The 109,314-nt window shown below is 39.1% G+C and overlaps 2 protein-coding genes across 4 annotated transcripts in view; one reads left to right on the forward strand and one right to left on the reverse strand.

Moving 5' to 3' along the window:
• The window catches only part of LOC121395089 (zinc finger CCHC domain-containing protein 2-like), a 36,413-nt gene extending 13,162 nt beyond the window's left edge, over positions 1-23,251 (forward strand). Inside the window, exons 4-13 of one of the 2 annotated variants that reach the window (XM_041567662.1) lie at positions 4,157-4,228; positions 6,185-6,297; positions 6,998-7,092; positions 7,982-8,065; positions 8,990-9,032; positions 9,860-9,998; positions 11,647-11,705; positions 11,892-11,980; positions 14,954-15,082; positions 18,618-23,251. In XM_041567662.1, coding sequence (XP_041423596.1) covers positions 4,157-4,228; positions 6,185-6,297; positions 6,998-7,092; positions 7,982-8,065; positions 8,990-9,032; positions 9,860-9,998; positions 11,647-11,705; positions 11,892-11,980; positions 14,954-15,082; positions 18,618-20,062 — 2,268 coding nt within the window. In that variant the 3' untranslated portion in view covers positions 20,063-23,251. The remainder of the gene's footprint in view (positions 1-4,156; positions 4,229-6,184; positions 6,298-6,997; positions 7,093-7,981; positions 8,066-8,989; positions 9,033-9,859; positions 9,999-11,646; positions 11,706-11,891; positions 11,981-14,953; positions 15,083-18,617) is intronic. The other variant, XM_041567663.1, reaches the window with a different exon arrangement.
• A 19,332-nt stretch (positions 23,252-42,583) lies between these two features.
• Positions 42,584-108,624, reverse strand: phlpp1.S (PH domain and leucine rich repeat protein phosphatase 1 S homeolog). Of its 2 annotated transcripts, none has more exons than XM_018269468.2 (17): positions 107,329-108,624; positions 81,137-81,333; positions 79,398-79,523; positions 74,331-74,497; positions 71,429-71,575; positions 70,264-70,494; positions 68,067-68,269; positions 66,712-66,772; positions 62,362-62,457; positions 61,097-61,252; positions 58,401-58,601; positions 57,713-57,875; positions 53,839-53,969; positions 51,228-51,344; positions 48,992-49,186; positions 47,201-47,429; positions 42,584-44,922 (listed from the first exon to the last, which is right to left on the reverse strand). In XM_018269468.2, the coding sequence occupies exons 1-17, from the start codon at positions 108,305-108,307 to the stop codon at positions 43,741-43,743; spliced, it is 4,581 nt and encodes a 1,526-aa protein (XP_018124957.1). In that variant the 5' UTR covers positions 108,308-108,624; the 3' UTR covers positions 42,584-43,740. The 2 variants fall into 2 exon arrangements, with proteins under 2 accessions (XP_018124957.1, XP_018124956.1); XM_018269467.2 differs by having other exon boundaries at positions 51,228-51,347; positions 107,329-108,622.
• Positions 108,625-109,314: the final 690 nt, after the last annotated feature.

Here is a 109,314-nt window from a genome sequence, read left to right on the forward strand (position 1 = left end):
GATTCCTGTAGGCGGACGCCTCCAATCCTTTCGGGAGGTGTGGACAGACAAGATAAGAGACCGATGGGTCCTGCAAGTTGTATCGCAAGGCCTCCTCATAGAATTCACCCAACCCCCACCCCACAGATTTTTTGTATCCCGTCTTCCCAAACATCCGTCCAACAGGGCAAAGTTCTTTTCTGTGGTTCAAGACCTCGCAGCGGCGGGAACAATCCACACGGTCCCCGCTGCTTACAAAGGAAAGGGATACTATTCCAATCTCTTCACCGTACCCAAGAAGGACGGTTCACTAAGACCAGTACTCGATCTCAAGTCCCTCAATCCGTTTGTCAGACACTGGCACTTCAAGATGGAGTCCATTCAATCAGTCCTCAACTCAATGGAGGAGAACAAATTCATGACTGTAATAGACCTCAAGGATGCATACCTCCACATTCCCATCCACCCGTCCCATCACAAATTCCTCCGATTTTTCGTAGACGGACAACATTGGTAATTCGTCGCTCTGCCCTTCGGACTATCATCCGCCCCTCGTGCCTTCACCAAGGTAATGGCGGCAACATTGGAAACTTTACGTATCACAGGGATTGTCGTCATCCCCTATTTGGACGATCTTCTCATAAAAGGGCCGTCAGCAGACATCGACAACAGACGCACAGCTCTTGTTCTCAAGACCCTAACGGAATTCGGCTGGCTGATCAACTACAACAAGTCTCATCTTGTACCGTCTCAGACGGTGGAATATCTCGGCCTCATCCTCGACTCCAGGAAGAGGAGAGCCTTCCTCCCGAAGGAGAAAAGCTCCATCCTACGGGCGAGAGTTCTCTCCCTACACTCTTCCTCAAGCATTCCGCTACAGAGAGACATGCAAACTTTAGGGACTATGGTGGCATCCTTCCCTGCCATCCCATACACACAGTTACACACGAGACCTCTACAACAAATCATACTTCGTCACCAGAGACAGAATCGAGAAGACCTAGAGCGACTCATAGTCCTACCAGAGCAAGTCAAACACTCTCTGGTATGGTGGCTTCATCCACACCGAACTTCCCTGGGGAAACCCTTTCCCAGTCATCAATGGACGGTCCTCACGACGGACGCCAGTCTTTCAGGGTGGGGAGTTGGCCTGGGCCTGAGGATGGTTCAGGGCCTCTGGAACTCGGAAGAACGCTTGTTATCGATCAATCTCCTCGAGCTCAGAGCGATCAGGTACTCCCTGGAACAACTCACTCCCTTCCTCAGGGATCGTCCCATTCGCATTCAGTCGGACAACGACACGGCAGTGGCGTACGTGAATCACCAAGGGGGCACCAGAAGCCCAGCTGCCCTGAGGGAAGCATGCTCAATCCTACGGTGGGCAGAGAATCATGTTCCAGAAATCTCCGCAGTACACATCCCTGGGGTAGAAAACTGGATGGCCGACTACCTAAGCAGAGAAACCTTAGGCCAGGGAGAGTGGAGCCTACATCCAGAGGTCTTCCAAATGATAGTAGACAGGTGGGGCCTACCAGATGTCGACCTCATGGCGTCTCGAGACAATCGGAAGGTCCCAAACTTTGTGGCAAGAAGTCTAGACCCGCTAGCACTCGGGGTGGACGCATTGGTCATTCCATGGAACTTCACCAAAGTTTACATCTTCCCCCCCACTGGCCTTACTCCCCAAGGTAATCAAAAAGATAAAGATGGAGAGAGTTCTGACCATCCTGGTAGCACCATACTGGCCGCGAAGAGCATGGTTTGCGGAGGTCGTGGAGTTGGCAAGGGAGGGACCCGCTTCATCTTCCAAAAAGGGAAGATCTCCTCACTCAGGGTCCGATTGTCCACCCGAATTCACTTCAGTGGGCTTTAACGGCTTGGCTCTTGAGACCCTAGTACTCAAGCTTAAAGGTGCACCTAAGGAAGTTATACCGACCATGCTAAGGGCTCGAAAACCGGTTTCCACCAGGATCTATCACAGGGTCTGGAGGGTATTCATCAGCTGCTGCGAAGCCAAAGGCACTAACCCCCAGAAGGCTGCCGAGACAGAGATACTATCGTTTCTACAGGAGGGACTATCGAAAGGCCTAGGCTTGAGCCCCCTAAAGGTTCAGGTTTCGGCCAGAAAAAATTGGACCTTAAGTCCAACATCAAAACTTTTCTTCAGGGAGCCATGAGGATCCTTCCTCCCTACAGATCTCCAGTGCCACCATGGGATCTCAATTTAGTCTTGTCTGTGCTTCAAGAAGACCCTTACGACCCGTTAGACAAGATCCATTTACTGTCACTGACCGAAAAGGTGGTCTTTCTGTTGGCCATCACTTCTGCCCGCAGAGTCTCTGAAATTGCTGCCTTGTCGTGTAAAGCTCCTTTCACCATTTTTCACAAGGATAAGGTGGTATTACGTCCTACTCCGGATTTTCTACCCAAGGTAGTTTCTGAATATCACATCAATCAAAACTTGGTCGTACCATCTCTGTGTCCAGACCCTAAGAATCCTTCCGGGAGCAAGTTACACACTTTGGATGTTATTCGAGCACTTAAGATTTATTTGGACTGCACCAAAGACATCAGAAGAGTGGATTCTCTCTTTATTATTCCCAATGGTCCAAAGGGTGGAACCAAGGCTGCCAAAGTTACCATTGCCAAGTGGATCCGTTCCACGATCATCAGAGCTTATGCGGTGAGAGGTAGAGAACCTCCTCTGAGAGTCGCAGCTCATTCTACTCGATCTGTCAGCATGTCCTGGGCTGTTCGACATCAAGCATCGGCGGAACAGATATGCAGAGCGGCCACTTGGGCTTCCCATCATACTTTCACGCGATTTTACAGGTTACACACACAGGCTTCGGCTGAAGCTAGCTTTGGGAGGAAGGTGCTACAGATTGTTATTCCTGAGCATAGTCTGTAGCACCTTCCTATTTTTTTTTTTTTTTTTTTAACACATTTTTTTTTAGAGCCTTTTGTATCCACCTGTCTTCCAATATTTTTGTAGTAATTATTACCTACTCTTCCTTTCACATGTCAGAATGACCACAGTGCTGCAAAGCAACCCACTTAGCGATATTGGACTGTTGTAATTGATATTTATTAGGGATGCACCGAATCCACGATTTTGGATTCGGCCGAATCCTTCATGAAAGCTTTGCCTGAATACCGAACCGAATCTGAACCCTAATTTGCATATGCAAATTAGGGATGGGAAGGAGAAAACATTTTTTACTTCCATGTTCTGTGACAAAAAGTCACACTTTTTCCCTCCCCACCGCTAATTTACATATGCAAATTAGGATTCGGATTCGGTTCAGCCGGGCAGAAGGATTTGGCAGAATCCGAATCCTGCTGAAAAAGGCTGAATCCTGGCCGAATCCCGAACCGAATCCTGGATAAGGTGCATCCCTAATATTTATATTTTGTTTTTTATTTATTTGTATTTTTTCTTACTCAACTTTTAGGCTTGAAAAGTTAAGCCTAACATTTCTGTTTGTAGGATAAGGAAAGCCCTTCTAATCATACTCTGCCATTAAAAAGTGGGCATGCCTAAAACGGAAATTTTCACCCCCCAAAACACTTCTCTGTCCAAGATTGCACCATTTGAAAATATCATTATTCTTCTATATTGTGGCAGCCATATTTGATCTGCCAACTTCACCTGTCATCTGTTGATCAGTTACAGGAGAACCATTATTTACACATAACTCAAACTTTTGGGTTTTTGTTCCTTTTCTGAAAAAAACTCCTGAAGCTATGGTCATCCATCTGTTAAAAAAACTACTGTATTGTTAGATGTCACAGTATATCTTAAGCTTTTCCTACACTATTGGACAGCTGAGTATCTCTATCCAGTCATTCTGTAATTTTTTTTTTTATTTCTCGTGTCAGTCTTTTGTTTTAGCAGACTGACATGTCGGCTTCTTTTTAGAAAATGAAGATGGCTATCTTGGTTTAAAATGCTGCCCTTATTTTAGCTTTCTTGTGACATGTCCTTGTGCGCATATATATATATATATATATATATATATAATATATATATATAATGTATGTATGTGTATGTGTGTGTATATATATATATATATATATATATATATACAATGTGTAAACATAGACCAGTTTTTAGCATTGACATTTAGATATGAAGAAAATAATGTAGCAAATGTCTTTCTTTTCTTGTCCCCAGGTTACCTGGTCAGATCATTCTGTAACTTTTGTGACCAAGTCACACCATGAGCTGCTGGAATTCATTTTAATGGTAAATATAAATCTGCCATTTTTGTAATTTTATTGTGAAATAAAATGTACGTATTCACCACTCAGGGTGCTTTTATTCATCATCTGGAAGAGGTTACTTGCTACATACTATGTTTTAAACGTGGGACGACTATTCCTTACAAACAAGGGAAAGTTGTGCTCACCACTATTTTTTAAAACCATTAGGCAGGGGTGCAATGAGGGTGTGACCACAAAATACATATAGTCAACTACAAGAGGTCCTCTGCACTCAACCCATTATCAATATATTTAAGACAGCGACATTTTGTGCATACTGCTACTAAAAAATGCCTTACCCTTTAAACAACACAGGGATTGTTTGTCCATATATTGCAATATATTTAAGCTGGCCAACTACGTCAAAGTCATCCCATATCTGGCCAGTCCTACGCTTAATTTTCATCTGATTCATTAAGAATTCAATTGCTTAATTATACATTTTACAAAGGGACTAAGTTTTACCTGCAACTTACTAGCTGCTTTCAAAGTAAAACTCCCAAACTTGGCTGCCCTTTTATTAGACACCAGTGGGATCACCTGACTATAGCTGGGAGGGGTGGGAGCTACAACATGGAGCTGGTCACTGCTCCTGTATAACTATAACAAACAAGGGAAAGTTGTGCTCTATTTTTTAAAACCATTAGGCGGGGGTGCAATGAGGGTGTGACCACAAAATACACCCTCATTGCACCCCGCCTAATGGTTTTAAAAAAAAAAAAAGTGGTGAGCACAACTTTCCCAATTGAATTCTTAATGAATCAGATGAAAATTAAGCGTAGGACTGGCCAGATATGGGATGACTTTGACGTAGTTGGCCAGCTTAAATATATTGCAATATATGGACAAACAATCCCTGTGTTGTTTAAAGGGTAAGGCATTTTTTAGTAGCAGTATGCACAAAATGTCGCTGTCTTAAATATATTGATAATGGGTTGAGTGCAGAGGACCTCTTGTAGTTGACTATTCCTTACAAACATGTATTGTTAAAACCAATAAAGAAAAGTGTATTTTAAAGTATGGGAACATTCAGTGCAAAGCCCCTTTAATATGACCAATTGTCTTCTAATATCCTATTTACCATATAGGGTTCTGAATTATCCCTCTTTCATTGGGTGCAGCTATAATGGTTTAGTCACTGTAATTCATACAGACTCTTTGTACACAGTAAGTAGACTACTTAGCAGTCAAAGTTTGTCTGAAATGAATTACATATACAGGTATGGGACCTGATATCCGGAATGCTCAGGACATGGGGTTTTCTGGATAAGGGATCTTTCTGTAATTTTGAATAAATTCCTTCAATCTACTGGAATAAATACCTTAAATCCATTAGAAAATCATGTAAACATTAAATAAAGCCAACAGGCTGGATTTGCTTCCAATTAGGATTAATTATATCTTAGTGTGGATTAAGTACAAGGTATTGTTTTTTTAGTACAGAGAAAAAAGAAAATAATTTTAAAGAATTTGGATTATTTGATTATAATGGAGTCTATGGGAGATGGCCTTTCCGTAATTTGGACCTTTCTTCTGGATAACTGCATAAAGGATCCCATACGTGTATTGACCTATTGCTTTGTCATCAACAAGTCATAAAAATCAAATTCTCAGACTATTTCAAGTCTGCAGTCCCAATCTGCCTGTCTAAGGTTTTTCGAATTGTAATTGTGCTACAGTTGAACTGTAGGGTGGGCATTCCTGATTGTAAGGTTGGCCCTTGTCACCTGCTGAAACCTTTAGCCCAGTTATTTCTGCTTACAAGTGGAAGTTTTTCTGCCTAAACTTGTGTGTTAAAACACACATTTAGATTTCTTTTTGACTGGTAAGGCAGCAAAGAATGGAATTGTAACTATTATTGTTTAAACTCGTAGTCAAATTCATATTCACAAATAGTCACTGGCATGTAACAATGTTAAATATCTGCCCTAATTAACAGCTTCCAAATGAACTGTCAAGGGAAGCATTTGATGAGACAATTCTGAGAGCACTAAATCAGGGTTCCCAAAAGAGGGAAGATCGTCGACATACAGACCTGGAACCCATAATAAGGTGAGATCCTAAAATCTAGTTGATGCTGCGGATCAGAGAGTACTGACCCCTTTTTCCACCAGCTGAGAAAACGCCACATGGGATGTAGGCCTTTGGCATGCTTAAAATTTCTCTGTTAGGGTATTTCATCTCACAGTTTCTCTTCCGAATGAATGATATGCCCACAGAGAACACTCCTCCTACGGGGTACCCCGAGGAATTTCTGTTGGTTAAATACACATATTAAGAAATTTTGTATGTCTTAGGCCTAAAATTTCAGTGTAGTGCTCTTGGTCTGGCATAGAAGGCCAAAACATAAGATGTAGTATTTTAAGCCAAAGCTTTAATATGTCGTACAATTACACATACATTAATCGGTTTTCAGGTCGCATGCATGAAAAACTTGGCGAGTTGGACCACTGTCAGTCATTTGAATTTGCAATGCACTGTTAGGCTTGATACTTAGAAACCACTTATATATACAAAAAAAACAACAAGGCAAAATAATAAAACCTGCTTATAAAAAACTGTTGTGTATCCGCTACAAAATAAATTGTATATGTTGCAAGGTGTCGCCTTTTTTGTAGGTTGTCTTGGGTTCACAGTCCTTACTTGGTTCATATGCAGGCTTCTATCAATAAGTTAGTAGAAGACATAAGAAGCCATATCTAAACCTTCTGTTATAAGTATCTTGTTTAATTTCTCTGTTCTTTGTATACAGGCACATATTTGCATCGCCCTCCCAAGCACTCCTACAAAACCAGAAGGTTTATAAGTTTTTTCATTCACTTTCTGTGGTATCAAGTCCATCAAACAGTAAGTTGTTTGTATTTGTTTGTTTGCTTATTGTGCCACTATTTAGTTTTAACACTTTTTGTGCTAAAGTACTGTTATCACATGCTTTTCTAAATTCCTTTATAGAGCTGAACATACACACTCCAAAATTATTTACCAACCATACCTCTTCAGCACAAAGCAATTAGTTTATTGACCCTTGTTTAAGACAACCAGATGGCCTGTCCATAGTTAAATTGGGTTGAAAAAAGACAAGTCCATCAAGTTCAACCCCTCTAAATGAAACCCAGTGTCCATACGTACTCACACCAACCATAAACTCACATAAACTATATATACCAATATCTATATATACCAATATCTATATTAATTGTAGATTTTAGTATCCCTATAGCCTCAAGGCATTAACAGGATCAACCATCACAATATCACCCGGCAGAGCATTCCACAACCTCACTGTCTTCACTGTGAAGAACCACCTACTCTGCTTCGCTGATATAGAGTAATCAGCTTACACACAAGTGTCTTTTTTTTTTTTTTTTTTATTCCCAGATTGAATAACTGCAACCACGACAATCTACCTTCCTAATTTAAGTCTTCCATCCCCTTAACCAGTTTAGCACGTCTCTGCACTCTCTCCAGCTTATAAAGGGGTTGTTCACTTTTAAAATACATTTTCGTATGATTTAGAGAGTGATATTCGGGGACAATTAGCTGTTGGTTTTCATTTTTTAGTATTTGTGGCTTTTGAGTTATTTAGATTTCTATTCAGCAGCTCTGCAGTTTTAGCCATCTGGTTGCTATGATCTAAATTAACCTAGCAACCATGCATTGATTTGAATAAGAGACTTGAATATGAATAATAATTTATACAGCATTTGGAGTAAGAAAGCTGCTCTTGTGTGTGCAGGTAATGTTCAGGCTACTCCGAAAGCCTGCAAAACACCAGACCTTTTCAAGGAAGACAGTTCTGAGGCTTCCAGCCAGGAGGAAGGTAAGAATTAAAAAAAAAAACATGCAATTTTTTGACAGTCATATTTGTTAATGACAAATGATGAGGTTTTGATGTCATTGTATTTACACTGGTATAGAGACACCCGGAGCTGCCTGTAATGCCTCCCATTGACTTTGTCATCACAGTTTTTGATGGTTTTCAGCACCAGAATTGTCCATGAGGGTCTTTCAGGTGGAAAGCTGCAGTGGTAGCCAGGCCCAGATTTGTGGAAAGACCAACAAGTCCCGGGCCTAGGGTGGCAGTATTTTAGGGGGCGGCATGCCGCCCAACCACACCCACATTGGTTCAGAAACACTGGGGATGCACAGAAGATACAATAGTTTTTTAAACTTCCTGTGCACTAATCCCCATTTCTCCAAAAATGTTGTGAATAAAGGGCAGGGGACTGGGGCAACGAATAACAGCAGGCCAAGGGGTGCCCACTATGTAAATCCACCCCTGGTGGTAGCCTCTACCACCTTGTCTGCCATTTACAGAAATTTATTATGATTTCAAGGAAATACATTTTGCTCTAAAATGATTATTTTTTAAGTTGGATTGAAAAGGGAATAGGACGTTTACAGATCTACACACTTTCAAGGCTCAGAAAAAAAGATTGCAGCTTTTGAACTTCACAGCATTTATTCTTTGATGCTTTAGTACACATGGTATGTGATACTACTTAGTGAGATTTTTCAGTGGCTCCAAAAAATAGGCCATTTGTATTAATGGTACAGGGGGAAATGAGTACAGGTGTGGGATCTGTGTTTGTAGTGAACTTTGCTGTAAGCTTGTATTTGAAGTATACGGAAACCTTTTGATCATTGCTTATAACTTACAATTGTGAGTTAACATTTCAACATGTGCATGGCGTGTGACCATTTACAAATGTATGTATTTAACATATTTCCTTTCTACATGTAGAAATTCAGCAGCCCATGACAATCTACAAGAAACCATTTGTAAAGTAAGTGAAATAATCCTGTTTTGTTTTTTTTTGTTTTTTTTATACAAAAAAAGAGTAAAAAAAAACAAAAAACAGAAGCAATTGTCAAAACTAAGTAATGGTTAATATTCTGGCCCCTTAATTGTGAACTGCCAGAAAGCAACACATGGTTTATTATCAGTTGCTATTGTTTACTAGACTTGAAGCAGTCTTGGATGTTGCTTTTTATAAAGCCAAGCAGTAAATGCTTCCTGTTGATGGGGTGCTGTGAGATACTAGACTTGAAGCAGATATTGCCTTTTATATCACCCTTGCATTCATCACTCATGCCTGACTTAGCTTTTTTTTAGTGTACTTTATCAAATCCATGTTTACAATTAGGTAATTATTTTTTTCATATTATTTGTATTTATGTTTATTGTATTGTTTATGTTGCTGTGAAATTGCATTTTAGAGGTAGTTGATATATAAACAATATTTTTCCTTTATTGTCTCATCCTTTGGTTTATAATTTTATTTGCATAATAATGGCAAGTTGCTTTTCAACAGACCATCCTGTCATATTGCAAATTGTATGTCCTATTTCAGAATATAATCTGCCAATACGCCATGTCAGCAGGTGCATAGCTAGATGGGGTGTTAAAAGGGCTGCAGCTCCCTTTTCTGCAGTTCCAGACCCATTATATGGACTGTTGTCCCTAATGAATGTAACAATGTAGGGTGGTTATGTGTATGATTACTTGAATGGTATCCATATGGTATTAATCCTCTGTATGGAAAACATGCAGTTTATTGCTGCTGTATCCAGTATACACACACAAGCTCTAACATGGCACTTCTTGTTTCAGAAACACTGGTACACTTAAAAGTTCCACTACTGGTGGCCTTCACATACAGAATTGTGAGCAGAATGGTGAAACAGACTGGAAGAATACAGCCTGCCCCAAAATGTCACATTCAGAACACTGCAGAAACTTAGAGCATGTTGTAAGTAGGACCTAACTTGTTGATGTTCACTTAAGATGCTGTTTGTTCAGTATTTTGCTTTGGACTGATTATATGTGTTCTGTCAAACATTCACTTTATTATAATTTTTTTATTGCATGATTTTTCGCCATTTGCTGCATAGCATGCTGGAATGTAATTGCTTACCTAGTATTATGCAAAGTAGAGATGCAGATCAATTTTAGTTAAAAAAAAATAAATAAAAATAAATAACTAAAAAGCAGTCCGTTTTCAATATCGTAATAGGAATCTCTTTACGTCCCTTAAATGAAGCCAATTGTGAATATCTTTATACCTGAAGTGGACCTGTCACCAAGACACACAAATCTGTATAATAAAAGTCCTTTTCAAATAAAACATGAAATGCAATTTCTATTTTTTATTAAAGCATTCATAGCTGTTGTAAGCTCATTTAAAAAATCTCAGCTGTCAATCAAATTTTGTCTGCCCCTCCTCTATGTCTTAGGCATAGAGCCGGGGCAGACAATTACTTTCACTTTCCATTCAGCACTTCCTAGATGTCACTGCTCCCCAAACATTCCCATTCTCTTCACCATTTAATTGTGTAACCAGGGCATGGGGATGGACATCAGGTCCCCCATTTCTGGTGCACAAACAAGATTCTGAGATGATTCCAGGCTTGCCTTAATAACAGTGTCCACAAAATGGCTCCTGCCTTCTTGCTATAATTAAGAATTCACAGACGGAAGGAAACAAGATTCAAGGTTCATTTTGCTTGACTAATGTGATAAAATTGGCTCATTGGCTCATTGGCTATTAGACTGGAGGGCATGTTTAGTAATTGGAGCTGAGAAGAACTGAGCAAGCACAGTAGTCAACAGTCAAAGAAAATTCCCTAGGGAGGGGGCCGAGTAAAGGTTAGAGGAGAAGTAATCCTAAATGATTAAGGATATGCTGCAGCCTAACTATTAACCTTTTAACAACTGGAGCGGCAGGCATTTAAAGAGGCTATTCACTGATTATATTTTTGTATGGAAGATTTACATTACAGAAACTGGGTTAGTATAAGTTATTTTCTCACCCAATTACCCATTGCTCCCTAGAATAACAAACATACATTTTGCTTATTCTAACCACAAAAAAAGCTGTTTCTTGTATTATTTCTTAAACTTCCTCAATGTTTGGTCTTTGCATGTTATATCATTAGTTTACAAGTGTATAGATATGTCCCCAACAAAATGACCTTCTGATTATCTGTGCAATGGTGTAATTATCTGCCTTGCAATCATCTGCCCTGAACTGATTTAGTCATTCAACTAATTCCTCCCCCTTTTCCCATGTTAAGTGATGGATTCTGGCACTTTAAGTCCCTCTGCTTTCCAACGAATCAGAGGCAGGTTAACACGGGTTTCTTTCAATCTGATGTTCTCTCTCTCTCTCTCTCTCTCTCTCTCTCTCTCTCTCTCTCTCTCTCTCTCTCTCTCTCTCTCTCTCTCTCTCTCTCTCTCTCTCTGTGTGTGTAAATCTCATATAGTGTTTATACTCCTGTTTTTCGAGACTTTTCATGATTACGTAGTTGCATAGTTAATTTTAATCTTTCGAAAAAAGACCCTCAAATTCAACCAATTTCAGATTTCAATATAATACATTAATACTGCTTTCTTTTTAGGATACAGTAGATAGTTGGAACATACGAATGACAAATCGGGAGAAAACCCCTTCTCAAAGGTATTTATCTTAAATTTTCAATATTGGTTCATTGTTGAAAGATGAAAACAATACTCTCTCGCTAATCTTGCAGTTTAGTGCGAATTAACAGCAGAGAAAAGTTTCTGCTAACTCCTGGAAAAATAACATTGCTTTCTTGGCACTCCTCCTCAATTCTCAGCAGTTTAACGTGTGATATTTCAACAGATTTAATGCAGAGAAAATAGATGGGCGATCAATCAGCAGAACCAATGGAGTAAAAATTGTGCAGAATCTTAAGACAACTGTAGGTAAAGGTAAGTGTTCTTTCAGCCCAGATTTTGATATGCATATACTGCTTATCGCTAGTCAATGATTATCAGTGACCTTTACCTTTTCAGACTTTGTGTCTCACCTGTATCCTAGTGAAGAGAAGAGAAATCACTGGCACAGCATGGGTTATTTCTAGCAGGGAAAAACCGTGCTCATTTATTGCGGATGCAACGTTTCGGAGCGTAAAACAAATCTAGGGGGGTTTTATCAATGGTCGAATTTCGAATTGATGTAAATATTTTTCTACTCTAATAATTTGAATGTACTCACAACTCAAATGGGAGGTTATTTATGAAAAAATATCAAATGAGAACAATTAGAAAATTTGTTTTGTATTCGAAAAGAATAAGAATACGAATGAAAATGAAATACAGTTCTTCTCTGAGAAAAACTCGAATGTCAGGAAGGCTATTAGCATCTTCAAATGGGTCAGCGGACCTCTGCCATTGACTTCTACAGGTATTCAGCAGGTTTTAGATTGGTGAATAGTCCAATTTGAACTGTTTCCAAGGCCCAGGTGTGATAAATCTTCCATTCAACATCACATTCTAGTTGGTGGTTTAAAATTCGAATTCCGACCAAAAATTTACAATTCAAACCTTAAAGGAGAAGGAAAGCCAAAAAACGACTTAAGCTCTAAGTGTTGCCTATGAATAGTAGATATAAGTACCAGCAAGCAATCGCTCATTAGTTTTGCATACAATCTTTTAGCTGCAATCTATTTTTTAAAAAGTGTATGCATGTATGAAATAGCATACCTTTGTTTCTGTCCATAAATCCTTCTGAATAGGGCACACACATGCACAATCGTTTCCATCCGTTCCCTGCGCATGCACACAAGACACCCCCGCTTGTCATCGCTGACCTCTCTGCCCCGCCTCATTTCCTCATTCACCAATCGCGTGTTCCTGCTCCCCCGTTGCTAAGAAACCAGGGGAAGCTTTGAAGCTCCTGCGCTCACTCAGGAGCTGAGATTAAAAAAAGGCTGGCAGCGATCGGGTCTGTCTGACTGAGGTCTGTAGTAATTTAAAAGGAAAAAGACACATTTTATTTTGAATAAAAACTGAATGCGAGTTAGATGACATCATAGGGGTCACGAAGGAGGCGCATGCGCATTACAGAGAGCGCGCAGGGCGGAAGTGATGCGTCTATTTTAAAATGGCGGCGCCAAACTGTGAAAAGGGACGAAACTTCGGAAGGGTGGTGCACAGAAGCAGGAATGAATTCAGAGTTTTTAGTATGGCGGTTCAGGAGGGGGCCTGATAGAAAACACATTCAAGGTAGTAAAGTTTTTTTTTGTTTCCTTCTCCTTTAAAGAGGAATTTGCACTTCCAAACCAAAATTTGAAAAAGAGGCCCACATAACACAGAAACCCCTAATATACCCATCACAGTTACCTGTTTCTTCAAAAAGTATAAATAAATGCCATTTTCTATGCTGAAATCCAGTTGTTCTCTTTCTGGATCATTTGAAATCCTGGCAGGGAAGAGGGACTAAAACACTGATGTTACAATTTGTAACAACTTCTCCACGGTTTACAGACATCATGCAGGAAGTGCAAAACCCACAATGCATTGCACTGTGATGTTCCTTTCCTTATTGAAATCACGTGTGCAATGAATTGGGGGGTTTGGAGGATGCAGGCTAAGGACAGCTGCTGCCAACTCAGCAAAGTAGTCAAAAAGATCAGCAGAAAAGCAGGGGGATAGGCTTAGGGATCTGTCAGAAACCATTAAAAATCATGAAAAGTCTGCATATTTTTTAATTGACATATATTGCAAAGTTGCTTGAAATTATGTTAACTTTTCAAAAAGCTTATGTTTTTGTGGAGTTTCCCTTTAATAAATCTGCCCCTAGTGTCTTTGCAAAGCTAATTATTACTAATCTCTATTTTCTAACCGTGACATGTAGCAGCTACTAATAACTTTGTGTTGTCTTATGGTTCTATTGTCGGCATGAGGCAGTTGCGGCCCAGTTCATATATATGAGTGGAAATATGAAAAATAAAAAAATGTGTAATAGGTTATACTTTTCTATTAGCCCCTTATGTGACATTTAACTCTACTCTAAAACAATTGACACATTTTGAGAATGACATCTTTTTAAATAGTTTGCATCAACTTTAGCATACTAGATGTAGTAGCAGTTTGATATTACATTGTGAACATATTCTGTTCATGTGGTACTTCTGTTTATTGAAGAAATTTAAATGTATCACATTACTGGCTGGCTACATAGAAGTCCAACAGAACTGAGACTTGCGGTTATGAAACTCTGGCGCTCAGTTGTTTTCTTAACGTGGATGCAAATTGCTTAACACTTTGGGGCATATTTATTAACACTGAAGATGCTGCCCATAGCAACCAAACAGCGGTTGGATTTGAACAGTTGCCCACAACTTAAGGTGGCCATAGACTCAAAGATCCGCTCGTTTGGCGATATCGCCAAACGAGCGGATCTTTCCCCGATATGCCACTAACGGCATGGCTATATCGGGGGTAATTTGAACGTTCGGCCGTATGACCGAACGATCGAATTACGATGCGCCAAGGGGCTCCGACGAGTCGGTCGGGTAAAAATCCAACCTTCCCGGTCGATATCGTGGCCAGATATCGATTGGGAAGACCCGTCGGAAGCCCCCATACACCGGCAGATAAGCTGTAAAATCGGTCCAAACGACCGATATCGGCAGCTTTATCTGCCCGTGTATGGCCACCTCTAGAAAACAAAAGCAAAGATTTGATTGGTTGCTATGGGCAACATTGCCTATGGCATTTGTCTCCAATGTTAAGAAATACACCTATATGTTTGTGCAACAGAAGCTTAGCTCTTTTATGTTGCCTCTTTATCCACAATGGATTCAATGATTTGATCACAAAAATTGGGTTACATGAAATAGCAGAAACGTTTGGCTAGAAATGGTTGAAAGAACATTTCTTTGTCTTTCTTATTTCTAGAGCCAACACTGGAGGTTGGGTTTGGGCATGACACATGTGGAGAAACCTCTTCGGAGAGTTACAGTTCCCCTTCTAGCCCCCGCCATGACAGGGGAGAAAGCTTTGAAAGTGAAGACGAGAAAGAAAGAGGTTGGCAAAAGAAGTGTAGTTCACCTGAGACATTGTGCGTGGTTAACTGTTATGCAAAGGAGCGACCTAGGAAAAGAACAGAACAGATTTCAGAATAGATAGAAATCAAAGCAATTACTTTTAAAGCTAACTGAATACTAACTGTGTCCAGTGGTGTAACTAGATATTACTGGTCCCCATAGCAAATTATTTTTCAGGCTCCCAATATGTTTTAAGTTTGACTTGTTTTACCAATATTTATTGAAACTGTATATAAATTAGGGCCTCATGGGGCCCCTATACCTCTTGGGCCCCCTGCAGCCACAGGGTCTGCTTCCTCTATAGTTACTCCCCTGTCTGTTATACTAACTGATATTTCTGCACATTTACTACATTTTAATATTTTTTTATTTTTATCACCCTCTGTGCAAAATAAAGAATAGTCCCCCAGTTATGAAAGCTGGAAACATATTATTTGCTGTGCAGATCTCCTTATGCTTTGTAATATCTTTGCTCTGCACACTAGGACAGTGCAGTCCAACTAGAGGCCCATGTTCTGGATGTGTTCAGCCTCCAATATAGCTTTCCATAAACTAATTTATATGACAAAATATACTTTAAACCTAAAACCAGCGGCAGTATATCTAATAATGTGCCTACTATTTAGAATACGTTGAATAGCAGTGCACAGCTGAATATTTCACTGTTGTCAGTAGAAAGATAATATAACATACCCGCAAATAGCTATGTCTTTGCCTGGTATAAGCATCAACATTCCCATGCCCTCTTCATGCAGCAAGTTTTTTTCAAATCAAACCTATTGCTATCTGTCCAATTTTCGACCAGATATCAGTAGGTCAGGCCTGTCTGAGGGCCCCATACACTGGCAGATAAGCTGCTGACTCACATTGAAAGGGCATCATCTTAAATGTGGCAGAGTATGGCTACCTTAACATTTTTTCAGCTGAACACACTCCTGCTGTGATCTATCTGGCTGATTCAGCATGAATCATTGACTTGCAGTGTGCTTATTATACAAAGCATTCTTGAATTTTTGGCTGTAGGAAAAAAGTATTGGTTGAGGAAGCAAACTAATAAACAATTTATATCTCAGACTAAATACTAAAACCTTAATCATTCACTACATTTAGGGGCATATTTATTATGCAGTGTAAAAAAATGGCAGATAATACCCCACACATTGCCAGGCTGAATTTTTTACACGTTTTTATGTTTAATGTAACTGTGTCAAATCTGCTGTTCTCATAGCATAAAATTAAGGTGCCCATACACTGAGAGATCCACTCGTTTGGCGATGTCGTCAAACGAGCGGATCTCTCCCCGATATGCCCACCTTGAGGTGGGCAATATCGGGCCGGATCCTAACGAATAGCAATGGGCAGTCGGATCGCGGGACCGCATCAACGAATAGATGCGTCCGCGATCCGACGGGATTTTTTGTCCCATCCGACGACTTTCGGGCAGATCTCGATCGGTGAAGCCCGTCGGGGGGCCCCATACACGGGCCAATAAGCTGCCGACACAGTCTGTCAGCAGCTTTTATCGGCCCGTGTATGGCCACCTTTACACACACGTTGATAAATTCGACCATTTATTTTACACAGTTTTTTCGAAGTATTCTGAATTTTGTTTAACACAGCATAATAAATATGCCCCTTCGAGTTTAGCAGTGCTTCCCCATTAAATGATTATACAAGTTTGCTACTTCATCTTTGGCAGAGCTACAGATTCTAGCAGGGTACACTGGTTATTTGAGGGGTGGGGAGGGTATTTGTAATGTATGGTCACCTGAATTCTAATATAAACTGTTCGTTACCACCTTCATTGTATGTCTGTCTATTTTTTATTGTTTTAACGTTTGTATCAATAATATTGTCAGTTTCATTTCTTTTCATTTTCTACTTTAATGGATATGTAAAGCACTTTTCGCTGGGGTGTGTCAAGATGCAATACTTTGCAATGTTTTTCCCAGGCCAGTGCTCCAGTAAATGCAACAAATTTTCCATGTCCTGGTGCCATTGTCTCTGAAAAGGAGCATCAGCCAAAGGACAGGGATGCCTAACATTTGGCACCCCCTAGTGAAATAGGCTTATCTTGTCCTTTAACTGAACCTGTATAATTTCATATGTCTATTATAGCCAGTGTCTGCCCCTTACATCATATATTTGTATATAATGTAATGTTTGCCCACTCTGTCAAACCTTGTTGTGCAGATCACCTTTGTTGGTGAGAGTCCATATAAATGCTATGACTGCAGAGCTACACCGATAAATACTGACTAGTAAATGCTGCATGCAGCCACTTTATCTGATTTACTTTGCCTATACAGGAATTTTTCAGCTATGCATTTCTGTGCCAAAATTCTGCATTCAGAAGAAACGTGAATAGCAGGAGGCACCATCATTATTGTGAGGGCAATAGCATTTTATGCTGGCAGAGAATCTTCCTTGTGTGCCATTAGCCCTTGTATTCATGTAGATACTGAGCCGATTCATACTTTGGTTATTGCATCTCAATAATATATCTATAATACTGGAACATTTCATTCTGTATGGAATACCATCCATCTGATCTTGTATTAGTTTTAGTCTCTAAAGCTGGATAATGTTCTGCCTTTCTTCTTACACATGCAATTTTAACTAAGGAGGTAGGAATAATTGTTAAAATGCATTGTACTTAAGTACTAATATAGTAAAAAGGGGCCTTCAAAGTCCTATTACAGGCCATTGACCATAAATAGCCCTTGATGGGGCCACATATGCTTTGCACACTACAAGTTGAACAGCCTTAAAGGAGATAAAGGCAAAAAAATAAAATCCAATTTTTACTTTACGTATCTATTTCCAATATACTTTAATTAAAAAATGTGTACTGTTTTTATAAGAAACCTAACCTTATGCAGTGTAGTTCCCCCTTCATTTTCCTTGCTCTGACTGCTGAGGATAGGAAACTTCAGACGGTCCCTAACTTCTCTGCAGGGAAACGATCATACTTTCAAACGGCAGGGGGGAGCTCCCCATTTTTTACTTCCCAGATCTTAAGCAGCTTTGTTTGTTTCCCTGTAAAGCAGCCGGCGACTGTGTAGAGATCCACAGACCCAGTGCAGTCTGCATATTCTGATTATTAATCAGTCTTGCTATATCCGCTTCTATGGCAGATATTATTTGACTTGTTATAATTTATGACGATCCCTAAGCTTAACCCTTCCAACAGAAGCCCAGACCACACTGAGCATGTGTGTAGTCTTGGTCTTGTAAAGATGTTTAACAAAGTTACAAGATGACAGCCCCCTGCGGCTAACTTTTAAAGCATAAATCATTTAATTGGGCTTCTGCTGCAGTAAGTTCATGTTTATATTTAGTATACAAAATACAGCATTTCTAGCATTATTCTATTTTAGACTTTAGTTCCCCTTTAAGCTAGATCCAAGTGTGATTCTTGCTGCGAGAAGTTTGTGTAGCCTGACTGATTTGTTTCGATACAAACATGCATTATGTAATTCATGTTTTTTTTTTTCTTACTATTACCTTACCAGATACAGACCGTAATTCAGACGATTCTGCAAAAAATGGTCCCAGCTTCCCAACTATTGGTACACTTACTGCACCCACTGCCAAGTGTGTTTCCCTTGGTAATAATGAAGCCCATGTGGACAACAATATGCATCCTCCCAAGTATGCACATATTCCTTTTTTGGCTCCTATGCATTGTATGATTTCTAATGGTTCAGAAAAGTTGAACCCTACACTGATTAGCCCTGGTTCTATGTCTTCTGTAAGAGAACCATTTCCCCAGGCCCCAATCGGAATGGGCCCAAAACTGGTTTCCTCGGCCACTGGAGAATCAGAAAAACATTTAGAGATATTGACTCCTCTTCCACTTCCATCCACTTTCCTTCCGCGGAATTGTCATCCCAGTAACCATACATTACATTTGCCAGTTTCAAGACTGAAAATATCTTCTCCTCAGGGGCCTGCAGAGACCTGTACTATGAACGGTTCTGCACAGACTGGCTTGGCTCTGGGCACGGCTAGTGGATTTATTTCAGCTCACAATTCAGCGGGTTTTTCACCATCTCCCTCAGCAGCAGCAGACCCCATTACTAAACAACTTTCACAAGTAGTAGGCCTTAATAAGGTAGTGCCTCTTCATGATGGAGGGGCCATGCCTCCGCCAACAAACCTAAAACTGGTTCTCCCAGGCACCATCTTATCCCCTGCTCCTTCTGCAGTCCCTTACCAATTGCCTGGAGCTACACTTGCATCTGCTGTGATACCTAAGGCAAATACAAATGTGCTTAATGCTGCTTCCACCACTGCTTCATCTCAGCCAGCAAATACTGGCATTGGTCAAGCTGCCATTCCTCCTGTGGTTCCTACCCACACACCTGGACCAGCACCAAGTCCAAGCCCTGCTTTGACCCACAGCACCGCACAGAGTGATAGCACTTCCTTTATCAGTGCAGCGGTTAATAATACCAGCACAAATGGAACACTTCTGACCCCCCAGCCTGTGGGACCAGGGCCATGTGGTTCTTGTGGGCGCAGATGCAGTTGTGGAAACAATGGTGGTGCACCAGTGAGTTACATGTATGCCAACACAATCCCTGGACCTGTGTATAGAGGTCCTCCATTTTTGACTTTTGTCAATGGAACCTACCTCAACCAAGCACATCAGAGTAATGGAGCACAGCTTCCTTTTTACCTTAGTCCATACCACAATGGATTTATGCATGACCCTCTGCTTGGGGGACAAACCAGCTATGGTATGCAGCAGATGCCAGGCTATGGGAGGTTCTTTCCAGGGTATCAATCCCCAAATGTGGTAGCCAGTGCCAATGGATCAGGGCCCAAGAAAAGCAGCAATGTCTCGTGCTACAATTGTGGGTTGGCTGGCCACTATGCAAATGACTGTAAGCAACCACATATGGAAGCCAATCAGCAAGGTAATCGTGATAACTCCCAGAGGACTTGTTTCTAAATGTTGTATCTTTCCCTCCTTAAACATGGTGGCTGTGGTCTAGTTGTATGTCTGTGTGAGTTTTTTTTTTTTCCCTCTTTCTTTACTGTCTTCAGAGGTACTAAGTATTGTGCTGGGGTTTGATCACCATTCCAGTGTTCTGCTAGTTTTTATGGATCTTGCAAGTTTTCCCCAAAAGTAACAATTAAAAGAAGAAGAAAAAAAAGAAAGGAAGCTATGTATGTATGTTGCTTTTACTAGTTCTGTGATGGTCTAATATTGTGCCTAATCATTTACACATCCTGTGCCTCAGCAGCCTGTTAATAGTATCCCTCCATAATAGTTACATACAACAGGCTAAATAGTTATTTTACGTATCGCCAAACCCAGATATGCATTTACACCTTTTTCTAGGAATAATGTAGTATGTTTTCCTATGCATGTGGGCCCAAAACTGTGGTTTTTCTATGAATTAAGCTATACCTAAAACTTAGGGACTGAGCTACCAATGCCCATTATTTTTTTTACTGAGCAGTAACAAATGCACTTAATTTTTTTTTTTTTTTTTTTTAAAAAACAAATACTGATTTCATATAAACATTCTGTACAGACAAAGGTCTTAATGAGTTCTATATCCCTGCTTCTAGTTTGCACTGGGGATTAGGGGTTGGTAGGGTATTACAGTTCAGCAGTGCTGCTAAGCACTAACATTTCATAGAGCAGAATGCTGTTCTACTACTTTAATAAATGCACCCATTCATTACGAAGTAAAACTAACTTTAGGAAATGCCTCACAATTGAATTTAAGTGAATCTGAGAAAGTGCCTTCCCCCCCACCTGTTGGTCTGTTTCCCTTAAGCATATTTTGTGTGAACTTGGTTCCTTGTAAGCACTGACATAGCAGTTTTCTTTCCTGTTTTAGCCTCTTACAGGCTGAGGTATGCACCCCCCACCCCTTCCCATGATTCCTTGGATTCTGCTGACTGAAACCAGTTTACAGATATAAAAATAAATTCCAATGTCACCTCGTAACCATGTGCTGTGGAAGTTTCAGTTTACCTTTGGCGCTGTGTGTGTAGCATCTTCTGGTTGGCCACCATATAAAGGAGAAGCCAAACTTGTGACAGTGCCATTAAACGTAATGCTTGAACTGAACATTAGTGTGTATTTATATAAATATGTGTATATGTATACTTGTGTGCAATTCTGGATGGTGCCTTACATGTGTGAGAACAAAACAAATGGCAGTTGCTTGGAGCGTGCATTGGGTGAGTTTTCTATTCTACTTCCTCTCACACAGCGACCTCCACCTTGTGCCGTTTACTGCTCTGAGGACTCGTTCATACTTGCACAGTACGACTTCTGTATATTATTTCACAGCGCATGCCTCTGGAGGAAGCGACAGGGCTAATGATGTTTCAAATGTTCAGTTTCAGTATTTTATTTGAATATACTGGGCGCAGGCACAATCTGGCATAATGTAAAAGGTTGTTCTCTGCGTTCTCTCCCGCCCCTGACTGGTTTTCAGTTTGTATTGATAAAGATGATGGTGTGAAAATACAATATATAGTCAGGCCTGACTCCTTTTTCTTTCTAATTAAAAGGGAATAAACCGGCTTGAACTAGAAGCCAACCTGGTATCCTAGAATATTGTTTTCTATTGCCACAGTTTTGTCCTATATATTTCTAATGACTGTGCTCATAACTAGATAGGTGCACTCAGATAGCCATGGTGATGCCTAGGTGCTGGAACAAAAATTCATATCTATAAAGCAAAAAAACTTACACATAGGTCTTGATAAGTTAAAAAAACGCGGTAGATTTATTTCGGCTTACAAACTCAAGCTGTCATCAGGAAGGGCAGAGCCTAAAGTGAACATGAAGTTGTATACACACACAGGATTCAAAAATGGCGCCAAAACCATGCCAGTGACATCACGAAAAGTGGGTGTGGTTATAGTACTGAGTGCATCAATGATAGTGTCATGGAGCTGAGCCAATCGTGTGCATTATATCAGTGGTAGTGTCATAGGAGTGCACCGTGATAGATTTAAAATTAAATCAGTGAGTTTACAATAAATATTGTAAATGTATTCGTAGGCCAATACCATATATAGATATAGATATAGATAGATATATATATATATATATGGTATTGGCCTACGAATACATTTACAATATTTATTGTAACCTCACTGATTTAATTTTAAATGTTTCCTCTCTTATGGATATTCAGAATCACACTCGGCCGGGCTTTCTTTTTTTTTTCTTAAATTCTACCACTAAGAATGAATCCTAATGTGAAAGACTGAATTTTTGTTTTGTTAAATATGTCTACTCTCCAAAACAAACACATGCTGCTGTTTCTTTTATGTGTTATATGTAACTCTGAGGTCCGAGACATTTGCTTAGTGTGGGCTGCAGACAACTTTGGTGCCTAGAGGGTAACTGACGTATGCTATTGAAGCTCTGCTTCCAGGTAATGCTCAATTCCTTGTAATGTGGCATGCGAGTGTGTACATATATTGTTATACAAATGATCAGCACTGTACATCTATGGAGTTCTTAATTCCTTTGTAACTTTCATTGCCATATGTGTTCCAAGGTCAGCGCCTTTACTAGAAAATATGTTGGTTTTTTTTTTTTTACATAAAAAGCAAGTAAGGTAAGGACAAAAAAAACCTATGTTAATGGTATGGTAATTCAGGCAGCACACAAATATTTATGAAATAGACTATTTAAGTGTAAAAATCCAGCCTCTATTTAACCTCTTCCTTTATAGCAACACTTGGAAAAACGTTTTTATTTTTTTATTTCAAGAATATGTGTTTAAATGAAGTAGGTTGAGGGGTTGGGTATAACGAGCAGATAGTTCATACAAAAGCTTTAATTTAATTTAAAGAAAAATATTTTATTTAATCTAAGTATTTTTGGATATAATTGAAATGTTAGAATTGTTTCTATTGAAGGTAATTCTCTCCATGGTTTCAACACTAAGCCGGAAATGCCCAGTGGTTGCATTTGAGGTTTCAAAATATTGTACTGTAAATGGGTTGGAGTGTTACCTTCTGTTTCTTTGTATGTTTACCATGTACTTTGATATTTCAACTATTATGTACTGGAAAGGTTACTTATATTTCTAGAAAAGACTTTGGATTTTATGCAAATGTATTTCCTTCAATTAACAGCAATAAAAAAACGGGGGAAAAAGTGTCTCATTTATTTGGCTTACGCATTGCAAGGGTTCCTTTTAAAGGGTTGTTTGCCTTTAAATTAACTTTTACTATGATATAGAGTGGTATTATGACAATTTTTGCAATTGGTTTTAATTTTGTTGTTGTTTGTGATTTTTGAGCATTTGAACTTTTTATTCAGCAGCTCTCCAGTTTGCAATTTCAGCAATATGGGTGCTAGGGTTGAAATTACCCTAGCAACCATGCATTGAAAAGACTGAAATATGAATAGGAGATGCCTGAATAGAAAGATGAGTAATAAAAAGTAGCAATAACAATACATTTGTATTCTTACTGAACATTTCTTTTTTGGAAGAGTCAGTGACCCCCATTTGTAAGTTGCAAAGGATCAGAAGAAGAAAGCAAATAATTCAAAAGAAAAAATAATTCAAAAGAAAAAAAGGAAAGCCAATTAATGTTGCTTAGAATTAGCCATTTTGTAACTAATACTAAAAGTTACCTCTAAAATTGAACCACCCCTTTAATGAAGCAAACTATGTTATAAAGTGGGGGTTTTCATTTCCAAAATAAGCCATTGAAATGTGTGGTTTAACGCGTAAAAAAAACAAGTTTAGATGTAAGAAGCATATTGGGTAGAAAATGGTACAGAAAGCTTGTCTCTTCTTTAATACAAACTGCAAATCCATAGTTGCCATTATAGATCATTTTGTACGTATGTATAAGTAAGAGTATTACATTTATAAGGACATGTCAACCCCCACAAACAATTGTTTTGCCTAATAAATGAAAACCTAATTCTAAGCAACTTTGCAAAATTCATTAATTACCAATTTCATATGGTTTATGTATTGAAAACCGTGTTTGCCCCTTTCATTTCTCTGCCCTGGTGGCTCTGGATTTTGAAAACAATGTAACACAAGCCAATGGATTACCAGACCTGTGTTGCTGGAGGAGACTGGCTTTTGCTGATATTTTAGTTAACACTCGCCACTTTTCACCTTTACACGGTGCACGTGTCCAGTGGTCCACTTCCCCACCCACTTTCCAGAAATCTAATTTATGACACGGCACCATGCAGTAATTCAAATGTTTAAAAAGCCTTTATTGAAGACACGGCTTCATGATCTGTTACAAACATACACAGTGTTTCAGAAGGCTTATTTCCAGCCATTTGTCAAGTTACTGATACCTTTACAATGTTGCAATTTATACCAAATTTGAGCACTGCCATCTACTGTCTACAATGTATAAATATATTCTCCCAACAGTTCCCCAAAAGATAGAAAAGTAGCACTTATTTTGTATAGTTACAATTAGAGTCCTAATACTGACTCCCACAGATCAATCTGTGGGATTAATATATTAATCCAGAATTAACAAGATTAAGTGACTGAGACTGGCTTTTGCAACAGTGTTTAAAAAGTAACATCTAGTTACAGTTGTGTTCAGAATAATAGTAGTGTGTTTAAGTGCAGTGACACACCAGGTGATAAATCGCTGCTTCTCTGGGCAACTAATCTCCTGCACTCTCCAGTAAAAAGCTTTCCCATAGGCAATAATGTGAATCGCTGGTGGTGAAACCCATGTGTCACTCCAGTCTCCCAAAATCACTTGACATTTCCTCTTTTATCGGTTTTTTCGAGACTGGAGCGACATGGGCTGATTCACTGCACATGCTCTGTGCTGCCGTCACTTACTGAGCTTAGGGACCCACTCACAATATACAGTACACATAGAATAGAAATGTCACAATATAAGGCTGATTAGAAAGTAATACGATAATTACGACTTGGCAGTACAGAGACCAGTGTAAGTAGCATGAGAATTTAATAATCAGCCCTGTAGTATCAGCTTATGTTACAGCATTTTCTGCTTGATAATTTGCGACAACCCCTAAACTTAGCTTCTCAACAGCTGCTCAGAGCCCACTGTGTTGCAGACACTTTTCAATATGGTGACTCCCTGTGACAAGTTTGAAGTCCTGGATCATTGCTGCTACTGGGAAGCTGAAACTTTAGGATGGTGCAAAATATTCATTATATAAAATATGGTATTTGTAACCATATTCATTTATAGGGTTTAGTTCTCCTTTAAAGAGTTTGAGATAATTTTATCTGAGCAGCCTATCATTTTCTGCACTTCTTTATATGTTTTCCCCTCTCCAGTCAACTTTTTAATCGATGTACGCTGTTCTTCTGAACAATGACCCATTTTACACTGATTTTCAGAGAGAAAGGCATTGTAGCCAGCATGCGCAACAGTTGCTGCCTTCCTTCTTAAAATAATCATGAAATAACTCAAAAATGATGGATGGAAGCTCCTAAAACGCATTGGGTGTATTGTGCTGCACAGGGCCACCATTAGAAATCATGGTGCCTCGTACAACAAAATTTTCCTGCCCACCCCAGCCCCCAATCCCCACCCCAGATCCCGCCCACTCCACACAACAGTTAAAAGACCACACAGACCGGTGCAGGGAAGGTTTTTTGAGAATAGGAGTGATTAGTGCTTGTTTGTATAAGGATGGAAAAGTGAAAGGTTATATAGGTGGGTACGTGCAGGACAGTGAGTGTATCAGAGATTGGATAAAGGAGGCGAGAGGGTATGGGGTCAAGGGAGCAGGTGGTGGGTTTTGAGCTGGCTAGAAGTTTGCTAACTTCATCTAGTGTTGCAGGGGAGAAGGAGTGCAAAGTGGAGGTGAGTGGACTGCACATTAGTCTGAGATTGTTGTCAGGGGGTATGCTCAGCCTAATGAGATGGACTTTTTCATTAAAGAAATTAGCAAGATCTTGGGCAGTTATATTAATGTGTGGAGGGAGCATAGGAGTGAGTAAAATGTGGCAAACAGTCGTTGCGGTTTGGAGGACAGAGTGGAGATTAAAGGGATACTGTCATGGGAAAAACCATTTTTTTCAAAATGAATCCATTAATAGTGCTGAAATCCATTTCTCAAAAGAGCAAACAGATTTTTTTTATATTCAATTTTGAAATCTGACATGGGGCTAGACATTTTGTCAATTTCCCAGCTGCCCCTGGTCATGTGACTTATGCTCTGATAAACTTCAATAACTCTTTACTGCTGTACTGCAAGTCGGAGTGATATCACCTTTAAAGAAGAGAAGTATTGTTCTTTAGCTATTGATAGAGCTCGATTATAGCAGGATAGCATAAATTTGAAGTGGATGAAGTCTGGATTAGGTTTGGGCGAATTTGACCCGTTTAGTTTAGGCAAAATTCGCCACCAGCAAAATGTCGCAGACACCCATTAAAGTCTATGGGCGTCAAAAAAATTGACGCATGGTCTTTTTTTTTTTTTTTTTATGTGCGACGCCATACAAGTCTGTGGGTGTAATTTTGCCCATCCCTAGTCAGGATCAGTTTGTGACTTTTTCAACCATCGTTCAGCTGACTATATTTTCTAAGGTACCAAGTTAAACTAGTGTGCAGGGTTGTGGTTTAGCTGGTTGGCTATGATGGTGGTAGAAGGAGCAAGGGAGTCGAGAGCTGTTGAAAGAGCATCATAGCAGAGAGAAGCTGCCCTATTTGGACAGGAAAGATTGTTAATATGATTGTTAATATTTGGGGAAGGGTAGAAATCCAACCCCACCACAGTGACGCCTCCCAGGCTAGGGGTGTGAGTAAGTGAGAAACCTCCATAGCAGAGGGCAGCAGGTGAAGCAGTGTCAGTGGGAGAGAGCCATGTTTCAGTGATAGCCAGAAAGTGAAGAGATTTGGATATAAAAAGATCATGGACAGCAGTGAGTTTATTGCAGATTGATCATGGGTGCTAGCTTTATGTGAATAAGGTTTGCATGATTAGAAGTGCATACATTTTTTGAGACTGGAAAAGACATTGTCAAACACCTGAGAATGGGAATAGGCGAGCGGAGGAATGAGTGAGTAGGACCGCGGTTTGGGGAGATGGCTTTATAAAGCGTGTGTACATTGTAATGTCGATCCTCACAAAAGGGAGTTGATACTTGATGTGAAGCAATAAATGGGGTAAGCTCCCCAACTGCAGAATTGGATTGTGTGCGGCTCAGAGTATTCTCAGTTCTGTGGAGTTAATCCACATAAGGCTGTGGGACTAGTCAACATCCCCGGAAGTATGCTCAGAGAATGTGCAGACCAGATTGCAGATGTTCTCATCAATATCCTCAACATCTCTTTGAGTACTGCTGTTGTTCCATATTTATAGTCTTTAGCTCGGCATTCAATACAATTATTCCTCTGCACCTGATTGGTAAGTTGAGCCTGCTGGGTCTGAACCCCTCCATCTGCAACTGGATCTTGGACTTCCTGACCGAGAGACCTTAGTTAGTCTGAATCTAAAGCAACATCTCTAGCACCACCACACTGAACATGGGGCCCCTCAAGGCTGTGGCTCATTACAGCTTAGTTGGGATCAAGTACAATATACTGTTTTATTATTACAAAGGAGAAAAAATAAATCATTTTTGAATTTCGAGATACACCAGACAGGTGCAGCAAATATAAAAATAACACAATAAATTAAAATAATAATTACCCCAACTTTTCTTTAAAAAACATTGCATTAGAGCACTTAAACATCCATTTGTCATATTAACATTTAAACCCTATCCAAGAAACCATGCCAACTCCCTTAAAGTTAATGTGGTCAGTTTCCAATTGCTTTTATTGGCTGGAGGCTAAAGTGATTTTAATCTTGCCACTAGATGGCAATGTGCAGTAAAGCATAAAGACTCAATAGGAATAGCAGTTTGAGCAAGTGTGGCTAAATGAAAACTGGAGCTATTCAACTACATATCAGAACCCTAAGCCAAGGCTGGAACTAGGGGTAGGCAAGTGCCTAGGGCGCAAAACTTTGACTGCAGCCTACCCCATTCCAGTCTGTAGAGTCCTGTGATTGTTTGCACGCATGTGAGGGGAGGCCTGCATGCTTGAGGGGGTGATGCGGCCGGTCAGCATGAGCGGTGGAGGGGGCAGGGTTGCCTGGGGTGCCCGGCCCTGCCCTAGGCTACAGGCAGACTAAGGGTTTGTCTGTTTGCAGAGATAGCTGGAACCATATAAACAGTGCTGCCAGATGTATTTTGTGTGTCCCTTCTAATTTTCAGACCTGTGCCATAAAAGGGACTTGTACATTACTATTAGTGACAGGAAAAATGTGTTTCATTGTTTTCTATTTGGCAAGCCACATGGTCACTAAACTGGGTTATAATTTGCTCCACATAGAAACAATGGTATCAGGACTGGGACCTAAAGAGATCTGGTCAACTTTCATTAACCTATGAGAACCTTAACTGTATCCAGCTCTCCAGCCCTAATTATTTTCTACACCGAAGTGTGGCCTTGAATTCAATGAATCCCCAATCAGTCCTGCGGCCTGTTTATATTACGGATATGAAGTGAACATTGAAATTCAGTACTTTGGTGTCACATTCCGCTAATATTTTATTTCAAAAATCTTCACTCAGCCTAGCTAGAGCATTGTGTATTTTACTAGCTATATATGCCCATTTTTCCTGGGGCGCTTTGGCCCAATTTGACCATGCAGCTCAACCATAAAGAGGTGGGTCAGATCAGGGGCCATTGGCAAGTCTACTGTGCAGTTTATCAGTATGTTTGCTTATCTGCATTCTCATTGCAGACATGATCCATTGTTTACACAGCTCCTTGGCCATTCAGAAGAAAAGAGCCATTGTTTCCAAGTCAACTTATTGCATCATCTACAGCAGTGTTTTCCAACCTCTTATATGTAGTGGGCCAATTCAATCTTACAGTCATATGAAAAGTTTGGGAACCCCTCCCAGCCTGCATAATAATTTACTCCACTTTCAACAAAAAAGATAAGAGTGGTATGTCTTTCTTTTCCCAGGAACATGGGGTGTTTTCCAAACAAAGATTTTTAGTGAAGAAGTATTCTTTTGTATGAAATTAAATAAAATGTGAAAAACTGGCTGTGCAAAAAATGTAGGTGCCCTTGTAATTTTTCTAATTTGAATACATGTAACTGCTCAATACTGATTACTGGTGACACCAAATTGGTTGGATTAGCTTGTTAAGCCTTGAACTTTATAGGCAGGTGTGTCCAATCATGAGAAAATATATTTAAGGTGGCCAATTGCAAGTTGTGCTTCTGTTTGACTCTCCTCTGAAGAGTGACAGCATGGGATCCTCAAAGCAACTCTCAAAAGATCTGAGAACAAAGATTGTTCAGTATTATTGTTTAGGGGAGGCTACAAAATCTCAGAGGTTTAAACTGTCAGTTTCATCTGTAAGGAATGTAATCAGGAAATGAAAGGCCACAGGCACAGTTGCTGTAAAACCCAGGTCTAGCAGGCCAAGAAAAATACAGGAGCGGCATATGCAGAGGATTGTGAGAATGGTTATAGGAAAACCCAAAGATCACCTCCAAAGACCTACAAGAAAATCTTGCTGCAGATGGTGTATCCAGGGGCGCTTCGCCAATGAGGCGAGATTCTCGCCTCAGGCAGCAGCGCCCTTCAAGTTACCAGGGTCAGCAAAAATGCCTCTCCTGGTACTTTAGTAGGCAAATTTCTGGTTTTCAAACCGGAAATTTGGCTCTTCTAACGCAGAGAGCGCATTTATGCTCTCTGCCGCCCTCATGGACCCCATCCAGCACAAAAAGGTGAGCACACGGGGGGAGGGGGGGCAGCAGCAACTGCAAGCTGCCTCAGGCGGTGGAGGGGCCAGGATTGGCCCTGGGTACATGGTTCTACAATTCAGCACAGTTTGCACAAAGAACATCTGTATGGCAGGAGGATGAGAAAGAAGCCCTTTCTGCACTCACGCCACAGACAGTTGCTTGTTGTATGCAAACGCTCATTTAGACAAGCCACAGTCGTTTTGGAACAAATTGCTTTGTACTGATGAGACAAAAATTTAGTTATTTGGTCATAACAAAAATTGCTTTGCATGGCAGAAGAACACCGCATTCCAAGAAAAACACCTGCTACCTACTGGCAAATTTGGTGGAGGTTCCATCATGCCGTGGTGCTGTGTGGCTAGTTTAGGGACTGGGGCCCTTGTCGAATGGTCAAAAATACCGCCTTCCAGAATCCAGAAACTCCTCACAGGCTATAGGCGGCTTCTAGAGGCTGTTACATTTGAAGGAGGCTCAACTAAGTACTGATGTAATATCTCTGTTGGGGTGCCAACATTTATGCACCCGTCTAATTTTGTTATGATGCATATTGCATATTTTCTGCTAATCTAACAAACTTTGTCATTGCTGAAATACTACCGTTTCCATAAGGTTTGTTATATATTAAAAGGAAGTTTTTAGAGGGGTTCCCAAACCTTTTCATATGACTGTATACAGTATGCTGAAGGGCCAGATTAAATTAAAACAAGGAAGTTATAATGTTAAGTCTATGGTTCCTCTGAGCAGATTGGGGGGCCTCCTGGAGGAAAGTAAACCTTTCAGCCTCTCAATCAGTATTTTGACTCTGTATCTGACATCTGCAATATCCAGGAGTGGCCCCTACTAAATAGTTTTGGATGGCTAGATAGTTTTCTCTTTTGACTTACAAACTGATTAAAGTTCACCATAGATGTTCTTCACGACCAATTTTAGTGCGATCCGACAAATCCGTCAATTTATCATGAAGTTAGTGGGCACCGAACAATCATGCATCTAACAATTTTTCATCTGACATTGGTCAGAAAATCGATCAGGCAGGTTAGAAGTTTTTCATCATTCACAGTGAAATGTATCCATTGTCCAATGGTTTGCAGGGCCAAGCAGGCAGTTAACCACAATTTCCCTAACTTCAACTGTACAATATCACTTGAAATGGTCTTTTTAGTTGATCGTTTAAAAATACACTGTCTTACAATAATGAAAAAATCTTTTAAAAACCTTAACATCTATGGCCACTTTAACCCTCTGTAGTGACTGCTATGTGATCTCTAGAGATGTCGCGAACTGTTCGCCGGCGAACTTGTTCGCGCGAACATCGGGTGTTCGCGCTCGCCGGAAGTTCGCGAACGTCGCGCGACGTTCGCCATTTTGGGTTCGCCATTGTTGGCGCTTTTTTTGCCCTCTCACCCCAGACCAGCAGGTACATGGCAGCCAATCAGGAAGCTCTCCCCTGGACCACTCCCCTTCCCTATAAAAACCGAAGCCCTGCAGCGTTTTTTCACTCTGCCTGTGTGTGCTGAAGAGATAGTGTAGGGAGAGAGCTGCTGCCTGTTAGTGATTTCAGGGACAGTTGAAAGTTTGCTGGCTAGTAATCGTTTTGATACTGCTCTGTTATTGGAGGGACAGAAGTCTGCAGGGGTTTGAGGGACATTTAAGCTTAGGTAGCTTTGCTGGCTAGTAATCTACCTTCTACTGCAGTGCTCTGTATGTAGCTGCAGTGGGCAGCTGTCCTGCTTCTGATCTCATCTGCTGACTGCTGCAATAACAGTAGTCCTTGTAAGGACTGCTTTTATTTATTTTTTTGTTGTTTTACTACTACTACTACTACTACTACTATAAGAGCCCAGTGCTATTAGTCTAGCAGTGTTGGGGAGTGGGACTGGTGTGCTAATCTGCTGCTCCTAGTAGTTCAGCAGCACCAACTTTAATTTTTTTTTTTAATATTCATTTTTTTTTTATTTTACTTTTTTTTATTTTACTACCGCTGTAGTAGTGTATAAGTTGACCTTTTAGGCATTATTTGCCCTGTAGGCATTATTTGCACACTGTTTTCTTCAACCCGCCATCGAGCTGTGTGACCTTGTTCACATTCTGTCTAAATATCCATAATATTACCGTCTCCAGAAAAAACACCGGAGTCACTTTTTTCAAGCAGCCATAATATATTTTACGTAATCCGTATCCACCGCTGTAGTAGTGTATACGTTGGCCTTGTAGGCATTATTTGCACACTGTTTTCTTCAACCCGCCATCGAGCTGTGTGACCTTGTTCACATTCTGTCTAAATATCCATAATATTACCGTCTCCAGAAAAAACACCGGAGTCACTTTTTTCAAGCAGCCATAATATATTTTACATAATCCGTATCCACCGCTGTAGTAGTGTATACGTTGTAGGCATTGTTTGCCCAGTTTTTTTGGCCACAGCCACTGAAGCACAGAGGCCAGAAAAAATATGCCATATAAATGCTGAAAATAGTCATTTTTTGCCATACGTTGACTCAACGTATATGGCAAAAAATGACTATTTTCAGCATTTATGTGGCATATTTTTTCTGGCAACTGTGCTTCAGTGGCTGCAACCAAAAAAACTGGGCAAACAATGTCTACAAGGTCAACGTATGGCGAAAAATTACTATTTTCAGCATTTATATGGCATATTTTTTCTGGCAACTGTGCTTCAGTGGCTGCGTCCAAAAAAACTGGGCAAACAATGCCTACAAGGTCAACGTATGGCAGTTGTTTAAAGAGAACAGTAGATTACTAGCCAGCAAAGCTACCTAAGCTAAAATGTCCCTCAAATCCCTGCAGACTTCTGTCCCTCCAATACAGAGCAGTATCAAGCAGATTACTAGCCAGCAAACTTACTATCATCTGTCCCTGAAATCACTAACAGCTCTCCCCCTACACTATCTCTTCCAAGCACACACAGGCAGATTTTTCAGATACATTTTTGCCCTTGATCCCCCTCTGGCATGCCACTGTCCAGGTCGTTGCACCCTTTAAACAACTTTAAAATCATTTTTCTGGCCAGAAATGTCTTTTCTAGATGTTAAAGTTCGCCTTCCCATTGAAGTCTATGGGGTTCGCGAACCGTTCGCGAACCGCTCGCATTTTTGCGCAAGTTCGCGAATATGTTCGCGAACTTTTTTTCCGACGTTCGCTACATCCCTAGTGATCTCATGGCACATGTTGGAAGTGACAGAGGCTGCAGCGGCACCTTGATCATTCTACTCTGCTTCTCCTCCCCTGTCCATTAATGGACTGGCCAACTTTGCATCAGGAGCCACTGCCATATTTCATTCTGCACCTACAGTTGTGTTCAGAATAGCAGCAGTCCGACATCACTTAACTGATCAATCACTGTTTTAAGAAGAATTTATATTTCTACATGACAAATAATTTACTAGTAGATGTAGTGGAGTAATAGAAAACCAACAGACCCAACAGTTATGACATGCATGCTGCTGATTCTGTGATTCTTGTTCCAAATAATAGCAGTGTTCAAAATAATAATAGCAATGTAGTACACTACCAAATTTCCAAAGCACCACTCTGCATACTTTTGCATTCCAAAACTGCATACTTCTGATTTTAAGGCCAAATATTCCACTAACAGTAGGTTTACCCTAAAAAAAACTACACATAACTGGAAAGAACAGATTCTGATGAATCCAGACTGGGTAAATATGTTTTTGTAATCCAAACTACCAAGTTACAGTTCTTTCCTAAAATTATAATTTTTGTAAATTACCTCAAAACTTCTAACTTGCAGCATCTTTTCTCCCATAAACTATTAGTTACCAATATGAAAAAAACCTAAATATGAACACCTGGGCTGCGCTGAACAGTTTAATGTCCAGGTACAGGTTTACATAAGTATGTGGCATACAGGGGCCCTAAAATAAAGACACCCCCATTTGAACTATCAGTTCTGTAATTCCAGATACTGCAAAATAAACATTTACAGTATTTGTGAGGGGCAAAGGTAGAAAAAAGTATGTTCACCCTAGAATATATTTTTGGAAAGTACACATTCCCTCAAATTGGGTATGCATGTATTTCCCAATGTAAAAACCTAAGATTAGTTATTATCTCACCAGTAATATGTGGGGCCTGGGTGCTCATGCACCAGACCTACAGTTCAAGGTGGAGGTTTCCAACCAAAGGAGAAAACGGCAGGCACTCACAGATTCCACAACAGGCTTGTGAAAGAATGGAGAATTTTATTTAGGCCACAAAGTAGATAAATACATAGCCTTATGCGTTTCGTGACAGAAGGCACTTAATCATAGGCTGGATACATATATTTCTACTCCAAAGTACAGAGCCGCAAAGATTTCCTAAATATGGCAAATTTTGGTGACATTTTCAAAAATCACCTCAAAGCTTCCATCTTGTAGCATCTTATCAACCAAATACTATTAGGTACCAAGATAAAACACCCTTAATATGAATGCCCGAGGTCTGCTGAACAGTTTAATGCTCAATATATATAGGTTACCTAAGTATGTGGCATATAGGGGGCCCCAAAATTAAGACATCCAATATGATCTATCATTTATGTTATTTCAGCTAGTGCAAAATCAACAAATGTGCAGCATTTTATGAGGGGTAAAACTACAAAAAAGTACACTCACCCCAGAAAACCATATACTACAAACTATGCTAGAGGCAACGGTTTTTATGACATTTCTGAATACGCCTAAAAATATTGCAAATTGCTGCATTTAGCTCATCCAATTTCTTACATACAATGGCAAAACCCCTGAATATGAACGCCAAGGTTCTACTTAACAGTTTGATGCCCAATATACAAAGATACTGTATATCAAAGCAGGTGGCATGTAAGGACCCCAAATTAAATGCATATGAATTTTTTCAGCTGCCATTTCGCCTTCTGTGAACAAAGCCTCCAGACTGTGTATAATGTGCCGCAAGACTCCCCAATAGTACAAAGACTCCCCAAACACTATATATTTTTGGAAAATACTTCTGACAAATCCAAAATGGATAATTATGTCTTTCAACTCCAAAATACCAAACTACAAATCTACATTAAGAAAACAGGAACAACAATGCAGGCATAAAACCGCAATAAAAATTACAAAACTCAAATACAATTCGTCATATCAATGAGATAAAATAACTGATCTGACAGAGAAGTTAGCGGTCAGGATACTTGATCCAATAGCCACGCTGTCAAATCAGCAGTTTTTAGGTGAAAAACAAGAGGCAAAATTTAAAAATAAACAACAACAAAGTTTAAAAAAAGCGTGTGTATGCATGTGTATGTGAGTGTATAAATATGTGCAAAAGAAAAAAAGGCAAAAAAGTAACAATGTGTAGTGTGTGTGTAAATGTGAAAAGAAAGGACACTTACTGTTTCTGCATGCAGGAGGTTCCTTGGTTGTGTTGGAGTGTCCCAGTAATGCAGAGTCCACACAGCAGGGAGTGGGTAGGCACTGGTGGGCTGGGATTTGGGTCCTGAAGAGTTGCCTGGTCCTGGTGACTATGGGGTAAGAAGTCAGGCCCTACGCGATCGTGTTGCAGGACTGTCATTTAAGCCCCCTTGGCTTGTTGCCTAGGGGGTTGGGGGCCCATCCAACTTGCAACATGGTGGCAAAAGCCGCTAGTGTAGCAAGCAAGCTCTTTAACAATAAGCACGTAGGTGCACTTAGAGCATTTTTCTGTGTATCTGTCTGCATAATGGATTCCAGCGAACAAAACAGTCACAACAAAGGAAGGCAGTTGAATACTGGAACTAATGTTCTAACTCGAAAGGGCCAACCACGAAGTAGTTTCAATTTCTCCGATTAGCTCAAGAGATAACAAAAAATATAAATTGTCTTGATTAAAGCAGTAAACAAAATGTTCAGCTCTAACCCTATTTGTTGAATAATGGGATAATAATGTATAGCCTTAAAGGAGAAAGTAATTCAACCACCTATTGGATGTTATTGTAAAATAAATGTCCACTTCCTGCTAAGAATACTTTCTGTGTTGTAGTTCAATAGCAGCTTGCAGCTCTTACAACACTGTTCTTACAGAAAGTTGATTTGGGGACTCTCTGTCTATGATATGAGCTTTTCTGGAACTATTAGGTAAAGTCAATGTTCATGGTTCATGGCGATGTCGCAAACGAGCAGATCTCATCCCAATATGCCCACATTGAAGTGGGCGATATTGGCCTGATCAGATTGTGGGCCCTAGGGATCAGTGTGCAGGCCAAACGGGCGATCACAGCGGAACCGCGTCAATGAAAAGACTTTTGGCCAGATATCGATCACAAAAGCCAGTTGGGGGGCTCTACACACGGGCCGATAAGCTGCCACTTGGTCTGTCGGAAGCTTTTATTGGCCCGTGTATGGGGGCCTTAACTCTGAAGTGATTAAACTAGAACATAAAAAATCCACATACGGTCATTGACCAGCCAGGAACACCATGGGCACCATTATTTAGTTAAATTTGGCCATTCTTGCGCACGCCAGGCTGTACCACTGTATTTGTTTGGGACATTCATTGACTGGAGCTGCAAAAACTAATGTATTTGTTACAAGTAGGAAACCTACATAAAAGAGGCACAGCTCCCCCTAATGTTGTAAGAGGAAATACACATTTTTGGCAAAAAAACTTTTTTAGATTTCCATGAATTACAAGGAAACAGGCAATACTTCCATTAATATCAAACAAAGTAAATGTACAGTTGTGTTCAGAATAATATCAGAGTGAATAAAGCTCAAAATCCTTATAATAGCTTTTATTTCCATACACACAAATGCATTGGGAACACTGCACATTCTATTCTCAATCAAAACTGCTGCACATCTGTGTTGCATGGAGTCAACCACCTTCTGGGACCTGTTACATTCCACAATTCTGCTGCATTTCTTGGGTTTGCCTTAAAAACCTGCATTTTTTAGGTCACCCCACAAGTTTTCTATTGGATTAAGGTCAGGGGATTGGGCTGGACACGTCAATCTTGTTGGTCTGGAACCAAGATGTTGCTCATTTACTGGTGTGTTTGGTGTCGTTGTCTTGTTGAAACCCATCTCAAGGGCATTTCCTCTTCAGCATAAGGCAACATGACCTCTTCAAGTATTTTGACATACTGATCCATGATGCCTGGTATGTGATAAATAGGCTTAATACCATAGTTTGAGAAACATCCTCATATCATGATGCTTGTGTCACCATGCTTCACTGTCTTCACACTGTACTGTGGCAAGAATTCAGTATTTTGGGGTTGTCTGACAAACTCTCTGCAGCCCCTGAGACCCATAAAAAAACAATCTTGCTTTCATTAGTCCACAAAAGGTTGCGCCATTTCTCCTTAGGCCAGTCATTGTGTTACGGGGGGCTTCTTGCCAATAGCTTGGCTTCTAATTGTAACAGTATCACAGGTAACTTTAGACCTTGTTTGATCTTCCTGGGGCTGATCATTGGCTGAGTCAGCACCATTTTGGCTATTCTTTTATCCATTCAAATGGTAGTTTTAAGTTTTGTTCCACGTCTTTCAGGTTTTGGTTGCCATTTTAAAGCATTTGAGATCATTTTAGTGGAGAAGCCAATCATTTTCTGCACTTCTTTATATGTTTTCCCCTCTCCAATCAACTTTTTAATCAAAGTACTGTTTCTTCTGAACAATGTCTAGAACAACCCATTTTACTCAGATTTTCAGAGAGCAATGCACAATAACCAGCATGCACAACATTTACTGCCTTCCTTCCTTAAATAAGGGCTGTAATTGACACCTGTTTTTTCACAGAATGAATGACCTCACTAATTAAACTCTACACTGCTATTATTTGGAACAATCTAGTATTGAACAAGCCTCAATTAATGATTCAGTTATACAGAATTATACAGAATCAGCAGCATGCATGTCATGATTGTTGCGTCTGTTGGTTTTCTATTACTCTACTAGTAAATTATTTGCCATTTCGTTTTGTTATTCCCTGAACCTACCCATTGATCTGCCTATAAACAGGGTCATTCGTTTATATGGGGATGAGTTCTGTATAAACAGCCCCCTCCCCTTCCTAAGCTGCAGTTGTTTACCTTTCAAACACTTTTCAGTTTTCTGTAAAAGTTGTTTTCAAATAGTACACCAGAAATAAAGACTATTTTTGACCATGTTACTTCTAAGTTTAACATTTCTCAGGTGTTTTAGTCTGGCAGCTCAGTGATTCAGGTGCAGATGCTGAACTATTACAATTTTATACATTAGTTAATAAAATTAGTTACTAATCTGTGGAACATTAGCAACTATTGTATCAATTCTAACAGCTGCCTTTAATGAAACTCAGGGATTTTGCTTAGCAGAGACAAAGATAAGAAATGTATCAAATCAGAAGAGTTTGCAGAATTGATGCCCCCAGTGAGCTGCTTCAGGGAGACACGGGAAGGGGATAAGTGAACACGTTAATATAAGAAAAACTGATAAAAATAGAAAAACAACTAAAAAAAGGATCTTGAATGTGAACAACCCCTTTATGATAATGAGTGGCTCATTATACTGAGGGTTTAACAGTGGATAGGAAATTTGTTTTCCAACTCTCTCCTACTCAACCAGTAATTTGACAGAACCAGTCACTTTTAAAAGTGGTTTTATGCTTTGCTCAGTTTAATACAGGTGCAAATACCAGAAACCATAGATATTTCTTAGAAGTGGTGTAAATAGATACAGGGTGTGCACCTGGCCCCCTGTTGCCCTCCCTCCCATCATCCAGATGCATGCTCGAAAACCCTTTTCCATTCTGCCTGGATCATGGCATCAAAGGGTCCCAAGGGGGTGCAGGCCCAAGTGTGATCGCAACCCCTGCACCTGGAACTTATGCAACAGTTTCTAAATGAAAGTATGTTAAGTACAAGTCCCATTCATTGAGGTCATATTGAAAAGGGGGGTACTCATCTTCTTTAAAAAAAACACATTTGTTTGTAGCTGTAGGGGTTAATATGAAGCTCAGTGGCAATACTGCTCCATGTGCACCTACATCAATCGGGTGTGTTGTTCCTTTAAAGGAGAACTAAAGACTAACTAAAGAAGTAGCTAGAAATGTTGGACATTATGTGTTGGGCTTCTGTACCAACCCAAGGCAACCACAGCCCTTTAGCAGTGAAGATCTGCAAAGATGCCCCAGTAGCTCCCCATCTTTTTTTCTGCTGATTCACTGCACATGGTCTGTGCTGCCATCACTTACTGAGGTTAGGGGCCCACTCACTATATACAGTACACCTTGAATAGAAATGTCACAATGTAAGGCTGATTAGTAATTAATACAGATAATTACTACCTGGCAGCACAGAAACCATGTAAGTAGTATCAGAATTTAATAATCAGCCTTGTAGCATCAGCTTATATTACAGGCCAACCTAATTTTCTGCTTGATCATTTGTGACAACCCCTAAGCTTAGCTTCTCAACAGCTGCTCAGAGCCCATTAAGCATGTGAGTGTCACAGACACTTTCCGAGATGGTGACCCCCTGTGACAAGTTTGAAGTCCTGGATCATTGCTGCTATTGACAAGCTGAAACTTTACACTGGTGCATATAGTTCAGTAAATAAAATATGGCATTTTTAGGCAGTCATTGTTAGGGTGTAGTTCTCCTTAAGCACTAAAGTTGCTATTGGCAAAATAAAAAATTTTTGTTCGCTACACATGTTCAGCACAAACTTACCGACCAAAGAAGCCCCAGATCAGTCTCGGGTGCATTTGTACACAAATCAATGTGCGCACAGAAACAAACAAGCAAAAGGCATTGCTTGTGTCTTGCACAAAAGTTTATACATATAAGAAACAGCAATGAAAATAGTTAACTGCCTTATACCAGTGCTTTAGATAGGACCCCCAGAAGCTGTTTGGACCTTTGTGCATTTCACTCTCAGTCCAGACATGAATAAAAGATAAGGGCTGCACTCCAGCTTCAGGCTGATAACACCCTCCTACTAGGGTTGCCACCCGGCCGGTAAAATACCTGCCACGGCCGGGGCCGGTATTACAAATTTACCGGCAATGTAGCTGCCGGTAAATTTGTAATACGATTAAAAGGAGCCGTCGCCTGCCCCAATCCCCTGGAACTTACCTTTTCTTTTGCTTCTTCTATCATCCGTGGCGCGGCCCCGCCCCTTTTGACATCACGCCCCACCCATTTTGACATCACGACCCACGCCTTTGTGTCCCCACCCCCCACCAGCCGGTAAAGCAGTTTAAAAAGGGTGGCAACCCTACCTCCTACTTGTGTGTTTCCAACAGCATCCAAGTCCTAGGAAGAAAGACTATGTATGTGTACTTTTATTCTGCCCACCACAGAAATATTTTCAGCTGAAATGACCTGCTATTCCTATAAATTAATTAGAAAGATCTAAGTTGCATGGGAAAGATATCACTGTTGCTTCCTCGTTTGTAATACGAGAACTGTACCAGTCAATATACAGAGGAGCAGATTGTCTTGTCCCCAATTCTATTCCGTATGAACTGCTTGATTATGAAAAGTTTCCCTGTTTTTTCCGAATGTGAGGTTTACAAGTCACAGCTGGGCAATGACATGTTTCTTGCCAAGTCACCATGGCAATAATTAACCCCCATTCAGTGCCATATTAAATTCCAGAAAAAAAAAAAAGTGTACAAACAAAGTTGGACTATTTTCATTACAAGTGTGAGCCATTATCTCCCCTGTGCCCTGATCCGGGCTTCTGGGGTCCGGCTTGACTTCCCTTTTTCCTTGGCTGCAGGATTGAGCAGTTGCGACGCTACCTAGACAATAAGAACTGCACTCTAGTGATGCTACCTAAAGGTTCCTCTTTAAAAATAAGCCTGCAGTGTGCAATATACATCTAAAGGCATGCCAATGTTAAAGGAGAACTAAAGCTAAACTAAAGAAGTAGTTAGAAATGTTGTACATTATGTTTTTGGCTTCTGTACCAGCCCAAGGTAACCACAGGGAAGATCTGTGTCTACAAAGATGCCCCAGTAGCTCCCCATCTTCTTTTCTGCTGATTCAATGCACATGCTCTGTGCTGCTCTCACTTACGGAGCTTAGGGACCCACTCACAATATACAGTACATGTAGAATAGTCACACTATAAGGCTGATTAGTAATTAATACAGATAATTACTACGACAGCACAGAAACCAGTGTAAGTAGCATGAGAATTTAATAATCAGCCCTGTAGCATCAGCTTATATTACAGACAAACCTCATTTTCTGCTTGATCATCTGCAACAACCCCTAAGCTTAGCTTCTCAACAGCTCTGAAGTTCTGGATCATTGCTGCTATTGACAAGCTGAAACTTTAGGCTGGTGCAATAAGTTCATTATATAAAATATGGCATTACTAACCATATTCATTTTTAGGGTTTAGTTCTCCTTTAAAGTAACACCAAAAAATTGAAGTGTTTGAAAGGAATGACAATAGTATGTAACGTTGCCCTGCACTGGTAAAACTATAGTTTATATAAACAAGCTGCTGTGTAGCCATGGAGGCAGCCATTCAAGCACAGGATACATAGCAGATAACAGATACTAAATAATCCCAATATATACTACAGAGTTTATCTGTTATCTGCTGTGTATCCTGTGCCTTTTCTCCTTTTTCAGCTTTGAGTTTCTGAAACGGACACACCAGTTTTACCAGTGCAGCACAACAGTACATTATATTTCCAATCCTTTCAAACACTTTTCATTTTTGGTGTTACTGTTCTTTTAAGAGCTCTGGTATACAGGTGCTTGGGCTGTTCTGGGCAGCAGCTGAATGTCAAAATAACATGGCGCATTCGCTTGTAACCGTCATCGGGAGGAAGGTGTTGCTTTCATCTAACCCTATACTCAACCCCCCTCTCCATTTTACACACAGACAGAATGTACACAACCCACTTTGTTAAATCAGCAAAAGTGATTTGCTTACGCAGCCAGTGAATTTGCAGGAGATGCTGCTGGACATCAACGTGGGAAAAGAGAGTTCACCGTGTGTCACTACATGTTAACTCTCAGTTATCTAATCACATATATAGATCTGTGTAAATATATATATATATATTTTTTTTTTTTCACTTTTTCCCTTTCCTGACCCTAATTTACATATGCAAATTAGGATTCGGTTCGGTATTCGGCCGAATCTTTCACCAAAGATTCAGGGATTCGGCCGAATCCCAAATAGTGGATTCGGTGCATCCCTAGTTATTAACACAGTAAATATTGTATCTCAAAGTAAAACTGACTCATGTGCTTATTTCCTTTCTTTACTGGAATAAAAAATGGCTTTAACACATTTCCCTTGGCTCCATGAAAAGCATAAAATGGGGGTTCTACTGTATATAACAAAATATGAGGTTATTGGTCACAGAGGAGTTCTACAACCTGTATAAAACATGTTGCCTTTGTGGAACTCCTCAGTGACTTCTAATAGCCTCAGATCAAAATGCATAGAAAAGAGACAAATAATTCTAGGCCAGAACCGGACTGACAATTTGTGGGTTCTGGCAAATACCAGAGGGGCTGCTATAAGGTGCCATAGACAGTCAATATTTAGTGGGCTGGTGGGGGCTGATTGGGCCTCTGTGTACCTGAAATGCCAGGGCCTATTTTGACTCTCAGTCGAGACCTGTTCTAGACTATTACTTAATGACAAAGCTCAGATTTGTGATCGCTATGGAGGCAATAGCTGCTAGAGACCAAAACAAAACCATGGAAAATGCAATGTTATTTGTAAAGTTCAAGGTTTATTATACCAAAAAATGATGCCATGTTCATTTGTGCATTCAGCATTGATGTAACTGTGGGTAGGCTCAATCATGAAAATGATCTCTGTACAATCGTGCTGGATTATGGTGGCAGCAATACAAAACATAGTAGAGAGGAGGTTAAACATGGTCCAGCTGAAAGAGTTTGCTTTTGGGATTGTAAGAAAAACCTTTCCATCCAGAATACCCACTCACTCAAACTGTGAAAAACAAAAACAAAAAAATAAAATATATATATATATATTTATATCTTCCAATTTCACTAGTTGTGCCTTGCCAAGAATAGAAAATATATTAACTCCTTCATGACACAGATCATTTTTCAGCATGGATCTTCAGTGACAAGCATCTGACAGCTGCAGAAGCAGGGGGCGTATCATAAAGGAACACTATACAATATGTAAGCTATGTACATTAACTCCTAAAGTGCTGGAGGAGACACCGTCGCTCTCCAAAGCATAGCCACCTTGCCAGCACTCGAAAAAGTTAAATTTTTCCTAATCAACTGTTCTCTCAGAGAAAATTAGTGAGACTCCGTGATTTAAGTCACCGGAAAGAGTAAGCAACTCCTAAGAGTTAATTCATATTGATCTACAAATATCTAAGCACTTTCAGAAACCCCCTGTCTACCCAAAAAGCTGTCAGTTCACTTTTTTTCACATCCAAAGGATTATGAAACTTTACAAATTCCCCTCACAATTTCATTGTCCCAAATAAAGAAAACTTTTTTTTTCTTAAAAAATATTACAAATTTGTATTTGTTGCTCTGCAATATATTAAACTTTTTTTTTTCATCAAAAACCTTTTCTTCAAACATTTCATTTTGTCCCCTCAAACATAAGATATGTTCCAGAAAACTGTGATTAAAACTTTGTGTTAAAGCGCTTGTAGAAGAAAGCTGGTGGTTACTTTAAAAAATAAAGAAGGGGCGCTATGGGGATGGGGGGGCAAGTAGTGAGCTGGTAAAGGAAATAAGAGCAAAATGTAAGTCTGGAAGGTCTAAAATAAAGCAAATGCTTCAGAAAGTAACTAAATTATGTTTTTCACAGTTTCATAGAAGAGCAGGGGAAGCTCACAGTTATTTTAAAATGAAAATATTTAAGTAGTATGAAAGGGTCATAGTGGTGTATCATAGTAGTCTGGCAACTGGTCCATTTGGTACTGCCTGTGCTGTTGTAGCTGCTGTTGTTGTTGCTGCTGTTGTTGCTGTTGTTGTTGTTGTTGCTGCTGCTGCTCCTGATGTTGCTTCATGATCTCTTTTACTTCCTCCTCCAGTTCAGGAGGAATAATGAATTGATCATCAGGATCAGGTTGGGCGGGGGCTGCAAAATAGCCCCCTAGCTTTCTAAGAGGGGCATCTGCTGCAATTTCGATAAGGTTGTGGCTGTTTTCCAATGGTGCAACTGAACCATTAGCTTTTCTCTGTCGCCCAAGAGTATTGGAGGAAAAGTCTTGTCTCTTTCCAGAACCTCCACTGTCATCCTCATTGCCATTAATGACAATACCCTCATCAGTAGACTCCGTAAGTACCGCAGTTACAGTCTGGCATCCAGTCTTTGTTCGAGAACAATGGATATCCACTTCTACTTCCACCCGGCTCCCATTAGAAAAGACTCCTTCTATTGGCTCCTCATCTTCACTGTCCAGTCCATTGTCAGAGAAGGCACTAGAGAACGTAGCACTAGAGAGTTGTCTCTGGAAAGAACTTGAGAGACAGACTGGGTGTAGAGTGCATCGCTGCTCAATTGGACAACCCACAGGACCACCTCCATTTTCATGAAGAGAAACTGCAGAGGGCTCATCAGAAGCAGTTGAGCCAACTTCACTACTCATCTCTGAAGTAGATATCTCACTGCTTATTTCCGAGGCTAAGCCACTGCTAGAAGATGGCATGCCGAGGCTGTCAGGAGCCCGGTCCTTGATGACCACATTGACAGATGGGGTAAAAATCCCAGGGCTGGGAGGTGGCATGCCGCCATTTAGCTCACAGCAGCAAATACAGTCTTCGGTGACATTTAACTGCACCACCACTGCACATAAACTACCACTGCATCCATAGCTTTGAGCTAGGCTACACAACTTCTTAGAAGCTGCCAGGGCATCTGGTACATTCCTCACTGTTTCAACTGCTTCCTCCATTGAAAGGCTATCCCACAAACCCTTGCTCCCAAGAATGAAGAATTCGTCCTGCGGCGTTAGAGTCAGAGACTGCACATGGGGCCGGGGAGTGACGCTTGGGTGAAGAAATGTGTAACCCAGTATGCGCGTTGATTCGGTCACACCGTTAACTTTTCCATCCTAGAACAAAAATTTTAAAAAGTAGTCAGAAACCAGACAATACAAAACAAGCATGGGGATTGCACATTCTATCATCATAAAAGAGAAACTTTATTGTATCAAATATTAGAAATGTGATTCACTTTGTAGGTTTATAAACTGCACAAATTGCTACAATCGTTTTGCCTTTTTAGCTTTATTTTTCATTTTTGTACTTCGGATGTATTTTTCCCCTGATGAAGACCACTTTTGTGGTTGAATCGCGTAGGGCCAATTATTGATTGATACAATAAATGTTGACTTTTTTTATGATAATAGAGTGTGATTGTGATCTTAAAGGAAAACTATACCCCCAAAATGAACACTTAAGCAACAGATAGTTCATATCATATTAAGTGGCATATTAAAGAATCTTACCAAACTGGATTATATATTTAAGTAAATATTGCCCTTTTACATCTCTTGCCTTGAGCCACCATTTAGTGATGGTCTGTGTGCTGCCTCAGAGATCACCTGACCAGAAATACTTCAACTCTAACTGTAACAGGAAGAAGTGTGGAAGCAAAAGACACAACTCTGTCTGTTAATTGGCTCATGTGACCCAACATGTATGGTTTGTTGGTATGTTTGTGAGTACAGTGAATCCTACGGATCCCAGGGGGCGGCCCTTATTTTTTAAAATGGCAATTTTCTATTTATGATTACCCAATGGCACATACTACTAGAAAAGTATATTATTATGAAAATGGTTTATTTACATGAAGCAGGATTTTACATATGAGCTGTTTTATGCAATATCTTTTTATAGAGACCTACATTGTTTGGGGGGTATAGTTTTCCTTTAAAATGTGCAGTCTCCACTGGATTAGCACCTCGGTATTACTCAATTGGGTGTGTGCCTTCCAAATTCTAGTTCCATGCAGAAACCAGACAATATATTTAATTGAGGGCTATTTTCAAATTGATATATGATATAACATTAGCAGAAGCTGAGGGACTGTACACCCCATTATGTTAACTGTGCTTTGCTAGGAAAATGCACAGGAGTAGTGGCTAGCACCAACTGTAGCTTTCCTCCTTCCCAGCCTGTTATGTGATCCCTTTGTTTGGCGCCCAATAAGTTTTGCTATCGCTTGGTGACTTCAGTTAAGCATGTTAAGGCTGCAGGAACAAATCAACCCCTACGTAAACTGACAGTTTTGGATGATGCCAATTATATGTTATATCGCTTTGCTCAATTTTACACTATCTCCTAAAACATGTTTATATGGTGGCTAACAGACACTTCTAATGGAGGCACAAACACCCAGTATACATAAGTGAAAGGCAGGAACTGGGCACAAAGTATACACAGAGTCATGTGAGGGTTTATTCCAGGGACAGCCAGCACTAGCCGGCTACAGAATGGAAACAGCTGTACAGTTCCAAGTTAATAAATGGGTAGAAGTAGCCTGCAGAAGAGCCGTAATCAGCAAATGTAAAACCTGAATGATTTTATTTAATGAACCCTCATGCTAATTTCATTTACAGCTGTCAGAACCAGAGAATGCTGCTATAAAATATTAATTAACTAATTTAATAAATATTGGAAAGTTGCTTTTAGGTGGAGGTCCTCTTAGGATGTCAAGTTAAAGAAGCTGAAATAAAATGTTAAATGTTTTAAATAAGTACTAACCCCCTACCATCTACCCTGTAAAATGTCTAGCCCCATGTCAGATTTCAAAATTGAATATAAAAAAATCTGTTTGCTCTTTTGAGAAATGTATTTCAGTCCAGAATTCTGCTGGAGCAGCACTATTTACTGATGCGTTTTGAAAAAAAAAACATGTTTTCCCATGACAGTATCCCTTTAATGATGTTGTCAATGTTTGTTGTTGCCATGGATTATTCAGGTGGTATAAAACACTCCAGATAATGGGGCAGACTGTTTTACCCATCTTTCCTGGCCAAGAACAAAAGGTTTGCGTAAATAAACTTGTGAATAATCCCTTGAATAAACAAAGGCTTTTCCAACACATGCAATATCTCTGGCATTTAATGTAATATACATTGTGCTGGTAATCCTTAGCGTGGCATGGGCATTGTGAGTCAAATCCCTAACAGTGAGTGAGCATACAACTATTCACTATTTAGCTCACTGATTTCAGCTTTGTGTGAATATTTTACCAAAACTGCTTTCACTGAAGTCTTTAAGGTTTAGAAATGAAGCAAGTCATTTTCATAGACTTGACTCATGCCTTATTTTTGTCGGATAGTACAGCATTGTGCCCTAGAAATAAATTGCCTTGTTATTCCTTACCTCTGTGATGATGGCCTTGTGCTGCTTTACTCTCTTTAATTCTTCTTCACAACTGACTGTAAGGTGTTTGGACAGGTTAAGCGGCTTCCCATCTCTGCAGAGAACAGTTTGGCACTTGCCTACATTGGCAGTGGTGAGTGTGAAACATCCGGCAGGGTCCATGGGATCATGCTTTATGTGGCAGAGAACAGCAGAGCCTCCTAGTTTTTGTCCAGCTGTACCCAGTTTCCTAAAATGAAGCAGATGTTTGGCAACTTTGTCAGAAAACTGGGCAGTCATTCTCATTCTGTTTGCAAATGCAGTGTGAAGTGTGATACCTTCTCTAAACAAATTAATATCAAATTTGAAAGTATTTGTGCAGACCTGGGAAATAAAATCAGATTTGCTTTTATTGTACAAATTTTGCTAAATACTTATTGCTGGGAGTGGTGTTCAATCACTTCCCATGACAAGCTGCCAAGACAGAATATGCCTCCCCATAATACAGTGTCTCAGGAGAATCCTACAACAATTCCCATAGGGAGGAAGCACGCCAAACATATGATTTTGCCTTTTAGGACATTTATTCAGCAGTGTTGGCACAAGCTTTCGGGGTCAACCCCTTCCTCAGGTGCAAGGGGTTGACCCCGAAAGCTTGTGCCAACACTGCTGAATAAATGTCCTAAAAGGCAAAATCATATGTTTGGTGTGCTTCCTCCCTATGGGAATTGTTGTATGAAAACCAGGCTTGGAAGTAGCTGGAGGAGTTGAATGCACCCTAAAGAAAAAAGGAAAAGTAAGTGGTGTGCCGAAGAATATGTATGCAGGTATATCAGGAGAATCCTACACACCCGAGGACCTAAAAAAGCAGAGTAAAAGACCCTACCGTTCCTTTAACCATAAGTACATATATTCCATTATAAAGGTCCGGATGTTTTTTTTTCGGCTTTATCTGTACTTAAATATAAATAATGAAAATAAATACCTAGAACTCCCTGATTCACCTTTCATCTTGGTTTACTCAGGGTCACTGGCACATACATAACTAGTGCTGACTGAATTCATATTATGTACCAGGTCACTCAAATAGGGCCCTGAATAGTTGAATACTAAAAGAAATGAACCCAAAATGTGCACTCATCTGTGTATGTAGGAACAGTTTTTTCAGGCATTTGCTGTGCTTTAATGAAACAGCACTAACATTTTGCAGCACTAACATTTTGCAGCACTAACATTTTGCAGCCCCGCTAGAGCTGCAGCTGAAAAAATCAAATCCCATAGGTTACAACATTATTTTAGCTCCAAATGATGCATTGGGTGTTTAGCTGGAAAATGTGCAGCAACATCAGGACCTCAGTCATAGTTACATAGTCAACTCACTGCACTGTAGGACAGGAACCAATCAGCACCTAGCAGGACCTGATAGGGAACTGAAGCCTGTCTGTGCTTGTGTGACTGCAGGGCTGTGATTGGCTGTTCCCCTCCTACTGTGCTTCTAGCAGGGCCCGTTAGGACACGCCCATTCCTCATTTGAAACAGACAGGGACCAGAGAACATCTATAGGGAGCTCCAATAAAGGTGCTATTTTTATTGATAATTTTTAGCACCATGTAAAAGCAACACCATATATTACTTATAATTGCCTACAAAATGAGTGTTTTTTCACTTATCCTATATGTCTCCTTTATTCTGCCTAGCACATAAGTAACATATCTGTATTGTTTTTGGAACAGACACTAACATTTTCTACTGTATGAAAGTATATGTACAGTCATATACACACAAGCATACAAATATAATAGACATACAAACCTCTGCATAACCAGGAAGGTATTTCCCATGTACTCCTCCTCGCTTTTTGTTTTTTGCAGTTCATCAGCTAGAATGTCACTCATTGTGCACTGCAGCAAGCTGGGTACCTCTACATTCCGCTCACCATCAAACACACCATATACAGCTTCACGGTTATCACAGAAATTGTTGACTAGAAGGGATGCTACACAAAGCCTGAAACAAAAAGAAAACATGGTGTTTTGCTTTAATATCATTACAGGCCTTGCAAGTTAACCACTAACTTGTGAGATTTAAAATATTAGGCACATTTATTGGGAATGTTAGGTACAATACGCTTATAACCATATAAAAGTCATTCTTTATCAGTTACATTTCGTGGCCACACGAGCAGATTTGGGGAGATTAGTCGCCCTAGCCCCTCCCCCCCCGAACGGCCTTCCCCATGCCCTCCACCGGCTAAAATAAAAATCGCCTGGGGGAACGCACACGCGCTGATTCGTTTTCCGAAGCCGCCCGAAGTTTCCTCACGAGGAGGAAAGGCAGGGGAAGGCAGTTCAGGGAGATTGTTGCCCCAAAGAAGAGATCTGTCGCTGGGGCCACTAATCTCCCCAAATCTTCTCGTGTGGCCAGACCCTAAGGGTTAGTTCACACGAGGATATTCGGGGAGATTGTCGCCTGGCGACTAATTGCCTCGTCTTCGGAGTGACAATCTCCCCGAACTGCCTCAGCGTGTTTTCCCATAGGCTATAATGAAGTGTAACTCCGGGCGACTGTGGAAAACGCATCGCCGCGTGTGCTTTAGTGCAGACGACTTTTCATTATAGCCTATGGCAAAACACCATAGCATGTTCCAGCCAACGTAACGTTTCGGTCCCTACCGGGAGGGACCGGAACGTTACGTTGGCTGGAACATGCTTAACTAAATACACTTTCTACTTTTGAAAAATATCCCTGTGTTGCTGGTTCATTTGAGAGTGCATATGTGATACATCTGTTTGCTCCTTTAAAAGAAGGATTTCAGTGCAGAATTCTGCTGGAGCAGCACTATTAACTGGTGTGTTTTGAAAAAAATGTTCTCCCGCGACAATATCCCTTTAAATCTTGCCCTAACTGGCCTTTATGCAAAGTGTTATATTCCTATATTATTAATAAATGAGAGATGCCATATTGATTACTTTTCGGAGTTAAAACTAAATATCAAGAACAGACAATGCAAACTGGGCAACTGTAACCTCTGTGGAAATAATATGGAGAAATGTGTGCCAAGCTATTCCATTCAACAAAGCATCATCCAGCATATCCCTACTTTTTTTTTTTTTTTTTTTAGGATAATGCTCCTTCTATAAATTGTCTGATTTCCAAAAGAATGCTATTATTGCAAGTTAGAATGCATTTGCATAAGAACAGACAGCTTTAGCTTTTTTCCTTGTGTATATTTCCAGAACCTGCAGGGAACTTGCCATTCCATTCATGCATTCTAAAGATTCCATTTGTTGCTTGAACTGTAGATTTTTTTTCAGAATGTGGGAATGTTACGTATATATTAGCGGGGGTGGGATTTTTTTTTTGTTCAAAACGAGAGAGTTACACATTATTTAAGGCAACCAAAATTAAATCCTAGACTAATAGGAAAGGAGCACAAACATGTGGGATAAATCAGCCCAGAAGCTAGCAAAACTCTATAGAATAACTATTGTTTGGGCAACCGTTTTGAAGATCTGACCGTGTGAAATTGTGTGGAGCAGGTGGCACAAGTAGTTAACATTCCCAAAATCTGACATCATACATTATGCAGCCACTTGAAGCCAGATCTCCAGCAGCCAATCAGCAGTGCTTCAGTAGGAAGATTTCCTGCATCCCCTAACTTGTTGCATAGCAACCAGAGGCAACAAAAGAGAACAGAACATCATGGTCTAGGCTGCTTTGTGCAGTCACATCTAAGACTAGGTTCCCATTAGAATTAAATTCTTTCCCACGTGCTCATTCATTAGAAAATGTGCATTCATTCTGCCTAAACTGCAGCAAAATCAAATCTGAAGTTGGATTATCAAGTAACCCTCCCACTCTAGCAGTTCAGAGTTTTCTTTATAAAACTATAGCGCAAGGCACACTGTTTACTGCCTGAACAATCCTGCCCTACATATAGCTGCTTGCTGACATTTCTGTGCTTAACAACCTCTATGGAAGCTTCAAGGACGAACAGAGAAGGTTTAGCTAAATCAAATGAGAAGCTATACTGTGAGATGGGACATACTTGCTCTTTACACCTGATGCTTCAGCGTATCCATGGCTCCACACAGCTGGTGCTCCGGATGCTTCACTGCCAGAGAATCCACAGGACGGCTGGTCCACCTTGAAGAACCGAATGTTGCTGCTAAGCAAAATAAATTAAATATTTCACTGGTTTATTAAAAGTACATATAGTATAACATGAAGCTATTGATTTGGCGATTGAGCACTGTGTACATAAGACACTAGGGATGGGCGAGTTTAAAAAAAATTAGTCAAAAATTTGCTGGCGCCGGAAATTTGAAGAGATGCATTAAAGTCTATGGACTACTTTTTTTTTTTTTTTGATGTGCAGGAACTTTTTTTGACGCAGAACATTTATTATTTTTTTTGGACGCACAACTTTTTTCCTCCCATTAAAGTCTATGGGTGTCATTTCCAGGGTAAACACAGCAAAAATTCGCTCAACCCTACAGGACACATCTCCACTAAGGTTTTCGGCCAGATGACAGGTGGTTTTTCAGCCTAAAAAGACACATTTGATCATGTTGGCCCAAAAAGTACCTGTGAAACAACGACAGTTGGTTTTGGTTTCCATTAATACAGAAAGAAAAAAAAAATGTGTGTGGGGTGTAGAGTGTTAGCTATGTGCCCTTGTGTGCCATGAACCTTGTTTTTTATCAGCATAATCTCTGAAACAAGTACAGCAACTGACTACAAAACCAGTGTTTGTTTAACAACAATGCACCTTGCTTATAGTCACAAAGCATGGGGTTAACATTTTTATATTGTAAGGTAACACCAAAGAGCAGAAAAACAGGTTTGCTATCTTGCTACAAAGGAGCACATTAAGCTTTATATATCTATCCAAAGTCACAAAATATATATATTTACATCAAAGGCATCTTTGCTTACATTATTACATGACTGATTTGGTTCTGGGAAAGATAAACACAACCCTGCTACCATATAGAAGGAGCAGTCATGTGATAACCAGGAACAGAATATTACAGTAGAGACATTGCAACCAAGTTACAGTATTTCACCAGTGTTTTTCCTAAGGATAATGGGAATTTAAATGAACAACACAATCAAAATTCCCAGGAATGTCCAGATCCCACTGTTCCGTTAATAAGTGGAAGATAATTAACATGTTTTAACTTTAGCCTTTACTCAAACCAATGCAGCAAAGTAGTGCCAGATTTAGCTCGGTCATGTCATCTTTCTCTTCATGACACCTAAGGGTGCAGGCTCCACAGAGCTAATTTGCTGCGTCAGGCACAGTTGTAAAAAAAAAAAAAAAAAAAAAAGTATTTATAGAAGTCTTGTGACTGTATAAATTCCTCGAAGGTGACCTCTAATGATTTACCTTCTCTTGGTACAGTGGGATTTAAAAGGTTCATGTTGCTTAACTTATCAACATTACTTTTAACCCACTCCCTAACCACTGACATACAAAGGTTTACTGAAAGGGGTAGTTTACCTTTAAGTGAACTTTTAGTATGTTATATAATGGCTAATTATAAGCAACGTTTCTATTGGTCTTCATTGTTTGTTTTCCATAGTTTTTTGATTAGCTTTTTTCTTCTGACTTCTTCCAGCTTTCAAATGGGGGTCCCTGACCCCATCTGAAAAACAAATGCTCTGTAAGGCTACACATTTATTGTTATTGCTACTTTTTATTAGTCATCTTTAGGGATGGGTGTTTTTATTCACCTTGTTTCACCACGAAAATGATGCCCATAGACTTGTATGGCATTGCGCTTCAAAAAAAAAAAAAAAAATGACGCGGCAAAAAAATTGACTGTAATGGGCGTTGGCGACATTTCGCTGGCGGCGAATTTTTTGCCGAAACGGGTCAAATTCGCCCAAGGCTACTCCTTTCTTTTCAGGCCTCTCCTATTCATATTCCAGTCTCTTATTCATATCAATGCATGGTTGCTAGGCTAATTTGAACCCTAACAACCAGACTGCTGAAACTGCAATCTGGGGAGCTGCTGAATAAAAAGCTATATAACTCAAAAACCACAAATAATAAAAAATAAAAACCAATGCAACTTGTCTCAGAATATTAGCCACACTAAAACAGTGCAAACTGGGAATGCACCGAATCCCGGATTTGGTTTGGTATTCGGGCAGGTTTTTGATTTAACAAAATCCTTGTGAATGACCAAACAGAATACTTAAAATCACGTGACTTTTTGTCACCAAACAAGAAAGTAAAAAAATGTTGAAGTACATGCAATTCTCTCTTTCCCTTCCCTAATTTGCATATGCAAACTAGGATTCTGATTGGGTTCGGTATTCAGCCGAATCTTTCACAAAGGATTTGAAAGTTCAGCCTAATCCCAAAACAGTTGATTCAGTGCAAACTATTTATTGAGATGCTTGGCATATACAAATTACATAGGATTTCTTTTTGTAATTTTCTCAAAAACTAAACCCTTTTTTGGGGAAAGCAAGAGTTAAATATCCACTAGCCTACTAGATATGTACACTCCACAATGCAAAATTAGCTACAATTTGTTTCACATGACACTACAGCAACCAGAGAAGGTGTGGTAGAAAGGTTATTCTTGTGGCTAATAATCACATGCAAGTCATCAAGTGCATGCAAAAATACATTTGGTACTCACTTCAGAAGCTCCAGGGTTTTGTGATCCAGGAGCAAGCGGGCATTACCAGTCAGGTCCAGTTCCTGCAGTTTGGGAGGCAGGTTTTCAGGCAATGTGATTTCGGTGAGTTCATTGCAGCTTAAGTCCACACACTAGGACAGAGAAGGTGAGGAAACCTGTATTTACTACAAACATTTACCGTTGTGTGTCTCCCACAGACATAAATATGTTTAGGCCCTTGCAAATGGAAGTACCATTGCTCAGAGTAATTTGGAAAATAACTAAAGCAGATGTATACACAAAAACCAAGACAGGACATATTCATGGATGCAATTTTAATGGACAATATATTCCTGTGTGTAGTTTGAGTAGAGAAGCTTTCTGGAGTATACAGACACTAAACCCAAATCTGTTACAACTTTTTACCCAACTCCAGAAGTTATGCAATTCATATATATATTATATTGCTATGTATTCATACAGATGTTTTTTTGTGTCATCACAGCACAGTTAAGGATAGCCATCAGTTGTTGATGATCATCCAGTAATAAATATGGTCAGGAAATGTAATCCTTGAAGTATCGTAACAGGGGCTTCCCTGCTAGCTGGGCTCATATTGGTGTATTGGGTAATGGGTGACAGTCTGAAGATTAGATCGGACTGTTTCCATATATCTGAATTTATTTGTAACCTTTCAGAAGCTAGACACTGGAGGGGGTGTAACCGGATCCTTATTGAGATTTACATTAACAAAATAGCAGGGTTTTCATTAAAATGGGAGTTCACCTGGGTTAACTTTTAGTATGCTATCAAATGGCTAATTCTAAGCAACCTTTCAATTGGCCTTCATTTTTCTCTTTTGTATAGTTTAATTATTTGCCCTTTTCTTTTGACTCTTTCCAGCTTTCAAATGGGGGATCACTGACCCCATCTAAAAACAAATGCTCTGTAAGGCTTCACATTTATTGTTACTTTTTATTACTCATCTTTCTCTTCTGGCCTTTCCTATTCATATTCCAGTCTCTTATTCGAATCAGCGCATGGTTTCTTGGGTAATTTGGACCCCAGCAAAAGTTGTAAACTAGAGAGCTGATGAATAAAAAGTGAAATAACCACAAATGAAAAATGAAAACCAATTGTCTCAGAATATCACCCTCTAACCTCATGCTAAAAGTTAAATAAAAGGTTAACAACTCCTTTCATTTACCAATTGTCAAAAATCAAAAGCGCTTGGATTCTTTAATTCTTACATTCCATGTTTCCCCCATTTAACATTTGCATTTTCCCCCGATTTTTCAAAACTGCTTTTAAGATGACACACGATTAGAACAGCTTACTAAAAGTAAACGGATGAGGAAAGGACTTCCTCTTGCCTCCAGTTTTAGCTCTGTTACATGATTCTAATTCATTGCATGCCATTGCCAGAACAAGCTTCCTCTCCGTGGGAAAATGCTGTAACCTTGAAGCTAATCTTTGGCTGTTCAACTCCTGGACTAACGATCTGTACTGTTCATGCTTCAGCAGGCATGTAAGCAACTTCAACATAATTATAAGGAGGAAAAACATTGGAACAAGTGTTGTCTGCCAAAAATGCTGTAAATGAGGTGCCAGAGCATCACTGTCAGATTTCCTTATATCAAACTTGAAGGGGCTGGTAAGCTTAAATACGCCTTGACTGTTGGTGTAATTACATCTCTCATTTTTAATAATCTAGTGCAGGCAAGTCCTGCCACAATGCTATAACTAAAGTCATTGATAATGCCTGTAAGTCACACAGAAAGCTTTGTTTCAGCACACAGACAGAAGCAGAGAGTTTCAGAACTGCATGTGACATGTAACAAAGGAAAGACTTCCAAAACAAAACTGAAAATCTCAATTATATTCATCAAGTGCAGGCATGTATTGGGTAATAACAAATGTTCTGACATGGTGTGCACAAATAGTCTAAATTATAGCTTCTAATAAAAGTGAAGAACCTCAGTTTCAGGTACCAACAACAATCTTAAACTGGGTAATTAAAGTTAGCAATCTCACACTCAAATGCAACATTAAATGCATTCACATGATGAGAGGAATACATACTTGGCTTGGATGTTCCCTACAAAAGGGTAGGCCATTTCTCAAGATTTTTTGTTTTGTTTTATGGAAGAACAGCAAATTTCAAGGTATTGAAATAAAATGTCTTGGGAAAACACTTTATCTGATGTATGCTTGTTAAATAGCCTTGCCAGATTTTCTTTTCCTCCCAATAGCAGCTTCTCTTTGTTGTTGTCATCTTTCTTGTAAAAATGTAATATTTAATTGTGTATTTCATTATTAATGGCAATAAGACATGGTGTTGCCACCTGCGTTTCGTTGCAGCTACGAAACACCACAAGACATAAGACAATGATGAGAATTGTCTCTGCTAAAACACTCAAACCACATAATACAAACCTAGAATTGTCATTTGAGTGTTAGAGAGACATTTTGGAGCATTGTCTGGCGTTTTGTAGCCGTGACAAAACACAAGCGAACATATGGCACTATGTGCAGTACAACCACATCTGAAAGACCAAAAGGGTAAAAGGACCCAAATCCTTCCAATTTCTGCAACTATAAGATGTACAAAGGACAGCCACTGACTCATTGTAATTTGAGGAATAAAATGACTATTTAGCACAAGAAAGTCAGTGTTATTTTGCTTTTTAGCCACTAGTAAGTTTTTTTTTGCAGCATGTATTTAATAGTTACTTTATAAAGCACTTGTAAATGACAAAGTGAAGTACATTAAACAAAGTTGCAATAAGAGGACAAACACTAATACAAATGTTAAGGAGTTTAATTATACTTTTTTTTTTTTTAAAAAATATAATGCTTATGCTATAACTCAATGTGCAAGATTATGCAGTGTCAGTAATTATGCTTGTCCCTATGAACCATGCCTCAAATCCTTATATAAACAAATAAACTAGAAATTCACCAGCAACCAGTGCAAAGTTCATAGTACACAACTTATTTTATAAGTAAATATGTCTTAGTATCAATGCCGTATGCCCCATCTTGTCCAGGCCATTTGTCATCTTTCAAAAAAAAAAGGGAGTGGGCTTGTTATTGCCCCTGTAATTGGTGTCCCATTTTTTGCTTACAGATCAGATGAAATTCATTTTTCAGGGATTTCTCTGTGTGATTGTAATCCAAATAAAAGAGCAGTATGCCCCTTTGTTCAACATCGGTTCACTGAATAGTTATTGAGCTAAACTTAATTTTTGGCTATTGTTTAAATTGCAAGAAACTATAGTTTTCACTATTTATTGAGCTAAACAGGGATACTGAAGCTGTTCTGTGCTTATGAGGTAGATCATTAGATTACTAGTATATAACCCATGCCTTCCTTCACATTTGTGACTATTTTTTTTTTTAGCAGTCAAGGGATGTGATTTACTAATGAGCATATTTTGATTCACTGAGGATTTTGTTACACCTCTGACTAAAAAGAATGTGGTGTATTCTACTCCAGTTTATTTACACACATTAATAAAAACACCCATATAGTATTATTAGTCCTAAAATAAGGAGAATTTAAAGGAGAAGGAAAGCTACCGTCTATTGCCAATAGATTAGCCACAATAGTGCAAGCTATGACACTATATTTATTCTTCAGAATGCTTGACCATACCCGAGTAGACAACTCTAAAAGCTCTCTCTTTAAAACTCTCTTTTTATTTAGAATAGCAGCTGCCATATTAGCTTGCTGTGACATCACTTCCTGCCTGAGTCTCTGCCTGCTCACTCATAGCTGTGGGCTATTTCTGATAAAGCTGAATTAATTTTAGCCTTAAAATGTTTTTCACACTTCATGTCCATATAGAAAGCAATAAGGTAAATATGCAAAACTATTTAAAAAAATCTCAACCTTAATCTCTGTGAGCTGCATAACTTCAGGGAAGACTTCCAAAAAGTTGGAGTGAGCGATGACTGTGTGCATACGTCTGCAGTTCATAATGGTTGTTGGCATGGCTTTCAGCTTGTTCCCGCTAAGATCTATCTCTTCAAGCTCCTCCAATTTGGCCATTTTACTGCAAAAAAAGAATGGTGATAATTCTTAAATGCGCACAATTCCCAAAGAACGTCAGGCAATTAAGATCAGACTCATTCACTGCATACTGTCAGTTCACCTCACTGGTTTCAACTTTCATTTGGAAAACTGAAACTGGCATTGGCATGACTTATCTTTTAACATTACAGGAAAGATTGGATACCTATGTTCTGTAGATTAGACCTGTGTCAGTTCAGAGGCAACTAGAAATGAGCAGGCTAGTCGCCCAGCAATTAATCTCCTCTAGCACTGGCTGCTAGTCTCTTTCAGATGCTCCCCCACAGCAGCTAACATGCAAGTCACCACTGGTGAAACAGAAGTGGTGGAAAGTCGCCTGATGCTTCCTCGCAAGGAATGTATGTTCTCCCAGCGGCGACTCGCTTGTTAGCCGCTGGTGGTACATATTGGAGAAACTAGTCACCCGTGCTAGAGAAAATTGGCCATGGGGTTATTATTAGTCTCCTCATTTGTCATTGCCCTAAACATACCAAAAATAGGTACTCACCTTGCTGGGAAACTTTGTAGATGATTGAAGGCCATGTGCAGGATCTTCAGGTGGGGATGTCCAATTAATAAAGGCACACACTTGTCAGTGAGATTATTATTAGTCAGATACAGCTCCTGCAATATACTGTGTGACTCTTCAGACAAACCTGTGGCAGGAAGTGTTTCTAAATTGTTGGCAGAGGCATTGAGGCACCTTAGGCTGCAAAAAAACAAACATTTTTTTTATATATAGCTGGACCTATGCTAAAGGGATCCGGTCATGATTTTTATGATGTCTTTTTTATTCCCGAATTACACTACAAATAATTCACTCTACCATATAAAATTTCATTCCTGAACCAGCAAGTGTAATATTGTTGTGTAGGCAGCCATCTCAGGTCATTTTGCTTGGTCATGTGCTTTCAGAAAGAGCCAGCACTTTAGGATGGAACTGCTTTCTGGCAGGCTGTTGTTTCTCCTACTCAATGTAACTGAATGTGCCGCAGTGGGAACTGTATTTTACTATTGAGTAATGTTCTTATATCTACCAGGGAGCTGTTATCTAGTTACATTCCCATTGTTTTGTGAAGCTGCTGGGGGAGGGAAAGGAGAGGGATGATATCACTCCAACTTGCAGTACAGCAGTAAAAAGTGACTTAAGTTTATCAGACCACAACTCACATGACTGGGGGCAGCTGGGAAACCACAATATGTCTAGTCCCATGTCAGATTTCAATATTAAATATAAAAAAATCAGTTTGCTCTTTTGAGAAGTGTATTTCAGTGCAGAATTCTGCTGGAGCAACACTATTAACGGATTCGTTTTGGAAAAAAAATTTTTTCCCATGACAGTATCCCTTAAGCAACATTTTGACTGGTTTTCATTGTTTTTTTATTATGTGTTTTTTTAATTATAACTGTAATTCTGCTTATTTCCAGCCTAAAAATACTATCAAGGTGTTTAACCCCAGCAACCAAAAGCAGACCGACCCTGGAAATTCAATGTTATTTGTAATTGCTTATCTTTCTTTTTCAAGGCCTTTCCTATTAATCCAAATAAATTAGAATAGTAGTAGAAAAACAGTACTGTCTACACTGCATATTAAGGTGAACTACAGGAATAATAAGAAACTTTGACATTCCATATAAAGGATCTTTGTGGACTTTTATGAAAAATTGGAAAAAAATTATCAGGTATATTATAAAGATATACATGTGGCTCTTGGAGTAATATATTGTACACATTGGCAGTATCTAACAATGAGCCACTTCTTGGGAAATTAAAGGTATCTTTTATAAGGATTCAATAGTTAAATGGGATGTTCACCTTACAGTTAAAGGGGATGAAAGAAATGTAATTGGCCAGTATAAAGTCAGAGATATAATACATTAGTTCTAATGAACCTGGAGTTATACACACACACTGTGAAGGAGTTAAAGAATAAGTCTGTTTTCTGTAAGGTGCCTTTTCAACATGTTGGTACTTGCCACCTGCAATAAAATATCATGTGGTGCTCTGAAAAGCTATATAAATCGCTTCACTAAAATCTAAGATCTAGACTCGCCAGTTACTGCGAGTGCATTCTGGATCTTTCTAATAACAGCAAAGGCAGGAAATAATGTTTTAGTGGAATTCTGGAATAATGAAGGAGAAGACAAGTAAACATTGGCTGGTAGTACTTAAACTATAAGCACATAGACACATAGGCTGCCTATTCAGCCATTCTAGACCACATGGGCAGCTTTTTGGACTGTGCAGGGGTCAAAGGAATTATCTTTCCAACTGATATCTGGCTATGGGTTCTAACAGATTTCTTTCCATCAGGTTTGAATATTCCTCTGTTGATGAGCAGACCTCATCAAACTTTTAAAGGTCTGAAAGGTCTGCATTGGCCCCTATTATGATATTATGTATCACCTTGTATGCCTAGTGTATTCTAGTCTGAATATCAAGTAACAGGGAATGTTTGCTGGCTATGAATGCTTCTGAATTGTTCCTACATTGCAAACTGGAGAGCTGATGAATAAAAATCCAAATAAATCAAAAAAACACAAATAATAATACATTAAAACCAATTACAAATAGTCTCAGAATAGCACTCTCTGCATCATACTAAGGGCAGATATATCAAGGGTCGAACAATAAATTCAAATTCTCAAGTGTCAAAATTTACACATTCAAATTTTAATCCCCCTATTCGGATGCAAATTCGAATGAGAGATGTATCACACCTCGACCATGGAAACAATCCTAATTCAAATATTCGCCGCCTAAAGCCAGCTGAGTTTATGTCAATGGCAGAGGTCTGTTGAGCCATTTGTAGATGTTAAAAGCCTCCCTGACAGAGTTTTTTTTTTTGGGGGGGGGGACTCAATTCGTACAAATCTAATACAAATCAAATTTTCGGGTTGAAACCATTCGTTTAAATATTAGACATTCTAATTTTTCTTAAATAACCTCCCAGTCAAATGTGAGTATATTCGAATTTAAAAAAAATTACATGAATTCGACCTTTGATAAATTGGCCTCCCCAAGTTAACTCAAAGGTGAACAAACCCTTTAAAAAGTAGAAGTGGATCGAAAATGCCTATCATAACATAAAAAAAACCTTTGTTTGAATAATATCCATTTAAATATTGCTGTGTAGTGACAGAAGTCTAGCTTATTAAATAGAAACTCCTTGCTGCATATATTCTAGGTAAAGGCATTCTTACCTGTTTAACTTAAGCAGCAAGTTGGCAGGGAGTTGCAATAGCTGATTATGCTGCACATCGAGTACCTCCAGTTCAGTGTTTTCAATGAGTTCTGGAAGCCTTTGCAGCCGGTTGTAACCTAAAAGTAGCTTTCTCAGAGCACTGGTGCAGAATAACCTAATAAGCACAAGAAAAGCAAAAAGATACTATGATTTTACAATGTTAAGATCTGTCAATTACTAGGTAGCATCTGGTCACTACTGTGCTAGGCACGGATTTTGTGCAAACTACATTGTAATTCATTTCATGTATGGAAATAAGGAGGGAATGCTGGGACAAAAGTAATGAACCAGTTTATTTAGAAATTTGTGAACAAACAGGAATATGGCACTATTATGGTACATGGCATGTTAGAATACTTACATAACTTCTGAAATACGTTGCATACAATGAAATACAAATATGAATACTGTCAAAAAGTAATATTTTATTTAAATTTAAGTTTGTAACTGTTCATCCACCACCTACAAATATGTTATTTCTTGTCAACAAGGTCTTCAATCTGTAGTCTCGTCGAGAGCCATTAATGCCATTTGGCCTAGGGATGAAGTGATCAGCCTGAAAGTCACATACTAATTGTTGCCTTCATAAATTAAAAACTAACAAAAATATATTTTGATGCAGAAAGCACTGGTTTCTATGCTGTACATAACGTGAATTTGGATTCATTACTTATGAAGCCTTTTATCTTGAATTTCCTATGGCATTTATATTGTATATTAAGTTAGTCTCTAAACTATGCAAGTGTGTGTCCCCTTAGTGCTTGCCTAAGAAGAGCATGTGCTCTGGGGTAAGCTGTGCTCTGCAACTCACGCAGAAAAGAGTGCAACATCAGGAAAGGGGAGCAGCTACCGGTTGCCATTTATCAAATGGACCACGCAGTGTGCAAATATTTAAAAAAAACAACTGCTTGCATTGTAAATGACCCCTATAGTTTTTGTAATGCAATCAATTATTTTTACGTTGTGATTGTTTTTTAGTCATGCTGCTTGAATTCTAAATGGATATCTGGTTAATGACCCTAACAAGGACAAGTGGTTTGTATGCTTTTTAGTAGCTACTGTTCAACTTAACATTCATGTAAGCTGAACAGAAAACAATATTAAAAAATAAAGACCAACTCATTCAATTGATTGAATGAATTTGTAAATTTTATATTTTTAAATTTGTATATATGTACATACATATGCTTTTTTTTAATGTAATAAACTAAATGATGTACTCACCGGGCAGGAAGCTCATTTAGGTGGTTGTGGCTCACATCCAATACCTCTAAACAGCTGCTTTCACTGAACCACTCAGGAATGGAATCTAGTCGGTTTCTGATGAAAAAAATTCAAAAATAGTTTATATATATATATATATATATATATATATATATATATATATATATATATATATATATATATATATATATATATATATATATATATATATATATATAAAATAAAAAGCTATGCTTACAGCACAGAGTTAGCACAAAAGAGTTAAAGCAACTTTATATAGTCTTATGCAATGGTCTGTAACCTCTACTTCAACATAGTTCTCTTTTCAGTAAAAAGTTACAATGTATTTTAAATGTAATCAATAAAGATATCTTGGTAACTTAACAGTTGCTAAGCGAAAGACAGCAGAAGTTCAATTGCACCCTGCAATAAATGTAATTTCTAACTTTGGACCAGACCTTTGCTGAAAAATGCACTGGGCACAAAGCTACTTAGTGTGAACATGGCATTACAGTACTCCAACACAATTGGCCATGGTTCCTAATGCAGCACTGGGCTGGTGCACTTGCTCTATAGTAAAGTCAGTGATTTTACTGCTACTATATTATGAATTGATGGGAAATAGGGTAGAAATTGTAGCATACAAAGTACCCTGGGCTGTTGAGTTTTTTAGCAAAGAACTTTGCCCAAGGTGTAAGGCTACCAGTTAGATTTGCTGTGGGTGCCAAGCAGGGCCGTATTTATATATAGGCCACCCCGAGGGGGGGGGTGCCTATTTTTTTTTTTTTTTTTTTTTTTTTAGAAAAAACCCTCCCCACCCTCCGCCAGAGATTTCCATAGGAAATCCGGTGACGGAGCTGAGGGGTGAGGGGTCCGAGAAGTGACGTCACGCGAACAGTGCGCTGGCGTCACTTACACTGAACGCATCACGTCAGAGAGTATGGCGCGTGATGTCAGCATGAACGACGTAGGGACGTTTTTGGGTCCGATGCCTAGGACGGCATCTGACCTAAATGCAGCTCTGTTTGAGGACACACCTTAGAGGGAATGTTGGTTCAGTAAATCAATTATGATTATCCACTACCACTGTTGAATTTGCCATGGCATCTTCAGGACAATCTACTGGATATCATGAACAGTGTATGATAAGAGTACAACAGCAACCTATGTGAAAAACCTGCATGCAATTGCGCGTATTGTATGATACTTAATAACGTGACGTAATTTGCCAGATTCCCTAGAAAGCAGCCTGAATATTAGTGTTTTCCAAGTTTTCTCTTCAGGGACTACAAGCTGTGAAGGTTTCTAGACTATCATATTTAATAAGTAAATGATAAACAAGTGGGCAATGTGGGGAACACTGTGGGGATAATGATACAAATTCATGTGAGTTAGGATACCTTGACTGTCTGAACTACTGGAGAATCCCTTGGGGATTGCATTGTTCAATCACAAATTGTAACAAATTAGGAGAAAAGATGTTCTTATTTCATGGCAACATTAAGCATTTCTCAAATACATTATGGGGTCTAATAACTAGAATGCTTGGCAATAGAGATTTTTTGGATATAAAGTATGCATTTAATGTGAAACACCATCTCTACAATAAATTGCAACAATTTCCATCAACATGGCATATGCTGGCTTACATCTAGTTCGTTAATTTTTGTATTAATACATTATAATTGAGACGGGCAGTTCTGAGCCTTATGGATAACAGCTCCCGATACCTGTATATTCTACAGGCATAAATACATTGGTGCACTGTAGAATTCTCAAACAAAACCTGCAATCTCAAGTATTTACACACGTTATAATGCAGGTTACAACTTGACATGACAATTCAATGCAGGACAATTTAAATAATTCGATTCTGATAGATAAATAAAGACATAAAATGAAGTGAGGTATGGATACCAATACTCAATAATGATAATTGATCTAGAAACAGATGGGCTGGGGTGTCCGGTGTTGTGTACACAATGCTAATAGATCTTTCAGACCAATTCTGGTCAGGTAATTTGGCCAGAACTCTATTTCCAAATATATTACTAATTTATAATAATGCTATAAATGTCTCATAGCTTGTTCCTTGTAAAGGCTGAACTACAATGGCGTTTTACTTCCATCAACAAATTCCTACAAGTTGGATACAGTTTTACCGTACATCACAAGTTATTATAAACTCTATAAATGATAATTAACATATTATACAACAAGTTAAAACAGGAAAGACTGAATGAAAACAAGCATACACAGTATTTCTCATTACGTTACAGCAGGTTAACAGATATTTATTTGCCTCCTATAAAATTACACGCAATCACAAGTAAAAGACAAGATTTTGTGTCATGTAGTTCAGCTCAAAGGAAATACATCTTGCAGGAACAAAACGGTGTTATGGTCTGAAACTGTTAAAAGGTATGTTTCTTATATAGTATTGGTGACAGTACAAAAAGTGATTTCTTCGGATATCTGAGGGAGGGGGGTGACCGTTGGGATCACAGTAACTCCCTTCATAAAAAGTCAGTAATAAAATACCATGTGTGAAATAATTTTTGTTTAAATATTTACAATAATCATTTTGGTTCTATGATGCCAATGACGTGCAAACTAGTGTCCTCCATAATGTTTGGGACAAAGACACATTTTCTTTGATTTACCCCTCTGCTCCTCAATGTACAATTTTAAATCAAACAATTCAGACATGATTAAAAGTGCTCATTCCAGACAAAGTTATTTGCATACATTTCAGTTTCACCATGTAAAAATGATAACACTTTTTATACATAGCGCCTCCTCATTTAAGGGCAGCATGATGTTTGGGACAAAGTAATGGTAGGTATATTAAAGCAGTCACGTTTAGTACTTTGTTGCATATCCCTTGCATGCAATGGCTACTTGAAGTCTGGATTTATAGACATCACCAGGTATCCAGTATCTGCTGTGGTCATACTTGCTAAACCTCTACTGCAGCTACCTTCAATTCCTTCTTGTTCCAGTGGATTATCCCTTCAAGTTTCCTCTTGAGCACATGGAAGGCTTGTTCAACTGGATTTAAATCAGCTTTTCTCCTGTGTTGCCTTAGAAGGATGAAGCTTGGAGGCTGAAGTTTGGAGGCATTTACTGGAACTTGAGCAGGTAAGATGTTTCTATACTCCTCAGAATTCATTGTGCAACTGCCATCAGCAGTTACATTATCAATGAAGATAAGTGTGCCAGTTTCTGTGGCAGCCATACATTTCAAAGCCATAACACCCCCAGCACCATGTTGAACAGACGAGTTGGTATGTTTTGGATCTTGGGCAGTTCCTTTTTGTCTCCAGTTTCCTCGTGCCATTACTCGGATACAGGTTAATATTGGTCTTGTCTGTCCTTTTTCGAGAATTATGCAGCTCTTTAAATACTTTTTCACAAACTGTAATTTGGTCATCAGGTTTCTCTAGGTAGTGGTTTGCATCTCGCAGTGTAGCCTCTGTTTATAAAGTCTTCTGTGGATTGTAATCTCTAAGACACACCTGCCTCCTGAAGTGTATATCTGATCTGATTTTTTTTACCATAATGGGGATTCTTCTGTAATTAGAAGGAGGCTTTGCTTGGAAAACTAGTAACTTTGAGAATACAGAGTTTACCAGTGCATCCTTTCTTGTATTAATATTCCAGACTGATAATTCATGCTATTCCAGTTGATTTTTGTAGGTAAGGTTTGAGCAATGTCTTTAATTGTTTTGTTTTTCAGCCTCATAATAGCTCCTTTGACTTTCATTGGCACAGCTTTTCTCCTCATGTTAAGAAATGGTAGCCTCATGCTTAGGTATCTAAACCCTACATTAATGAAGCAATGCAACCACCTGAGTAATCACAAACACTTTTTATGCCAATTGTACCAAACATTATGATGCCCTGAAATGAAGGAGTCTATGTATAAAAAGTATTGTAATTTCTACATGGTGAAACTGATATGTATGCAAATATCTTTGTCTGGAATGAGCACTTTTAATCATGTCTGAATTGCTTGATTTAAAATTTTTACACTAAGAAGCAGAGGGATAAATCAAAGTAAATGTGTTTTTGTCGCAAACATTATAGAGGGCATTGTATATTACACACACGGCATATATATAGTATGCAGCATGTTTGTGGTAGAGAGGGGATTTGGAGTTAAGATCTTACTACACGTTAATCGGTTTTCCCACTTATTATGTATTAAAGTAAATACCAGCAGACAGCAAACCTGATGTGTTTTTAAGATTTTATTTCAAGCTCACTCTGACAGAGCTGCATGGTGGAGATCAATAAACTAAAGATCTGTTCTCCTTCTAATGAAATATATTCAATATATTGTCTTACCTAGAAATATCCATGTATGATAGATAACAAGGATTGGGATACACATCCAGATGTACAAGTTCTAAGGAAAAAAATAAAATCAGTATATGTCATTTATTTTAATACTTTGTGCAAACATAGACATACATTTTACTTTTTATTTAACAGGGTTCCTGATTTTGGCCTGAAAACGCTAAAATGTGCATTTGAAAGAATAAGTTTCAGTTTCCCATTGCTATTGTAGTATGCAGTGAAAGCAAATCACATTCAGACCACTTATTGCATACATGAGACACTGGTTTTTGCTTGGGTGGGTGGGAATAAGCTTGATTAAACTGTAGTCTAGATCCCTGCAAACAGGGGCTAGGTTTCTCTATCTGCATGTTCTTGGCACAGATTTCTTCTATATTCAGAATTTAAGGGAAATTGGTGATGGTATATGATGTTCCACGGGTTAAATTGCTCTAGTGGACAGATGGCAAAATGCCCAGAATTACCTACACATTATAATTACTTTATCCCTGCTGGTGAACTTGTTTTATCACTTAAAATGCAGCCGTGAGCATTTTAGAGGAATAAAGTAAGTGCATTGGTATGGATAGAGCAATTACAGTTCGGAAGAAAGGAATTCTGGGTGTTTTTTCTCTCCCACAACCACTTATTTTACACTGGAGACAATATGCCCCATATGCCATTGCCCTAAAGGCTTGTGGCAAGCAGGATGTTTATCGCAGCTGGTGAAAAGCAGACATATCCTATGCTGGAATATTTCAGCCAGACTGAGGAATAGAAACTGGTCATTAATCAGACAGAAAATGTACCTTTTAACATTTTCAGGAAAAAATCTGCCTGTCACTGCTGGATTGAAAGTAATGAACAGTTCCTTGAAGACACAGATGAAAATGCCCTGTCTGCCAAGTCTATTGAGCTTATCTGCAGTTTTTAGAGACTTGTGCTTCCCAATTATATTTATCATTGTACATAAATGGCTTATCTCTTAAAATGAAATACTTAAAGGACAAGGAAAGGCAGATTCAATAGGGGTGGCAAGAAAATCCGACAGGACAATTGATATGATTTTTTCCTTGGGCCAGACCACTTTTAGGAAAACAAAAAAAAAACACTAGCCTAAGAAAACAGTGCTGTGCCACTATTTTACTTATATTTGTCCTTAGTACTGAATTTCATTTGTAAATGTGCAGTTAAGTAAAATGTGAAAATGTTGCTCTACTTTGCATGCCCATGGCTTCAACATGTCAGGTTGCCGGTGTTACCTTGTTATTATTTTCTTGACCTTTAAACAAGGACAAAATAAGTACTGTACAAATAACATACTGTATTCAACATATCAATGGTTTCATTCAGAATATCCTCACCATTTGAAGATGCATAAAGGGCTTTTAGGAAGAAGCCATTTATCTTGAGAGACCTCAGTCTGTTCCTTTCACAGTGCAGGACTTCTAAGTTGCTGAGGGCAGTCACATCAAGATCAGTCATCTTGTTATCTCGGAGGTCCAACTGAGTGATGTGAGGCAAAAAATCAGGCTCATCTATTATCAAGCCTCTGATTTCATTTAGCCTAGACCAAAAGAACAGATCACCTGTTTGTTAGCTATTAGTATGTTATAAAATGTATCTTTCTTGGTTGCAATTTGTTGTGCTCTGAGATTTCCAATCAAAAAGCGCTTTATATTTTTTATGTTAAAATTTCATTGCTTAGCTTTCTACGCACGACCACTGCTGTTGCTTTTCCAGTTTGTCATTTAAACCACTGACTGGCTGCTACAGTAAGTGGGACCCTAGAATCAGTATAACTGCCCGACATTTCATACTACAGACCTGCAAAACAGAATAAATATATTCATATGCCAAAAAAAAAGAAAAAAAGAAAAAAAAGAAAACAAAGACCAGTTTTCCATACAATACCACTGTTGATAATCATACTAAAAAGCCAGTTTTTAACAATGATTTGCTTTATGTTTTTGAAGGGGCAACATAAAATACACAAAAAGGGATTTACTGTTTTTTAGAGAAAGTTTAAAAATTAAATGAATGTCTATCTAGCCCACTTTAAAAGCACACACCCAAAAACTTGATCTATATCATCAGAGACTACTTTTACACTTGCTGGCCAATAAGAATTAACAACTGCAGAACATTATAACTTAGGAGTCATCTAAAGAATGCAGAAGCCGTCAGAAAGAACTTATGCAGGCATTACATACAATGAATATGTGTAAATCCCCAATAGCCGGTTGTGCTAGTGGATTGCCTATAAAGGGACATTTTTTAAATGCCCGGAATTCCAGAAAAGTCTTAAACAAAAAAAGTCAATTGTCATGTACCTTACAGATCTCAACTGGAGACTACTCAACTGGGATATCCCTCAAGTCATATACTATTTATAAGTAGATACACGAGACCGCCAAGTATGAACTCTGTTCAATAGGCATACCATAAACAACATCTGCTCTTCAGCTCTGGCAAGTTTGGTCATTGCAAATATTCTTCTATCACAAACATCCACTGAAACGCTTTACGTTTTGTCTCCGGCTGTTCTTCACTTGAGTGCCTAGTGTGCCCAGGGGCCTTATCATGCAATATTTTGATTTAATGCCTCTTTAAAGAAAAGCACTCGGGTACGGAGTTACTTGTTAACGTAATATTAATAGGTAATAGGTTACCTATAAAACCTATACATTACTTTGAAGATTTTCATTTATCCAGGTCATGGTATATCTACTATAAGTAATTCTAAAACAAGACTTGCTGTGTAATCATTGAAGACAAGCAGATGAGTAGTAAAACGGCAATGATTACACAGCAAGTACAGTTGTTTTAGAATTACTTATACTATACATCAACAATTTACTCCATTAGCAAATCCTTTTTAAGTTACATAAAAGCAACAAGTTATATAAAAGGGAGAAGAAAAAGACACAATCACTGGGGGGGGGGAGCAAAAGTTAGGCACACGGTGTGATCCGTGTGATGTTAAAGTTAGACTTTTAACTCTCCTGAGCATGCACACCCTTGAAAAGTAGCTTTTGGCTGCCCCCAGTGATTGTTTACATTTTTTGTGGGATTAAAGGAGTAGAAAAGTTAATATCTCATCAGTAATTTTTTCATCATGATTTGCACCTGTTATCTAAAGTTGTCAGAAAAATAAAAGAAAGCTGGTAACAGTGTTCATTTACAGTTTTATCAAATACAAGAAACATTTTTAAGCCAGATGTGTGCCTAAAACAATCACTGCTGCCTTTTATTACCTTGAATGGGAAACGTGACATTGTTTGCGCTGGAAATTTTCAACCAGAAAAGTAGCTCCCAAGACCATTTTCCCAAGTTTTCAGTATGAAGCCTGCTACGCATACACCCATTTAGGTGCCATGAAAAAATTATTTTTGTTATTCTTGTAATTTTATTTTCTAGTTTTTTAGTCATGAGAAATTTAATTTTGCAAATGGGTAAGAGTAAAGTGAACTAAAATCCATCTTCCTTCAATTTCTTGCTATGCTTGCAGTGGGATAACTGCACTGGCTAAAGGCAAAAGTCAAATACAAAGAAGTTTACCTTAAATCAACATGCTTAATCTGTGACATCTTCCTCAGAGTCTGGAGCTCTAAGATATCCAAAGCATTCCCTGGCATACACAATCTATCCATGGAATCCATCTTTTCCACCACCTCAGGAATGTCTGTAAATTCATTAAACGAGAGGCCCAAATAGTTTAGCTGGTGCATATTTCCCATTTCAGCTGGGAGAGACTGCAGGTAGTTGCCATCCAAAAGGAATGTCTGCAAACTAAAATGTCAACCAAAGAAATTAAAATAATGTTCATTCAAGCCACAAATATAACTTTATTAATTTTTGATTAAATGAGAACTAAACCGTAAAAATGAAGATCGCTAAAAATGCCATATTTTATATACTGAACGTATTGCACCAGTCTGAAGTTTCAGCATCTCTATAGTAGTCATGACCCAGGACTTCAAACTTGTCGCCATCTTGGAAAGTGTCTGCGACACTCACATGCTCAGTGGGCTCTGAGCAGCTGTTGGGAAGCTAAGCTTAGGGGTCGTCGCAAATTATCAAGCAGAAAATGAGGTTGGCCTGTAATATAAGGTGATGCTAGAAGGCAGCTTATTAAATTTTGATGCTACTTACACTGGTTTCTGAGTTGCCATGTAGTAATTATCTGTATGAATTACTAATCAGCTTTATACTGTGACATTTATATTCTATGTGTACTGTATATTGTGTGTCGGTCCCTAAGCTCAGTAAGTGACAGCAGCACAGGGGCATATGTGTATAAAGCAAAGAAAAAAAAATAGACTGGCTCATACATGGAAAATAACCAGGGACAGAACCTCATTTGAGCACTGAAAAACTTTGAAGTTATATCCGGACATTGAAGCATTTGTCCGACTTCTACAGTGCTGCTGGTAAATGGCATAAAACATAAAGGCAATGGCACACAAGGAGATTTGAACAGTAAATCTGTTTTGCCCACAGTCAATAAAATCTCCAGAAATGCCATGTTTAGTTCTAGAAATAAAAAAAAAAAAGTTTGTGATTAAACAAAGGCAAAACATTAAAAGCACAAGCTTCTAATTCTATACATTGCACTCGCAGATCAAGATAAAGGTAAACAAACCCTTTCAAAAATAAAACGATCTAGCATGGTCATTTTCTTTTATTTGGCAGACTAAGTACACTTAGTGCACTGAATACATACTTGTTCATGTCTCCAACTTGTGGCGGAATGGCCCGCAGAGCATTGCAGGAAAGATTGAGTTCTGTCAGAGTGGGGATACTGCAAACAGCCAGTGGAAAATTACCCAAATTATTATTGGAAAGATTGAGGCTCTTCAACTTTGTAAACCTAGAAAGTAAACAGAAAGAATACAAACCAAAATAAAGATTTTGTGTCCTGACAATTGATAAAGCAATATGATGAAGAATAAGTAAACTGAGCAATGTGCATTTCGGTGAAACTAAATACATGCATAATGTACTCTTGTATATTCCAACAGCAACCTTAAACTAATAAATAGACAATATATTGTCATAAATTATACAGGAATGGGACCTGTTATCCAGAATGCTTGGGACCTGGGGTTTTACAGATAATGGATATTTCAGTAATTGGGATAATCATGTCTTAAGTCCACTAAGAAATCATTTAAAACATGAAATAAACCCAAGGCTGGTTTTGCTTCCAATAATGATTAATTATATCTTAGTTTAGAGCAAGTACATGCTACTGTTTTATTATTAGAGAGAAAAGGGAAATCATTTTTACAAATTTGGCTAAAATGGAGTCTACAGTCAAATGTGTGTTATTCCTTTACAGAAAGTGGAGAATTATTTTATACAAACTCAAAAATTCACTGTATAAACTGAAAAATGTTTCAAGATTTTGCTTTCCTTTGAATCACTGAATATTTAGTTGTATAACCAGTGTTTGTGAGAACTGCTGCACGTCTGTGTTGCATGGAGTCAACCAACTTCTGGCACCTGTTACATTCCACAGTTCTTCTACATTTCTTTGTTTTTCTTCCTCAGAAACACCATTTTTGATTTGACCCCACAAGTTTTCTATTGGATTAAGGTCTGGGGATTGGACTAGCAAACTCCTCCCTCAATCTTGTTGGTCATTTACTGGTATGTTTGGGGTCACTGTCTTGTTGAAATTTCAAGGGCATTTCCTCTTCAGCATAAGGCAACATGACCTCTTCAATTACTTTGATGTATTAAAACTGATCCATGATCCTTGACATGCAATAAATAAGCTCAACACCATAGTATGAGAAACATCCCCATATCATAATGTTTGCGCCACCATGCTTCACAATGTACTGTGGCTTGAATTCAGTGTTTGGGGGTCATCTAAAAAAAAACGTCTGTGGCCCCTAGACACAAAAGAACAATCTTGCTTTCATAAGTTCACAAAATGCTGCTCCGTTTCTCTTTAGGCCAGTGTGTTCTTTGGCAAATTGTAACCTCTTCAGCAGGTCTTTTATCAACAATGGGACTTTGCAGGGGCTTCTTGCTGATAAGTTGGCTTCACATAGGCATCTTCTAATTGTAACAGTACTCACAGGTAACTTTAGTTAGAATAAAGGAGAGTGTGGATACATACAAAATACATCTGATACAAGAAGAAAAGAGGAAATTGCTCACATTTACATTAAACTGTAAAATCTGTGGTGACTGGCAAGCACTGTAGATTTTGTTTTTATTCAATGAAGCATTTTATAAAAATGTTATCAAGTGCATAAAGACAATAATTATTTGGTTGAGTTGCAGCTTTAACATTTTTTTTCAAACTAACAAGTTACAGGTCATAACATTTGTCAAAACTCCAAACCAATCCAAGAGGAAGTGGATGAAAGGCAGGGTACAAATGTCTGCTTAATGTGCATGTGTAGCCTGATCTTTTGCCGTTGCCTGACAACAGTAGGGAAAGGAAGGGATAAGAACTAGGTTGAACAACTGTGTCTGGAAGTCACATAAATAGATTGAATACACAAATGAATGGATGAGCAACAGGGAATGAAAAGGATCTTTGTCACACTTTTAGAATGATAGAAAGAAGCAGCCATTAGGAGAACAAGAAGTCTGTTTATGTAATATGTATCCCTGAACCTCATGATTTGCACTAGAATGTTGTACAATTCACACAACTTTGCGGTGTCCTATAAAGTACAATTTACTAATAGACAAAATGAATGGCATCATAAAAAGTGAATATTTAATCACTTAATTAAAAGCTGGTTTGCTGCAGAAATCAAGAAAGGACTGAAGCTTCACTTTGCCTCTATAATGTACAGATGAGATTATTTAAGTTGTTTGTCCATGAAACTTTTTGTGACGGACTGACTGATTGACTGACTGTATCTTATAAGCACTTATGTGGTATACTCTTTTGGCAAAGGATTTGAATGTGTAGCATTGTCTATTTTAATAGACACTTTAAGAATAACATATTAATAAAGTTACCCAGAAAATTGGAGATGACAGTCAAAAGAAAATGTAGACCTCAATTCATAGCCACTTTAATGGCTCCTTTACAATGTATAAAAACACAAGTAAATCAAGTATGGATTAAAAATCCGGGTCTAGGCAACCCAAAAGCAGCAGGTCTGCAGTACACAGGAAAAACATATAAAGGAATTAAAAGCAGTTTAAAACTACCTGAGGAACAGAAAAGGATATCTGTAGACAGTAGTCCCTTGAGATTCCTCCCATTTTGTTCTATAAAAATTGTTTGTTAATATATTTAAATATTGTAGGACACCTTTTGTAATATTATTAAGATGCTACCATGCGCTTATGCCAGCACATGATAACTGGCACAGCTTTATTCACATTAATTCAAAGAGGACATTTAAATTGATAATGATTTGATCCAGAGAAAGAATGGTCCCCAAAACATGGCATTTAAAATGGAAGTTACATGGGGAGAGCCAAATCAGTTTCCCCATTTCTGGATATTGCTAGGATATAGGCATTCTATAGTAGAAATAAACAGTACAGTGTACACAGGAGTTAGACTATCTTCTACATCTAACATGTTTTGAACATAATGCTATTACTTTTGGATTTTTAGGCCATTGGTTAACACGCTAAATTACCTCTGAAGGTCATCAAGGGTGCCTTCTGCTGCTGAACCTGGACAGAGCCTGAGAATATTTTGTTTCAGGTTGAGATGTGTGAGATCTTGGCTGTAGAATAGGTTCTCTGGGAGATATTCCAAGCTGCAGCAGGAGAGATCCACAGAACTGGTCCGCTGAGAAGCAATCTAACAATACAATTAAATAACTCAGTTAGGGTTGGTTTATTTACTTCAGTTTCAAACACATTAAAGATTTAGAAATCTTCAAGAGCAATTGAGCTGGCCATGCACATAAAGATGCCCTTGTTGCTTCTGGTTAGTATAAGGATTTAAAGACCTAAATTGAAACCTTGCCAACAAGGTAGACCAATAGCTAAATTGGCCAGCCATACTGCACTTAGTATAGTCAGGCTAAAGCTAGGTAACAAAAACTTGATCAGATTCAAGGATGGTGTTGAACGTTTTGGCATCCCCCAGTGAATTGAGATTTTTGTTTGTTTACCCAGCATAACATTCACACCCTTCAATCACCCACAAGAGCATCAGATTACAGTAACCTCCAAATTACAAATACATTGTGAAATAGTTTTGAATGGCAGTCAAGACACTGTCACTGTGCAGCTGTACATACAATGTGGATTTTGGAAAACAGTTTTTTGTTTTGCATTTTCTGCCCAAAAGCCACCCAAGTGTACATAGTGACAGATCTTGTTTATTCCTGTCACTGTCTCCACAGAAGAGAACGCCTTGTCTGCCATTAGTGGTGTGCTCTTTGTATTTTGTGAAAGGAGCCTTTTCTAGTTCAAACTCTACAAAACAAATTAAAGCTTAATTAGTCGACAAAATGAGGCGTTATGATTGCCACTTGGTTAGAGACCTGAAAAATGGAAATGCTAAGCATAAAAGGAACCAGATTATAATGAAACTGGTGCATTGGTTCTGTAACCCAGTAGTCCAGCCTAAGCACAGTCAATCCAGGTCTGTCCATTCACAGTAATAAAAGAAAATTAGGTTTGGGTACACAGTATTTGGAAACAGTTCTGATTTGCTACATTTTGCAGCAGCAACACCAGCCCTATTGATCATGTTCAATGACAAAGTCCAAATCAATTACTCCTTGTCAAAGATGTGACAATATTTTTTTTTTTTTTAAATTATTAAAAAAAAAAAGAAAAAAGTTACCAGTTAACTATAAGCATTAATTAATAGCTGGCGCATGTGCAGTAGCAGTGGAAGCTGCGTAATCTCTGTAAAATCTATGCTGAACCCAGGGATATAGGGAAGTACTAGTGATACACAGGTCGCAAAAATAGCAAATATCTCTGCCCTCCCCCCCTTAACCTGGCAGGGACAGACTTAGGGTTGCCACCTGGCCGGTATTTTACTGGCCTGGCCGGTAGAAAATATGGCTGATCCCAATGTTTTCAAATAGGGAAAAAAGATAAATATATAGGAAGGCTGGTATTTTTTTTAAGAAAAGGTGGCAACCCTTATTTAGGGGTAGATAAAACAGGCAGCATCCTAGGGCGTTCAAACACAGAGGGTGAACTCAGCAATGTCTCTCCTTGCTTACGCCTCCAGCTCCTAAATTTATATTTTAATTAACTGAACAGTGCACCTCACATACTGCAAGGGGGGTGTTGATGGCAATAGGGTTGGTGAGAGCAGGTCCATGTGGGTTAGGGAGGTTAGTGCTTGCCTTGGCTGCACTTAGGCCTGGCTCTGATTTAGTGCAAATAATGGAAGAATTAAGCACTATGCAGCCCCCAACAGGAGGTGCTTACCTTTAAGGTAACTTTCATGAATTGTACTATTCTTTTATGCTGGTCTTCATTTTTTTTTAGTCTTAGTTTTATTTGACTTTTGCCTTTTTAGTTTAAAATTCTCTCTGATTGGGCGCATTGACCCTGGAAGCCAAAAAAAATGATTGCTCTGTGAGAATAATAATCTGATTATTGCTTTTTATTCGTTTACTCTACTCCCTCTTCTAGTCATATTTCAGGCCGTCATTCAAACTAGACCCTAGCAAGAGGCAGTATACTTTTTCTTTTTAACAAGAGCAGAACAAATAGAACACATGATGAAAAATAAATGGTAAATTTACAAATATGTGTATTTTCTTTCAGATAAATCTGGTCGCAGTATTTAATGCCATTTTTTTATGGTGTAACCCATTCAAGTCAATGGGCAGCAAGTTAATTCAAATGGTAAACACACTTACGTCTTGTTATCTGTAATAGAAAGCTAGAAGCCAGAAAGATTTAAATAGGCAAAATGTAGACGTATGCTGGCCATAGATGCAAAGATCCGATCGTAGGAATCATCGTACGATCGGACTTTCCCATCTCCCGACCCGCCACTAACCATTCAGATCAAAGTCTTACCAGTCAGATTAGTTAAAGAACAGATCAGCAATGTTCTGCCCCTGACAGCAATCGTACGATATCTATGTCCAACCAAAGCTAGTCTCCCACTGAAAATCGTACGATCGGCAATACACGCAGAGATATTATCGGCAGCCGACAGAAATTTTCTAACCTGTTCGATCGACCAAACGACCGATCTCCGCCGGACGAAAAATGTCAGGTCTCTCCACACACGGTTCGAAAATCATACGAATCCTCGATTCGTACGATCAGATCTTTGCGTCTATTGCCAGCTTAAAAGGTATATCATCTTTGTGCTATAAAGTGGCAATATTGTAAATTAACATAAACCATTTTGTACCAGATCAGCCTTATCACATATTGCAAAAATTTGCATAATTTTCAGTATCTTTAGCCAGCAACACCTCCCAAGACAAACTGTGTTACAGTGGGCTGAAAAATAGTTATACCTATAATTTTGCTTAGTACTGATTTATAACAATTATCACATTACAAGGGTAAACCGTTTTATACTGGGAATTTTGTCAAGAATGTAAGCCTCTTGTAATTTCTCAAATACATGCAAGCTTAAAAGGCAACTGGAAGTTATAGGAGACCACACAGAATTCATCTCTGCAGTTCATGAACCTAGCATTGCTTTAGGGCAAGAACTACTCACATGTAAACTTGCTGCACCGCTATAAGGGTAAGGCCACACGAGGAGATTTTGTCGCCTGTCGACTAATCGCCTCGTCTTTTGCGCGACTATCTCCCCGAACTGCCTCAGCGTTTTCCCCCATAGGCTAGAATGAAAAGTCGCCTGCGCTAATGGACACGCGGCGATGCGATTTCTATAGTCGCCTGAAGTTGCCTCTCTCGTCATATCACGCCTAGACTACTGTAACTCTCTTTTAATTTGCCTTCCCCTCCAGAGACTGTCACCTCTCCAGTCCATAATGAACACTGCCACGAGGCTCATAAACCTCAGCAACTGCTCCTCCTCTGCCATGCCACTCTGCCAATCCCTACACTGGCTGCCGCTACCTTTCAGAACAAAATTCAAATTAATATCCCTGACATTCAAAGAACTTCAGAACTCTGCCCCACCCTACATCTCTGATCTCTGTATACTCATCCAACCGCTTGCTACGCTCCTCTACTGACCTGCTACTCAACTCTTCTCTCATTACCTCCTCACACGCTCGCATTCAAGACTTTGCAAGTGCTGCACCCCTCATCTGGAATTCTCTCCCACAGTCTGTCCGACTTTCTCCCAACCTTTCTGCCTCCAAAAGATCTTTTAAAAAGCACTTCTTTAGAGAAGCCTAACCTCACTCTGCTTAACTTCCAAATGCAATACCACATACAGTACCACATCTCTCACCCACTCAATTCTGATTATGCTCACTCCCACACCTTGTGTCTTATTCCCTTCCCTTTAGATTGTAAGCTCCTTTGCACAGGGCCTTCCTCACCTTTTGTACCGGATTGGTTGTGATTTATGTAACTCCATATGTTCTATATATGTAATTAATGTGATTTAGTTGTATAAACACATTTACTTTACAGCCATGCGAAATATGCTGGCACTATATAAATAAATGTTAATAATAAAATAAAATGGCAACAAAGACCTAATACCTTAAGTCCTGAGGCATATAAAGCTATATGATATGTAAGGTACTGCCTCAAGGCCAAATACAGTTAATTGCTTAATAAGAGCCAACACATATAAGATTTCATCGATACAGGAAAATAATAATGGGCTATTTTGCAATTATGGCGCCTATATAATCAGGAATACATGAATTGAGGACAAAGAAGATCATGTTGCTGTATATTTAAACACCTAAGCGGGGACTACCATATTGTTTAACATTAGCCGAGGGATTGTCTATAGTAAAAATCAAAAGTACCTTTAAGGAAGCAAGCAATATGGCGACTTTCACTTGCACACATAAGTAAAGATACAGATCAGTAAATGGAAAAAAAGTTGTTGGTTTTTTCATTTGATGCTTTTGACACCAACTTTACATATGGGAACTTGGTGCTCTTGAGGAGAAAGGTGGAGGTCAACGCACCAGAATAGTCTCACCTCTTCCCATAGTAAAGGGTATGAACACTGTGCTCATGGCAGACATGTCCTAGAAACAATAACGAGAGACTTTCTGTGTAATGTCTACCACTTGCATCTTCCATGCACAGAATTTAAACCATGTTTTAAAGGGGACCCGTCACCCAAAAAAACTTTCAAATTTTATTTTATCATGTTATCATGTTAGTCAACAAAATGAACTTTAATTACACTATATAAATTATTTAAATCGCGTTTCCATCAATCTGGGAACTGTTATTAAGACAAGCCTTGCATCATCTCAGAATCTTGTTTGTGCACCAGAATGGGGGACCCGATGTCCATCCCCATGCACTGGCTACACAATCAAATGGTTTAGAGAACTGGGGGAATGTGTGGAGAGCAGTGACATCTAGGAAGTGCTGAATGGAAAGTGAAAGTAATTGCTTGCCCCGCCTCTATGCCTAAGGCATAGAGGAGGGGCAGGCAATATTTGATTGACAGCTATTGACACTGGAGTGGGGATAACTTTTATTGTATGTATTATAGTCTTCTTGCAAATGTCAAAGCCCTTCCTAGCATCATCATCATTTGCAAGTTTGCATTTGCAAGACCATCCACAACTCATCTAGTCAACAAACCTTACCTTAGAAGCCTGTCGAAGCCATCTCAAGTAATCTGTGAATGTGTCGAAACTTATATAGTATGTTTGACTCTGTGGGCCAGATGAGCTGAACGCCAGGCAGTGCTGGTGCTTCTTTACTTCTTCTACCTAAAAAATAACAAGGTAAAATTTTAATACATTACAAAATAACTTACAAAAAAAGAATGTAATAAAAATTCTGCATAAAAAAAAATTGCATATATGACAGAGCAGGCTTTAATATTAGAAATACGTCACATGGTGCATAATGACACTTTTTCCCCCCATTACAATTAAATTCTCCAAAGTACCGATTATCAAAAATATATAAGATACTACCATACAGCAAGAGGTGATTACAAATCATAAAATGAATACAGCGACTAATTTACATGGGCTGAAACATCAACATGCATACAGTTGATTTAATTATATACTTATATGGTATGAAAGAATGCAGGAAAGACCTGTGATGTTCACATTCATATTTCTGAAGGTTTGCCTGTGCACTCAAGAAAGCATAGGAAGTCAATTGCTTTAAATCAATTAAAAAAAACTGATTTGATGTGAAGATTGAAAGTGTAGAATATTTTATTAATCTGTTTAAAATTTTAAACCAGCACACAGGCAATTGACCCGTAGAGACCTGCTCTTCCTCCCTCTCTAACATCACTGAAATGGACAGATGCAAGTGGATAAAAGACCGATAGCCGATGGGCAGAAGAGGAATACATGTGCTGACGTTTAGGGGGGCATTTACTAAAACTCAACTTTAAAAAAAAAAAAAAAAAAAAAAAAAATTCAATCAAACACAAATCCCCTTAATTTACCGATAAAACTTCATGAAAAAATTGAGCATCAGTTCAAATCATGTGACTTTTTTTCTGTCGCCCCAAATCTCAAATGTATTGGATTATTGAACAAAACAAGTGCAAACAATAAAGAATCCTGAAGGTAAAAAATACGTTCCAATTGTTAAAAAGGGACCATCTTCCATTGATTCTACATGATTTTGACAGGTTTTAGCTGGAGTATTTTCAGATTCTAATTTATATCTCGGAAAAATTTTTTTTCCTATAAAGTCTTAGTTTTCCCCTTTAAAAACTCAGGCAGAAAAATTTGAGGTTTAATAGATTGTCACCACCACTTGCAAAAAAATAAATTAATTAATTTACAGAATTCAGTAGGATTGTGCAGTGAATTTTGCAGAAGTGCACAGTCCTATCAGCATTAGTAAGAACTAGTACAGGTATGGGATATGTTATCCGGAAACACGTTATCCAGAAAGCTTCGACTTACGGAATGGCAGTTTCCTATAGACTCCATTTTATCCAAATTTTTACAAAGGATTTCCTTTTTCTCTGTAATAATAAAACAGTACCATGTACTTGATCTAAACTCAGATATAAGATATCCTTATTGGAAGCAAAACCAGCCTATTTGTGTTTAATGTTGAAATTATTATATAGACTTAAGGTATAAAGATCCAAATTACAGAAAGATCCATTATCCGGAAAACCCCAGGTCCCGAGCATTCTGGATAACAGGTCCCATACTGTACTTAAGAGTAGGTGGGGGTGGAGTGCATTTATTTTAATTTTCCCCTCTTCCAGACCAATATTCACCTGCCTGGTGTTTTCTTTTTGTGGGTAAAACACTATATTAAATATGTCAAGGAACGTCCATAGTTTAAATGGCAAATCCAAGATAAGAAAAAAATAACTAGTAGAGAGAATACATACTTTACCACCGATTAAAGGTAGAATGTGCATCTTTCCGGTCTGGCTTTCCTTCACTGATGATACTATTAGACAAGTTCCACAAAGAATGACTTGCCGTTGTGTCCATCTGTTTACAGGAAGCTGCATTTTCCCTTTACGAACATTATATATTCCCGACAGTTGAGTCCGTTCAGAGAAACCGCTGCAGTTTGGCTTTCCTACAAAATGAATGCAAAATCTAAATAAATATAAACTCTTTCTATGGCCCAAATTTCCTGATATTAGGCAAAAAAAATGTTTTTTTTTCCATAATCATAACCAACTATCAGTGACATGGAATTTAAACTTGGGAAATCAGTGAATGGAAAAAAAAAAGACAAACTGACAATATTATATAGTTACATCAAAATCCGTCAATTTTAAGTACCAAATGCAACAAGGTGATGCCTGTAGTTTCATCACCTGCTAAGAGCACACTTCAGCTGTCATCTCAGGCATGCCAGCTAGAGACACAAGATGTTTATCACCCTGCTGTTATGGCAGGAGTGCCCAAAAGGTAGGCCCTTCTATTTTATTCTTTTCATTCAGATATTTATTCTGTTAAATAAACAGTAACACCAAAAAAATTAAAGTGTTTTAAAATAATAAAAATATCATGTAACATTGCCCTGCACTGGTAAAACTGATGTGTTTGCTTCAAGAACACTACTATAGTTTAAAAAAACAAGCTGCTTGTGTAGCAATGGCATTATATCTGTATTACTTCAAAACCAGTGTCGGACTGGACCGGCAGGAAACCGGGAAAAACCCCGGTGGGCCCCGGCCTTCATGGGCCCCCGCCGGCCCAGCCCCCCTCCCCCAATGTTCTGGCCCCCCTCCGCCGATGTCTGGGCCCCCAAATAAAAATTAATCTATTTGCCGGTATCGCATGCGCATCGGTGTTTGCGCATGCGCACCGGCGTTTGCGCGCACACCAGCGTGCGCCGAGATGTTCTCGCATGCGCGCTGACGTGCGACCAGACGTTCGCGCATGCGCGCTGCCAGACGTTCGCGCATGCGCGCGGGGGGGCCGGAGTATAGTTACCCGGTGGGCCCCCCCATGTCCAGTCCGACCCTGTTCAAAACACTTGCATTTTTTGATGTTACTGTTCCTTTAAGGTTACATAAGAAACTGTTTTTTTAAATATATTAATATAAATGCTCTTATTAATCAATATATTTCAGTAATATTTTCCATGAAACAGATTACGAATGTAGATCATAATGGGATAACATCACTAAAAGTTAGTAAAATAGTAAAGTATGGGGACTCCTGTGCTAGGGCAATGACACACAGGGATATTTGTGTCAGCTACTAATTGCCAGAAAGTATAATATTAAATAAATATTGAGAATTGCCTCTGCTAAAACATTTAAATCTTGTAATTGCTCAAACATGCATGCAAAAGCATTCTGAGCAATTATTTGATTTGAGTGTTTTAGAAGAGATAATGCTCTTTAGCTATGGATGAGTATTTTTTGCCTTTTATGTGGCCACGACAAAACACTGATCAATAAAGGGCACCGAGTGTCATTGCCCTTAGGAAGCTGCAAGCAACTACTGGCTGCCTTCTCAAAGGGCAGAGATACTACTGTGGTGCAGTGGGAGCACATGTCCTGATGGTCTGTCAACAACATAGGGGCCCAATGAGGGCTGAAAATAAAATTATTAGACTGTGCCATACACTTGTAAAGTACAATGGTCATCTAAACAAACAACAAAAACATCACACTTTGCCAGATATGTAAATTAATTTGAACTTTTTCCGCAGAGCTAACAGTCTACCGTTATTAACTGTGTGCCAGAAAATCATATGTCATAAGCCAATGCCTCACAGATAAGCAAAGAGACTGAGGGTTTTTTTTCTGAGTTGCCATAGTTCCCTCTGAGAGGTCAGTAGAGATTTAACAAGCTTTTCCACCTGACAGAAACTTTATTTGGAAGAAAAATGAACTGCCTAATAAAAAACTTCTGCCCCTTGTAGCTACCTGGCAATGAAGGTTTTGCTTTCCCAAGGCAAACACAGTTACAGCTAGCAGTATGGGTGTCCAACACCAGTGAAAAATACAATTAAAATATCCACCAGCTAGTACGGTTGCCACCTGGCCGGTATTTTACCTGCCTGGCTGGTGAAAATGATGGTTGATCCCCATGTTATTAATAGGGTGGCAACCCTACCAGCTAGTAATGAATAGAAACCAGATATTTGCTTTAAAATATGAACACAATGCACTACAAGCACATCTAGTATTTTCCTTTTCACTTATTTCTAAAAATAATTGATGGCACACAGAGGCATTTTTTACAATATTTTCTGCCACATGGCAACAGCAGACAAAAGGCTCTTCATTTTTAAGGCTAATTTTGGGACCTTTCAATTTGTATCTATGGTTCAGATGGTTTTATAAATACTGTATATCAAAAGTGCCACTTTTACATTTTTATCTATTTTCTATCTTAACGGACATTCTATGACACATTAATTCCCAAAACTTCTCAATTGTCCAAACGTTTAAAATTGTCTCTCAGTTGAGTCTATGTAGAGAATCAAAACATTATTCCCCACCCCCAAATTTCCCAGACCTCAGTCCAGCCACTTGTTCAGTAACAATTTGGATACTGGGATCACAGCACAAAGAGCATTGTCTATGCCTACCAAAGTTACTCAAGCATCCTCTAACAAGCATTCTGAATTTCAATACTAGTTGTCCAAATGGATTAGTCATGTTAGCAAGAGAGTCCAGGCTTCTGCAAAAGATGGCTTCTTTTTTAAATGCTTCATTAGTTTCAGATCAAACACACAAGCTATTTCAGAATGAAAGCAAGAATGAAAAGCTGGGAACTCGTCTGAAGCAGCCATCATAGCCCTAGGAAGTAGCCATGAGCTAGTACAAACAAAAGCAAATTAAATATGTAATATAGTGCCTGGTTAGCTTGCTTGACTTGGTTCAGGGAGCTTTCAAATACAACACCATTAAAATGCACCTGCAATGAACTACTAGGGGCCTAGATAATGATCCACACAAATCAAGGTAAAGAATTACCAAGACACTGGCACAGAAAATGGCATATTACAGAAGCCTTAACTTAAAGTTCTGATAGCAAATCCATAATGGAAAAGGACAGAGAAGTCCTTGTAGAAAATAAACTTGGCTGTAGCAAGCAATGTCAGTCAGCAGCTTCAAGGGCAAATAAGGTCTTGAAATGTATTAAAAGGGGCAGTGATTCACAGGAGGAGGGGGTAATTCTTACACTGTATTGAGCACTGGTAAGGCCCCATCTGGAATATGCTGTACAGTTTTGGTCTCCAGTGCTCAAACAGGACATTATTGAATTAGAGAGGGTACAGAGAAAGGCAACTAAGCTGATAAAAGCTATAGTAGATCTCTGAGAGAAAGCTATGAGGAAAGACTGGACAAGTTGAGGTTGTTCACTCTGAAGACGCGCTTAAGGGGTGATATGGTACCTATGTATAAATATAGAAAGGGATCATATAATAATTTCTCTAATGCTTTATTTACCAGTAGGTCTTTCCAGCTGACAGGTGGGCACCCATTCTAATTTGAAGAAAGGGGGTTCCGGCTAAATATTCAGAAGGGTTTTTTTTAGTGAGAGCTGTGTAGATGTAGAATTCTCTACCTGAATAAATTGTACAGGCTGATACATTAGATAGCTTTAAGAAGGGGTTAGATGGCTTTTTAGCAAGTGAGGGAATACAGGGTTATGGAAGATAGCTTATAGTACAAGTTGATCCAGGGACTGGTCTGATTGCCATCTTGGAATCAGGAAGGAATGTTATTCCCCCTCTGACTGGGTTTTTTGTCTTCCTCTGGATAATCGTGCAGTTAGGCAGGTTATTTATAGACTTAAAGGACCAGTAACAAAAAAATTTGTACATGACGAAAAAAACCACCAAGACACATTTAACTTTAAATTTGCAGTCTTTATTAAGAAATAACCTAGCTATACTCCGCTTGCGCTTCTCTTCAGAAAAGGCGACGATCCATCGTGCGGCGCTTGATTTCTCCTCCCTGGCGATCTCCTGTACAAGGCAGGGAGGAGAAATCGAGTGCTGCACGATGGATTGCCGTCCTGTCACCTTTTCCAAAGAGGAGCTCAAGCGGAGTATCGGTAAGTTAATTCTTAATAAAGACTTTGCGAATTTAAAGTTAAAATGTGTCTTGGTGGTTTTTTTTTTCCGTAGTACAAACAAATTTTTTTTTATGTTACTGGTCCTTTAAAAAGTTGACCTTGATGGACTTGTGTCTTTTTTGCAACAAAAAACACAACTGTAACAAACCCCAAACATATGTGCCAATTCCAGTTTCCAAAGTAGCCTATGGGTAAAGGCCACAGCTGGATATTCGGGGAGATTTAGTTGCCCGGCGACTAATCGCCTCTTCTTTGGGGCGACTAATCACCCTAAACAGCTTCCCTCTGTCTTCCGCCTGCTAGAATGAGAAATCGCCTGCAGCATGGCACTCGCGGTGCTTCATTTTCCGAAGTCGTCCGAAGTTGCCTCACGAGGAAGCTTTCCATCAATAAAAAGCAATTGTAATAAATCCTTGTGCAGGTAGAACTTCTGATTCAAACACAGCTCAAGAGGGCGTAAGACTTGTTACTCACAAATTATATTTTAGTGAGCTATAAATTGCTGACCAGTATACGATATTCAGTAATGCTGGTCTGTAAGCCACAGTTGCAAACAGTCTAGTACCATCAGCATTTCCTTGGGACTCTGAACTTAGAATCATTTAGAAAACAATCATTCGAGTAGAACCCCGATATTAAATTTGCCATTTGCCTGTGTTGGACCATGAAAAATCTGTATCAATTCAAGGAAAAAGTAGAATGCAGGGACGTAAAACTGTAGTTCCAATGAACATATTTCTATGAACTTCTTGTTGGCACTAGGCTTTATACGGTTACTTAATCCAGCTATATATGTTTGCATAATTAAGTGTCGCTCTACATAGATTTGTGTAGTGTTCACCCAGAATGGAGTGTGCACTCCTGCGGCAAGCGACCATCACACAGAAACATGTCCTAGCAACAATCACCTGATATACATTTCAATCCTTTGATTCTAAGTTTTATCTGGTCAAATCAATAAGAAGCCAAATTTTCTGTCCACTGCTAGGAGAAGCTGATGCTAAAATAGAGAAGCAAATATTGCCTCAAGCTGGCAAATAATGTGAGTCCTCGTGTAAACTGTGCAAATGATTCTGTAGGGTGAAAAGAGTTACACCCTCAAACAGTAAATGATGGTGCTGCTGGTTGCTGAACAATCTAGGCAGACACTAAAACTGGCCATACATACATACATACTGGCCAATAGATCTTTCCCTGATATGCCCACCAAGAAGTGGGTGATATTGGGCTCATGCGATCAGATCACAAGAACGTTATGAAGGCCATCAGAGGGAGGACCGTATCAACATTCCAAAATGCTCCTCACCTCAATGGGATTTTCAAACTTCCCTGATCAACATCTGGGCGCTTTTTGCGTGGATAATGGTCGGCAAGGGATGTGGGCCCCATATACTGGCAGCTAAGCCACAAACTAGGTCTGAATGAAAAAAATGACTCATTAAATTTCCAGTATGTCCATCTTAAGTTGTGGCCAGTTAAAGGAACGGTAACAACACAAAATTAAAAGTACCTTAAAGTAATGAAAATATAAAATATACTATTGCCCTGTGCTGATAAAACTGGTGTGCTCGCTTTATATATACACAATTATATTTTATGAAAACAATCTGGTGTGTAGGCATGGGGGCAGCCATTCAAAGCTGAAAAGTGGCAAAAGCACAGAATACACAGCAGATAACAGAAAAGCTCTGTAGTGTATGTTATCTACTGTGTATCCTGTGCTACCATGGCTCCATGGCTATACAGCAGCTTGTTTACCGTATATAAACTATAGTAGTGTTTCTAAAGCAAACACACCAGTTTAACAGTGCAGGGCAGCAGTATATTATATGGTCATTCCTTTAAAACTTATTCTTTTTTTGTGTTACTGTTACTTTAAAGAGCTGTGTGGGGGTTTTTTTTTCTTACCTATTGCTAGATCTATAGTCTTAGCAGGCTTTCATATAAAATTATATTATAGGTAGGCTTTCACATGTATAATATTTAAAGTGTGGTTAAAAAAAAAGTTAATTTTGAGTATATTAAAGAATGACCTATTTCTAACAACTTTGTAACTACTTTGCATTACAGGTATGGGACACAGTAGCCAGCAACCCATTACCCAGAAAGCTCTGAATTATGGGAATGCCATCTGTCATACACTCAATTTTAATTTAAATAAATTACATTTTAAAAAATGATTTCATTTTTCTCTGTAATTCAAAAAACAAAAAAAGTGCCCTCTACTTTTATATGTTATATTTTACAGTTTTAAATGATTTGCCTTCCTCTTCGGACTCTTTCCAATGGGGGTCACTGACCTGAGCAACAACAACAACAACAACAACAACACTGACCCGAGCGCTACAATGAATTGTTTTACAATGTAATTTATGTGTAACAAAGTATCAAGTATGTTCTCTGGAGGGATTAAATTTAGAAAATTGCAATGGTCGAATTTCAAATTCATGGGAGTTTTTTTTTTTTTTTTAACTCCATAAATTTTGATTGAATTTGAAATTCGTCTTGGGGAAATATGTTAATTAAATTTTAAAAATTTGGAAGAATTTAAACAACCCGAAAACTCAAATCAAATTTGATCAAACTCGATTGAGTTTTTTTCTCGGATAAAAAACCTGAATGTCAGGAAGGCTACAAACATCTCCAAATTGGTCACTGGACCTCTCCCATTGACTTATACAGAGATTTGTCAGGTTTTAGGTGGCGATAGTCAAATTCAAATTCTTAAAGGGCCAGAGTATGATCAATTTCGAAAATCTACTTTGAATTTTTTTTAAATTTTTTGCATAATTCCCTAGTCGAATTTGACAGTTTTGACCATAAATAAAATTTGAAAAACAACATTTTCAATTCGACCCTTAATACATTTGCCCTTAATCTTATTTATTTAATTGTTTTAATCTGCTTTGTTTGTAACGTTTTTACTAAATGGCCTGTAATGGTTAATATGTTAATTTTATGAGAGGGCTACTTTGGGTTTAAATCTCATAAATACTAATGAAGGTTGAGGTCTCAAGTGCATGGACACGAAACGTGTCAGACAGATGCTTTTTTTGTAATCAGATGTCTAAATAAAATTGCAACTTTTAACCGAAAAGTTGAAGTAAGCGATTCTTGAGAAGTCCCACAATGGCTTCATTGTGTTCACTGAGCTGAGCAGCCAAAAACTATTGCTCTGTAAGGCTACAACTTTATTGCTTTGTTACTTTTTATTACTAATAACTTACTTTCTATGCAAACCCTCTCCTATTCATATGCCAATCTCTTGTTCAAACCACTGCCTAGCTGCTCAGGTAAATATTACTAGCTGCTGAAATAACTGAAGAGTTGCCATAAAAAAATAAGAACAATACTAAAAGTTAATTTAAAGTTGAACAACCCCTTTAAGATACAGGTGCTACATGTATTTGCTCTGCAGGTTGAACCACTTTTACCTGTTGACCCACTAAACAGTTATTTTTATAAACATTGCATAGGCCGAAACAGTAAATAATGGGCAACATTTAAAGGCACATAAACATACAAAAAACAAGATAGCATAAAAGCTAATAAATTGTGCATGGTACACTTAAGCATACATCTGGAATTGACACCTGTTCCAGACCCCATGGAATCTTAAAAAAAAAAAAAAAAAAAAAAAAAAGGTTTAAGATTCTACATTTCCCATGGCATTATTATCAACCATAACAGATTGAGATACAGGAATTCAACAAGAAGCTCTTCAAGAACGTAGGCTCAGTAGACACAAAAGTGCAAAGGAGCAGAGTTCATAAAGTGCAAAGGAGCAGAGTTCATAAAGTGCAAAGGAGCAGAGTTCATAAAGTGCAAAGGAGCAGAGTTCATAAAGTGCAAAGGAGCAGAGTTCATAAAGTGCAAAGGAGCAGAGAGCTAAGAAATCATACCACGGGTCTGATTTATATTAATTTTCACTATTAAGGTTTATGCAAAAAGGTTGGACAGGAGGTGATTTTTTTATGGCAACAGAGCACTGCAAAACTCATGAAAGTTAATCAATTAGCGCATTGGAATTTACCTGCCTGTTTACAAAACCTAGGACTGACATCCTATAGGGTGTTCTTGGTTTCCTAGGCGTTCCACTAGACACTGGAAAGGTGGGATTTGCTTTCATAAAGTCAAAAGCATTGGTGATGTTCGGAATCATAGCAGGCTTGCAGCAAGTATTTCAATTCATTTACAGGTGTTCAGTTTTTCAGAGGACTGAGCTCTAATCAGGCCGATCAAATTATTCCATTAATTTAGGGGCATGTGATAAGCTTAACATTAACACTTCATGGCCCAGAGTAAAACAGAACTGTCTCTACTTTAATCAAATCATTTAATAAAATAAAGTAAGGTTAACTTGAAAGGTACATATTAGCTAAAAATGTAGCCTGCCTTGAAAAAATGGTAGACCACCTCTGCCTGTGTATGGGACCAAAAGACTGCTTTTTACTACGAATATCTGCTTGCTAATCAGACATTGAGTCATGTAGAAAATCTCAAGGGCCAAATGCTCAAAAAACCATCACATCAGGTATTAAAAAAACACAGCATTTTCAATTGAAAGTGAAATTAAAGTCATATTCTACTTTGTGAGCCCAAAGAGTCAAACTACCTCTGTATAAACATAACCCCCATTCCCCCAACTACAGCCGGTTATCTTTTTAGCTAAGGAGCAGTTAATTATAGAGGTTTCTCCGTGGTCTGTTTGACTTTACACCTTCAGAACATGGAAGTAGAATGTGGCTTTCGTTTAACTTTTGCCCTGTTGAGAGCAAGGAAACATATGATCAACACAAGCCCTATTCACTGAACCAATGTTTAAAAGCGGGGTATTCGGGCACTTTTAAGTGGAACTCAAAAAACAAAATTTTTACTAGGACTCAATTCTGAATAATACAAATAAGGGGAAATCTTTTTATGGGAAGGGGTATTTCTATTTTGCTGCTACCAATTTTTAGAACAAATCCACTATACTAACTTATGGTGGTACTCAACAATGGGCTTTCGTTGCCTGTTCTAAACTTGTGTGACAAAACTATGGAGCCTAGTGCTATAGGAACATTCCAGGTCTGTGATTATGAAAGGTGGGTATTTCTATGAGCAGCAAAAAAATAGCAAAAAGTGCAGGTACATGTTGCAGAGGTTGGGCTGAAAATGCCGGATTTCGAGTTTTCGGGAAACCTTCCACTCCGTGTACCTGTACAGAAGCTGTCCGTGCAGATATACAGAAGCTGGGGATAGAAATGGACTGGGGACAGAAATGGACCTTCTTCTCTCTTAACAGAGGGAGCCAACTTTGTGTGAAGAAAAACAAAGGGGAAAAGACAAACAAATGTGCATTCCAAACAAACAGTATGCAAAAGTAAACCCAGAGTTAAGAGCTTTTTTACCACAGACACGCCAATCGCTGCCCAGAGGACAGGACCCATGAAATCACAGGGAAATGTCAGAGAGTCCATGGCTACTCAAGGAATTTCCTAAACACTTTTGCACACATTTGCTATAAAGCATTGAACCAAATCCCAGTGAAGTATGGACACACCCAGATTCTTGGTTGCCGAAAAAGGTCTTACTACATTTATAAGGAAAAACACAGAAGCTTTTGAGGATGACTTCTTCAGCAAATATATACCATATGATTTGTGCTAATGTCTTTTTTCAACACTTCTGAAAATTGCCTTTAAAAGAGAAGGAAAGTTTAATCACGGAGGGGAATTTTAGGTACCCCCCACAGTTAGCATAAATGCTTATTGGAGGCCTTGGACTGGTGCTATGGATTCCTAAAAATTGCACCACCTGGGGGCCTGCTTTAAAAGGGTCACTAAGCCATCGCTATCTCAACTTAGAAGCTTGCAATGTGGTATTACTAGTACCTCAACAAATAATAGGTACTGTGAATAATTAGTGCCACCAATTTTTCAAAATTAAGTTCTTCAGCTTAATTTCAGCTGTATAGCTGAAAACTTTAAATAATAAGAGATACTAAAAATATTTTAACCAACTTCAATCAAATTGTGGGAAATAATTTCAGCACATAGGAACTGTAATACCACCTAGTAGTCAGCACTGACAAGAATTACATACATTCGTGGGAGTGTTGACTTCCCCTGAGCAGCTTAGAGCAAGAGCTAGTTCATTTGTAGCCATGCTTGCAATTGTATTGATAATAAAAAAAAAAAACAGATAGGCAGTTTAAGTATGAAAGCACTGCACCAAACAGGTTTTGCATAGTAAAAGAAAACCAGAGAACCAAATTATCAAGATTCAAAGAGTCAATAAGCAAAGCCACATAGAACAGGAAGGGATTAATAAATACTGCTTTCATTTGCTTCAAATCATTAAATATGTACATTTGAATCGATCTACAGTTAAATTTTCTTTAAATGCGCAAAAAACTGTGGAGATGCTTTATATTATACAGAGGTCAAATGTTGCTACATGCTTACAGGAAGAAAATACGGTTGCTGACAATACAGGTTTTCTTTTGCACAGATATTACATAAATATATATCTAGTTTTTGCCATCATTGGCACTTTATGATATTGTGATTAGATAGATTATCAGGTTTCTAAAGCTAAAAGTTGAGAGAATCCCTCCCATTTTTTTGTTGGCAAAATCGTGTTTGCATGGCGTAAAATTACACATCTTGATAAATTGATTAATTTATTATTTTACAAAGCTTTTTACATCATCTTTTCTGCAAATTTCTTTTAACACAGCATTACAAATATACCCTATATAGTACCAGGGATCTCAAACTATGCAGTGCTGTATGTAACTGAAACACAGGGGTTGATTCTTGGCCTGTGCTTTTCTGCAGGCAGAATATCAGCCCCAACACTGACATTAGATTTCTTCTTTGCCGCCACCTGTAACTATAATGTAGGCCTGGGTGCAGACATACACGGCGGGTTTCAGCACGGAAATGTTTAAGTTTGCATTTTTTGCTCTGTAATCCGACAAGTGAGCCTGCACCTGGGCCGATGCATTGGTCCTTGGTGCAGGCAAAGATGAAAGCACCTTGATCTGAGCAGCCCATTGATCGTCTACATCAAAGTGCCAGGGAACAGAAAGGGCTAAATGTCCTGTGTAAAGCGGGACAAAAGGAAAAGGTCCCTGCCCTGCAGATAAACAAAACTATTTATTTAAATGACTTTTTGATGTTAACATTAATTTATAATCACAAGTAAATTAAATAGAACGTATAATATAACGGCAGACTTAAGGTGGCCATACACGATAAGATCCGCTTGTTTGGTGGTCGCCAAATGAGAGGATCTTTTCCCCCATATACCCACCAACGGCAGGGCGATATTGGGTTAATCCGAATGTTTGGACCTAGGATTATATGAAGGAAATGGGCACCGATGGGTTGTAGAACTGCATCAACTATCCGATGCGGTCCTCAATCAGAGAAAAAAAAAAATCAAACCTAACTGATCGATATCAGGTTGATATTTGGCGAGATATCGATCGAAGACCTGTCTGACGCCCGATAAGTCGAACCGGTCTAAAGGACCAATATCGCCAGCTTTAATCTGCCCGTGTATGGCCACTTTAAAGGTTAGATGAAGAAGCTGAAAACCTGAATATCAGTCCCAGCTAGTTATTCCATAAGACTTTGAGGACTCCGCAAAGTCTAATGGGAAAATATAATACAATTATAAAGCTTTAACAAAAAAGTATTAAAGTTTGTACCAGTGTACGGGGGGGGGGGGGGGGAATGAACAAACGATTTTATCCTTATTTATACTTTCATTTACAATTTTTAAAAATTTTATTTTATTTGAATAATTTTATTATTGTAGTGGACTATAGAATAATAAAAAAAGCAATAACTAAATTAATTTGCTTAGTGTCTTTAATTCATGTTCTCTGCATCAGTGTCTTTCTTCCCTAGCCAGAGTAGCGTCACAGACTACCGCGTTCTCTGTCTTTAGTGAAGACATACAGCATGTCAGAGCAGCTTGTGTATATACGAGATGCATGGCCGAGAAATTAACAAGAGTAATGCTGGGCATAGATGCAAAGGCTTATCTGAAAATTGCGCAAATCGTATATTGAGCGTCCCAACTGTTTTAGCACCATGGGGGATCGGTTTAGTCGATCAACAGGTTAAAAGTTTAGGCCTGATACCAATGATATCTCTGCATCTGCAATTTAATCACAATGTCAGATGGTGAACTTTGTCTGTGGCTCTACATTTAACAGTCAATAGATTTCAGTTCAACTGTAAAGCCTCAGACTATCTTGTCAGATAAAACTGTAGCATGCAGTGCTCATTACAAAAAGTTGTGTTGTGTCAGATGGGAAATCTTTCATGTAGGTAAACCAGATTTTTAGATCAGTTGCATTATTTTTTGACCAATGCAGCTACATCTGATGTAATCGGTTGATCCAAACCTATCCTACAAAAGCTCTGTATAGCTTAGACCGAAGTGTGTAAATTTTATACCTGTATGTGTGAAAGTGGAAAAAAAGTGAACATGCAGGTAAAAGTAATCATGTGAGAATGTAAAAAGTTGTTGTGTTAAAGCACACGTATAAATATGTTAAAGGAAATCAATGTAGGTCTCTATAAAAATATTCTATATTAAAACAGCTCATATGTAAAACCCTGATTCACGTAAATAAACCATTTTCATTAGAATATTTTTTTTTTTTTTAGTAGTATGGGCCACTGGATAATCATAACTAGAAAATTGTTAAAAATAATAATGAAAATATAATTTACCAATTGTGCTGCACTAGTACAACTGGTGTTTGCTTCAGAAACACTACTGAACTTTATATAAACGAGCTGCTGTGTAGCCATGGGGGCAGCCATTCAAAGCTGAAAAAGGAGAAAAGGCACAGCATACTCAGCTGATAACAGAGCTCTGTAGTATACAATGCCATTCTTCAGACCTTATCTTCTATCTACCGTGTATCCTGTGCTTATCCTGGCTGCCCCCATGGCTAAGCATCAGTTTAATTATATAAACTATAGTATTTATGAAGCAAACATCAATTTTACCAGTGCAGGGCAACACTACATTATACTGGCATTCCTTTAAAACACATTTTTTTTATATTACTGTTCTTTTAAGTTAAAAAGTGCAGGAGAAAGTAAATAAAAATCACAAAAATATATACAGTTAGGTCCATAAATATTTGGACAGAGACAACTTTTTTCTATTTTTTTTTTCTGTACATTACCACAATGTATTTTAAATGAAACAACTCAGATGCAGTTGAACTGCAGACTTTCAGCTTTTATTCAGTGGGTTGAACAAAAAGATTGCATAAAATTGTGAGGAACTAAAGCCTTTTTTAACACAATCACTTCATTTCAGGGGCTCAAAAGTAATTGAACAACTGACTCAAAGGCTATTTCATGAGCAAGTGTGGGCTATTCCTTCGTTACGTCATCATAAATTAAGCAGATAAAAGCCCTAGAGTTGATTTGAGGGGGGTATGGGGAAGATTTTGCTCTGAACAGACAAAATGCGGTCAAAGGAGCTCTCCATGCAGGTGAAACAAGCCATCCTTAGCTGCAAAAACAGAAAAAAAAAACATCTGGGAAATTGCTACTTTATTAGGAGTGGCAAAATCTACAGTTTGGTACATCCTGAGAAAGAAAGAAAGAAAGCAAGCACTGGTGAACTCGGCAACACAAAAGACCCGGACGTCCACGGAAGACAACAGTGGTGGATGATCGCAGAATTTCCATGGTGAAGAGAGCCCTCTTCACAACAGCCAAAAAAGTGAACAACACTCTCCAGGAGGTAGGCATATCAATATCCAAGTCTACCATAAAGAGAAGACTTCAGGAAAGTAAATACAGAGGGTGCACTGCAAGGTGCAAACTACTCATAAGACTCAAGAATAGAAAGGCTAGATTGGACTTTGCTAAAAGAAAATCTAAAAAAGAAAAAAACAGTTTTTTTAATTTGTCCAATTACTTTTGAGCCCCTGAAATGAAGTGATTGTGTTAAAAAAGCTCCTCACATTTTTATGCAATCTTTTTGTTAAACCCACTGAATTAAAGTGTACAGAACCAAGATTAGAAAAAAAAGCTGTCTCTGTCCAAATATTTATGGACCTAACTGTTCATGTGTAGCAACATGAACATGTGTGAAACAGCATTAAGGGTAAAGGCCAGACGAGGAGATTCGGGGAGGTTTTGTCGCCAGGCGACAAAACCTCCCCGAATCTCCTCGTCTGGCCTTACCCTTAGAGGTCTTTAAATGCATGCACAGCTTGAAAGAGCATGAAACAGCTTTGTAAAGATTATTTTTCTATGTGATGGCTCTTTCAGCATTCATCTGCAAGCAAAGTCAGGAGTAAACACAGCCCAGTCTTTTGTATCAGTTTGCACTGACTGTTCCACAGAGAAGCACCAAACACAATTGAAACACATCAGGTTGCAAAGTGTGTGGAGATGCATAAACCATTGAATAGGTCTGTGGAACAGTATGCAAATGCTTATGTACAAAGTGAAAATGTGTGTAAACTGCACAAATGTGCATTAAAAAGGTGTGAAAACACATGCAAATATAACTGCATCTAAATGTACACAAGAGCTTGTAAATGTATGTAAAGGTGTAAGTCCTGTGCAAGAAGGAATGTGTAAAAGTGTCCATCTATGTGCAAGAACATGTATGTACACCAGTACCCAACCTAAACAGCTTGTTAGTCAAGTTCCCTCAACTTCCTCAAGCACCAAACATCATACAGTAAATTTGATAAAGAACAAATATGAAAAAAGGTACATGTGGTCAGAATAATACAAGAACCTGTAAAATGTCAAGGAGAGCCAATAGTGCCCAAGACAATACATTCCCCATTCAAGTCAGCAAAGACAAAAATAATGTGAAGTACATAAATATGGTTATCTACCTTAGGGACACACATACCGTAAATCTCTCTGAAAAACAGATTTTTAAAGTGACAAGTCATTTTATATTCTTTAACCAACTAAATTGGTTGTAAGGCTGTACCAGTAAGAGAATAGTTAAAAATATGTCAACATAAGACCTATACAGCTAAGCAGGTTTTTCTGGAACTGAAAAGTTCATGAAATGCAGACAGTAACCAGTGGCAAGTGACCAAGCCCACGTGATCCGGCAGATGAAAATGTGAAGGGAAAGAGCACAAATATCTTTCACTTCCCAAAACTCCAGCCTGCTGAACCATATTATTTCTATAGGAAGATCAGGCATTTGAGCATAAGCCATTTATTACTGCTGTACAAATTTTACTTAGGAAAATTAGCATTATTCAGACACTTTTTCAAGTGGTGTCCAAGTACAGTAGCAAATGCCATAGATTCATAACACAGAACCATTGGCAAAGTATACCCTACTCTATGCCAACATGTGCACATACCTACAACTTTAACCTAAATGCTTCAGACTATTTAACTTGGTGAGTTGTTTTACAGTACATCTGCTACAAATACAAATACACAATTCAGGATCATTTAGTTTATTTCTAGAAACACTGTACATACATGTTTCTTTACTATGTGGAGGCAGTACAGGAACTTTCAGACTTAGGGGGTTGTTCACCTTCCAAATACTTTTTTTCAGTTGAGATGCTTTCAGATTGTTCACCAGAAACAAAGACTTTTTCCAATTGCTTTCCATGTTTTAGTTTCTACTGTTTTCCAAAAATGTAAGTTTAAAGTTCCTGTTTGGGGTTTCAGTCTGGCAGATCAGTGTTCCAGGAGCAGATTCTGAACTGTTACAATTGGATACATTTAATTGACACATTACTGAACAATATCTATGGAACATAAATTTTGTATCAATTCTAACAGCTACCGTTAATGAAACTCAGGAATTCTGATAAGCAGGGACAAAGAAAGCAAACGTATCAACTAAATCAATCAATTTAGAACAGTTAGGGCAGAAACACATGCTCAGATTCAGGGAGATTAGTCACCCATCGACAAATCTTCTTATTTGGGGTGACTAATCTCCCCTAACTGCCTCCTGCCGGTTAGAATGTAAATCGCCTGCGGGATGGCAATTGGTGCACTTCATTGTCCGAAGTGTCTCATAAGCAAACTTCGGGCAACTTTGGAAAACGAAGCGCTCAGAGTGCCATCCTGCCGGCGATATACAGTACAACCCCCTTCCCCCACAGCTGGTTAAGAAGGTAAAAATTGAAACTTTACAATTCAATATTAGAAATACGGTTACAAATTGGAAAAAGTCTTTATTTCTGGTGCGAGCGGATGCCAGTGGATCAGCTGATTCAGCCCTGTGTGGCATTAAACTATAAAAGAAATCCTCAAGAAAGGGGAAAGGGGCTTGTAACTGCTCACACTAGCAAAAATACTCTCCAGGTAAATTCATGAAAATCACAATGAGATATTTTTATCGTGTGAGATTTGCAATATAAGTGTTATGTAAACAAACAATGAATGGCTGTACAATAGTACATCCTAAAACAGCTCAGTTTGTGGGATCAGATTGGAATTATCACCAAACAAAAACATGGAGGGGAGTACCGGGCCAACATTGCCCTTCAAGTTACACAGGTCTGGTGATATGACATTTTATAACATTGGACAATGGCTTTTTCACACAAGTGATTTTGGTCTAATTAAGCTGGCTAAAACATTCTTAATATAAAAGGTTAATCAGCACCACTTTTTAGTAACACTCAAATGAGCAATACTAAAAATGCCCCCAACAGTCTCCTTTTATTACAGTTGTTGTCACTGGTACTTATGTCTATGGACAAGAAAAAACCACAAAATACTTAGTACTCTGAGAAACTAGCTGCTGTTGAGGCTTAATTTTCTGACTGATACATTACACTGGGGCTGTCTAAACAGATGCCCATGGGTCAGATATGTCCATAAAGAGGTTCTGCCCATTAAAGGAGAAACAAACCCTTACTTAAAAAAAAAAAAAAAGAAACCCCTACCAACCTACATAGACCCCCTCCCTCCAGCCTGCTTTACTTACCCCTCCATGCAGATTCGGTCCAGAGAAGTTCACGGCAGCCATCTTTGAAATGAGACCGGCGGAGCGGCACACTTGCAGTTGGAGCAATTTTCCGTTTTGCGATAACTGTGTATGCGGCAAATTTTTTTAAAAAAAATTGCAGAAGCACCGGTCTCATTCCAAAGATCACTGAAGCGGCTGAAGATTGCGCCCGTGAACTCCACTGGACAGAATATGCATGGAGGGGTAAGTAAAGAGTTAGGGGCATTTGCCCGGGGTAGCAGCTAGGCTGGGGGGGAGGAGGAAGAGGGGTCTATGTAAGGTAGGGTGGTCTATGTAGGGTAGGGTTTTTTTTTTTTTTAAGGCTTTGATACTCCTTATGTGCAATAATTAAGATACAGAAGTATACTTTTCATTTTTGATAAAATGAATAGAATTACATTTATACAACAGATCTAAGAAAAGAGCAGGCTAATAAAAATAATTTGCCAATTTCGCACTGGTACGTTTCTATTTTTTTTTTTACACAAAATGCCTCCTTAAAATGTTGCAATGGTAAAATGTGAATAAAAACCTAGAAGGTGCTAAAAAAAAAACAAACCTAAAAGTGAAGAGTATTGTTTTTAGACAACAATGCCGACTGAGGGCTACAAGCTGTACATCTATGAGCTGTTTGGGAAGGCATTAGTCACAGCTCTAAAGTTAATGCCATGCAGAGCTTAAATTTGGTCTGCTGAAATACACAGGACCAAGAATCAGCCCCTACAATGGCATTTGCCTTCTGTCCTGCGATGGCGCAGGCACATGCAGTGGATTTTGGAGCGAGAATGGATAAGTGTGCGTTTTGGAGCTGAAATCAAACACATACCTGCACCTAGACCAGCACAATTGTTGCGTGTACAAGCAGGACAGGAGGCTAATGCCAAGATAGTATTTCAACGGGCCAATTTTCAGCCCTGTGTGGCATTAGCTTAATTGGATTCTGTCATGATTTTTATGGTGCAGTTTTTATTTTGAAATTACACTGTTTAAACTGCAAAAAAAATCACTCTACCATAAAAATGTAATTCCTGAACCAATAAGTTTATTTTTTTTAGTTGTAATATTGGTGTGTAGGCTTTTTGTTCATTCATGTGATTTCAGAAAGAGCCAGTGCTGCATTATGGAACGGCTTTCAGGCAGGCTATTGTTTCTCCTACTCAATGTAACTGAAGGTTTAGCAGTGGGCCCTGGATTTTTACTATTAAGTGCAGTTCTTAGATCTCGGTTTTATTTTGTTAGGGAACGGCTATCTGGTTACCTTCCCATTGTTCTGTTGATAGGTTGCTGGGGAGGGAGATGATATCACTCAAACTTCCGGTACAGTAGTAAAAGTGACTGAAGTTTATCAGAGCATAAGTCCTATTACTGGGGGCTCCTGGGAAACTGACAATATGTCTAGCCCCATGTCAGATTTAAAAATGAAGTACAAAAAAAAAATCAGTTTGAACTTTGAAAAACAGATTTCAGTGCAGGAGTCTGCTGGACGAGCACTATTAACGGATGCATTTTGAAAAAAAAAAAAAAAGGCTTTCCCATGACAGTATCCCTTTAAAGCTAATGCTAAATGTGGCGGTTTCTCTGTCTGCATTGTTGTCTGGTTCTGCTTTCATTCATTTATAGCTTAACTGTACAGCTAGGCACTGTGTAGGCCTATGGACATACAGGGCAGATTTCACGTCTTAAGCTTGTGCAAAAGTATGCAATATGTCTGCACACAGGCCAACGGAGTGCCGATCCATGCAGATGGCAGGTATAAATGGTGAAGTTGAAACACAGGCTGAGAAACAGACATATTTGTCATTGGCTAATTCAACATCCACATTAGCAGTTTCACAATTTTTCAATATATTAAAATGCACATAAAAGTCCATTCCCATGGAGACCATTTCATGCACTCCTAATATAAATAATGATACAACAGATAAAACAGTAAAGGAAAAATGCAGTATGATGTAACCTGCATGACAACTAAAATGATACAAAATAAAACCATGTAAATTAATAGTTTCCCCATTTCCAATAATTTTTTGTTCATTAGCTTAAACCTTCCCGACTGTTCAGTATACCATAACTACTGAAGGAGCACAAAAATAACCAAAAGCACAACCAATTCTGATTGATCCATAATACCTTCTGGACTATTGTAATCAGGGCCGGATTTACATAATGGGCGCCCCTAGGCCCACTGCCGTTCGTCGCCCCCTGTCCCCTCCCCTTTTATCATCTGGACCGGAGCAATGGGGATTGGCGCATAGGAAATTTAACAAAATTGTTGCATCTCCAGCACATCCCCAGTGTTTTTGAATCAATGTGGGTGTGGTTGGGCAGCATGCCACCCCCCTATTATTAACATGTATTTATATAGCGCCAACATATTGCGTAGCACTAAAACCCTGCCACCCTAGGCCCGGGCCTAGGTGGCCTTTCCACAAATCAGTTATCCAGAAAGCTCTGAATTAAGAAATGGCCATCTCCCATGGGCACAATTTTAATCAAATAATTCAAATTTTTTAAATGGATTTCCTTTTTCTCTGTAATGATAAAACAGTACATTGTACATGATCCCAACTAAAATATAATGAATTCTTATTGATGGGAAAACAATCCAATTGGATTTATTTAATTTGATCTAAATTACAGAAAGATCCCTAATCCAGAAAAAAAAACAGGTCCTGGTCTTTCTGGATAACATACCTGTATAGTTTACTGAATTAGGTAATTTTACCTCACTGATGGGGATCTAAGAGACCCACTTTAAAAAACATGGGGACCCAATTTTTTGACCAGGAATCCATGTTACAAATCCATTGTTTTATACTGAATCATGCCATGGACAAATGCTCGTTTAAATTGCGAAGATAACAACACTGTAAAATCTCCCTTTATATAAACTTCTCAGTCAAGCTACTTTTAATACAATGCTGTTGTTCAACCTGATCTCTCCAAGTAGCCACATCTAAAAACAACTTCCTGCACATTTACATTCCAACTGCATATCTCTGGTAATGACTATCCTAGAAAGTAACATGTTCATAAATAGTTAGGTGAGGGGTAAACATCTACAATCATGAGCCCTAACCAACAATTCGCAAACAATATGCCCAATCAAACTGATGTGGTTGAACCAGCAATGATTTGCTAGGCAGAAATGTAGACTGCATCTTAAAGGGATACTGTCATGGGGAAAAAAAAATTTTTCAAAATGAATCAGTTAATAGTGCTGTTGTCAGAATTCTGCACTGAAATTCATTTCTCAAAAGAGCAAACAGATTTTTTTTATATTCAATTTTGAAATCTGACATGGGGCTAGACATATTGTCAATTTCCCAGCTGCCCCAAGTCATGTGACTTGTGCTCTGATAAACTTCAATCACTCTTTACTGCTGTACTGCAAGTTGGAGTGATAACACCCCCTCCCTTTTCCCCCCCAGCAGCCAAACAAAAGAACAATGGGAAGGTAACCAGATAACAGCTCCCTAACACAAGATAACAGCTACCTGGCAGATCTAAGAACAGCACTAAATAGTAAAAACCCAGGTCTCACTGAGACACATTCAGTTACATTGAAAAGGAAAAACAGCAGCCTGCCAGAAAGCATTTCTCTCCTAAAGTGCAGGCACAAGTACCATGACCAGGGGCAGCTGGGAAATTTACAAAATGTCTAGCCCCATGTCAGATTTCAAAATTGAATATAAAAAAAATCTGTTTGCTCTTTTGAGAAATGGATTTCAGTGCAGAATTCTGCTGGAGTAGCACTATTAACTGATGCGTTTTGAAAAAAACATGTTTTCCGATGACAGGATCTCTTTAACCTCCATGCACCAGTTGGTCAATTCTGCAATTGAGCTGCTAGACCCACATACCTAATCCACAGTAAACCAACAAACTGGTCAATGATCAACTTGGCCAGATAATATTTCTCTGTCGCTATCATTTCAGCAAATTCAAGTGTGACCAGGTCACAGTTATGTGATTAAGTTATATAATTATGTTTTGAGGAGAGCTGAGTAATTAGCTCCATACAGTCAATTCAAATTCATGAAAAATGTGTGCCACCAAATGGTTGTAGCAATACATAGGCAGGAGATTATTTTATCTCAAGTTCAGTGAAGACCTGGAACCAATTAAACACACGTTATACAGCGCCCGTAGGGCAATGTCAAACATGGATAAACTGGATATTAAATATTTATGTTTTTAAGGGGTTGTTCACCTTTGAGATAATTTTTAGTATGATGTAGAGAGTGATATTCTGAGACAATTTGCAATTGGCTTTCATTTTTATTATTTAAGGTTTTTGAGTTATTTAGCAGCTCTTCAATTTGCATTTTAAGCAATTTGTTAGCTAGGGTCCAAATTCCCCTAGCAACCATGCACTGATTTGAATAAGAGACTGAAATATCAATAGGAGAGGACCTGAATAGAAGGGTCAGTAATAAAAAGTAACAATAACAATACATTTGAAGCCTTGCAGAGCATTTGTTTTTTAGATGGGGTCAGTGACACTCAACTGAAAGCTGCAAAGAGTCAGAAGAAAAGGGCAAATAACTATAAATAATAAATAATGAAACCCAAATGAAAAGTTGCTTAGAATTGGCAAATCTATAACATACTAAAAGTTACCTTATAGGTGAACCACCCCTTTAAGGCTAACACTGAGATATCCTGACAAGCACAGCAATTATGTATGGAAAATCATACGGAGACTTTGACAGGTAACTATTGTTTGATAGCCGATGACACAAAACCCTCTCAGGCGATTTTAAGTCTAAGAACTGATGCTTAAACCTGTACATTTTTGAGCTACTTAAAAGCACATTAAATACCTAAAAACACCTTATTTAGAAATTGTGTTGAAAATGCATTCTGCTTATTCATTTCATTAAAAAAAACTATTTATATTTTCCCTCATTTTGTGTCATTATAAAACACGAATTAGTGCCCTTAAAATAACATTTTAGAGCAAGCTGGGGGAGATGATTTTCTAATTTAACATTTTTAATAGTCTAACTATTCTTGACAGAATACAAAATAAACATTTATATTAATGCCACGTAGCTAGCAAATTACATTAATAAGAAAATCTCAATATAAAAAAAACACAACACCCCTTTAAAGAGCAATAAAAAACTGAGCATGTTCTCATTGGATACACAGATGTACACTAGGGGTTTTAAGTACCAAACATCCAACTATAAACTGACAAAATTTTTACTACTGGCCAACCACATGTATTTGTGAGGCCATAGTGAATCAGTGTTTGGCAATGCAGACATGAGCCTAAAGCTGGCCATAGACCGGACTTCCCCCATCTCCCGACCTGCCACTAACCATTCCGATCAAATAGAGTAGTAAAAGAACAGATCAGCCGATGTTTTGCCCCTGACAGCAATCATACGAAAGTTATTTCCGACAAAAGCTAGTGACAGTCTCCCACTGAAAATCGTACGATCGGCAATACATGCAGAGAAATTATCGGCAATCGACAGAAATCTTTTAACCTGGCCAATCGACCAAACGACCGATCTCCGACGAAAAATGTTGAGACTCTCCACACGGTCCGAAAATCCGAGGATTCGTACGATCGGATCTTTGCGTCTATGGCCAGTTTGATGGGTGTTTGATGGATAGCGTATGTTGGCTCCATTGAGCACAAATAGAAGTCAATGACAAACAATCTTAGTGAAGCGTATATGTGCTTCAGAATAGTTGCTCCTACAAGTGGCTTTACAAATTGTGCTGCCCAGGTGAGGTATATATAGAAGATGCACCAACCAGTACATGTTCATTAAATCTATTTAGTTAAATAAATTATATAATGTCTGTAACAACACAACTTAGATATTTTATATAGTGATAAAGGTTACATGCATGTCAAGCACAAGTAATAAAGTATTTCTTGCCAGCAAAACTCCTATGTATAAAAAAAGCTTTTCATTCTTGAGGTATGCAGAGATTAGAAAACCAAGAACAACAATTAACTTTTATCTTCACTTAGGTGCTTAAACTATTGTATGAAAAACAGTTTATCTGGGATGCAAACATGGGCAGCTGCTTATTGGTCGTGTACCCAGCTCTCTGGACAGACTGCACCACAAGAGGATCTTTAAATACACGGTCAGTTTTACTTCCAGTTTTAAACTATTTTAGAGTTTCTGAAACAAATATACATTTGATACATACAAAAACCTACGTTTTGATATGCATTTAATAAAAAAAGCCTTTTTCCTTTCCTTCACTTTTGTCATTTTAAGTCGCTCAACGTTAAAGGAACAGTTCAGTGTGAAAATAAAAACTGTGTAAAGGGCTGTGCAAAATAAAAAATTTAATATAGTTAGCCAAAATTGTAATGTATAAAGGCTGGAGTGACTGGATATCTAACATAATAGCCAGAACACTACTTCCTGCTTTTCAGCTCTATAACTCTGAGCTAGTCAGCGACTTGAAGGGGGGCCACATGGGACATATCTGTTCAGTGAGTTTGCAATTGATCCTCAGCATTTAGCTCAGATTCAAAAGCAACAGATATGAACCATGTGGCCCCCCTTCAAGTCTCTGATTGGTTACTGCCTGGTAACCAGTCAGTGTAAACCAAGAGAGCTGAAAAGCAGGAAGTAGTGTTCTGACTGATATGTATAGGTTTCCAATCACTCCAGCCTTTATACATTACATTTTTGCCTAACTATATTAGAAACATTTTTTCCATTTACCCAGTTTTTTTATTTTTATACTGAACAATTCCTTTGATACTGTTTTTAAATCAGGTGCATCTTATTGGACTTATGGTCATAACTGTCCAGTACAGTCAAAGGGCTGGTACACACTAGCGATTCTCAGTGCGCCCCCTGCAGTCAGTTTAAAAGAGTTCTGTCGCAGGAGAAAACAGAAAGAAATGCAGCCTATTGATTTAAATGGCCCTGTACTGACACAGGCGCATGTAAGCACCAGTTGGTATACAGCATGTTGCATTGCACCTGTGTTTGGCACTTACATGTGCACGTGTCAGTACAGGTCCCTTCAGAAGAATTGCTTAGGTTTCTTCATGCGCTCCACTGCAGCTGAACTATTTAAAACGGACTGCTACACCATCTGGGCAGGTGTATCAGCTTGTGGGTCAGTATGAATGCCTAACCTGTAACTCCTGCAGAGCTCAACTGCTGTCTAAACAGAAAAGATGTGTCTTCGATTTCCGCAGATCAAATCCTCTTCACCTCCTGCTGCTCCAGTCATTGGGCTCTTCTAAAGTATCAGCCAATGTACTGACACCTTTATGTTTGGCGTCTGTCTTTTCAACACAAATGCGTTCTCAGATCACAACCACAGCATTTATTCGCAACTATGGCTTGAAAGGGCCTGCAGGTACTTACAATGCAAGAAAATGGGGTGGGACTTTGGATGTGGCTTCACACTTGCCTTTGCAGTGTTTCTGGTCAGTTCCTGGCACCGGATAGTGTTTGTAGTACAAATCAACACAAAGTAGGTTTAGGCTATGGACACACGTGCGTATTTTCGCTGTGGTCCGCGGCGAGGTTTTTAAAAAAACGCCTGCTGCATAAATATGCTAGCGGAATGTGCCATTGCCTAAACTTGAAAGCACTAGCGTATTTATGCAGCGATCTTTTTTTTTTAAACTGAGGTGAGAATCCGCGTGTGTCGATAGCCTTATCAGTACCTGGTATGTTTTCCCTATAAAGTTATGACTTTGTGATTTAATAGGTATGATTTAAGGTGGCCATACACTGGCCGATAAAAGCTGCCAACAGACTGAGTCTGCAGCTTATTAGCTTGTGTATGGGGCCCTCTGACGGGTTTCCCCGATCGATATCTGGCCGAAAACTATCGATCGGACAGGACTGAAAATCCAGTCGGATTGCGGCCGCATCTGTTCTATGATGCGGTCCTGTGATCCGACTGCCCATTGACCCTTTGTTATGATCCGATCGTTGGGCCCTAGGGCCTACCATCGGATCAGCCCGATATTGCCCACCTCAAGGTGGGCATATCAGGGAGAGACCCGCTCGTTTGGCAACATCGCCAAGTGAGCAGATCTCTCAGTGTATGGCCACCTTAACTTATCAATTGCTAAAATCTCAAGCCCAAACGTTCCACCACCACCAGTGGGGTAACTATACAGACCCAGACTATACAGACCCTGAAATTGTAGGGGGGCCTGGGGAACGGGGGGCCCGGACTGTTGGGTCTGCTTCCTCTATAACTAATAAAACCCACCTCCTATCCAGCCACTCTCTTACCTGTGGCGAGAAAGGGGGTGCAAGTCAGTCGGGAGTGGGCCGGAGGATGGGTGATCGGAGTGCGCAGGGGGGCCCGGCGCACTAGTTACGCCACTCACTACCACAGTCTTAATATGTTCACGTAAATAACTGCTCATCCAAATCCACTTAAACGCTACATCCATTCCCTCTTCAAAACATGAACATTTGCTAGTACAATATGAATCCTCAGACCAATACTCCAGCATGCCTGATTAAATTCAACATACAGTGTTTTCCAAGGTGGCGCACACACACACACACACACTTCAAGCATTGTATAACTATAAAGATTTTCATTCATCCAGGTCAAGGTATATCTAATATGAGTAATTCAAAAAACATAAATCTGAAGTAACTGCTCAGATGAGTAGTGAAACGTCTTCAATAATTACTCAGCAAGTCCAGTTGTTTTAATTACTCAAGCATTGTACTTTAGCAGCATGATGCACTTTTTCTTTAAGTAACAGCCTTATTGCTCCTTATTGGTCACATCAAGCAGCTGTAAAGGATCTGCCTAAGTTGCAGGCAATACTGTAACTGCATTAGAGATCTTTTCATTCCAATGATACTGCTCTGAAAACACCAAAATTGTGTGTACAGATTTGTTTGCACCATTTATGTGACTGGCGCTGGCACCTTTAAAACTGTTGAAATGCATGAAAAGCACACACACACAGACGAATGCCACCTTTACTACAACTCCCAGCATTCCCTGACAGGTGGGCCATTCCTGAGTGAAAGGCTGCCCTATTCCCTCTCACCTGCATAGAAGCGTATGAGGCAGCCGATCTCTGGCTCCATGCCCTCCTCTTGCACCCTGCACAGATCCCTAAAGCCCAGCTGAAAGAGGTAGTCGTTCTGGATTTGCAGAGGCTTCTCGTGTGCTTCCAGCCTGCGACAACTCTCCCCGTGTAGCTGCACATACAGGGATCCAGGGCATTGGGCTGCCTCGCGGCTGGGACGAGCGGGTACTGTCACTGCTCGGGGGGTTGTGGGCATTACTAGTTCTTCCACTGAGGAGGAAGAGGAGGATGAGGCTGCCCCGCAGTGGAACAGCTCCAGTCCCTGGCACACTGTAGGGCTCAGACTGTCTGAGTCCGAGGCCGGTTTGGGCAGCCTCTCATCCCCAGGCTCCCAACAATGTCCCAGGCCCTTAACTCCGGCCACAAAGTCCGAGCCCTGCTCGCTTGTCTCCGGGCCCAGGATCCTCAGTGTCCCCGAAGTCCCTTCCGTCCGAAGCAGGCGGGCCGCCACTTGGCTAGACTGGGTGTCCAAAGTGCAGATAAGCGGCCGCAGGCAGGGGGAGGCGTGCCGCTCGTACACATGGATACAACCTCTCCGCAGCTCGGAGCGCACACACTGCCTGTCCTGCGGCTGCAGAGATACCCACTGTCTGCTCCGTGATGCCATTGGTGCCCTTCGTTCTAGGCTACGGGAGCCGGGCCCCGGCGGGCAGGAAGAGAGGGGAGATGGGGAATGGATGGCCGACACGTTCCTCTTTAGCCTCCGCCTTCTCCTCCGCAGAAGCAGCACGGAGTTGGCGCTTGTACTGCCATTCGTCGCCGGGGGAAGAAGGAAAGTGCCCGGGGTTGAGTTCCCTGCACTGACCGGCGGTCGCTTGTTCTCCTCCTCCCCCGGCCCCGCCGCGGGTTCCTCGGCCGCTCCCTGTTCCATGGATAGCGGTGTCCCAGTTTCAACAACGCGAACCTTTGCGGCCCTCACCGGGGAAAGCGCAAGCATCGCACTTGCAGCGCTCCTAAGGAACTGGGACTCTGCCCTGCGCCATCATGGAAGGGAGGATGAGGACGGTGTACTTCATACATACAACCCCCGCACACACTGACTGGGCCGTGCCGCCGCCCGCGCTGCTCAATATTAATGAAGTAGGCGGAATGGGTTCGATAGAGTCACCGAGCGCACCATCTATTGTATGAATATTAACTAGCCGCTCTACGAATGGGAGGGGCGGGCTCGTCAGTCACAGGACACTACAGAGCCAGTGGCTATTGATAAGCAACACGCCATGTGGGAGGAGCGGCCCTTGTTATCGCTGGGCGTTTTATTACTTCATTATTAGGATATAGGCGGAGCAGCCGTCACTGTCCGCTGAATTTACAAACGTTAACCTGGTACACAACACGGTCAAGTTAGAGGAGAGGGCGGTGCCTTGCGCATCACGGGAAATGTAGTTTGTTTCGCCTTCTGGAGCTTTGGAATGCCGGGGTGTGGCGTCTTAGAATTGATCAAGGATCTTGTTTAGCCCCTGACGCTCAAGTGGTTAGAATTGGGATTACAGGGCGATGTGTAGTTGTAGAAAGATAAATGTTGGTGCGTATGATAGCTGTACAGCACGAAAGTATAAAAAGTGATTAAAAAATATTTATAGGGACGTATTTGGAGCATGCTTAAGCTGGCCATACATGCAAACATTCCATCGTTTGAATCCTTGTACGATCGGACTTCCCCATCTCCCGACCTGCCACTAACCATTCCGATCAATTAAAGTAGTAAAAGAACAGATCAGCCGATGTTTTGCCCCTGACAGCAATCGTAAGAAAGTTATGTCCTACAGACAGCCTCCCACTGAAAATCGTACGATCGGCAATAAATAGGGTTGCCACCTTTTCTGGAAAAAGATACCGGCCTTCCTATATTCTTGCTGTTTTTTCCTATTAATAAAATTGGCATCAAGCATCATTCTTACCGGCCAGGTGGCAACCCTAGCAATACATGCAGAGAAATTATCG

Source organism: Xenopus laevis, chromosome 6S, assembly GCF_017654675.1.
Source record: "Xenopus laevis strain J_2021 chromosome 6S, Xenopus_laevis_v10.1, whole genome shotgun sequence".
NCBI lineage: Eukaryota > Metazoa > Chordata > Amphibia > Anura > Pipidae > Xenopus > Xenopus laevis.

Coding starts and splice junctions, on each gene's coding strand:
- phlpp1.S (XM_018269467.2), bottom strand. CDS start 108,307: ATGCTTGCGCTTTCCCCGGTGAGGGCCGCAAAGGTTCGCGTTGTTGAA. Junction 71,576..74,330: donor ACCCTTGATGACCTTCAGAG/GTAATTTAGCGT, acceptor TTTACTTTCTAG/GTTTACAAAGTTGAAGAGCC. Junction 57,876..58,400: donor CTACAAAGTTTCCCAGCAAG/GTGAGTACCTAT, acceptor CTTTTTTTGCAG/TAAAATGGCCAAATTGGAGG.